The 130,000-nt window shown below is 37.3% G+C and overlaps 6 protein-coding genes across 9 annotated transcripts in view; 1 reads left to right on the top strand and 5 right to left on the bottom strand.

Moving 5' to 3' along the window:
• The window catches only part of mybpc3 (myosin binding protein C3), a 59,185-nt gene extending 37,773 nt beyond the window's left edge, over positions 1-21,412 (top strand). The window contains exons 23-33 of the mRNA XM_056461604.1: positions 880-984; positions 1,675-1,863; positions 4,149-4,283; positions 5,131-5,298; positions 5,574-5,662; positions 7,585-7,780; positions 7,858-7,997; positions 13,553-13,712; positions 13,827-13,963; positions 16,704-16,890; positions 21,068-21,412. Coding sequence (XP_056317579.1) covers positions 880-984; positions 1,675-1,863; positions 4,149-4,283; positions 5,131-5,298; positions 5,574-5,662; positions 7,585-7,780; positions 7,858-7,997; positions 13,553-13,712; positions 13,827-13,963; positions 16,704-16,890; positions 21,068-21,099 — 1,538 coding nt within the window. The 3' untranslated portion in view covers positions 21,100-21,412. The remainder of the gene's footprint in view (positions 1-879; positions 985-1,674; positions 1,864-4,148; positions 4,284-5,130; positions 5,299-5,573; positions 5,663-7,584; positions 7,781-7,857; positions 7,998-13,552; positions 13,713-13,826; positions 13,964-16,703; positions 16,891-21,067) is intronic.
• Positions 21,413-24,761: 3,349 nt separating this feature from the next.
• Positions 24,762-39,375, bottom strand: LOC130232013 (protein lin-7 homolog C). Of its 2 annotated transcripts, none has more exons than XM_056461606.1 (5): positions 39,232-39,375; positions 38,331-38,449; positions 32,902-32,973; positions 29,558-29,767; positions 24,762-28,415 (listed from the first exon to the last, which is right to left on the bottom strand). In XM_056461606.1, exons 1-5 carry the CDS (start codon positions 39,266-39,268, stop codon positions 28,248-28,250), a joined length of 606 nt encoding a protein of 201 aa, XP_056317581.1. In that variant the 5' UTR covers positions 39,269-39,375; the 3' UTR covers positions 24,762-28,247. The 2 variants fall into 2 exon arrangements, with proteins under 2 accessions (XP_056317581.1, XP_056317580.1); XM_056461605.1 differs by having other exon boundaries at positions 32,893-32,973.
• A 3,174-nt stretch (positions 39,376-42,549) lies between these two features.
• Positions 42,550-57,895, bottom strand: LOC130232015 (brain-derived neurotrophic factor). 2 transcript variants are annotated; one of them, XM_056461608.1, is made up of 2 exons: positions 57,556-57,895; positions 42,550-44,042 (listed from the first exon to the last, which is right to left on the bottom strand). In XM_056461608.1, the coding sequence occupies exon 2, from the start codon at positions 44,019-44,021 to the stop codon at positions 43,200-43,202; it is 822 nt and encodes a 273-aa protein (XP_056317583.1). In that variant the 5' UTR covers positions 44,022-44,042; positions 57,556-57,895; the 3' UTR covers positions 42,550-43,199. The 2 variants fall into 2 exon arrangements, with proteins under 2 accessions (XP_056317583.1, XP_056317582.1); XM_056461607.1 differs by lacking the exon at positions 57,556-57,895 and adding an exon at positions 49,741-50,021.
• A 644-nt stretch (positions 57,896-58,539) lies between these two features.
• LOC130232867 (protein lin-7 homolog C) lies at positions 58,540-69,682 on the bottom strand. Of its 2 annotated transcripts, none has more exons than XM_056462848.1 (5): positions 69,539-69,682; positions 68,638-68,756; positions 63,217-63,288; positions 59,880-60,089; positions 58,540-58,738 (listed from the first exon to the last, which is right to left on the bottom strand). In XM_056462848.1, exons 1-5 carry the CDS (start codon positions 69,573-69,575, stop codon positions 58,571-58,573), a joined length of 606 nt encoding a protein of 201 aa, XP_056318823.1. In that variant the 5' UTR covers positions 69,576-69,682; the 3' UTR covers positions 58,540-58,570. The 2 variants fall into 2 exon arrangements, with proteins under 2 accessions (XP_056318823.1, XP_056318822.1); XM_056462847.1 differs by having other exon boundaries at positions 63,208-63,288.
• Positions 69,683-73,414: 3,732 nt separating this feature from the next.
• Positions 73,415-84,313, bottom strand: LOC130232016 (brain-derived neurotrophic factor-like). Its single transcript, XM_056461609.1, is given in 3 exon segments — positions 73,415-74,184; positions 74,187-74,348; positions 84,247-84,313. Coding segments are annotated over 2 exon segments (822 nt in total). The 5' UTR covers positions 74,328-74,348; positions 84,247-84,313; the 3' UTR covers positions 73,415-73,503.
• Positions 84,314-125,221: 40,908 nt separating this feature from the next.
• Positions 125,222-130,000, bottom strand: part of kif18a (kinesin family member 18A) — a 42,648-nt gene continuing 37,869 nt past the window's right edge. Inside the window, exons 15-18 of the mRNA XM_056461611.1 lie at positions 126,519-126,867; positions 126,335-126,427; positions 126,134-126,243; positions 125,222-125,556 (exon numbers count right to left, since the gene is read on the bottom strand). Of these exons, the coding sequence (XP_056317586.1) occupies positions 125,417-125,556; positions 126,134-126,243; positions 126,335-126,427; positions 126,519-126,867 (692 nt within the window). The 3' untranslated portion in view covers positions 125,222-125,416. The remainder of the gene's footprint in view (positions 125,557-126,133; positions 126,244-126,334; positions 126,428-126,518; positions 126,868-130,000) is intronic.

Consider the following 130,000-nt stretch of genomic DNA (forward strand, 5'->3'; position numbering starts at 1 on the left):
AGTTTTTCATGTACTTATAATTGCAAGATTACAAGTTTTTAACAGATTGTCCTAAGGATGCCATCAAAATAAAGTGTTTATTGAAGGGGTGCCCAAACTTTTTCAAATGAAGGGCCAAAAACCAAACATCATTGATAGATATCATCAAGAAGATAAATATACCAAACTATTTTACAGTAAAGTTACCATGGGTAATTTCTTAATTTATTTCATAATACTTTGAATTGTATTAACTAATAGTTTAAAAAAATTATAATTGCAATAAAAACAATCACATTAATAACACATTGGAGTTCAATGCTGAATGCACTAGTCAAGCTGAGCCTGCTTTTGCCTTGATTTGCTCAACAAAATCCTTCATCCTTTGGGTCACATTATGTACATTTTAACTAAATCTGATTAATTGACAGTATTTTAATTAAAACATTTAATTTCAGTTAGCCTTTTTGTAGCTTAACAATAAGACAAACAAATAAAAGGTCACATTAAATTAGAAATTACAGTCTCTAAACCATTCCCATCATTCTCCCTCTCTTAGGTGGGATGGTGGGCCAAATCAAAGGTTACCATGGGCTAACTTTGGCCTGCGGGCCCTAGTTTTGGCATCTCTGGTTTACAGAGTTTTTCATGGTTGCTGCCACACTATTTAGATACTAAAATAAAAAGTGTTAAAAGACCTGAAACTGAACAGTACAGATCTCTTTATTAACCCTTTAATAATCACTTTGTGTTTATTGCTCTTATGAGATTTGTAGTACATTGAGAAATATAGCGGAGAGTTGACATTTGAGAGAAAAAATGCTTTCGCTGTGGCTGTACCAGACTACACATTGTCCCTTATGTGGAACATTTTGTGATTGAGCTTTTAATGTTTTACAGATGTGCCAGACCCACCTGAAGCCCCCAGAATCTTGAGTGTCGGTGAAGATTCTTGCGTTGTCCAATGGGATGCGCCTCGCTTTGATGGTGGTCAGCCAGTCATAGGTGACTTTCCTATTACTACACAGATATAGATAGTTATAGATAGTTCATATTAGATAAGTACACTGTAAAATGCAACAATCAACTTTATCAAATGAAATGAGTGTAGTTAACTCAAAATTTACTGGACGCTAATTATACGCATTTAAATAGAGTTTTGAACTCAGTGTTGAAGGTGATGCGTTAATTAAATACCTCATTACTTCAGCTTAAATGGAGTAAGTTCACAGTACTCATATAGATTAGTTTTTTTATTAAACTCAAATGGTTTGTAGCACTTGGTTTCCTCAAACGGTTTGAGTTCTCTTCATTTATTGGGTTTTACTGTGCTCAGATTGCTTCATTTACTCAAATGGGTTAAGTTCACAGTACTCATTAGGATTAGTTTTTGAACTTAAAGGATTTGTTGCAATCGGTTTCCTCAAATGGTTTGAGTTACCTTAACTTTTTAGGTTTTACAGTGTAGTATTGTTGGTGACATCTAATTTTCTTAAGAACTAAATAACAATTATTATCTTGACACATACTTTATGCCAATAAGTATCCTGTAAAACCTACCCATTAGCAAACAATAAAGCCTAATGTAAATGACCAAATAATATTATTGCTGAAAAAAGTTCTTTGCTGTAAATGTATTTTCCTAAATATAGAGAAATGCATGATGACAAAAGTGTGGATTTAATGTCTTTTCAGGTTATGTTCTGGAAAGGAAGAAGAAAAAGAGCTATAGATGGATGAGACTCAATTTTGATCCTTATAAAGAGACCACATATGAAGCCAAGAAAATGATTGAGGGTGTGCCCTACGAGATGCGTGTTTATGCAGTGAATGCCATTGGCATGTCACGCCCCAGTGCCGCCTCCCAACCATTTGTGCCTGTTGGTGAGTTTGCTTTGATTTATGACTTTACCTATGCATTTAGGGACACGTTAGTATTCCTTTCCTTTTTTAGCCCGTTACATAAATCTACATAATGTAATGGCTAAACAAGAAGCTTTGATTTGCTGATTGGCAATTTTCTGAAATCTCACCCCAAAATTTTTATTTGTAATTATTTTTTCATCAGTGGAATGTCATATGTTTTAGAGAATATTGGTAACTAAACATCATTGGATCCTGTTGACGTTGTATTTTTGTCCCGGCAAATTGTGAGCTAGTCTAAATAGGTCATTTTCAAGGCAATCAGTGGACATCTTAGTGATGTTCTTCCATCCATTTTCTGCTCATCTTTCACCTAATCTTCTAGCAAGCTGTGTTGAATGCATTGCCATCCATGTAGACTGTTGTCTGTTACAAGACAGCTGATTAGGAAACTATCCTTGGCATCCTCTATAAATAATGGCATGTTAACACTCTGCAAAGCTGTATCTACGGCACTGTCGAAAGAGAGGAGGGAGCAGGACACTGCACTTCCTTTGTTGCTTGTCCTCTCACCGTCACTGCGGCCAGCGGAGAAGACCACAGCAGGTGTAACCGAGCAGACAGACACTTTTTAGGAGCCTCTACTTGGACAACAAACCGGACTGAAAGTGATCCAGAGGCAAAATGACCAAACCGATGCTACCCAAGACTGCTGAGAAGAAACCGGCTGAAGCAGCGCCGGCTGAAGCAGTGCCCGATTGTCCCAGCAGAAACCAAAGAGCCAGAAGCACCACCTCCAGAAGAACCTGCACAAGAGGCCAGCGCTGAAGCTCCTGCACCGCCAGCTGAGACGGAGGCTGCTCCTGCTCTTCCTGAAGATGGAGTTTGTCCAGCAGAAGCAGCACCGACGGGAGAGGAGGGGGCACCACCAGCTGAAGCCCCCCCAGGGGAAACCGCCCCACCACCAGAGTCAGAACCAGAACCACAGCCAGAACCAGAGCCTGAACCTGTTGGCAGTAGGCGTCTTTTTATAAAAATCTTTTGTGGAGCTTAATAATGCAGGGATTTTAACCATCTTCTGTCTTTTTATGGTCTTTCTGATGCACCATTAAATATTTTAAAGAACCACTTTTTGAGACATAATAGGTCTGTCCACATGTAATCTGAGGCTATTGTATTTGGCTTGGGCAAAGGTGAGATTAAAACAGTTGTTTTGCTGTATTGAGCCTGTAGAATTTTACTATTTAGGAATTACTATGTTATTATGTGAATGGGTTTTGCAGGCAAACAGGTCCATTGTCAATAGTGTCAATAGTGTTTCAATATATGAATATTGGCCATATACAATGTCACTTTAAAACCAAGCAGCCTTTAATTGGTTGGGATAGCAAATTTCTCTAAAAAAACTGGGTCTGTAAACCCATAAATCTACACTGGCATGTGCGTTGAAATTAACAGACAATTTTTAGAACAACTATAAATTCCTAAGCCTTATAATTTTACTGTATTTATTTCAGTATAAAAATGTATTAGTCTTATACAGTATTTAAAGTGAGAGACAATTAAAACATTAGAGTCATGGATCAGTTTTTGAACTCCAAGTAACTTGGCAAGATATGAATAGATGTTCTTGGATTTGCTGCAAGTTCACAGTCTTCATAAATACAGCTTGACCTGGGCATGTCATTGTCGCTTAATTATGGCACAAACATTTCTGACTCAAGCGTGCTTGCAAATCACAGCAGACAGCATGAATATCTTCAGGAGGCACTCATCACAACAGACCTAAGCTAAACTTGGACTTATTCAAGCGATGTTGTCTATTCTTGCCATTAAACAAGGGTAGTCTCAAAGGTAAATGGAGATGGACTTCAATACAAGTGAGGTTGCTTGCATAGTATCCATGGCTGCTTAGTTTGGTGACAACATAATTGTACAGCGGGACTTTACTGGAGACCACAGCGACAAGTCCAAGTAAATCCAGCCATGGTGAAAAAAGTTGTCAGTACTATCTCTGTCTTGTATGGCTGGGTAACAGTAAATAATACAGCACCCAAAATACATCATACACAAAGGCTTTCCTTGCTATCAGATGGCAATGCTAATCTTTAGTAGAGTATCATTTCAGAGTGGCTAGGTGCAAAAAAATGCTAACCAGTTAATAGGTTAAAGTGATAATGTCTGAATATGTGTCGGCTGAGATTATTCCAACATTTACATGTTGCATTTATTCTACTGGGTTATATAAAGTTACTTAAAACTGTATACAAGTACACCATGTCATTCTTTTACATTTCTGCTATCAGCTCCTACCAGCGAGCCCATTGGCCTGTGTGTGGATGACATCAGCGATACCACCATCTCTCTGAAATGGAGGACTCCAGAGAGGATTGGCTCCGCTGAGCTTGAAGGCTATGGTGTTGAGTACTGCAAAGAAGGCTGTAAGTTAAAATAAATAAAAAATAACTTAATGTCCCATGCCTACTGGATACAAGTTTACTACACTTAAAAAATGCTGGGTTGTTTCAAAGTAATATTGGGCAAAATATGAACAAGCTGGTTGTTTTTTTGTATAATAAATGTTTTTAAAATTATATATAACTATTTGACCCAACTTTGGGCTAAAACAACCCCACATTGTAAGCAGGAGTTAATTGGTTTGAATGTTGTTTTAGTATGGGATAGTTTTAAGATTCACTCATGACTTACAGATCAGGCTTAGCTGTATTATCTATCAAGCATTTCTTATGTGTTTTATGATGTTTTAAAATGTGTTTATCCACCGAGTTCATTACTGTTCAAATGCTCAGACAGTTATGCTTACAAAGGTTGCATTTAAATAAGAAAAAAATCTTTTTAAAGGGATTGTATACCCAAGTTTTTCAATTATGTTATCAATTACTCACTCTTTAAAACCTTTATGAGTTTCTTTATACTTTTGAACAAAAAAAGAAGATATTTTGAAAAATGTTTGATACCTGTAATCATTGCAGGTTTTCACCTTTCGTTATAATATCTTCTGTATTTGTGGAAATAGTGATTTATTTAGGATTCATTAAATAAAAAATTCAAATAACAGTATTTATTTGAAATAAAATATCCTTTTTAGTAGAAAAGTCTGCATCTTCATGAAATTAAGTTTCCTTCAGATCTTCCAAACCAAAAATATTCAAATATTTTTAAAGCTAATGATGCTGTGTTTTATAACTGGATCATACTCAAACATGTAGAATATATAGGATAAATCCTTTGTGTTCTGTGTCTGAAACCAATGTTTCATTTTTGCAGCTGATGAATGGATCCCTGCATTTTCGGGTCTGACAGAAAGGACCTCTGTGATCATCCGTGACCTGCCAACTGGAGAGAAGATGCAGTTCCGCGTGAAGGCATATAACATGGCAGGCCCGAGCGCTCCAGCCACACTGCAACAAGCAGTCACTATCCGTGAAATCATGCGTGAGTTACACAGACAATAACCTTAAAATGTAAGGCTGGAATTTAATTTCAACTTACAGAATCATTAAAAGGCAATTTCCCTTTTCTATAAGATTCAAAACACAATGATGCACCATGTGGACTCTATATATTGGCATGTTGTGTGTTATCTCATTGATATTTTGATTTGAGTGAATACTGCAGCACATTATTCCAGCATTGGGATGGAAATGAGATGGGAAATGGTAAAATGGTGCAGGATTATTGTGTGAATCATTCATGTTCTCTTATTGCAGAGCGGCCCAAAATCTGGCTCCCCCGTAACCTTCGTCAGACACTAATCAAGAAAGTTGGAGAAACCATTAACCTGGTAATCCCTTTCCAGGTGAGAAGTCATCCTTCAGATTGTGTTTTTAACAAGCACACTCCTGACAAAATACAGAGCGCTGCAGAATGTGTGAATAATCCATTTGAGCCTCTGATAAATGCAAACCATTTGGACTCATTTCCTGTCAGACGTCCTGTGAGTGGTATGGAAGATCCAGCAAAGTTGTGCATTGCCATATTGGGCAGTATCATTTGTCACAGTATGAAACATTGGCTGTACTCTTTTGATGCAGACTTTGACCTCCAACAGTTTCCATCAGCCAAAGAGTCAGTGTTTAGCTAGACTGTAACTTGTCCACTTGTTTGTTTACAGAACCCAGTTTGTGAAACATAGATCTTTGTCCTCTTGCTCTATAAATACACTGAACTCTATGGCTGAAATTGAATGAGGGAGGCTGTGTACAGATGGTAGTCAATGACACGAGTATCTCTCTCTCTCTCTCTCTCTCTCTCTCTCTCTCTCTCTATTTTCCTGTCTGTTATTCATCCATCCATCGTCCTGTCTATCTATTCATACATCCACCAATGTCTGTCTCTCTATCCATTCACAGACCTTTCTCTCTATTTATTTATCCATCAACTTGACTGTCTGTCCATCCCCTCACTCATCCATCCATGTCCATCCATCCATCCATCCATCCACATTTCATTCTATCCATTAAATCAATAGTTATACATCCATTCATCCATTTAACCATCCATACATGACCTGTCTGCCTATTGATCCATCCATCAATCTAACCATCCCTACACAACCTGTCTGCCTATTCATTCATCCATCCAGCCAACCATCCATCCATCCATTTAACCATCCATACACAACCTGTCTGCCTATCCATTCATCCATCTAAACATCCATACACAACCAGTCTGCCTATCTATCCATTTAACTATACATACACAACCAGTCTGCTTATCCATCCATCCATCCATCCATCCACGACCTGTCTGCCTATCCATCCATCCATCCATCCATCCATCCATCTATCCATACACAACCTGTCTGCCTATCCATCCATCCATCCATCCATTCATCTATCCATACACAACCTGTCTGCCTATCCATCCATACATATATCCAACCATCCAGTTAAGCATTCATAGACTACCTGTTTGCCTATCCATTTATCTACGCATCCATCCATTTAACCATCCATACACAACCAGTCTCCCTATCCATCAATCTTTTTAACCATCCACAGACCACCTGTCTGCCTATTCATCTATACATACATCCATTTAACCATACATACAAACCTGTCTGCTTATCCATCATCCATCCATTTAACCATTCATACACAACCTGTCTGCCTATCCATTCATCCATCTAAATATCCATACACAACCAGTCTGCCTATCTATCCATTTAACTATACATACACAACCAGTCTGCTTATCCATCCATCCATCCATCCATCCATACACAACCTGTCTGCCTATCCATCCATCCATCCATCCATCCATCCATACACAATCTGTCTGCCTATCCATCCATCCATCCATCTTACCATCCATACACAACATGTCTGCCAATTCATCCATTTAACCATCCATTTAACCATTCATAGACAACCTGTCTGCCTATCCATTCATCTATCCATCTATCTATCCATTCATCCATTTAACAATCCATACACAACCTGTCTGTCTATTAATAAATCCATCCATTTAACCATTCATAGCCAACCTGTCTGCCTATCCATTCATCTATCCATCTATCTATCCATTCATCCATTTAACAATCCATACACAACCTGTCTGTCTATTAATAAATCCATCCATTTAAACACTCATACACAACCTTTCTGCTTATCAATTCATCAATGTTTGACATTACAAGAGTGTTTCTTCTCATTAATGTAGTCAGCGATTCATTTTTTTAAATGTCTTTGCTCATTCTTCACCTGCCTCGTTTTTAAGGGTAAACCAAGACCTCAGGTATCCTGGACGAAAAACGACGAGCCTCTGGATCCCAAATCAGTCAGTATACGGAACAGTGACACTGATACCATCCTCTTCATCAGGAGATCTGAGAGAAAGGATTCTGGGAAATATGATGTTCAAGTGCAAATTGAAAATGTGGAGGACAAAGCCAGTGTGAACATACAGATTGTTGGTGAGTTACAAGGAATTGTTTAATAACATATGGTGTCATTCAAACAATAAAAATGCATTTTTTTTTCCCACTCTCAGATCTGCCAGGTCCACCCCAAAATTTAAAGGTGATGGATGTTTGGGGCTTCAATGTGGCCCTGGAGTGGAAACCACCTAAGGATAATGGGAACTGTGAAATCACGGGCTACAACATCCAGAAGGCTGACAAGAAAACCATGGTAAACCCAAACCTTTGATATTTATTTCATTTACAAAATTGCTGGTCTGTCTGTTTTCTTTGGCATACAGTTATACATACATACAGTAAAGTCCAATACTGACTTATGTATTTAATAAGTTTGGTAGGTATAGTGCTCACAAACTACATATTATACACTTTTAGTGAGGATGTGAAATTGGGTGCCACCTGGGGGCTGGCTGCAACAAACCCCACACCCAACCATTTTTGTCCAGAGATGATTTCTGTCATGTTAGATATTTATTGTCACACTGATTTCTTCTCGATTGATATCAGGTCATCTGAGTAAATTAGTCACAACAGATTTCCTAGGAAACTTCTAAAAGATATTGAAACCTAATCTTTTAACAGCTGTACTAACTGACATAGGGGATTTGAGGGATCACCAAAGTTTTCCCCACCAAGTTAATTTGTAAATAAATGTTTTTGACTAGGAAGCTTAATGTTAGACTAAAAGCTTAATGTTAGAACAAACCAGTTGATCAATAGTGTTTGGAATTATGTTTGGGATTCCATTGTATAATTAGCACTTCTTGCGTGTATTGTCTCTTCTTGTTGAATTACTGAATGCCTCCTCAATTGTAGGTCGCTTTGGACAAAATAATCTGCTAAATAACTAAATATAAGGCATGTCCTCATAAACCATGTCAACATTGTAACACCCAGGTTATTGCCATGTCATTATACAGTTGTGTCCTCGTAAACCGCCCAAACCAGTGCACCCACAAGTTATTGTGGTAGTAGCCAAAAGTTGAGCATCTTCCTGAAAATGTTTTCCCCTTGTTGTCTCATTATGCACTCACTGAATCTGCCTAGTTTACTGTTGCTGACTATTTATTTAAATCTAGCAGGCTTGGTGTTTTTTATTGCCACTGGCTTGCTTGGCTTGAGACTAGTAGAGCTGTATATCGATGAAGTTGCTCTTCAGTGTTTCGCTTTTCAGTAGTGACATTTGCATTACACTTAACTGAACTTCAACTGTGACAACTGAACTGAACTGAAGTTAAGCTGCTTTGACACAATCTACACTGTAAAAAGCACAATAGGAATATACATGAACTGAATTGAATTTTTGCAGATCAGATGCAGGTACTCATGATTCTTTCAGACCAATAATTGATCTCCGGTGTTTACCAGTGGTGTAAAGTAAGATATTACAAATACTCAAATTACTGTAATCGAGTCGTTTTTCTCAGGAATTATAATTTACTATGTAGTTTCAAAAATGTGTACTTTTACTTTCCATTGAGTACATTTTTAGTGCTGTAGCTGTATTTTACTCCACTATTTTCCTTCAAACTGCAGAAATTAGAAACTAAATCGCATAATACAGAGCAACCTCAAGAAATGGACGCTTTATAAATGCAGCAAACCATTTGAAAAGCATTAAAAGTGTCCAAGATGATGTCCAATGACCCAGAGACTGTTTAAACTGGATGACGGATGTATGATGTCTGAAATGGCCTTAAACAATCACTAAATGTACTACAGAATATTATGTTTTAATACACACATGCACAAATTGCATGTAAACTCATCTAATTTTCAGAGTGTAATACTCACTACTCTTTTACAAGGGCTACTTTTTACTTATACTTTGAGTAATATTACCAACTTTTACTCTACTTGCACTACATTTTGGTACTGGTATTTTTACCAGTACTCTTTCCACCACTGGTGTTCACACATCACATTTTACGGTACTGCTCGCTTGGACCTTCAACTGAAGTGGTGCAAAATAGGTACCAGGTACTGTACACAGTGGCACACTCCCTAAAAGTGAGCCATTCCAAGCCATACGTTGCAGTGGAAAAGTTTCAATAGATACCAATGCTTAAGTGTGAGGGGATTAAAAGATATACTTAAACATTTCTATTTTATACAAGTGCAAAGACATTATTGCTCATAATGTTTAGTGAGAAAAAGTACAGACACTGGACAAGGGTGAATCCTTGTAGTGTGCAAATGTATTTTATCTAGTGGACTGAGTTCAAAGCATACCTTGGGTTTTAGAGAGCACTGCTCCTTATGCCAAACACATTTAATAGTCAAACTCACAGCGAGAATCTGAGATAAAGAGAGAGAGAGAGAGTTTGTAAGGCTGCCATTGTCTATCTAAAGCAGCTAAGCTTGTGATCACTGTAATTGAGTAATGTATGTACACTATTCATCAGTGGCACAGCATTGCAGAGACACCATGAGTTTATGGGCTCTCTTGTGACATACAGTTGGCCAATGGCACTGAACACTGGTCCAGGGGACCAGCATCCAGAACATCCAGTGCCCAAAGCTCAAAAAATGACCCCTGCCGCAGAGCCCACTAGAGCACCTGTGCCCCCTTCGACGCAGGCATGCTGTAATCTTAGCCCACGGCCTTGCCCTGATTTAAGTGCTGTCATTATAGTGCTCTCTTTACCCCTTTGTACTCTCGAGCCACTAAGGTTAGCAGCTAAATAAAAAGCAGCCGGTTTGGGTTTCACCTCACATTGTTACTAGAGCCAGTCTATTCCTCTCGCTGTGTCCACAGCAGCAGGCAGGAAGACACCGAATTATCAGGTTTCACAGGACAATCTCAATCAGAAACCGGAGATGCTCTGCTGCTAAATATAAGAGCACTTTAGGCTGCAGGCCTTCGGGCCACGTTCATGCAGCCCATTTACCTGCTTCTGCATCTACTGCTTCTACAGCCATCGTAATCACACAGCGGCTTAATACATGTGCTAAGCGATCCTGCAACGTTTTCCCCATTGTCTATAACAATAGACAGAATGGTTTTAGAGTGGTATATTCAGACATCTGAGAGCCCAATGACAATGTTTCAGATTAGCAAGGATAATTGGTGACATACAGTAGTAGCCACATACTGCTTTACAATGAATGTGTGTGTGTTTTTTACATCCAGTGATTTATTGATTTAATTAAAAAAAATCAAAGGGAATGTTTGTGCTTAAATGCCATTTCTTGATGTTTTCTTCAAATTAGTCACAACAGATTTCCTAGGAAACTTCTAAAAGATATTGAAACCTAATCTTTTAACAGCTGTACTAACTGACATAGGGGATTTGAGGGATCACCAAAGTTTTCCCTACCAAGTTAATTTGTAAATAAATGTTTTTGACTAGGAAGCTTAATGTTAGACTAAAAGCTTAATGTTAGAACAAACCAGTTGATCAATAGTGTTTGGAATTATGTTTGGGATTCCATTGTATAATTAGCACTTCTTGCGTGTATTGTCTCTTCTTGTTGAATTACTGAATGCCTCCTCAATTGTAGGTCGCTTTGGACAAAATAATCTGCTAAATAACTAAATATAAGGCATGTCCTCATAAACCATGTCAACATTGTAACACCCAGGTTATTGCCATGTCATTATACAGTTGTGTCCTCGTAAACCGCCCAAACCAGTGCACCCACAAGTTATTGTGGTAGTAGCCAAAAGTTGAGCATCTTCCTGAAAATGTTTTCCCCTTGTTGTCTCATTATGCACTCACTGAATCTGCCTAGTTTACTGTTGCTGACTATTTATTTAAATCTAGCAGGCTTGGTGTTTTTTATTGCCACTGGCTTGCTTGGCTTGAGAGTAGTAGAGCTGGATATCGATGAAGTTGCTCTTCAGTGTTTCGCATTTCAGTAGTGACATTTGCATTACACTTAACTGAACTTCAACTGTGACAACTGAACTGAACTGAAGTTAAGCTGCTTTGACACAATCTATTTTTTTGTATTTTTTTGTATTTTTGTATAAATTTTATCAAGCACAAGAGCCATTTTACATTAGAGATGTTTTAAAACAGGCATAAACGAAATGCAGAACGCTCAATTCTACCCTCATTACACAATATTCATATAAAATCAATAAGTATAATTAAAATCCCCTCACAAAATAGTATATCTGAAATAAATTACCGTCCAAAAGGTTTAAGCTATTTTGTCGTAATTTATTTGAAACAAGATATATTTTGTAATAGTATTAGTTTATTAGTATTATTTATGTTCTTCATGTTTTAAATATTAAAATACTATTTTTAAAAATAAAATACTGACTCAAAAATAAAGCCCGAAATTATTCATAACTCTGGTAAATTAAAGGGTTAATTCAAATGTAAATTCAAGCGGAGAAATGTTTTATTTCAACAATGACGCCTCTTGTACATCGTCTTATTATCTTTTTTGAGAAGTCTGTGTCATTTCCGATCCAAAAAACAAACAACAAAAAACTTGCTGGTTGAATAAATGCTATATACTTTAATAATTTGAATTCACAATTTTGACTCTATAGCCTTTTTCTGTATATAAACAGAGCTCAGCATATATAAGTACACCCCTCACAAATCTATCTTTTAAATTCATATTTTTTATAGGAAGCTATACAATATTATATTTGTGCATTTCGATTAGATTAGTCAGTACTGAAGCCAAATCTGGAGCTTATCTAGCAACATAACTTACAATAACGGTCCAAAAACTAGTACACCCAAATTTATATGTTATAGAAAAATATTAAATACTAATTTTAAAAAGAGGAAAAATCAAAAAATTTAAAATTTCGTTGAAGCTTTGTAGGTTGTACTTTTTTTTTTTTTTGCAGTATTTTGCTTAAATTTAATTCTATTATATTTCAATTTCTAAATATGTTTTGTGACTAATATATTATTTTAATAAATAAATCTGTTTTGTTCACTGAGAAATGGATACAAATATTCATTTTCAATTTTCAAAACAGAATGATGATTCATACATTGTCTTTTTACCAATAACTATAACCAAATAATTTTACTAATAATTCCCACATCAATACCAAAATACTAATAAACTATGTGGTGTCAATCCTCAGAAATTACCTTCAAGTGCTGCTCTTTATCCACCTCAAAGAGGCAAAGCACTTTAGTTTCATTATCTGTCAAATCTGCTAACATTTGATAAAAGAGTGACAGGTGTAAGGAGACAATCACAGAGAACGTGTTTTTGCTCTTGCAATGTTAAATGATTAATAATTTAATTATGTAATTAAACTGCATGTTAAAAATATATTTTAAGTGGAAGATTTCTCTTCTTAATGTAAAATTAAATACAATAAATTCACAAATAAAGCAAGTTCACAAACTAATTATATACAGTTAATTAACCATATTCGTGATTAGACTTTGCATGTGCACTACAGAAGGGGTCCCTGGTTTTCAAAAGAAGTAACAGCGTTAAAATTTTAATGGTTTTAGACAGATTTTACACCATATGACAGAAACTTTATAAAAGAGCTATATGATTAATATGACTTCTTGGCATTGTTCTGGGCCCCCTAATTCCCTGGGGCCCTAAGTGGCTGCTTACCTTGCTTATTAGTTAAGTCTGCCCCTGGTTAGAAATTATCATAGCAGAAAACAGCTAGAACTAATAATTATACCATTCTTTTTCAAAGGGTCTCATTCGCACATGGTCTTGTACTGTTAATTCACCAGTAATTTAATAGTAGAGACTGGGGCTAATACATATTAATATATTGCTCTTATAATTTTGTGTGTTTTCTTTCATATGTAGGAATGGTACACTGTGTTTGAACAGTATCGTCGCACTAACTGTGTGGTGTCAGACCTGATCATGGGGAACGAGTATGTGTTTCGTGTGTACGCTGCAAATATGGTGGGTCTGAGTCCAGAGCCTTGCCTCTCCAAAGACAGTGCTTACATCCAAAAAACAGGTGATAATTTTCAATCTTTCTTACTTGTATTCAATGTAGATCTTGATGTCAGTTTTTTTAATTCCCATGAGCCTCACCCAGATGTCCTGATATACTTTTTGGATCCCTTCACAGGTATTGTGTACAAGCCTCCTTCCTACAAAGACCATGATTTCTCTGAGGCCCCCAAGTTCACGCATCCTCTCAAAAGTCGCTCAGTTATAGCTGGATACAACGCTACACTCAGCTGCTCCGTAAGAGGTATTCCTAAGGTGAGCATGTGTGCCCTCAATATTAAACGTTATGCACTCCACTAATAGTGGCACCCTTGGTAAATATGAGCAAAGAAGGCAAAAGATTTTAAAACTTTTAAACAATAAATACTGTCTTTCAATAATACCGATATAAGCGAAAGACACTGTATATCACAGGTGTCAAACTCAGTTCCTGGGCGACCGCAGCTCTGCACAGTTTAGTTCTAACCCTAATTTAACACACCTGATCAAACTAACTGAGTTCTTCAAGCTTGTTTGAAACCTGCAGGTAAGTGTGTTAAAGCAGGGTTGGAACTAAACTGTGCAGGGCTGTGGCCCTCCCGGATCTGAGTTTGACACTCCTGCTGTACAGTATATGAACAAAAGAATGCGAACATGAAAACATGACACTCGTTTGTGCTAGTTTAAAGTCTGTGTGAACTGGAAGTTGCTGAGACTTCAATTTTAGTATGCTGATGTACTGAAACTAAAATGAAATATTCAGTAGGGGGTAGGGATTTCTTTTTGTGCATCATTTGCTATTAGCAAACTAATGGTAAGACAGGCAAAGTTAAGAATATTGTGGCTTAAATCGTCAAACTGACATCATCGGAGAAGAACTGCCACTCCAAATGTGAAAGCAAATTATCAAGATTACCTAAAACTTGATTGAAGATTACCTAAAACAATGAATTTTTTCCACTGAATTAACTTGCATGGATTAATTGTTCCACTAAGGAATAACAATGTGCATCAACCAATTAAACATTGTAAACTATGATTTACACAAACTTTTATGGTATTATCCTAATTTATTGTTTAGGAGTCTCCTACAACTTACATGCAGCCTTGCATCCAACCAAGGTCAAATAACATCATTTTCTTTATGAGTATTGCATTTCGTATAACAAATATTACTTCTCTGTCAACAACATGAACATAATTTGATTATAACTTCAGATCAATGACAGTGCAAAATGTTCTACTGTAACGTCTGCGATTATATAAAATAAATAAATAAATCAACAAATATGAACACATACAGACCCTTACAGTCTCCGATATGATACTAATTACAGAAAAACTACACACAGCATACATTTAGTCCTTATTTGGGTTTAAAAACAACACACGACATATAACCCACAGTCAGTGGAAACCTCTCATTTGTATCCTTAATCTTCACCAGCACATGTATCCTCTTGTTAAAAAGTAATTCCATCATTCCCAGTTCATAATAGTGCAAAAAGTGAAGATAATAGGTAAACATGGCAGTTTGTTCATGTTTTAGGTTGCTGAAAGAATCATTTGCTCCGTTGTTTTGTGGGGCTTCTCCTATGTTTTTTCGTGCTTCACTCTCGCGTTTGTCAATTTCTGAAAGGATTGGATGCCAGAAGCACTTCAATAATCATGTGCACATTATTATTATCAGCTCAAGAAGTTTATTATTTCAAATATAAACAATCATGCGAGCTCTCTGGAGAAAGTAAAAACGCTCGCACTTTTAGACAGCCTAATAAAACGAAAACAGGACACGGCAGATTTTGTCTTCTTGGTTGTGTGGCTGTTCATCAATACAATGACAAGGTTTGGTTAAGCTCGGGTCGACCATGGTTAGTTATTATATGTATATATTATTGCGATGTAATGTCTCGGCTGTGTATTTAAAAATGGCGTTTCCTTTTTATTCATTCTCCTGCTTGTGTATGCGCTAGTGACTTTTCTCTGTAAACCAATAGCGTTCAGCTGTGCGTCTAGCTCTGCCTTTTGGTACCCTTTTGTCGTGCTAGGTACCCTTTGCAAACGGTACCCAAAAAGAGGTAAATTACAGTTGACCTTTTGGTACCTTTTGACAGTGAAAATGGCCATAAACGCATACCGTACCGTACTGTTTCACTCAGTGGAAACGGGCCATTATAAGCTCATTACTCTCTCCCACGACAGCATGCCAAACAAGCTTTATAAACAAATATAATCTAAGTGTGAACTTTTGAATAGCTATATGAAAGGTAATATGTGAAAAAAAACAAGTTTAGATTAGTCTGCTCTTGATATGTTTGCTAGTTTAATTATATATTACTATAAAATCTTACAAACCATTATCCTAAAGGATTAGTTCAATTTAAAAAGAATTATTATGAATTACTCACCCTCGTGGCGACGCAGTGGCGCAGTAGGTAGTGCTGTCACCTCACAGCAAGAAGGTGGCTGGTTCGAGCCTCGGCTGGGTCAGTTGGCGTTTCTGTGTGGAGTTTGCATGTTCTCCCTGTGTTCGCGTGGGTTTCCTTCGGGTGCTCCGGTTTCCCCCACAGTCCAAAGACATGCGGTACAGGTGAATTGGGTAGGCAAAATTTTCCTTAGTGTATGAGTTTGAATGAGTGTATGGATGTGTCCCAGAGATGGGTTGGAGGGGCATCCGCTGTGTGAAAAAAAACATGCTGGATAAGCTGGCGGTTCATTCCACTGTGGCGACCCCGGATTAATAAAGGGACTAAGCGAAAAGAAAATGAATGAATGAATACTCACCCTCGTGTCATTCCAATACCCTGAGATCTTCGTTAAGCTTCAGAACACAAATTGTAGATGAAATCCAAGAGCTTTCTCATTCTTCACAAACAGCAACAGCCCCAGAAAAGGACCCAAAATCTAATTAATCATTCAGCCTAGACATTGGCAAATTTGAAGATCTTGTATTGTTTTTGAAGTGATGCAGTTTTCATGCATCACCATTTTTATGTTTAACATCCTTTTTGTGCAGCCTAAAATCACATGGTACAAAAACAAGATGGACATTACAAACGAGGCCAAGTACAGGATGTTCAGCAATCAGGGAGTGTTGACTCTGGAGATCCGTAAGCCGTGTCCGTTTGATGGAGGAGTGTACATGTGCAAGGCGGTCAACGACAGTGGAGAAGACCTAGTAGAATGCAAACTGGAAGTTCGCCGTAAGTACACTTTGCACAACATAAGAATTACTGACAGATTTGTTTAGTATCATTTAACAACCAGTGTAAAATACAGACTAAAATTTGTCTTTTAGTAAATCTGCAAAACTAATATGTTAGCTAATATATTAGTGAAAACACATTATTTTAATAGTATTGAAGTTGGCCTAGTGGCTTAAGTAGCTCAAGGTCCTCTTTCTCTGCTCCTAATGCTTTCCAGTCTGTCCTTCACGATCCTATCACAATAAAAGGTGAACCCTCTAAAAACTAATTATAATTAGTATTGAATTTTTAAAAAAAAAAAATTATCATCCATTATGCATTGGATTATTGGATTATGTTGATTTTCTGCTGAAGATTAACATTGTAATAATTAGTGTTGAAAACAGCTATATATATATATATATATATATATATATATATATATATATATATATATATATATATATATATATATATATATATATATATGTAAGTATGTATGTATGTATGTATGTATGTATGTATGTGTATATATATATATATATATATATATATATATATATATATATATATATATATATATATATATATATATAGATAGATAGATAGATAGATAGATAGATAGATAGATAGATAGATAGATAGATAGATAGATAGATAGATAGATAGATAGATAGATAGATAGATAGATAGATAGATAGATAGCTGTTTTTATATTTTACTTGAGGTGCTTAATATTATTAATTATTAATAATATTAATAAAATAATATTAATAAAATCTATATAAAATTAATTTAAAAAAATTATTGGTCAGTAAAATTAAAAACTTTTGGTAAATTACATGGATTGTTGCTAAGTAACATAAAAATAATTAAAATAAATACTTTTAAACAAGTGTCGCTATATATATATATAAGTCCAAGGACATGTGGTACAGGTGAATTGGGTATGCTACAATTGACCGTTGTGTATGAGTGTGTGAATGAGTCTGTTATGATGTTTCCCAGTGAAACATCCATACAGCGGCTGAAAGGTCATCCGCTGCGTAAAACATATTCTACATAAGTTGGAGGTTCATTCCACTGTGGCGACCCCAGATTAATAAAGAGACTAAGCCGAAAAGAAAATAAACGAATAAACGAAGGAATTGTTATAGATATTGTTTTAACACCTTTTTATTTCCATATTTATATATTTTAATTAATTTATTTATTTAGTTTTATAATTCTTTTCAAAAGAAGATTTTGATTTTTTTAAATTATTTTATTTATTTATTTAATAATTCAGCGAATACCACAAAAAAAGGTGAATTATGACAAATATGAGATGTTATGTTGGTCCATAATCAGTGATATCCCACACTGAAAAAAATGATTCAAAGATGATTCCTTGGATTTACTACATTTTTGTAAGTTAAGTGGTTGTAAACAATTTATTTGGGCTAAATTTAACACATTTAGTTGAACATTACTGAATTCAATTTGTTTGTTTCAACCCATATAAATTGTTTGTAGACATCTTTTTTTTCAGTTCATTTGATTGAAACTCATCTGAATGACCACTAAACATAAAAGCACCTTCTTATGTTATTATCAAATGAAAGATATATGCTGTGACATATAGATCAAACTCCATTCGTGTTTCTGTCCCTATTTACAATGACAAATCATTTTATGAGGCTACTTGACAGATTTCCTTCAAAACTAAAAAGAAATGGATGACATGTCCTGGCATAAATCTCTATTTTTAATTTTGCTAAATAACCTGAGATGCGGGTCCAGAATGGATCTCTTTCCAGTGATCCATGTTTCCTGATGTGTGTCACACTTTAATACTTCCTCCTTCCTTTTTTCTTCCTCCTTACTATCCCATCATATCCCCCTCCACCCGCATTCCCTCAGTCCGTGAGTAAACAATGAGCTCAAGTTTGCAATGCGTGTGAAGTGTGTCCAAGTGAAGCATGACGGTGTCCTGTGTGTTGCTTTTTCTCTAACAATAACACACAACTCTCAAATCAAAAAATGATTGAACTGTGCCATCATCAAAGACATTTCCATTTTCTAAAAGGACTACGAGTGTAAAATGAAAAGAAGCTTTCAGAGGAGCGATAAAACACAGGTGAACATCCTGTGAAGAAGTTTGGGGAAACATCTGATCCACGCTATTCTCAAATTCAAAATCCAATCTTTAGGTTTTAATGTTAATTGTTTAGCACTTCATTTAAATTAATTGTTTTATTATAAGCACATATATATGCTTAAATCTATACTCACAGGCCACTACAATACATACACAAGTACCAAGTTGCCAAGTCTTTATGTCAGTGTGAACTAGAGGTTGCTGCAGTCTTTTATTTCAGTACGATTATGTATTTACAACTGAAATGTAATATTGAGTAGGGTGCAGGGTTTTATTTTTAGCCGTCAAACTGATGTTATCAGAGAAGGATTGCCATTCCAGAGCAAAAAAACAACTAATTGTTAGATTTTGATTGAAGATGACAACTTTTTTTGGAAATAGGTCTATTTTACAAGTCCCCTAGAGTTAAACAGTTAACTTTAACCATTTTTGTATTCAGTCAGGCAATCTCCCAGTCTGGTGGGAACACTTATAGCTTAGCTTAGCATAAACCATTGAATCGGATTAGACCATTAGCATCACGCTCAAACAAAAAACTTATTTTTAGATTTTTCATATTATATACTTTTCATATTTTCATGTTTCTAATTCCTAAGCTAATATGGCTAGGAACTATAATAGCATTCTGGCATAATAATCAAGAAACTGCTGCTTTACCATAGCTGCAGCAGAGCAATGATATTACACAGAGCCTGAAAATAGTCCACAGCTAGAATGAGATGCTAGGGCTGGGCGATTGATCGAGAAGTAATCTAAATCGACATTCTGAACCAATAATTGATCTAATTTTTCCAGGTCGATTTTTTTCAATTACTTACCGCATGTGGAGTCACGTGACCCCGCTGTTTGTTACTTTTATGTTAATTTGTACTACATTGACGATGATTGTAAGCTGCGCCAGAGATGCCTTAAGACAGCATATTTTCCATTACATCAAAATTATTATTCAAATGAAAACATTTGTTTACAAATGTTGCAAGAAATGCACTGTTTAAAATATTATTTACAGGATATACAAGAGTTGTTTTATTTAGAAGAGATACTGCTTATTTTCTACTGTTTAATATGAAAAGCATTGAAAATAATTGATTTTGTTTACAAAAGTGCAAGTTATTTAGATTCACTTATTTATAAGAAAAACGTGACTGTTGGTTTTAGGTAATGTGTGTTTTTTACTTCAGTTCTTCAACGCTGATGTTAAATAATCATAGATAGTGTGTGTTTCCTTCAATTATTTTAAAATCAAGTAATGCACCCTTCATTCAAAAATCTCTCACTTGTTATATGTTATTTATACAATATATTTGTACAGTATATTTACTGTACAAAACAATTAATTGAAATTTTATTTTTTAGGCCAAATCGCCCAGCCCTACGAGATGCACACTTGGTCTTTGATGCACCAGATACTGATAGAACTAATGTGTTGCATACACATTTTGTGTATTCTACCATTCACAAGTTTGGAGTAGTACTCGTTATGAAATTTTACATATAATGAAAAAATTACAAATGTAATAAAATGTTTAGTATTTTTATCATCACACTCCATTTAATATATTTAATTTCATCACACTCTTGATTTTCACATGATGTTTTACAATTTTTATATGCTGATCTGCTACTCAAAAAAAAAAAAAAAAATTTGATCACATTTATCAGGTTTAAAACAGCTGGCCGGCATTTCTTTTTCAGTTTGCTTGATGAACAGAACATTCTAAAAACAAAATGTTGTAATTCCTTTAATTTTGAGTCACTGAACACTTTGGGAAAGTCATATATTTAATGTATTAAATTCATAATGACCCCAAACCTTTGTACGACATGTGCACTAACCAACCCACATTTTCTTTTCTGAATGACAACCGCACTGGACAGTTAACCCCAATTAACAAAATGCACGTTATCCACATTGAAGTTGTGGCTTTAAATTGCACGTAGGATTGTTGTAGATCACTCAGACGTATAATGAATTACCGTGAAACATCATTTAGTGTAATTCTACAGTGTAAATGCAGGATGTAATCTAATAACGCTTCTTCCACTTCGTCGCAGCTCAAGTCACAAAAGAAGACATCAAGAAATGAGAGAGACGGAATGACTTTGGAGAAACTGTCACACTGTCCTCTTTCTGTCTTCTGTCCTGAAACTGATCTCCGTGATCAAATGACAGAGCAAAGAAATATTTCAGTGTTTCTTCCTCGTTTGTTTGTGCTTCCCGTTACTCACTCACATCCCCATGGTGGGATTTTTTTTTTCCCTCTCCTTCTTCTTTATTGCTTGTGTTCATTTCATTTGATTTGATCGTATTTATCATCTCTGCAGTAGAATCTAGTATCGTCACTTCCACACTGTGATATTATATAATATGCTAGATAAATAAAGCTGATGTGTATTGTTCCTGTCTGAATTTTATTTAAACCCACAATATATGTACACTGACGTTTTAAACATGTTTCAGAGATTCACAATTAAAAATCTCACACTTCTTTGCTAATGTTTTCCCTAGAATTTCGAAGGATTTCTTTGAACTATGACACACTGAAAATGCGTCACTTGGTTAGACGCTCGGATAAATTACCTCAGAAACCACAGCCATGGCAGACTGATGTCCATTCTAAGTTTCCATACATCATGATGACACACTCTCTCATCTATACTAGCCATTGCCGCAGCTATCGAACGCATTCTTTAGGCGTTCGCACGCTTCAAAGTTTGTCCCAGAATCAACAGTCTGCTAGTATTAATGTAACAAAGCCTACACAAAGTCCATCTGGAAGCGTCAACTCAGTGGTTTTAGATGGATAGCGTGGCTGGACTGGGTGGCTTAGTTCTGGAATTTTCTCCAGTGGCAATTTAGTGGCAGGTTTGAGAGGATGAAATATTTGAAATGAGGCCCAGACATGCAATGAGGGGTAAAGGTGTCAAAATGACACGGGAAGTTTGCCTGTTGCAGATTGAAGTTAAGCAGCTGTGTCTCTCTGTCCTTGCGCACAAAGGTATTTCTATTACAGTTCAAAACAGACTACAAGTAGTAGAAACTATTAAACAATGAAGGGCATGGGAGTTTTTTTTTTTTTTTTTTGAGTAGCACTTTAAAATAAAGGTCCTTTAGTTAATATTAATTATAGTATTTATGAATTTATAAACATTAACAAACAACACATTTATTACCGTATTTATTAATCTTTGTAAATGCTAGTTATTGAAAAAGTTGTTCAATGTTAGTTCATGTCAACTCCCAGTGTTTAATGTAAAGAAGCACAACTTTGAATTTAATAATGCTTTATTAAATGTTTGTAAATAATTTTTTAAATGCTTCATGGGATTAGTCATACTTGTTTGTTATTCTGACAACTGGTCAGAATAACAAATGCTTTTTTGTGACTGAAAATCAGTTATTGCCATTATAAATTTTGATTACTTAACTCTTTTGAAGTTAAAACATTGGTATTGCGTTGTCTAAAAAAGAATACCTGAAACTGAACGCTTGAAACCATGGCACCTTTTTGTTGTTGTACACAACAAAAGAATATAACAAAAATTAGGTCTTACATACACTACCGGTCAAAAGTTTTTTTTTTCATATTTTAAAAAAAAAAAAGTATTATGTTCATCAAGACAGCATTTATTAAATGTAAAAAAAATGTTAAATATTTATTAAATATTTATATTTATTTATATTTATAAAATATTAATTACCTGCTTGCTTATTGTATGTAGGTTTAAATTAAATTACTACTCCAGTCATTGTTTTTATTACTATTACCATTAACAATAATAATAATAATAATGATAATATTAGAGTGATTTCTGAAGGATCATGAGACTGAAGACCGGAGTAATGAAGCTGAAAATTCATTATTAAATAACTAGAATAAATTAATAAATTAAATTATAAACTATTTTTGAAGGGTTATTTTATAGAGCAATAACATTTCACAATTTTTTTATTTGTTCCGTATTTTTTGATTAAATGTGAGCAGGAGAAGCTTATTTGAAAACAGGTACTTTAAGTATCTGTAAATCATAAACCCAGAATGCACAGAATTTAACTTTTTTTCATATCTGTATACGTGAATTTATTTTTATTTATTTATTCCAAATAAAAATGTAAACATAAGGATAAAACATTCCCCCATGCTCCATTCATCATAAAAGATATATTTATCTTTAAAAATGTGTAAAACCTATTTATTTGACGTATACTGAAAAAGTGTAAAGATTTAAAATGACAATTATTAGGGAAAGTTTATCCAAAAATGAAACTTTACTCAAGTAGATATTTCCAAGAATGTTAGATACTAGAAACCATTGACATTCACAGTAGGGAAAACAAATACAATGGAAGTCGATGGTTACAGGTTTCCAACATTTTCAAAATATCTTCTTTTGTTCTCAACTACGAAACTAAACCAGGTTTGTGACAATTAGTAAATATAGACTTTTTTCCTCTTTTGGGGCTGCATTATCCTTAAAGTCATCAAATTATTCTTGTTGGCATATTGTTAACAGCTGACATTTTTTTGTAAATCATTGTAAAATGTTATATTACTGTCTTTATTTATTTTCTCCGGTTGTGGGCCAGAGGTAAATATAGCCTACCAAACCATAAAAGTGTCAATGTAATTTCCTAATTTATTATTATCATTCCTTACATAATTTATTTAATACTATAATGTATTGTACTTAAAATACTTTAATTGTATTAATAATTATACTTTTGTAAATTTTATAATGAACATCTTACAATAAAAAACATGAACAATCCATTTTATAACATTAAAAAATACACTTTGCCTTATTCGCTTGCTGGTGTCTTCTGCAATGTCCGCTAACCATCAAGTGAATGAATTTAATTTAAAAAAAAAAATAATAATCGGATTCATTCACAACTTTTGATTGAGCATTTTAGTTTGTCTGTTTGTAGCTCAACAGTTAAAAAGCAAAAGTTATGTTAAATTAGAAATGGCAATCTGTTAAAGGCATTCTCTTCTCAGATAGGATGGGCCAACTTTGGCTTGCGGACCCTAGTTTGGGCATCTCTATTCTAAAGCTTAGAAAAATGTTTTAAACCCCCATTTTCGGATAAAAATATCCTTCAACAATATCCACTAACTTCAACCCTGGATGGACACGAAAAAAAAAACAGTCCGAGGAACCGCTGCAGGAACTCTTGAATGACACATCCATTCATTAATATAGTCAGCAAACCTATTTTTCTTCATTAACACGGTTCAAACTCCCCACACCTTGTCAGAAGGGGGATTGTTTTTATATTACATGTTATTAATAGATAAGGCTTTCAGTGTTTGACGGTCGGCTCAGTCTTAAAGATGCAACCCGAGACAGACGAAACACAGTCGATGACAACGCTGACAAGAAGCTAAATTGAGCTGACAAATCCCTTGACAGTGTGTTTACTAGTCTGTGACCGAGTGCTATCACATTACCACACAAAACCGATGTATGTGGATGGTGTGTTGTTTACAAATTCGGCGACTTAAGTTAATTGGGTTTTATATTAATTTCTGAAACAATATAATTGCTGATATTTACCTTCTGACGAAGTATTTCAGTTCTTTAAAATAAGACCGCGACTTCAAGTTATGACTGAGTAGTCCTGCAGCGCCCTCTAGTGTTCAGGCAAATTCGTACTAGTCTGGTTAATAACATTAACTCTCTTACTAGATGTTAGAAAAGGTTGCTCACACTCACGCACGTAAAGAAAAAAGCCAAGACAAAAAAATGATTTAAACCCACAGTATATTTAAACTCTGTATGCTCAAAACAAAAATCACTTTGATCAGCCTTTATACATCCACTTTAAAATGTAACAATACAGCAGGACAGAAATAATACAATTAAACAACAGGTTGTTAAAAACAGTCAAAACTACACTGAAAGAGCTCCCAGAAAGGATGCAAGTTTGGTCTTTTACTTGAATCACAGGGAAACATAAACGTTGTTAAGAAATCAAATGAAGCATTCCTGGCCAATAGTAATAATTAAAAAAAAGAATAGATTTTTTTTTTTATCAAAAAGGGGTAAAATATCAAAAGAAAACAGTTATAAAAATAGTTAATCAGCCCCCCGTGAAGAAATCTGAGTATTAATGGGAAATGAGTATCCCGATGATGAGGATGGCGAGAAACTGATCATGTCTTATTATTGCTCTTGTGATACATGATGCTTTTAAAATTCACGTTATTGTAGAAAGAAGCAACCTGAGCACCACAGAAAGAAAAATGGATCGTTTGATTCTTGAAGCTGCTTTTTTTTGTCAATAACACAAATGATTCCTTCATGCAAGACATCAGACCTCCCTTTTATCTCTCACCCCCGAAACACCTACGTATCTCGCAGCTCGGGGTGAGTCATGGGCCTCTATAATTAGACACGTTAAATATTTTATGAGAGACTGAGAAAAATAGACAGGTTTTTTTTCCCCCAAGCTTGTCAGACACTGAAAATACCTGCATTTGATGTTAAAAATACATTGTGTTACATTTTTTTAAACATGAAAATTAGTACAAAGAGACGCAGTGTTAAAGTAATCTGAATTTAACAATCATTTCACTTAAATCCTTCAAATACGCTAGAGGGATAGTTTAAGAAAACTGAAATTTTGCCGGTAATTTACTCACCTCATCCAAGATGTTCAGTAGTAAGTTAGACAAGATTTTTTAGATGAAACTGTGGTCCATTCATTCATAAAATGCACATCAATGCATACTGACACTGCAAGTCAAAAACCATACAGGTAAAACAAGATTCCTGATCAAAAATGAAGGTATGAAACAAAACCACTTGCCAGTGCTGTGCATTAACAGTATTAATGTTGCAAATAACATCCCGTTTTTTGCACAATCTGATCATTTCCTTTCCTAAGACATCAATGTTTTATCAGGAGGTAGAGGTTTTAATTATGTTTGGCCTGAATTATTTATTTTCTAATCTCTCAAATTGCTGGTGGAAGTTTCCTTGCATTTTTTTAAATGACCAATGTACACAGATTTCGCTAAAAATCTTCTTTAAAGGGATAGTTCACCCCATAATGAAAATGTACACAGCATTTACTGAAACCTCAAGTGGTTTCAAATCCATTTGAGTTGCTTTCTTTTGTTGAACAAAATGATTTTGGAAGTCACTGACATCCATAGTAGGAAATAAATGACATACCATGGAAGTCACATTCTTCAAACTCTCTAAATCTTTTTTTTTTTTGTCCAAGGCACTCGAAAAATGTGGAAAAAATATTAAAAAGCCTTTATTGACATGGCTATTATATTTAATATTTTTTTCCATATTTTTCGAGTGCCTTGGACTGATTTTTGCGGTTTATTCTGATGAATCCCACCGATGCATTATTTAATCTACCCCTGAGCACTTTTTGTTTGATTTTGGATTTTTATCTCTTTTTTGTATTTAACAGTAGAAAATGATTACAGAATATTTCTTTTCAATCCTTTTAACGTTGCTACCTACATCTTGGATGGCCTGAGGGGGTGACTAAATTAACCAATTTGTCATTTCTGTGTGAATGATCACTTTAAGTATTAAACAAAGGGGGACATCTGGAGAAAACCTGATAAACTACTGCCGAGCACCTCCAGATCTGCATCACTTTCCCCATAAATCCTAGACTCTGATATGGGTGAACGAATTGCTGACTTTTCAGGGGGGAAAACAAATGACTGATCAGGTTTAAAACAAAATGACAGCACCAATTTATATAAAAAAAAAATCACTTGAGCTTCATTTAGACATGTCTCATAGAATGAATATGTGTGACATTCATTTATGCATTCATTGCTGTTTTGCTAGCATTACGCTGAGTTGCTACCTCGTGATACGCTAATATAAACGTTTAAGAAAATTGATTCTGAACCATGACGATGCAGGTTTATACAATAATCAGCACGAACTGGGTGTAAAATATAGACCCAGAGCTGAAAGGCAAGTGCCACGTTATCATTCAGAACTAAATATGAAACTAACCTCCCCCTACAATCTTAACTTAGTGTTTCTGCTGAAGTGTTTAAAATAAAAACGCTTTACTTCTACAAATTAAAAACTAGAACGCATGCTTGACGAAGAGCTAGTGACTGCTTCATTCCGTTTCTGTGTTTTAAGGGGTATAAGCTACAAAAATGTTTCATTTTCATTCATTTTTCTGTTTATCCAACACCCAAACAGCGCCACAAGCATCTCCTCAGAACTGCTCTCCGGTTCAATGATTCATAAACACTCCATTCACGTATTTTCAATCAAAAGCAGACTGTTTAAATGGTGTAATCGTGACCGTATGTAACATGCTTTATGCCTCCAAATGAATCTAAACACACAGCCAACTGTCTCATTCATCTCTATTCTTGTTGACAAAAGCTGATTTGTTTACTCCACAAAGCTGATGCACCAATTACTGTAGATTTCACAGCGTTTTTCATCTGTATATTCATTAAGGATAAAAAAAAAGTGTCAGTTCTTAACTCTTTGTTTCTGCAATTGCTTGAGTTTGAAGCAAACAGCAGTTCAGAAAAGATGCTCATATCACCGATTTGCCATTTATCTATATCTCCAAACACATACTTAATGTATTACTAGTCAACTTTTCCTTCTTTCTTAGGGAAAGAGTGAGAAAAGTTAACTGGAAATGAGTACACCATTAACCCTTAACTCAATTATACACCATTCTTTCAATTTTCGGTGAAACGTTTACACTCATTTAGCATTTCGGTTGTGCTAGTGTTTACTCATTTTGTGCATGGACCATAAAACACAGCCTACGATGGGACACACTGAAGGCTGCAGCTGCAATTATTTTTTTAAAAGCTCTTGAGGCACTTTTTTTGGACATTTTCATTCAGATCACCTCAGGAGTTGAACATTGCAATGGTCCCCTTGCATATCTAACAAATCAACATCCCACGACTGTACATTCTTAGTAATGCACCATTACAGTGCACGTATGTGATGTCTACATGAAAACAGCCAGAGCCCGTTTCGTAGTGTTCATGCTATGAGAAAGAGGCGTGTGAAAAGACTGTTAAAAACGTTGAGGAGGTGAGGATTTAGAAAATTTCACAAAAAGGAGAGCCAAACATGTGGCTAATCCCTGGCTGGAGAAAGGGGGTGAGAAAGCGTGAACGAGGAAGACAGATGGCAGAAGATATACAGACAAATAGAAAAAGACAGAAAGAGAGTGGGGGGTGGGGGGGCACAGATGAGACCCCTACTTGGGGAAGTTGTTCTGTTGCCGGCGTTTGGCAGACCTCAACTTCTCAAAGCGTGACTCCATCTCTTCCAGGACTTTAGGTGTATACCGTACCACCAGTTTCACTGTGCCCTGAGCAGCCTTCAACAGCTCCACTGCTTTCTCGTGGTGCTCTCCTTCTACACTCTGAAAGACAAGAAATGCTTTTTGAGTTGGACATTATCAACATTTTTATTTTTTAAATGCCCATATCGCCACATAACTTGAATATAAGTTTAGTTTTTTTAATAATCTGAAACGTGCTGTGACTTGTACTTTAAAGCAGCTTACATAATGCAGTTTACATCAAATCTGAGTGTGTGCAAAGTGTTCACATTTAGATTTGTACAGCTTATTTCCAACATGCTGCTAGTTTCAGTTTCACTTTAACCCTTGGTGACACTTTATTTTGATGGTTCTTTGGTTGAATTTAAATTACACTGCATCTACATGCCAACTAATTCTTATTAGATTATAGGTAGACTGTTAGGCGGGGATTAGGGTTAGTGTAAGTTGACATGTACTTGCAAAGTTTCATATAGTCAGTTAAATATCTGTTGAAGGAGCAGTATCAACAGATATTAAGCAGACAGTCTACTAACACCCAAATGGACCATCAAAATAAAGTATTACCAAACCCTTTAATGGGGCGCTCTTAAATAGAAAATAAAGGTTGACCAATAACTTTGTTTAAATTATGTTCCTGACACCATTTATTTAAATGATCATTTTGTTTTGATGAATAAAAAGGTCAACCAGTCAAACATTTTACATAGTGAATGCCACAACAACTTCTTCATTTTATAAGCATTTACTCTTTTCTGTTTTGAATACTGTTATATTTAAAGGGTTTGTTGTGAAGTGAAGAGAACCTAATCCATGTCAATTGTGTGTAAATGTTTTGTTTGATTTACTTCCTTAGGAACGTATACAATTACATTTAGACAGCTATGTGCAACATAAGGTGTAAAGTACTTTCTTGAAAAAAATAACTGCATATAATTTAGTCTAACTGAAATCACACCAGTTTGGTTTTCATGTAAATTCCTTTATTTTTTCAATTCCATTTTTGTGATTTATTCTCAATTTTTTTCTATATAATTTTTCTAAATTATTCTATATTTTTTCTATTGCCAGTGAAACAAAAAAGAAATCAAAATTAGAGGAAGTACAGTACACGATTTGTTAATCTATAATAAAATAAATAAGTGAAATATTACAGATTATCTGCACCTGTGAACTCAGATAAAAGGTTAAATGTCAAGTACATTGGTCTGTTGTGTACATACCACTCCATTCACAGAAAGCAGCTGGTCTCCTCTCTTCAGGCCGCCGTGTCGATCAGCGATGCCTCCAGGAATGATGCGGGAGATGTAGATGGGCGAGTTTTGTTCCTTCCCACCCATTATGTTGAACCCCAGTCCCTCCTCTGTTTTTGGGAGCTCCACCACACGTGGGTGAGAATGACCCTCACTAGCTGCAAACGCAGCCACTGTAGCCTGTCGAAAAAGATGACAAGAAATTAACCACTTACGGGTAACAAAAAAACAACTTCTGCAAGGCATAGATATACCAAAACACACTATATTTATTATATATCAATGTCTCACAGTTCCTTAAAATATTATCAGAATTCAGTATTTTAACTCTTTTGAAAGCATGAAATCATATTAGAATGGGTTCTAAGGAATCAGGTCACAATAAAGAGTATATATATATATATATATATTCATTTTTTACAACAGTTTTTTACCTTTTATTCTGCAAGCAGGTTTGGTGAACAGACATTGTTTTCTAAATAAAATGCAGGTGAAAATAGCAACCTGCCTCAAATAAGTTGCTGATATATATTTAGGCCACACAGTCTTGTGCTAAAGAAGGCATTACAACCAAGCTAAGCCAATCAGATAATCAGATTGACTTCACTGTCTGTTAAGGTACAAGCAAAAATGGTTCACAGAATTTAATTCCTAGTAAAAGAAAGACCATTTTGATGACATATACTTCAAAAATTTCCTCTGCACAACCTCAATACATATTTGAGAGTATCTGTGCTATTGCAGTAATTGTTGTGGCTGAAGCTTGTTTAGTTTCTTTTCTTCACTAATTACAGCTGAGTATATGCCTGCAGCGCACTGATGCAGTTATTCAACATTACATAACCATTTAAACATCATCTTCACATCATTACATCGAATTTATAATTATTATCATGTAAAAGGGAGAAATAAAAAAATGTTAAGAGCTGAAGAGAGAAAATTTATGTTACTTCTGGACACTATTAACTGTAGCTGCTGTAAGTGAAGAGTGAAGGGCTGTCTGTAGACATGCACTGCTCGTCCTTAATGCTGAGAATGGACATGCTAGAAGAGCATCACAATTTACAATGTTTGACATACTGGAAGAAAACACAAACTCTAAACCAGGGGTGTCCAAACTCAGTCCTGGAGGGCCGGTGTCCTACAGATTTTAGCTCCAACTTGCCTCAACACACCTGCACAGATGTTTCTAGAAAGACTGGGAAGAGTTTGATTAGCTAGCCCAGGACTGTCTGATTGGGGTTGGGGCTAAACTTTGCAGGACACCGGCCCTCCAGGACCGAGTTTGGGCACCCCAGCTCTAAACACTGAAATATGTTAATATGAATCTCCAACTGAAACTGACAGTCAGAAGCAAAATTATTTTATTAAACAAAAACTAAAATTAAAACATTAATAAATAATCTTTTCCTTATCTACCCAAAAAATGTAAACTAGGCATGTACATCTACATGTATGACAGTTAAAAAGAATCATTTTTATTTTATTTATTTAAGCTGCATTTGTGTGGTTTTGACTTAAGTATTTGTTCATACAATTCATCATATCATTTTCTTTTTGGCTTAGTCCCTTTATTAATCAGGGGTTGCTACAGTGGAATGAACCACCAACTTATCGTACATGCACTTCGACCAATTTAGCTTATTCAATTCACCTGTACTGCATGTCTTTGGACTGTGGGGGAAACCCACGCGAACACAGGGAGTTCATACAATTATTTTATATTTATTTCTATGATGTCTGCACAAGATTTAAAGCTGTGCAAACACAAATCTTGCTTTGGTCAACACTGGAAGTGCCCTTTTAACTGAAAAAATGTTTTTAAACTGAAACTAAATATATAAATATATAAAAACAAATAGAAATATGTTCAGAAAAAAAAAAAAACTAAAACATTAATGAACCAAACTAAAACTAAATTTACAGCAACTTTAAATATAGTACTGAAATAAAAACTCCAAAACTACAATAACCTTGGTCAGCAAAAAGTACTTTTCTTTGTAGTGCCATAACATTTTTCTAAGTGCAGCATTCCAAATGTATCAGTAACCACGGAATCTACAGTACACAGTAAAAATTATCTGTTAATTAACAGTTTCTGTATTTTGTGATTCTCAAGCTTTTTCGGTTTATTTTATGGTTGTGAATTTCCTGTTGGACCTTGATCTCTTCTCTGTTGACTTTTAAAGTTGAAAATTCAACTCTATAGTTTAACAAAGTGACTTTTATTGACATTTAAGCAGTTTGAAATAATGTGACGCATAAGAAATAATATATAGAGAAATAAGTCTATAAAATAACAGAAAACGTACTGCCAGTTTATTTAAAAGGTTTTTGTAGCGTAATATACAACATCAGCAACGCAGACAATATATCACTTTGAATTGTTAAAAATGTTCATAAAAGCTACTTCGTTAAACTTTAAAGCATAACATAACAAAATTAGGTTGAAATTTCCCAAAGCTAGTCAGAAAATACTGTTTTACTTTCATTTTTGAAATGATACAATTCACTTACAAATTTCAAGCGCCAGAGATACAATTTGTTTAACGTAAGAGTTAGGGCTGCACGATATTGGAAAAAAATCTAGCGTTACGATATATATTGCAATCTAAATACAATTTCACCAGATAACTTGAATCTTTGTTTCGAAAGAAGTTATAATGTTAGATCGATTGGGATGACTCTGCAGTGGGAGTGCATATCTGTGAGTATTTTCATGCATAACAATATATAAATGCAGTCAAGAAAAAGATACAAATGAAATAAAGTGTTTTATCATATCCCGAGTCTAAGAGTATTCAAGTACAGTAACTGAATGATAAAAATTATTCAATAACATTAAAGTTACAAATGGTCCCATTTCTTATGTCTAAATGCTTTTAAGATTATTATACAATCACAGACATCAAAAACACATGCAAACGATTAATTATAATCCAGACTCAACATTGCGTATGCTCACGATGTGACTATTGCGATTGATCTCATTGCGATAGCAATGCTGAAATGATATGTTGTGCAGCCCTAGTAAGAGTTATACGATGTTGTGTCTTGTATAAAAACAAACAAATAAAAAACAAAGAAACAAACCAACAAACGCACCACTAAGGACTGCTGGCCCACACCATCTACAAAGAAGAGCTCATATTTACTAAATTTAAACCCAGGTTGAGACAAACACAATTCACACTAATGTCTTAAATTGTAGTTTCCCACATTTAGACTAAACTTGCACGCATTAATGTTGCAAATGAATAACAAATATACATTTTTATGCTCTGAGAAGGAATAGAGTTGTCTACCTGACTTACCTTTGCTGTTGCGTTCGCCCTCACCTCAGGGCTGCTGTTTATGTCCACCGTCTCATACACATGCTCGTATACCTGACAAACACACAGAAAGCACACAAATGCAGTATGAATACAAACTCTGTGGTCTTGTTCTGTAAACCCATCCAGGCAAACAAACACCGACATACAATTTAAACCAGATTTCCAGAACCTCAGGCAGTTTCCCAGATCCATCTCAGTTCAGCTACAAACTAAATTACTTGTGAATCGTAATTCAACCTTAACAAGCCATTTAAGTCTGTCACATTAGTCTGTATCTGATCTTCAATGGACAGCCACCATTAACGGTGCAACTGTGTCCTAGACCGTAATCTGTGACTGGAAAGCCACACCATTAGGAGGATACTGTATCAAATCAATCTCTTTACATGGCTCGCTCTTGATGCTTTAGCACATGTTTAGCACATCGTTATTCCATCTTGCATTCAGGGCCATCATTATACGTCCACCCACAAGCCTCAGTGTTCAACCAAAATGTGTGTGTTTATCTGAGAATCAAGAAAATATTCAGAGTGAAGTGTAAATGGTTAAGAAACACAGCTCTTGAGTTACTAATAAAGCACTTTACACATCTATCAAAAAAAGTACAGCACTTTACTCGAGCACCATCACATGCAACAGAAAAACAAGCTTTTCAGGAGAAACGTCATGGGTGACCTTGGAGCCTCAACACATGCAAAATATAGACAGTTTTGTTCATCCAGAGGTCAGGTTTAATAAGACTGTGTAGGCACAGATATAAGCGATAATGTAACACTTTTAGCGTTTCAGTGAATTATGATGCATTTTCAAGACTCACTCAATAGTGTGGAGAAAAAAAATGGTTGTAAAGCGTGTAAAGAGCCTAAAACCCATTTAATAAAAGTACATGTGTGTAACTGAACTTTAAAAGTGACTATAATACTAAAATGTTTAGTTTATACATAAATACTTGGTACTAATTAGTCAGTATTAGAGATCATGTTAATTTATTAGTATAAGTCATCTGGGATCAGTTACTCAAACATGCATTAAATTAACCAAAAGCTAAAATAAAGAAATGTTTCATTTGAATTTAAAATAATTTTCTAAATTATTTTATTAGTTTTCAAGAAGACAAAAGCTTCCACCATAGATAACAGTAAGACAGGCTACTTCAGCAGTAAATTAATATATTTGATTAATTCCTGAGGAATCACAGACAACTGAAAATTCAGCGTTGTATCCCAATATTTAACTAGATTTTTCTCAACCATGTTACTGGAGGACCACCAGCTCATTTTCCATAGGTGCATCTAAAATCACATACTTCTACTCTAAAATGCACTATTCTACACCTTTTTGTAGATTAAATGATGCAAGTAGTGCATTCACACTGAAAACTCTAAAAAATAATAAGTGCACTTTAATAACCCGGATGATGCACTTATTCAACCGGTAAAATTAAATGTGGGATGCTGGACACTTCATGCACTCAACTATGCTCACGTAGCAGAAAGGGCTGAGCTTTCGGGCGCACATGTTGAATTACTTTTTTTTTGGATTGTAAAAAGCAAAAATTTTCCTACGAGAGTGATTATACCGCCTGCCGATGGTGAATGTGGTTATACTCGTGGCAGGTATTATTTGGCAGTTTGGACATTTATTTCACTAATTTGGCAACTGTCAAACATCATCAGGGAAACGATTTGAATTTCCCTGTCCAGTGTTCCATTTGGGATGACACTACATACATATGTATGCATGCATACATATGCTATTGAGTGTGTACGTGCATAAGTGCATAGTGTGCCATTTGGGACGCAGCTCACATCTCCAACCAAACACACCTAAATCAGATCATCAGCCTATTAGCAGAGACTGAAGCTGCATCCGAAATCGCATACTTCCATACTATATAGTATAATAAAAACAGTATGAGTAGTATGTCCAAATTCATAGAATTTGAAAACAGTTTGTGAGAAGTACCCAGATAACCTGCTACTTCCGCCAAGATTCTGAAATGCGCATATGATGGCGGTTTTGTTAACTCATTATGCACTGCAAGTATTCATGAATTGGAGTGAAGTGACGCAATTGACATGGGTAGGTCACGTGATGATGACAAAATGGCGAAATGCAGCCATTCATACTACAAACATTTATACTGTACAGAACATACTTTTCTAATGGCCGAGTAGTACATTTAAATTCAAATGCAGTACCTACTGAGTAGTAGGCGATTTTAGACAGCCTAAAAGACCTGTAATGGGTGTGGCAGATAAAGGAGACATCCAAAACATGCAGTGTTGGTGGTCCACCAGGAAAGTGGTTGAGAAACACTGTTTTAAATTATATTATTGGAAACCAATTAAAAAAAAATAAATAAAATAAAAAACTCAAACAGACAGTATTCAAGTTTTCTTCAAAAAACACATACACAAAGTAATATTACTGACCCAAACATTTAAAAGCTTATTCCTAAAAATGGCAGTGATTTCATACCATTATTTTTATACTTGTATCAGCATTTTTTTCAAAATGCATATTTTAATGTTGTTATGCCTTAAATCATTTTTAAAACAAACAAAAAAAACATTTTGTGACATTTATCACAAAGCCATAACATGGAACTACTCATCAGATGATAAATAAATAATAATATTACCATGTTATTACTAAGAATGACATGCTGAAAGGTGAAAATGCAGTTTATAACTGAACAATCATTTAAGATGAGTGCCGAGACCACATTTACGCTTTTAACAGAACCTTTATCGAAGCTAATCTTTCCTTCAGAAACCTCTGCTTTATTACAGGCTCTCAGGCAAAGCAAAGCACAGCCTCTCTGCAGCGAGCATCACTTGTGCTGAGAGTTCAGAGTCTTCAGTGAGCACGACAGATGACCAAGCAGCAGGGAGGAGACGAGTCAAGTGCCAACAGTCTTAGATTCACTACATGGGCAACAGAACACTAGTTTTATGCCCAGTCTGAAACAGACAAATGGATTGATGCTATTTGTGGACATCAGAATCAATATCCAGTATCCAGTCCTTCTGCACAACAATAACTACGCATGTACTATACTAATGAGCACTTTGTCATAAGCATTAGCGATGAGAGCAATTTCAGACATAACGACCGCTTGCGTAAATAAGCTGAGTACTTGGGCGGAAAAAAAGGGGGGCGGGGGAAGAGCTTGTGAGGATGAAACAACTTCCGCCTGCTCAATTTTTTTTGTATTGTTAATCTGTCATTCTTTGGTACCTGCATCACACATTACTGTTTTTTTTTCTTTCCTCAGCATCACACGGTGGGTCTCATTCACCAATAATGCCTCAGTGGATTACATACAATAGAAGTTCTCACCAAAACTTAATTTGGACATCAATTTGTAATCCCTTTTTATGATGTTAATGAATTGGGTGTACTTTAAAAACAGCAGCTGCATGCCCAGAGTCATTTGCATAAAACACAGACAAATATCCATAGGGCTTTATGCACAACTTTTCTTTTATAAGCATAAGCCACTCTAAGCTAACATATGATGCTTTCTAAAAACTCACCTATAATAACCTGTTAAGATGCTATAAATATATTTTATGCAGATCTCTGATAAGTTACACTGGAATATCAGACGCATTTTCAAATTTAATTCAGGAACGATGTAAACAGACTGCCAGTAACCCTGAATCAAATACACACATTTTATTATTTCATTATAACATGCTCATTACATAAATAAATATTTACAGTATAATTAGAGAATTATTATAATTTAATGAATAATTAGAGGTATTCATTATAAACATTATTTATAGGGATGCTCCGATCGATCGGCCAGAGATCTGTATCGGCCATTTATCACATTTAATAACTCGATCGGTACTCGCTGAGCTGGCCGATCTCATGAACCGATCGCAAGTGTTTGTGTAAGTTGGAGACGAGTAAAAGATTTGAATGACCTTGCATGTATTTAGGCCTTTTTACATATAAAAACTGAAAGTTCTGTGCTTTTGACAATATTAAGTTCACTAAAACCTGTCTGGAAATATTGCATAAATATATAATTTTTTAACATGAATATTTATTAATATAACTTCTTGTAATACACTTACTGCAATAAACAGTGATGTATATGCCTATTTCCTTTTAGTAAAGAAGTATTGGATTTATAGGTGTGGATTTTAACTTCTTATGCATCAAATATGCGCTCCTATCTTTTTCCTTACTGAGACATGTTGAATTCTTCCTCCATCATTTGCGTCCAAATTGCATTGTATGTTATTTTTCTTACCAATTTTTTTTAATGTTTTATCAATTATTTTGTATGAATTCTGACCATGACATGTTCACACCTAAAAGGCTATAAGAGACATGTTTAAGGGATTATATGCAGCATCCTTAATTTATTCTCTGAGGTAAGGTGAGCTCTCCACTTAAGTACCATACGTAAAAGTAAAAATGTGCTTAATGTATTGTGAAGCTTCAAGCATCAGAATTGGTATTCTGTATCAGCCAATCACCATCATAAAGAATCGATACTTGGTATCGGTTGCAAAAATCTTGATCGGAGCATCCCTAATTATTTATTACCTTAACTAGTGGTGTGTGGGAAAGGAAATAAAAGTGTGTCCATGTTTTGCTTGCTTGTTGTAAATTGCTTGTTGATAATTGACTTTAGTACAAATGCATTCAATTATGATTTACTTATTGCGTGCATATGCAGATTTGTACACATATATCTTTAAGTACACATGCTAAAAAGAATAGGACCTAGGGTGTTAGATTTAAATATAGTGTAACATTTTTTCTTATGAGGATCAGTTCTGACTTTCAACTAGAAGCTTATTAGCCTGCTAACCGACTGTTTATCAGTACTGATAAAGCATGCGTTAATGTCTTTTTCTTCATGGCCAGATTTAATTACATTTATGAAGGTGCTATAAACTGAATTACAATATCTGTAGTAATTAGAAAATGCCCTCATATTTTGTAGATAAAACTTAAGAATTGAATTCAATTCATGAATACTGTATAATCTTTTTGATATGACTTAAATGCACAAGTCTTGTTGTTTCAACTCGTAAGAAAATGCCTCAGTAAATCACTAAATTAAAAATCAAAGGTTTTGGAGTTAAAAAAAATAAGATGTGAAAAACTAATATGAAATTAAATGATTTTATTGCCTCACTTCTTATTAGTAAAATATATAATAGTCAAAACAGTGCTGTAAAGAACTATTATTACAGCTAAAAATCACACTTCTGCTGCTACGTCTGCTGTCATAATTAACAGATTAGTTAAGGTTCATTCGTAGCACAAAAAAGGTAAACAAGGCAAAAACAATCACCAGTTTTTCAACCTACAAAATGATTTAGAAGACATTTAAATTTAATTTGAAAGCATGAATGTGATGTTGAAACACTTACTTCCCTTACGGCCTTGCAGAACTCGCTCTGCAAAACCCTCTGAAGGGCCTGCAGCTTCTGGGGTGGCACTTCCCCTGTTCTCTGGAGCTTGTCCAGCAGCTCAATGGCACGAGATATGTCTGTAGAACAACATATGTAAGACCATGGATAATCATTTGAATCATGCCATCTGGAGATGTTGTCTGTGGCTAAACAGCTATTCCTAATAAATACCACACGGACATTGACCACGAATAACAAACTCTTTCTTTATGACAAATATTATTGTTGTTATTATTACTGAGACATTTTTCATGTACTAGTACATAATGTACCTATAGCTAAAAGAAATAATGTTTGTAAATAAAAACTAAATAACTTAAGGACGAAATAATTTACTAATATTATGCTACTTATCAGTTTCTTCACTTTTGCACGTTATTAGTTCTTCATTTATATAGCTAAATCAGTGTTTTTGCTAATCTACTAGCCTAAGTTACCTCTACACTGTATTAAACCTGCAGTTAAACTCAAAATAAGATGCTGACTATCAGGGCGTCACTGAAAGACTTTACTAACCTCTAGAAATAATCAGATACTCTGATCTCTGACCTGAAGTGCCCATGCTAACAGAGCTCACAAAAGATTAACGCTTTTGACAGTTAGCCTCGTGTTTTCCTTTCATTGAACGTAAACTCGCAGCTTTAACGACATAACAAATTTCCCTATTTCACATTGTATAAGTTTTGTAAACGTAGTTTAGTTTATTGAATAACGTATATGATCTCAAACAGTAAATAGATGCTATCTCTCTGTCGAGCACTAATCCATCCTCACGAAGTGACAGCGGGAGAACAAAAAGCGTGATTTACACAACACCGCGTTTCACATTCGGCAGAAAGTGTCTCGGCGAGCGGCTTACCTCTTTCCAGACGAACAGGTTCTCCTAAAGAGGCCATTATAGCCCTGGTTGTTGAGTTTGCGTTTGGCGAAAGCTCCAGATTTGCGTCTCGGCTGCTGTGTTTGTTGCTGTTAGCTTGCTGAGCTTAAGCGCTGTGGCTAATGCACCGAGATTACGGATGAGTCAAGAGCGTCATTGCTGCGTTACGTTTGCGCAGACACTTTGCATACCATAACAAATTGACTTCATTAATGTTTTTTTTCAATGAAATGTTAATACATTATATATTTTTAATATTCAACAACATATTTAAACACTGCTCGACGTGATATTTCGTTCAGGACATCGGGTTTGACTGTATAAATTATTATAATTCAGATATTAGACACGTGTAATAGGGCTATTTACTGTCAGTAATATCTTAAGAAAACAATGTTATGGTAGCTGTACAATGATATGTGATCAACAACAGAATCCACAATTGGATGATGAATTAGCCAATCAGAATCCAAGAGCAGAAATATTTTCATACATTTTAAACTATATGAGTTTATAGTTTATTCTAGGAATAAACTGATATATGATGATCAAAAAGTTTTTCACTTTAGCCTATAGGTGTTTAGGCTATTTAACAATTCTTTAGGCTATTGTTAGGTTATTTAGACATCAGATAATACATTTAAATAACAATGTTATCACTTTACTATCAAGAAATATATGACAGATTTTTCATTGTTGGTTCCGTTATTTACATGAAATATATTTTACTTTTATATTATTTAAATCAAAAATATTTGTTGCTGATGCTAAAAAAATAATGTTAATTAAGATTAATTAATGCTTCAGAAGTGTTTATTTTGTTAAAGTAATTAACTAATGCTAAAACATTTTTTTAAAACAATTTTTCTTATTAAGAAACACTATTTATAAAAGATTAATCTACATATATATGACATATATCTACATATATATAACTTTGAAATATAAAATCTTCATAACCAAACGGCAGTTTTTTTTTTAATCAAGCAAAAATAATTGTTGTACTTTACTTATATACAGCTGAAGTCAGAATTATTAGCCCCCCTTTGAATTTTATTTTCTTTTTTAAATATTTTCCAAATGATGTTTTAACAAAGCAATAAAATTTTCACAGTATGTCTAATAATGTTTTTTTCTTCTGGAGAAAGTCTTATTTGTTTTATTTTGGCTAGAATAAAAGCAGTTTTTAATTTTTTTAAAAATTATTTTAAGATCAAAATTATTAGCCCCCTTAAGCTATAATTTTTTTTTCTGGTAGTCTACAGAACAAACCATCATTATACAATAACTTGCCTAATTACCCTAACCTGCCTAGTTAACCTAATTAACCTAGTTAAGCCTTTAAATGTCACTTTAAGCTGTATAGAAGTGTCTTGAAAAATATCTAGTCAAATATTATTTACTGTCATCATGGCAAATATAAAATAAATCAGTTATTAGAAATGAGTTATTAAAACTATTATGTTTAGAAATGTGTTGAAAAAAATCTCTCTGTTAAACAGAAATTGGGGAAAAAACAAACACGGGGGCTAATAACTCAGGGGGGCTAATAATTCTTACTTCAACTGTATATATGTATATATATATATATATATATGTGTGTGTGTGTGTGTGTGTTTACTTTTTCCATATTCTCATTTTTTATTTGGACTGCCTTGCTAAAACAGTGATTTTATGAGTATACTTGCTGGTATTGTGGTAAGAGAAACAGAGAATAGAGTGGCCTACTTCTGTAGCAAATGGGACAGGGCCCTGCTGGGTCTTACCAAGGACTACTTTGAACTGGGGAAAATTTGATCCTCACAAAAATAACTCAGTCATGCAAGTTGTTTCTCAGATAAAATGCACTAGAAGAATGTTTTATTGTCCCTTTCTTTATCTAGTCCAGTTATTATTGCTTTATATTTTGCAGCCTCATATTTGTCTTAATAAGGTTAAGCAAACACTCATTAAGCCATGCTGATAGCTATTATTATGCTTTCATATCAGTATCCTTCCATACACAAGTTTGATTTGATTGTTGTTTCTGAGGATGCACTTATGATCAGTTTTGCTTTTCCGCCTGAGCATCCTTTATGGCCCTGCCCACGTACTCATGATGCAGTGAGATACTTACCATGAACAGATGAAACTCCTCCCTTATCTGTGGCAGTGTATCAGTGTCAGACAGATTTCTGTTCAGTTGTCTGATAACAACCTTTGAAGGAAAGCAGGTTTGTGTATAGGTCTGTGTCTGTGTTCAGGTGTATCAGATATCACGCAGAGTGCATTGGAGCGTTGACTCCATTGATCTATCCTACAGACAAAAGAAAATCCTAATCTCTTAGTGCTAGTGATGATTGCCTGCTCCCTCTGGACAACATTACATGAGATACTGGTTTCCATAGAATTTACATATCAAGTCTTACCTGAGAACTTTCTAGAGTGTTTGTTCTTCCACAGAATTTACATTGGATGGATGTATTTATCTGCATTTCTGGCTCTGAGATTTCAAATAGCTTGGTAATACTGATATAGGCATACAGTTGAAGTCAGAATTATTAGCCCCCCCTTTGATTTTTTTTTTTCTTCTTTTTTTATATTTCCCAAATGATGTTTAACAGAGCAAGGAAATTTTCACAGTATGTATGATAAAGTTTTTTCTCCTGGAGAAAGTCTTATTTGTTTTATTTCGGCTAGAATAAAAGCAGTTTTTAATTTTTTTTTTACAATAGTCTACATAACAAACCATAGTTGTACAATAACTTACCTAATTACCCTAACCTGCCTAGTTAACCTAATTAACCTAGTTAAGCCTTTAAATGTCACTTTAAGCTGTATAGAAGTGTCTAGAAAAATATCTAGTCAAAAATTATTTACTGTCATCATGGCAAAGATAAAATAAATGAGTTATTAGAAATGAGTTATTAAAACTATTATGTTTAGAAATGTGTTGAAAATAATCTTCTCTCAGTTAAACAGAAATTAGGGAAAAAAAGAAACGGGGGCTAATAATTCTGACTTCAACTGTATATGTTGAGAGGATGGGAAATAAATACTTATATATTGTAATGTATATAGTTATATCTATCATTATCCCTTTTGAAATCACATGAATGTAGGATCCAAAGTATGTTTGCCTGCGAGAGAAGATGTTCTCTGCACAGCATGTGCCAAATTTCGACCTGTAAAGGGAGAGCTCAAACTTTATTGACATTGGTTTTGTTTTTCAGTTGCCTATAGTAATTTTATTTCTTCAAATATTTCAATTTAATATTGCAAACAACTTCACAACATACAAAATGAATTATATTAATCCAGAACACATGTCAATGAATAAATTTTATATATATATATATATATATATTATATATTTTTTCATCTTGTGGGGATAAAAAAATAAACAGCAAAGCTTTGACAACAGCACCTTGACATAGTATGTATTTCCAACATTACCTTGAGAAGTTGAGGATAGTAAACAGACAGAGTACTGAGAGGAGGAAATCCTGTTACGGTTGAGAATGTAAACGGAATGTTTTGGTCGGAAACCGATTCCTTGTTTTCCCAAAGTGGACAGTTTTTCAATTCACAATTGAAGCAGCATGCAAGTTTTTTCTTTTTTTTTCTTTTTTTTTTCTTTCTTGAATGTAATTCTTCCTCACCCCCTCCTCTCCTCATCTCTCAAAATCTTGGCAACGTAAAAAACACAATGTCTTGAGGAATGTGATATAGTAATTTGAACTGGGCGCAAATGACTGATCAGATCTTTTTTTAATTGTTTACAAGGTCATGAATATGTTCAATAAATAGACTGTAGTATCACTTACTGTATAAATTTTATCTTTTTTACATGCAGTCCATAAAATTTTATCTGACTGAATAATTTACCCTGTTATGTATATACAAATAGATATTTTCTCTTTTCTTTCTCTTTTTTTAGAACTCTCAATAAAATCTATACATTGTGTACACTATCTGCCCCTCTTAATGGTCAATGTGCATACACACGAAGTGTCTATCCGTATAAACCGCCAGCCGATCTTCCTTTTGCTATCCATGGTAAGGGCTCGCACGTAAGACTGGGTTGTCCGGCATTGTGAGTTATAGTGCCGCTTGTCTATTCCTCGGCAGCCCTCCTTTGTGTACCCCAAGGGGTTGCATTTGGTCTCATAAAAGTATTGCTTCAGCTGACCATTAGTCACGGGGACCTTCTCCAGAACGGTGACCGTCTGGCCCGACATGTCTATTGCCGTCTTTTTGTCCACAGCTGTCACCCACTGGCTAATACTGTCACAAACGCTGAGCTCCCCCCGCCGTGCGGGGTCCGAGTGCCGCCGCACACGCATCGACATGTTGGCGGCGTCCAGGTAGTTTTTGTATTCCTCCAAGAGAAAGAGTAACGGCGGCTCCAAAGGCACTTGGTTGCTGATCATCACCCGCGAGGCATACAGGTCAACGTCCTTCGAGTCTGCCGCGTCTATGGGACCACCCCCTCCTTGGCCCTGGTCGGCCCCGGGCCCCAGTTGCTGCGTCGCTTCCCCTTCCACCTCAAGCAACTCCTCAATGACCTGCTCGAAAGTGTCCGTGAGCGAGGGCAGCCCGCCCCCACTCTGTGGAGTCCCGTGGCCTCGGCTGCCCGATGTGACGGCAGCGGCAGCAGCGGCAGCAGCGGCAGCAGCGCCCAGGTAGCCCTCGGCCCGGTGGCCCCCCTGCACACCCGGGATCTCTCTCATGGGCGCAGCTCTCATGCAACTGAAGTATGAAATAACCATAGTAACGAACAGGATGGTCATCACTCTTCTAACCTGTTGGAACTGGAGACAGCAAAAGGGGAGAGACAAGAGGGATGGGGGAGTGAGGAAAAGGGGAGGGGGGGACAGAAAACACAATGTAAAACAACTGTTTTGCAAACAACATTACATTAAACACTTCATCCATGATGAAAAAAAAAGGTTATTAATGTAGCGAATCATTCTCGTAGTGCAATTTGAAGCAAAACACAAACACATTGAGCCAACTTGTTATTTCTTTGCTTCATTTTTAGACATTGGCCCATGGGAGCGCAACTAACACACCTTCACGTTTGTGCCCCCTCCTCTTTCCCCCACCAGCAAATACAGCAGGCTAAATTCAGAGACCCTGGAGTATCATTAGGAGGACACAAGAGAACTGCTCCCACTCTCCTCAGTCTCTCTTCCCCTTCCCTTCTTCCTCCTGATCCCTTGCCTCCCCTTCCGTTCCCTTAGAGGTCTTTGAACTGCTTATGTGAGAATAAGATGGAGCAGATATAGGGAACAAGTCAAAACCCACCAAAAAATGATGGAACAACTTCAATCATTAAAGTTTGCTCAAGCTGTCCAAAATTGGAATAATTGTCCTTTTTAATTGTGAAGTTGATAAAATCCCATCATTATTTAACAATGTATTCATCATTTGAGCTAAGGCTAAAGTTTATATGCTGCTTGAATGCAAGAGAAAAAGAATCTAAACTTCTCTGGAAACATTGATTTGTTAGAAAGAGCCCACACACTCCGATGCCACGCAGATGATTATCTTTCCCACTAAGAGAGTTTTAAACTTAAACAGAGATACAAAGGGACAGGGAGAGATGAGAAAAGACACACTACGACAACAGATAGCGATCAGAGAGAGAGAGGGATAGGTGCTGAGAGAGCTGGAAAAAGACGCCAGTCATTCATTTATTCATTCTCTCATACCTGCACACACCACCGTCAATGAAATTTTCCCTGGCTGCAAAATGTACGCAAACAATTTAAAATTCTGGTGAGTCTATTTGATTCCTCATCTCTCCCTGCACCTTTCTCTTACCTCTCTGAAGTCCCTCTATGAGTCACTGCGATTCATTGCATCCAACAGCATCCCAGTGCATACGAGCAGACGGGATCATGCACACACAACAACAAAAAAAGATACCCATTACTCTCACTTTTCTAAGGCGAAGGAGAAGGGGAGAGGTATGGGTGGGGTAAGGGGGGTGGAGAGGAGGTGCCTTTAAAAATATCCAGCACCGCAGCAAGGCTTCGCCAGTGCTCTGCGTGCTGTCCTCCCGATGCCCCACGCATCCTTAGGAAAAGGCAGAGGGAGGATCCGCTCCCAGAGCAGAAGGCAGTGTGGGCCGGCAGGAGTGAAGGAGGGACACGCCCTGTCTAAAAAGCATTTGTTTCATTCTTAATTGGTGTCTGGGGCCATGACTGCGATTTGCTAGCGCAGTGATGACTGCCATGGAGATGTGCGTTCTATAAATAGGCCGGTTGGGAGTCCCACAGTCTCGATTGAGAATATCACAGCTCTCTGCTTAATGAGCTCAAAGTCCCCTCGCTCAGTGACGTTGGCAGTCCACGAGGGTTCTGTGTGTGTGTGTGTGTTCGGTAAGGGAGATGAGGTGGGAGCATCTTTAATCTCTGCTCTCAAATGGTCAAAAACATGCATGGAAAAACCCGGAGCCGAGGATACAGCTGTGGAGGACAGATCAATCTTAATCAAATCAGGCAGGGCGCAAAATGTGTGTACAAGCTGCTTCTGCAGGCATGAAAAGATACTTCAGTCTGTCAGCTTTCCCCCGTAATGGAAAAAGCTTCTTACATTGTCAGCAATTACCTCTGCTGAATATAGCGAGGAATTTAAAGTGCCTGCCTGAGGATTATTCAATGATTCTGTCTTATTTCATTCCTCCAGATGTGGTGTGCCTGCGAGGACGGATGGATTATTGTCAGCGTTCCTACTCTCAAGACAACCTTAATGTGGGGTTTACGCACATACAGAAAAGCACAACCCAGTAACCGCCCCAGTTTCACCATGATCCCAATTAGCAAACATCTGTCGTCTCCCTAATGAGAGAAGTATTTATATATATTGCAGAGGCTTCTGAATCAAATACCAGCATCAGTCATGCTGACACCCAAATCCCTTCTGTTGCCCTACCTGACAGCAGGTGGAGTATATGCCATCTCTCATCCAAATCCTGCCAGTAACACATAACCTTAAATATTCCACAGACCTACATGGCTTGGAGTTTCACATAAAAGCACTGAAGTAAGTTATTCTTGAATTTCTGAAAGCTGACTACGCCGGCTAAATTGTATCTTTCCCTTCTAATTAGACTAGCGCACCGGTGTGTAGTTGTGCGGCAGGAGATGGAGGCCAAGAGCACAACAACCCTGATGACGTCTCTTTGGTCTCTAAGGGGCTTGAGAGGAAAAGGGCGGTGGGGCTAGAAGAAGTGGTGCTAGGGGGGCAGTGCCACTCATCAGCTCGCAATTGCTTTCCATTTTCCTCTGGGGTAGCTTCTCACCAGGAACAACAAATTATTTTATTTCTAACTCTGCTATTCCTGTTTCCATCAAGAGAATCAATATGGATTATGCTCTCAATCAACTTCCTGTTAAAACGTAATCTAGACGATGAATCACTTTATTGCTCTGGGACTGAGTTGGCAATAACTGAAACCTTCTGTCTCATTCAAAGCACCGAGGGAAGACGAGATTACCTTGACGGACATGTTTGTTCTGCTTTTAATATGCGTATATTTGAACTGCTGATGATAATGTGCTATCAATATCCTGTCATCATATGGTATGATGTGCAAACATGACTATGTTTGTGTACACACGAGTACAGGTGCCATTGATGGGTCATAGAAAGCGTGGTACTGTAGTAGTTGTCAAAAAAAATTAATCTAGTCACGGTTTCAGGTGTTTCAATGTCCAAAATGAAAAAGACGCCTTTCATGGTTGATGCTAAGATAATCCGTTCAACAGTCGTGCAAACAAAGCTGCTAATTCATGCTCTTTGTGTCCTGTTTGTTAGATCTTTGAAGCCTGGTTCATTATGAGGCATTGAAAATACTACATACAAGGCTTCCATCAATCAAACCTCTCACACGAGAAAGCATCCAGCCTTCGTTGATCTTTCAAGCTACAAAGTTAGACACAGAAAGCTTGATGAAATACTTCAACCGCACAGCTGTATTTGATCCATATGGTCGGGCTTGGTAGGAGCACGTTCAAACACCTTTCACTGTAAAACAGGATTGTACTTTAATTGGGCATGAGTGGCAGCTACGGTTTTGGCAGAAAGACTACATGCACCTGCTCAATTGTTTGGAGAAGGGCAGGTAGGACAGGGTAGATTGGTCTGCATGATCCTGATTCTCCCACAACTCTGTTTGTTTAAATCCCCATACCATAGAGGGATTATGACAGAAAACCACTAATGACAGATGTCTACGGTTCTTCGAACTTAAAAGTACTGCGGTAACAGACACTTTTCTATTAGCCTTACCACTCTAAAGGAAAATGGGAACAAGGCATTTATTCCTTAGGGTGAAAAATATCTTACAATGCACTATTAAATATTTGAAAAGGCCAAAAACAAAGGTTAGGGGAAAATGCTTGTAGCACAAGAAAAGATTTTCAATCGCTTTGGTGAACTTGTCAATGACAAGAAAACTGTAGCGTGCATCACTTAAGCTCACACAGGTGTCTCAGCCGTTAATTATTATTCTGACTTTGACAACACATCAAATGTGGATTCCATAACAGTTGAAATCTGACATTAGTGGTAACACAACAAAAGACAATCTGCTCTTAAATATAACGTTTTCAACAAGTAGGCTAGAGTTGGCTCTAGATCACAAAGTCTAAGCCCTCTTATCTTCTCTAAATTCAACTACACATATAATGTTAGACATGCAGTACATAACAAATGCTTCAGAATTGCAGCAGATCTGCATTTTTAGAATTTATGCAAACTCTTAAAGCTACAAAAGTTATACTAGTAACTGCCGAAAACAAAACAAAAAAGTTTATAAAACACAACTAGGATATTCTTTAAACTGAATAATTAGACACTGTAGTTCCTAATAATCTAGTCTGTCGAAACGAAGTTGGTTTCTTGAGGAAATGTAACCATAACAACTGTGAGTTGCGCAGGCGCAGAATGTTCCGTATCGGTCGGTAAGTCGAAAACCATAACAATTTTACACTTAACGTCTTCATAATCACATTTATATGATAATACATATTGTGTTTAAAAGTATTAGATATTTAACATTTGGCTACTGCTGGCAAACTGCTTTGCGTAAATCCAAACTCGACGTTTTGCACAGAGAAACGTAGGCCTAATTTTACGTCTGGTATATTTAATTCCTCTAAAATATACTCATTTACAAATATTTGCTCACTAATTTGCTTAAAGACAGAAAACAATAACAAATTAAACATAAGTGCTGTAATAATTTATGTATAAGGTTCGTCTTTTGTCGTAGAAAGAGACAGGGCAACACAGGGTGAACTAAATCCGCGAGTGAAGTATCTACTTAGATTTGTTACTTTGTATGTTAGTCTGGACACTGTTTTTCTTTTATTAGAGAACTTTCTAAAGAATTAGAGTGAAGTTAGCATAGTCAATGTGTCTACACTTAAAAAAAAGTTTTGTCAGGAAGAACATCGTTTTCCCAAAACAGCGGCACCACACATCCATCCTTTTATTCCTTAACAGGCTTTACAACCTTATTACACTAGATGGCGCATTCGTCTACATAAAGCTCGTCTGAAGTGAGGCAATGAGAGAAGCATAGACCATTGGAAACATCTTTCTCTTTCTATCATAAACATTCACTCACACACAGAGAACGCAGTTTAACAAGAGGCCATAAGTATAGGCCTGTTTTCTTTGCATACACCATGCTAAATTAATATCTCTCGTCTAAAAATATTAGCAGTAAATATTTTATTATCTTTACTATGTAATAATCACAATATTAGCTATATAAATACTACATAACGCAACGCAGCTTTACTAGAAAGTACATTGGGATTTATGTAAAACAAAATCAACTCGTAGCCTATGATTTAGTTTTAGCAATTCTGCCCATTTAACATTCAAAGTCAGCCCAGGACCAAATCAATCAGTTATTTTTTAATCTGAAAACTTTATCTTCGCTTTGGGACTTAATCTGTTCCAGTGGAAGGCTAGACTCTACATGGTAAACCTAAACGATGATCTCAGGTTTCATGTTCTTCAAGTCTCATTGAATTCACGAAAACCGTCTATTCACTGTATGTTCGCACAAAAAGTCTTATTTTTTTGCCTATAAACTATAAACAATGCGTCCATATGAATAAATATAATGTTGAATGGCAATTGCTAATACTTTTACGCAACTAACAAGTAAGATCACCAAAACATCCACATCTATTATACAGCAACAAAACAATAAAGCCAACTATTAAACAAGTTGAACAGAATAGCTTATATCTGCCAGGATAAACAGCTGATAGCCCTAGATAATAAACAAAAACAACTTGGTTCCACTGACCCCTATCAGAAATCCAATCAACATAATAACGCCGTATCTTATTAATGAACGCGAGGATAGCGTTTCATGTTGCCGTTGCATGGTCCAACACTTGATTACTTTTTCTTAACTCCACAACAGACGTAGCATAGTCGGTAGGCTACAGAATGATTCCATTCCGCACAAAAACCTACCTTTACTGTCCAGTCGTAAAGGAGACCATTCAGCAGGACAGTGTCATCTGGGATGTTTTGGATAAGACCTCCGCGCAACTATTCTGCGATATTCGCCCGCTCTTCGCCAAGCAGCAGCTGCAAGTTGTCTCTTCAGCTTTTGAGCAAATAGATTAAATTATTGATGGTGGAAATTGCATGGTTGAGGTAATGGACTCCCATGACTGAGCGGATCCTTTGGAGTTGAGTTGAAGCAGTTGGATGGCATGGTGAGCGCTCGCAGTGTGGTGCGCATTGAGAGAGCTCTCCAGCTTGAAATGACGGCTTCATTCCTCGCGGACTACAGTAACTAACTACTGCCGTGACGTTTGCAACATGTGACTCCAGGCGCGAGCGCCAACCAAGTGAAGCCTCAGATGCTTATTCCTAACGAATAACCGGAAAGTATGTTATTATGGCGTTTACCGAGCAACATATGACAGAAACCTATTTTAATTCCTGGACATATAAAGGCTTGGGGTGATTTTAAATACCCATCGATTTTTAAATCATCGCATTCTTTTCTCGAGCAGGCTTCTCCTGACGACCACTGAGTTAGAGTGGGCTTTTGACATTTTTTCACATTCTTCGTCATTACTGATGAAGGTATATATAAAACACGATTCCTTTGTGTGCTGATACAAAGTGAATCACATACGCTAATGCGTATGCTTGTGATGTTTCATTCGTATTCGTTTGGTTTGATGTTTCGTGTTGTCTTCCTTGACTATTTGTATAATGACATGAGAAATTAGCCTAGCTCTAGTGGAAACCTGTAATGTGTTTAGCTTCACGCTTTATATAATTGGTAAATGTATCAATTACATGTTATTAAATTTGCCATTGTCAGCTGAAAAATGTAATTTATGGGTTTTAAGTTATACATATGCCATCTAAATCACTTTAAATTTACTGACTTAGCTGCGACCAAATGCTGCACCAGCATCCTAATGGACAGCCGTTAGGTTAATTGAAACACCTTTTTGTGACAAGACTATAGATCATCTGCTGAAATTGATATTTGCAATTGTGACTCCACAAAGGTAGCTTCAAAGTAAAGAGCTCACTCCTTACCCCCACCACATCAAGGTCCTATTATTCCCTAGTCTTCTCTGTATGTGATATTTTAAAACTATTGTCAGGTTTGAGCCCCCCGTCTGCCAAAGGAGCTTATGTGCCAGATGTTGGTTGGTTCATTGATTTTAATACTATTCATTGTTCTTCCAGTGTCAGTTCAGTTCCTCTGATAATGGGGAGTGGTTTGTTTGATTTTTGTAAACGGTCAAACATGTTTAAAATCATAGAGTTCATATAATGTTGCTCTTCAACTGCGGCTTTATCGTTTATTCCTTATTTTTTCGTGACCTTCCAGGAGAAGTTTAGCGAAAGCATTCCTTGTTCTTTCACCCTATGCTTCACCACATAATTAGCCCCATACTTTCACCAAGCTCCAAGTGCTTTTGGATCTTGTCCAATGCGAGATTTATATTGATGAGTTTTGTGTATAGTGATGATGATTATTCCCTACATAAGGTAATGAGGTGGAGCGGTTTCAAACCTAGCTGTTCCCAGCATGGGAGTGGATGCTAACACCTGCCTCCTCACACACACACACACACACACATACACACACACAAACTCCCTCTTCCTTTACTTTTTTCCATCTCCACCTTTTCTTTTTCTTTGTCACCTCATAGTCAACCTTTTTGCACTACTACACATGAAAACTTTCAAAAATAAAATTGTACAAATATACTTTCACCTTCACTCATTTTTGACACACTCGCGCTTACAGTCCCTTTCTCTCTCCTATAGGGACAAGCCAAGATGAATATAACTCATCCCATAGGTTCACAGGAGGAGAGGGCAAACCCTGGATGACAAAGAGTTGCATCAGCAATTACTGAGCGACATGACTCCAAGAGAGGTAAAACACACACACACACAGGCACACACACACACACACACACACTCATGTACACTCACACTGTGCATTAGGGCTGTTCCAGCTAGGTAATCCATAAATAAATCACTCTGCTTCTCATTAGGAGCACAAAAACAACATGGATCCCATTCAGAACTGCACAAACAGCACAAAGTTGACACCACCACCACAGATAGAACTAAGATAACCACAAAGTGGACATATGGACTAATGAGAATACAACTAGAGATGAACTGTGGGAAGACCTTGACTTTCATTGGTTGCAACTTCATAGAAACTGTAGGGTCCATGAAAACGATCAGATATGCAGTATGGACAGTATAGCTGAAACTTGACCATCAGGGTTCAAGGTGTTGAATGTTGAGAGAGTCGGAGCGGCGTCAGAAGCGATGGCCGTGTCTCTATCCAATAGGTCGGGTCGCTAATGACGTCACCTCAGCTTTCTCAAAAACTCGCCCTTCTGTTGTCTTGTCCATCGTTGAATATTCCATCCTGGAGCAGGTCTTCCACATAATGGCAAAATTGAATTTTGAAGTACATTGTGACACATAACAAAGCATCAAGTTAGAAGAGATCTAGGACTCTGTACAACCTGAAATGGTGGAATATTTCCCACTACTGCAGAGCAGGGTAACAAAACTTTTAGGGGTGTCAAAACTTGCAGTAAAAATAGATGTGATAGCTTTCCACTTGAGAGATGAAAGTCATTCATCACACATTACAGAGCACATTTAAAAGTGGACAATGTCATTTCTGACTCTCACACTGCAATGGAAAAACAAAGGGTAAACCCCTTAAATACACTCCTAAAATATAGATACATGACATTGATGATCTAGTGGAGAACCCTCTAACATCCACGGAGTCTTTCTTCATGTATAATAATAGATTATGTATACTAAACAAAGAGTTTCTGTTATATAAAATCTTCTTTATACCAAGAAAATAATCTTCTTTTACTCTTCATTGAATTTAACGTTCTTTGTGGAACCAAAAATGGTTCTTTAAAAAAAAAAAAATCAATGCAAAAAAAAGTCTATATTTAAGTCTATATTTTGAAGAGTGTATATGAGTGTTCACTAGCATTTCTCACATAACCCAGCTGTCAACAAAAATACGAATGACTAATTGTGAAAAAACTGTTAATCATGCAGCATTTTTTTTCAAAGAGTCAACGTCAATGATTTAGTGTTGTTTAGTCTGCAATGTCGAGTGTACGTTTAAGTATGTACACTTGTTCAAGTGGGTCCAGTCTTTCCATTTTGTCATTGCATCGAAATGAGTGAGTCACTTTGTGGGAACTCAAGTTTGCCCATTCCTGGGTGCATGTCTTTGTTTCTCCTGCTCTCTGTCTTTAGGGAAGGGAAGCCTGGGCAGTGCTTTATGTGACATCACATCACCGTCTCTCATCTGCACACTGACGAATTGCGCAGTGCTCATCCTCCTCCAACAGCAAGATGCAACAGGTTCCTGCTATCAATAAAGGGCCAGTGGTGGTCAGCAGCGGCCAGCCGTGTAAGATAAAGATCTCAAAGTCTGACTTATAGACAGCTACACTATAGGACTACACACTTAGATATCCACTTTAGCACATAGACACAATGAGCTATACAATCCCATGTAACTGTAATCCATCCTTAGCAGCATACACCAGCTACACTGGTAATGTATCCGTGGGGTATAAGCCCTCTGCTGCCACTTTATCTCCTTTGTACACACATCCTCTGGTAATCTAGCCTTTTGCTTGCCCAACAAACCCTTATGTGTCAAGGGTGAGTATATTTACATAATTAGGTAGGACGGTTCTTGTCATTGCACTATTGTAGTCTGTCAATTGATTAATAGTTTGAATATAAACATTTCAAATATAGCGATTTTTATATTCGAACAAAGCCATCTAAGAGGAAAACAACATAAATAGTGCAAGTATTTGTCATTTGCAAGCCCAAAATGACATAGATTTGCTTGTTGGTGGTCAAAATTATGATTGAAAATATTAAGAATTCCACGAACTGTCAGTGAACAATGAAAATCACCATACAAAGCAGGCCAAAGAGAAGCTACAATCTAAACGACCTCTAAGAAATGTTAAACATTCAACTGTGGAAAAAACATGTAGCTTGTTCAACTTACCTTACGTTATTACGTACCAAATAGCATTAAGCAAGTCTATCAAATTCACGTTTGAAACAAACACTTTGGGATGCCATTCTTATCCACAGAGGCAAATTGCTAACAAGTTAGAGAAGTCTTGCATACACATACCCAAGCATTGACGTGGCGAATAGTTTGAGGATTCCTTGGCGGAGCTTTAGTTGCCAGGCACCAGCACTAATGCTGCTCTGTAGCCTATTCACATACAGAGAGGCCAAGTGCCACTCCCATTTTATATCAGGAGTAGAGTAAAGCACACAGGGGGTGGCAAACAACTAGCAGAGCTCATTCATACAGACAGACCGTGTCAAACTGTTCAAACTTGGATGAATATACATGCTGGAGGTCAAAAATATAAAGACTGCACACGCCATACACATATCCACAGACAAACAAACACCCCTTTACCAAACAACAAACACACAACAGGTTTACAGGTTTACAACACCCTAAATAGTTATTTTGATTTAAGTCTCAATGGATAATCATACACAACCAGCGTCATTTACATGCAGATTATGAAGGAATTACACCTTAAAGTGCAGATATCACTCGACCTCTTGCAAAATGAGCACTTTGCGCTAGAGCACCGCAAGTCACGCTCTTGCTTGGTGTTGAGAGCGCGCGCCCAATTCTCCAGTCTCTTGAGGATTTCTTGTGCAAAAAAACGCAATCGGGGGTGCTAATAGACTCATCTCTTTCGAATTGTCCAAATAGCTCCATAAACACATAATAATTATATTAAATGCGTCGGTGATGCATTCATTCAAAGGATTTGGCAGCATGAAATAAATTTACATTCTTAAATATGCAATATATTAAAATTATAATTAAACTTATTATAAAAATGATTATTATTTTTGATAGTTTTTACTGTCATTCTTAAAATTGTGAGACTAGAAAAAATATATTTTCTAGAGGGTGAATGAAAGAAACGGACCTTTTCCTTTTTCGCAATTGTGACGAGCACACGCTTTTATTTCCCAAAGGAACTCAGCATATTCAGTAGGCCTATAATAAATTCCTCCCGCGAATCAAGCAGGGCGCAGTAAGTCTGTACATTACTATAAAAGTTAATTAAGAAAGCCGCGCTCCGTACAGACTACAGAACGATTTTCATAGTATTTATTTTGTAAATATCCCCTGATCGTCCGCGGCGTTCAGTAAAACGAGAAGGAAGGAATCGCCGATTAAACTGTAAAAATATAATGGCACATTATGTGTTGTCTGAATTGAAACCTACCAAGCTCAGATTTGTTATTGACGCCCACCTTTAACTCTGCAGCGATCAGAACGGAGGGGAGGGGGGCGGAGAGGGAGATTCTCAGCTAGATAACACAACCCCATTTATGGACTGATCCGATGACGTACATTGCAGAAAGTTCTAAAAAAACCTTCCGTACATACAAAGTGTGTCGTGCCATCCCCCAGCACCCCCCACCCTCCCCGCATCCGCCTCCAGCCCCCCTCCCCCCGCATGCCCACACCCACACCACCAACCCACATCTCTATCCTCAGTCTTATGAACTAAAATTAAATTAAATAAATTCATTTTGAAAGTAAAATATGCATTCAATAAAGGAAAACACGACTCACATAAAAATAAAACCACCAACAGATGATCATTTAATAATAGCACTTCATTTAAGACAAAGCTCAAACAAATACAGAAATTCTGTATATGTGTGCATTTCTGCATTTAATCATTCAACACTATATTATTTTGCAAACAAAAGCACCACTGTTTCGTTGAAAAGCACACAGCTTAAATTGTGCATTAAATACTTGCTTATTAAAACGGCGCTCGTGACCGTTTTGACGCACGTCAGTAATGATGTTGTTCATTACATTTAACCAAAAATGACAAGAGCATTACGAAAATTACAGTGACAAAACAGCGACAGTTACAGCACCAGCTGCTATTATTTTCGGGCTAGTCCAAAAGCATATGCCGATTGTCCCGTTTGATTTATATCATTTAAAACGAGAAATTCGATACGTTGTTTTTGTATCAACAGATATTTACTCGATAACACGATTATCAAAAAGAAAACAAATGTGTAGTAAAGAAATTACCGATTTGGCAGTGTTGAAAGAAGCTAACGTAGCCGGACAAAGAGAAACAGTCCTAAGGATCATTTAAAAGCAGCTAAATGACACTGAACGTCTTACGCCTGATAGACTCTTGATTAACGCAGTGTTGAGGCGCCCGTGGGCTTTCATATCTGTCTGTTTGTCATTCAATCGCTTCACCCCTTAATCAGATTCTTGGATACAAAGGAAAAAAAGCGACCGTAGCCAATATCCTCCGCACATCCCTCTTAGAAACTGAGACGAATTCCTAAACTTAGTCGGCATAAAAGTCAGAAAATCATCAACGAAAGGCTCCTTTAAAACGCTGACTGTCCTAATTTCGTCTCAGTCTTGCACAGCTTTTCTTCAGCTTTCTCCACAATACGCGTGACACCCTCTCAGCCATTTCCTTATCAGGCAATCTTATCGGTGGCTCCATCTAACCCAGTCTGAACAAAATCTGACCACGCCTATCCAAATTCTTATTCACTTTAACTGGAAATATATATATATATATGAACACACACGCACACACACATTGTTTTGGCCATCGGGCTATTTCTGGCGAGGCAATTCAAAATACTTTAACATGATATGTTATCTGTGGCGAAAGCTTTTAGCCCTAAGTGGTTCCCAACTGTTCGGCGTATGCACAGACAGACCTGTGCGCTGGGGAGCGAGATGAGCAGGTGATGCTGGAGGAGAGGAGTGGAAATCTCGGGATGAATGAAACGGAGAAGCGGTCCGTAGTAAAAACACTAATATGTCCACGATGACGAAGTGCGGAGATGCTACAGACGCGATTAGTTTGATATGGCTGGTTGCACCACTTTAGGATCGATTCAACGAATAAATTATCCCTCCATGCTAACGAAAACAACATTTTAGCTGATCAGAAAGGATGACGAGAATGACAGCTAAACCGATAGATAGATAGATAGATAGATAGATAGATAGATAGATAGATAGATAGATAGATAGATAGATAGATAGATAGATAGATAGATAGATAAGGATGTTTTCGATCTCAGCAAGACAATAAGTAGGAGGTAGCTCGTGCTGAGTCGAATATTTTATTAAAGACATGCCCCATTATTAAGCAAGCAAAGAAAAGCGTGCGCAAGACAATTGCGCATTAAAGACAACAAGAATTCCGCAAGCATTTGATTATGATGAGGACGGAAAGTAAGCTTTTACGCACTTGCATGCACTATTTATTTGTGTTGCTTTAAAATGACAACTCATATGAAATAGCTGCTAAATGTAGGCAACTGTAGATACAGACATAAATTAAAAAACATTAGTCAGTTTCTGTGAAATCGTGACAGAACTGTGGCTGTTAATTGAAACAACTTTGTGACCGTTTTCTGCTCTAGTCATGGTGTAAAAGCATACGGACAAAGTATAAGGAAAATGTAAAATGATAACGTAAGTTTAACATTTCCCTCATGACTCACGTCTTCTCTCTCCCATCACAACCCAAAGCTATTCCTCACAGCGTTACATTTTCTCTGTCCGTAGAGTTAAAATCCAAAAAGAGGATCAATTTCTCTATGTACAGATAGATAAACATCTGCCCGAGAAGGGCTGCTAGTAAAGTGGAGAATAAAACAAACAGGTCTTACCTTTATAAGAGCTGACAACCACTATCAGTGGTTAGATCTCCAAGACCAACACTTGCATTTCCCAAAGTTAACGCTGTGCACCAAGTGGAGATTGCAAAGTACGCGTACACTACAGCAGCTCTACGATTTCAACTTTCACATGCTCTAAGTGGCGACAAAACTCCAAGCGCAAAGTAAGCAGCCCCGCTATCGACTGGTGCGTTTCCTCGCGTTTGTTTGTTTGTTTTGTTTTCTCACAGGTCTCCCTCCGAGAGCAAAAAAAAGAAGGAAAAAGTGAAACAATCCCTAGCTTTGGCAAAACACAAAAGGCGAAGTCCACTCACTCCGTGTTAGTCCGCAGCGTTCAACGACTCCCGGTGCCTCTGTCCAAAGTGCTGAAATCATAGCACAGCTAAGGTTACTTAGAGGCAAAAATCTATACTTTCGTTAAGTGCCACTTGATATTGCTTTACTCTATTGCTTCCCCACGCCTTGTCACGTGAATATATCCCTGGCAAGCCCGTCCTGATATTTGATCACATGTTGGCCGGTCGTTTTCTTAACAAAAGAATCACTTATCTGAAAAGTCGCTCATAACCCTCTAAAGAGGGGTCCCCCAAAAGGCTTGCAACCCGTGTCCCCAAATCACACAGTAATAGTGCCTTGGTGCTCTGCTTTTGTCCTGCAGGGCAGATGGACATGTCTACACATGTTGCCTTTTTCACTGACAGAGAGAGCACTTGTAAAAACGATATTCAGAATAAAGGCTAAAAGCCCAACAGGCATCAAAGCGCAGATTGGCACACAGAGCAACAAGGACAAAACAAATTAGAATGTATATTCTCTACGGCTGCGTTAGCTTTACTCGAATTTTCCCCCTCTACATACGAATCCCAGAAAACAGCAGCATTACAAAGTTTTACATTCACGTTAGCAAAGCCGAACCCTCGATTAAGTAGCCTTCAGCGTTAGGGTCCATAAGCACGAGAGCACTCGTAGAAAGAGAGTGGGGGGTGGGGGGGCACAGATGAGACCCCTACTTGGGGAAGTTGTTCTGTTGCCGGCGTTTGGCAGACCTCAACTTCTCAAAGCGTGACTCCATCTCTTCCAGGACTTTAGGTGTATACCGTACCACCAGTTTCACTGTGCCCTGAGCAGCCTTCAACAGCTCCACTGCTTTCTCGTGGTGCTCTCCTTCTACACTCTGAAAGACAAGAAATGCTTTTTGAGTTGGACATTATCAACATTTTTATTTTTTAAATGCCCATATCGCCACATAACTTGAATATAAGTTTAGTTTTTTTAATAATCTGAAACGTGCTGTGACTTGTACTTTAAAGCAGCTTACATAATGCAGTTTACATCAAATCTGAGTGTGTGCAAAGTGTTCACATTTAGATTTGTACAGCTTATTTCCAACATGCTGCTAGTTTCAGTTTCACTTTAACCCTTGGTGACACTTTATTTTGATGGTTCTTTGGTTGAATTTAAATTACACTGCATCTACATGCCAACTAATTCTTATTAGATTATAGGTAGACTGTTAGGCGGGGATTAGGGTTAGTGTAAGTTGACATGTACTTGCAAAGTTTCATATAGTCAGTTAAATATCTGTTGAAGGAGCAGTATCAACAGATATTAAGCAGACAGTCTACTAACACCCAAATGGACCATCAAAATAAAGTATTACCAAACCCTTTAATGGGGCGCTCTTAAATAGAAAATAAAGGTTGACCAATAACTTTGTTTAAATTATGTTCCTGACACCATTTATTTAAATGATCATTTTGTTTTGATGAATAAAAAGGTCAACCAGTCAAACATTTTACATAGTGAATGCCACAACAACTTCTTCATTTTATAAGCATTTACTCTTTTCTGTTTTGAATACTGTTATATTTAAAGGGTTTGTTGTGAAGTGAAGAGAACCTAATCCATGTCAATTGTGTGTAAATGTTTTGTTTGATTTACTTCCTTAGGAACGTATACAATTACATTTAGACAGCTATGTGCAACATAAGGTGTAAAGTACTTTCTTGAAAAAAATAACTGCATATAATTTAGTCTAACTGAAATCACACCAGTTTGGTTTTCATGTAAATTCCTTTATTTTTTCAATTCCATTTTTGTGATTTATTCTCAATTTTTTTCTATATAATTTTTCTAAATTATTCTATATTTTTTCTATTGCCAGTGAAACAAAAAGAAATCAAAATTAGAGGAAGTACAGTACACGATTTGTTAATCTATAATAAAATAAATAAGTGAAATATTACAGATTATCTGCACCTGTGAACTCAGATAAAAGGTTAAATGTCAAGTACATTGGTCTGTTGTGTACATACCACTCCATTCACAGAAAGCAGCTGGTCTCCTCTCTTCAGGCCGCCGTGTCGATCAGCGATGCCTCCAGGAATGATGCGGGAGATGTAGATGGGCGAGTTTTGTTCCTTCCCACCCATTATGTTGAACCCCAGTCCCTCCTCTGTTTTTGGGAGCTCCACCACACGTGGGTGAGAATGACCCTCACTAGCTGCAAACGCAGCCACTGTAGCCTGTCGAAAAAGATGACAAGAAATTAACCACTTACGGGTAACAAAAAAACAACTTCTGCAAGGCATAGATATACCAAAACACACTATATTTATTATATCAATGTCTCACAGTTCCTTAAAATATTATCAGAATTCAGTATTTTAACTCTTTTGAAAGCATGAAATCATATTAGAATGGGTTCTAAGGAATCAGGTCACAATAAAGAGTATATATATATATATATATTCATTTTTTACAACAGTTTTTTACCTTTTATTCTGCAAGCAGGTTTGGTGAACAGACATTGTTTTCTAAATAAAATGCAGGTGAAAATAGCAACCTGCCTCAAATAAGTTGCTGATATATATTTAGGCCACACAGTCTTGTGCTAAAGAAGGCATTACAACCAAGCTAAGCCAATCAGATAATCAGATTGACTTCACTGTCTGTTAAGGTACAAGCAAAAATGGTTCACAGAATTTAATTCCTAGTAAAAGAAAGACCATTTTGATGACATATACTTCAAAAATTTCCTCTGCACAACCTCAATACATATTTGAGAGTATCTGTGCTATTGCAGTAATTGTTGTGGCTGAAGCTTGTTTAGTTTCTTTTCTTCACTAATTACAGCTGAGTATATGCCTGCAGCGCACTGATGCAGTTATTCAACATTACATAACCATTTAAACATCATCTTCACATCATTACATCGAATTTATAATTATTATCATGTAAAAGGGAGAAATAAAAAAATGTTAAGAGCTGAAGAGAGAAAATTATGTTACTTCTGGACACTATTAACTGTAGCTGCTGTAAGTGAAGAGTGAAGGGCTGTCTGTAGACATGCACTGCTCGTCCTTAATGCTGAGAATGGACATGCTAGAAGAGCATCACAATTTACAATGTTTGACATACTGGAAGAAAACACAAACTCTAAACCAGGGGTGTCCAAACTCAGTCCTGGAGGGCCGGTGTCCTACAGATTTTAGCTCCAACTTGCCTCAACACACCTGCACAGATGTTTCTAGAAAGACTGGGAAGAGTTTGATTAGCTAGCCCAGGACTGTCTGATTGGGGTTGGGGCTAAACTTTGCAGGACACCGGCCCTCCAGGACCGAGTTTGGGCACCCCAGCTCTAAACACTGAAATATGTTAATATGAATCTCCAACTGAAACTGACAGTCAGAAGCAAAATTATTTTATTAAACAAAAACTAAAATTAAAACATTAATAAATAATCTTTTCCTTATCTACCCAAAAAATGTAAACTAGGCATGTACATCTACATGTATGACAGTTAAAAAGAATCATTTTTATTTTATTTATTTAAGCTGCATTTGTGTGGTTTTGACTTAAGTATTTGTTCATACAATTCATCATATCATTTTTTTTGGCTTAGTCCCTTTATTAATCAGGGGTTGCTACAGTGGAATGAACCACCAACTTATCGTACATGCACTTCGACCAATTTAGCTTATTCAATTCACCTGTACTGCATGTCTTTGGACTGTGGGGGAAACCCACGCGAACACAGGGAGTTCATACAATTATTTTATATTTATTTCTATGATGTCTGCACAAGATTTAAAGCTGTGCAAACACAAATCTTGCTTTGGTCAACACTGGAAGTGCCCTTTTAACTGAAAAAATGTTTTTAAACTGAAACTAAATATATAAATATATAAAAACAAAATAGAAATATGTTCAGAAAAAAAAAAAAACTAAAACATTAATGAACCAAACTAAAACTAAATTTACAGCAACTTTAAATATAGTACTGAAATAAAAACTCCAAAACTACAATAACCTTGGTCAGCAAAAAGTACTTTTCTTTGTAGTGCCATAACATTTTTCTAAGTGCAGCATTCCAAATGTATCAGTAACCACGGAATCTACAGTACACAGTAAAAATTATCTGTTAATTAACAGTTTCTGTATTTTGTGATTCTCAAGCTTTTTCGGTTTATTTTATGGTTGTGAATTTCCTGTTGGACCTTGATCTCTTCTCTGTTGACTTTTAAAGTTGAAAATTCAACTCTATAGTTTAACAAAGTGACTTTTATTGACATTTAAGCAGTTTGAAATAATGTGACGCATAAGAAATAATATATAGAGAAATAAGTCTATAAAATAACAGAAAACGTACTGCCAGTTTATTTAAAAGGTTTTTGTAGCGTAATATACAACATCAGCAACGCAGACAATATATCACTTTGAATTGTTAAAAATGTTCATAAAAGCTACTTCGTTAAACTTTAAAGCATAACATAACAAAATTAGGTTGAAATTTCCCAAAGCTAGTCAGAAAATACTGTTTTACTTTCATTTTTGAAATGATACAATTCACTTACAAATTTCAAGCGCCAGAGATACAATTTGTTTAACGTAAGAGTTAGGGCTGCACGATATTGGAAAAAAATCTAGCGTTACGATATATATTGCAATCTAAATACAATTTCACCAGATAACTTGAATCTTTGTTTCGAAAGAAGTTATAATGTTAGATCGATTGGGATGACTCTGCAGTGGGAGTGCATATCTGTGAGTATTTTCATGCATAACAATATATAAATGCAGTCAAGAAAAAGATACAAATGAAATAAAGTGTTTTATCATATCCCGAGTCTAAGAGTATTCAAGTACAGTAACTGAATGAAAAAATTATTCAATAACATTAAAGTTACAAATGGTCCCATTTCTTATGTCTAAATGCTTTTAAGATTATTATACAATCACAGACATCAAAAACACATGCAAACGATTAATTATAATCCAGACTCAACATTGCGTATGCTCACGATGTGACTATTGCGATTGATCTCATTGCGATAGCAATGCTGAAATGATATGTTGTGCAGCCCTAGTAAGAGTTATACGATGTTGTGTCTTGTATAAAAACAAACAAATAAAAAACAAAGAAACAAACCAACAAACGCACCACTAAGGACTGCTGGCCCACACCATCTACAAAGAAGAGCTCATATTTACTAAATTTAAACCCAGGTTGAGACAAACACAATTCACACTAATGTCTTAAATTGTAGTTTCCCACATTTAGACTAAACTTGCACGCATTAATGTTGCAAATGAATAACAAATATACATTTTTATGCTCTGAGAAGGAATAGAGTTGTCTACCTGACTTACCTTTGCTGTTGCGTTCGCCCTCACCTCAGGGCTGCTGTTTATGTCCACCGTCTCATACACATGCTCGTATACCTGACAAACACACAGAAAGCACACAAATGCAGTATGAATACAAACTCTGTGGTCTTGTTCTGTAAACCCATCCAGGCAAACAAACACCGACATACAATTTAAACCAGATTTCCAGAACCTCAGGCAGTTTCCCAGATCCATCTCAGTTCAGCTACAAACTAAATTACTTGTGAATCGTAATTCAACCTTAACAAGCCATTTAAGTCTGTCACATTAGTCTGTATCTGATCTTCAATGGACAGCCACCATTAACGGTGCAACTGTGTCCTAGACCGTAATCTGTGACTGGAAAGCCACACCATTAGGAGGATACTGTATCAAATCAATCTCTTTACATGGCTCGCTCTTGATGCTTTAGCACATGTTTAGCACATCGTTATTCCATCTTGCATTCAGGGCCATCATTATACGTCCACCCACAAGCCTCAGTGTTCAACCAAAATGTGTGTGTTTATCTGAGAATCAAGAAAATATTCAGAGTGAAGTGTAAATGGTTAAGAAACACAGCTCTTGAGTTACTAATAAAGCACTTTACACATCTATCAAAAAAAGTACAGCACTTTACTCGAGCACCATCACATGCAACAGAAAAACAAGCTTTTCAGGAGAAACGTCATGGGTGACCTTGGAGCCTCAACACATGCAAAATATAGACAGTTTTGTTCATCCAGAGGTCAGGTTTAATAAGACTGTGTAGGCACAGATATAAGCGATAATGTAACACTTTTAGCGTTTCAGTGAATTATGATGCATTTTCAAGACTCACTCAATAGTGTGGAGAAAAAAAATGGTTGTAAAGCGTGTAAAGAGCCTAAAACCCATTTAATAAAAGTACATGTGTGTAACTGAACTTTAAAAGTGACTATAATACTAAAATGTTTAGTTTATACATAAATACTTGGTACTAATTAGTCAGTATTAGAGATCATGTTAATTTATTAGTATAAGTCATCTGGGATCAGTTACTCAAACATGCATTAAATTAACCAAAAGCTAAAATAAAGAAATGTTTCATTTGAATTTAAAATAATTTTCTAAATTATTTTATTAGTTTTCAAGAAGACAAAAGCTTCCACCATAGATAACAGTAAGACAGGCTACTTCAGCAGTAAATTAATATATTTGATTAATTCCTGAGGAATCACAGACAACTGAAAATTCAGCGTTGTATCCCAATATTTAACTAGATTTTTCTCAACCATGTTACTGGAGGACCACCAGCTCATTTTCCATAGGTGCATCTAAAATCACATACTTCTACTCTAAAATGCACTATTCTACACCTTTTTGTAGATTAAATGATGCAAGTAGTGCATTCACACTGAAAACTCTAAAAAATAATAAGTGCACTTTAATAACCCGGATGATGCACTTATTCAACCGGTAAAATTAAATGTGGGATGCTGGACACTTCATGCACTCAACTATGCTCACGTAGCAGAAAGGGCTGAGCTTTCGGGCGCACATGTTGAATTACTTTTTTTTGGATTGTAAAAAGCAAAAATTTTCCTACGAGAGTGATTATACCGCCTGCCGATGGTGAATGTGGTTATACTCGTGGCAGGTATTATTTGGCAGTTTGGACATTTATTTCACTAATTTGGCAACTGTCAAACATCATCAGGGAAACGATTTGAATTTCCCTGTCCAGTGTTCCATTTGGGATGACACTACATACATATGTATGCATGCATACATATGCTATTGAGTGTGTACGTGCATAAGTGCATAGTGTGCCATTTGGGACGCAGCTCACATCTCCAACCAAACACACCTAAATCAGATCATCAGCCTATTAGCAGAGACTGAAGCTGCATCCGAAATCGCATACTTCCATACTATAGTATAATAAAAACAGTATGAGTAGTATGTCCAAATTCATAGAATTTGAAAACAGTTTGTGAGAAGTACCCAGATAACCTGCTACTTCCGCCAAGATTCTGAAATGCGCATATGATGGCGGTTTTGTTAACTCATTATGCACTGCAAGTATTCATGAATTGGAGTGAAGTGACGCAATTGACATGGGTAGGTCACGTGATGATGACAAAATGGCGAAATGCAGCCATTCATACTACAAACATTTATACTGTACAGAACATACTTTTCTAATGGCCGAGTAGTACATTTAAATTCAAATGCAGTACCTACTGAGTAGTAGGCGATTTTAGACAGCCTAAAAGACCTGTAATGGGTGTGGCAGATAAAGGAGACATCCAAAACATGCAGTGTTGGTGGTCCACCAGGAAAGTGGTTGAGAAACACTGTTTTAAATTATATTATTGGAAACCAATTAAAAAAAATAAATAAAATAAAAAACTCAAACAGACAGTATTCAAGTTTTCTTCAAAAAACACATACACAAAGTAATATTACTGACCCAAACATTTAAAAGCTTATTCCTAAAAATGGCAGTGATTTCATACCATTATTTTTATACTTGTATCAGCATTTTTTTCAAAATGCATATTTTAATGTTGTTATGCCTTAAATCATTTTTAAAACAAACAAAAAAACATTTTGTGACATTTATCACAAAGCCATAACATGGAACTACTCATCAGATGATAAATAAATAATAATATTACCATGTTATTACTAAGAATGACATGCTGAAAGGTGAAAATGCAGTTTATAACTGAACAATCATTTAAGATGAGTGCCGAGACCACATTTACGCTTTTAACAGAACCTTTATCGAAGCTAATCTTTCCTTCAGAAACCTCTGCTTTATTACAGGCTCTCAGGCAAAGCAAAGCACAGCCTCTCTGCAGCGAGCATCACTTGTGCTGAGAGTTCAGAGTCTTCAGTGAGCACGACAGATGACCAAGCAGCAGGGAGGAGACGAGTCAAGTGCCAACAGTCTTAGATTCACTACATGGGCAACAGAACACTAGTTTTATGCCCAGTCTGAAACAGACAAATGGATTGATGCTATTTGTGGACATCAGAATCAATATCCAGTATCCAGTCCTTCTGCACAACAATAACTACGCATGTACTATACTAATGAGCACTTTGTCATAAGCATTAGCGATGAGAGCAATTTCAGACATAACGACCGCTTGCGTAAATAAGCTGAGTACTTGGGCGGAAAAAAAGGGGGGCGGGGGAAGAGCTTGTGAGGATGAAACAACTTCCGCCTGCTCAATTTTTTTTGTATTGTTAATCTGTCATTCTTTGGTACCTGCATCACACATTACTGTTTTTTTTTCTTTCCTCAGCATCACACGGTGGGTCTCATTCACCAATAATGCCTCAGTGGATTACATACAATAGAAGTTCTCACCAAAACTTAATTTGGACATCAATTTGTAATCCCTTTTTATGATGTTAATGAATTGGGTGTACTTTAAAAACAGCAGCTGCATGCCCAGAGTCATTTGCATAAAACACAGACAAATATCCATAGGGCTTTATGCACAACTTTTCTTTTATAAGCATAAGCCACTCTAAGCTAACATATGATGCTTTCTAAAAACTCACCTATAATAACCTGTTAAGATGCTATAAATATATTTTATGCAGATCTCTGATAAGTTACACTGGAATATCAGACGCATTTTCAAATTTAATTCAGGAACGATGTAAACAGACTGCCAGTAACCCTGAATCAAATACACACATTTTATTATTTCATTATAACATGCTCATTACATAAATAAATATTTACAGTATAATTAGAGAATTATTATAATTTAATGAATAATTAGAGGTATTCATTATAAACATTATTTATAGGGATGCTCCGATCGATCGGCCAGAGATCTGTATCGGCCATTTATCACATTTAATAACTCGATCGGTACTCGCTGAGCTGGCCGATCTCATGAACCGATCGCAAGTGTTTGTGTAAGTTGGAGACGAGTAAAAGATTTGAATGACCTTGCATGTATTTAGGCCTTTTACATTAAAAACTGAAAGTTCTGTGCTTTTGACAATATTAAGTTCACTAAAACCTGTCTGGAAATATTGCATAAATATATAATTTTTTAACATGAATATTTATTAATATAACTTCTTGTAATACACTTACTGCAATAAACAGTGATGTATATGCCTATTTCCTTTTAGTAAAGAAGTATTGGATTTATAGGTGTGGATTTTAACTTCTTATGCATCAAATATGCGCTCCTATCTTTTTCCTTACTGAGACATGTTGAATTCTTCCTCCATCATTTGCGTCCAAATTGCATTGTATGTTATTTTTCTTACCAATTTTTTTAATGTTTTATCAATTATTTTGTATGAATTCTGACCATGACATGTTCACACCTAAAAGGCTATAAGAGACATGTTTAAGGGATTATATGCAGCATCCTTAATTTATTCTCTGAGGTAAGGTGAGCTCTCCACTTAAGTACCATACGTAAAAGTAAAAATGTGCTTAATGTATTGTGAAGCTTCAAGCATCAGAATTGGTATTCTGTATCAGCCAATCACCATCATAAAGAATCGATACTTGGTATCGGTTGCAAAAATCTTGATCGGAGCATCCCTAATTATTTATTACCTTAACTAGTGGTGTGTGGGAAAGGAAATAAAAGTGTGTCCATGTTTTGCTTGCTTGTTGTAAATTGCTTGTTGATAATTGACTTTAGTACAAATGCATTCAATTATGATTTACTTATTGCGTGCATATGCAGATTTGTACACATATATCTTTAAGTACACATGCTAAAAAGAATAGGACCTAGGGTGTTAGATTTAAATATAGTGTAACATTTTTTCTTATGAGGATCAGTTCTGACTTTCAACTAGAAGCTTATTAGCCTGCTAACCGACTGTTTATCAGTACTGATAAAGCATGCGTTAATGTCTTTTTCTTCATGGCCAGATTTAATTACATTTATGAAGGTGCTATAAACTGAATTACAATATCTGTAGTAATTAGAAAATGCCCTCATATTTTGTAGATAAAACTTAAGAATTGAATTCAATTCATGAATACTGTATAATCTTTTTGATATGACTTAAATGCACAAGTCTTGTTGTTTCAACTCGTAAGAAAATGCCTCAGTAAATCACTAAATTAAAAATCAAAGGTTTTGGAGTTAAAAAAAATAAGATGTGAAAAACTAATATGAAATTAAATGATTTTATTGCCTCACTTCTTATTAGTAAAATATATAATAGTCAAAACAGTGCTGTAAAGAACTATTATTACAGCTAAAAATCACACTTCTGCTGCTACGTCTGCTGTCATAATTAACAGATTAGTTAAGGTTCATTCGTAGCACAAAAAAGGTAAACAAGGCAAAAACAATCACCAGTTTTTCAACCTACAAAATGATTTAGAAGACATTTAAATTTAATTTGAAAGCATGAATGTGATGTTGAAACACTTACTTCCCTTACGGCCTTGCAGAACTCGCTCTGCAAAACCCTCTGAAGGGCCTGCAGCTTCTGGGGTGGCACTTCCCCTGTTCTCTGGAGCTTGTCCAGCAGCTCAATGGCACGAGATATGTCTGTAGAACAACATATGTAAGACCATGGATAATCATTTGAATCATGCCATCTGGAGATGTTGTCTGTGGCTAAACAGCTATTCCTAATAAATACCACACGGACATTGACCACGAATAACAAACTCTTTCTTTATGACAAATATTATTGTTGTTATTATTACTGAGACATTTTTCATGTACTAGTACATAATGTACCTATAGCTAAAAGAAATAATGTTTGTAAATAAAAACTAAATAACTTAAGGACGAAATAATTTACTAATATTATGCTACTTATCAGTTTCTTCACTTTTGCACGTTATTAGTTCTTCATTTATATAGCTAAATCAGTGTTTTTGCTAATCTACTAGCCTAAGTTACCTCTACACTGTATTAAACCTGCAGTTAAACTCAAAATAAGATGCTGACTATCAGGGCGTCACTGAAAGACTTTACTAACCTCTAGAAATAATCAGATACTCTGATCTCTGACCTGAAGTGCCCATGCTAACAGAGCTCACAAAAGATTAACGCTTTTGACAGTTAGCCTCGTGTTTTCCTTTCATTGAACGTAAACTCGCAGCTTTAACGACATAACAAATTTCCCTATTTCACATTGTATAAGTTTTGTAAACGTAGTTTAGTTTATTGAATAACGTATATGATCTCAAACAGTAAATAGATGCTATCTCTCTGTCGAGCACTAATCCATCCTCACGAAGTGACAGCGGGAGAACAAAAAGCGTGATTTACACAACACCGCGTTTCACATTCGGCAGAAAGTGTCTCGGCGAGCGGCTTACCTCTTTCCAGACGAACAGGTTCTCCTAAAGAGGCCATTATAGCCCTGGTTGTTGAGTTTGCGTTTGGCGAAAGCTCCAGATTTGCGTCTCGGCTGCTGTGTTTGTTGCTGTTAGCTTGCTGAGCTTAAGCGCTGTGGCTAATGCACCGAGATTACGGATGAGTCAAGAGCGTCATTGCTGCGTTACGTTTGCGCAGACACTTTGCATACCATAACAAATTGACTTCATTAATGTTTTTTTTCAATGAAATGTTAATACATTATATATTTTTAATATTCAACAACATATTTAAACACTGCTCGACGTGATATTTCGTTCAGGACATCGGGTTTGACTGTATAAATTATTATAATTCAGATATTAGACACGTGTAATAGGGCTATTTACTGTCAGTAATATCTTAAGAAAACAATGTTATGGTAGCTGTACAATGATATGTGATCAACAACAGAATCCACAATTGGATGATGAATTAGCCAATCAGAATCCAAGAGCAGAAATATTTTCATACATTTTAAACTATATGAGTTTATAGTTTATTCTAGGAATAAACTGATATATGATGATCAAAAAGTTTTTCACTTTAGCCTATAGGTGTTTAGGCTATTTAACAATTCTTTAGGCTATTGTTAGGTTATTTAGACATCAGATAATACATTTAAATAACAATGTTATCACTTTACTATCAAGAAATATATGACAGATTTTTCATTGTTGGTTCCGTTATTTACATGAAATATATTTTACTTTTATATTATTTAAATCAAAAATATTTGTTGCTGATGCTAAAAAAATAATGTTAATTAAGATTAATTAATGCTTCAGAAGTGTTTATTTTGTTAAAGTAATTAACTAATGCTAAAACATTTTTTTAAAACAATTTTTCTTATTAAGAAACACTATTTATAAAAGATTAATCTACATATATATGACATATATCTACATATATATAACTTTGAAATATAAAATCTTCATAACCAAACGGCAGTTTTTTTTTAATCAAGCAAAAAAATTGTTGTACTTTACTTATATACAGCTGAAGTCAGAATTATTAGCCCCCCTTTGAATTTTATTTTCTTTTTTAAATATTTTCCAAATGATGTTTTAACAAAGCAATAAAATTTTCACAGTATGTCTAATAATGTTTTTTTCTTCTGGAGAAAGTCTTATTTTTTTTTTTGGCTAGAATAAAAGCAGTTTTTAATTTTTTTAAAAATTATTTTAAGATCAAAATTATAGCCCCCTTAAGCTATAATTTTTTTTTCTGGTAGTCTACAGAACAAACCATCATTATACAATAACTTGCCTAATTACCCTAACCTGCCTAGTTAACCTAATTAACCTAGTTAAGCCTTTAAATGTCACTTTAAGCTGTATAGAAGTGTCTTGAAAAATATCTAGTCAAATATTTTACTGTCATCATGGCAAATATAAAATAAATCAGTTATTAGAAATGAGTTATTAAAACTATTATGTTTAGAAATGTGTTGAAAAAAATCTCTCTGTTAAACAGAAATTGGGGAAAAAACAAACACGGGGGCTAATAACTCAGGGGGGCTAATAATTCTTACTTCAACTGTATATATGTATATATATATATATATGTGTGTGTGTGTGTGTGTGTTTACTTTTTCCAATTCTCATTTTTTATTGGACTGCCTTGCTAAAACAGTGATTTTATGAGTATACTTGCTGGTTGTGGTAAGAGAAACAGAGAATAGAGTGGCCTACTCTGTAGCAAATGGGACAGGGCCCTGCTGGGTCTTACCAAGGACTACTTTGAACTGGGGAAAAATTTGATCCTCACAAAAATAACTCAGTCATGCAAGTTGTTTCTCAGATAAAATGCACTAGAGAATGTGTTTTATTGTCCCTTTCTTTATCTAGTCCAGTTATTATTGCTTTAATTATTTTGCAGCCTCATAGTTGTCTTAATAAGGTTAAGCAAACACTCATTAAGCCATGCTGATAGCTATTATTATGCTTTCATATCAGTATCCTTCCATACACAAGTTTGATTTGATTGTTGTTCTGAGGATGCACTTATGATCAGTTTGCTTTTCCGCCTGAGCGATTCCTTTATGGCCCTGCCCACGTACTCATAGATGTCACGTGAGATGACTTACCATGAACAGATGAAAACTCCTCCCTTATCTGTGGCAGTGGTATCAGTGTCAGACAGATTTCTGTTCAGTTGTCTGATAACAACCTTTGAAGGAAAGCAGGTTTGTGTATAGGTCTGTGTCTGTGTTCAGGGTGTATCAGATATCACGCAGAGTGCATTGGAGCGTTGACTCCATTGATCTATCCTACAGACAAAGAAAATCCTAATCTCTTAGTGCTAGTGATGATTGCCTGCTCCCTCTGGACAACATTACATGAGATACTGGTTTCCATAGAATTTACATATCAAGTCTTACCTGAGAACTTTCTAGAGTGTTTGTTCTTCCACAGAATTTACATTGGATGGATGTATTTATCTGCATTTCTGGCTCTGAGATTTCAAATAGCTTGGTAATACTGATATAGGCATACAGTTGAAGTCAGAATTATTAGCCCCCCCTTTGATTTTTTTTTTTCTTCTTTTTTTATATTTCCCAAATGATGTTTAACAGAGCAAGGAAATTTTCACAGTATGTATGATAAAGTTTTTTCTCCTGGAGAAAGTCTTATTTGTTTTATTTCGGCTAGAATAAAAAGCAGTTTTAATTTTTTTTTTACAATAGTCTACATAACAAACCATAGTTGTACAATAACTTACCTAATTACCCTAACCTGCCTAGTTAACCTAATTAACCTAGTAAGCCTTTAAATGTCACTTTAAGCTGTATAGAAGTGTCTAGAAAAATATCTAGTCAAAAATTATTTACTGTCATCATGGCAAAGATAAAATAAATGAGTTTATTAGAAATGAGTTATTAAAACTATTATGTTTAGAAATGTGTTGAAAATAATCTTTCTCTCAGTTAAACAGAAATTAGGGAAAAAAAGAAACGGGGGCTAATAATTCTGACTTCAACTGTATATGTTGAGAGGATGGGAAATAAATACTTATATATTGTAATGTATATAGTTATATCTATCATTATCCCTTTTGAAATCACATGAATGTAGGATCCAAAGTATGTTTGCCTGCGAGAGAAGATGTTCTCTGCACAGCATGTGCCAAATTTCGACCTGTAAAGGGAGAGCTCAAACTTTATTGACATTGGTTTTGTTTTTCAGTTGCCTATAGTAAATTTTATTTCTTCAAATATTTCAATTTAATATTGCAAACAACTTCACAACATACAAAATGAATTATATTAACTCAGAACACATGTCAATGAATAAATTTTTATATATATATATATATATATATTATATATTTTTTCATCTTGTGGGGATAAAAAAATAAACAGCAAAGCTTGACAACAGCACCTTGACATAGTATGTATTTCCAACATTACCTTGAGAAGTTGAGGATAGTAAACAGACAGAGTACTGAGAGGAGGAAATCCTGTTACGGTTGAGAATGTAAACGGAATGTTTTGGTCGGAAACCGATTCCTTGTTTTCCCAAAGTGGACAGTTTTTCAATTCACAATTGAAGCAGCATGCAAGTTTTTTCTTTTTTTTTTCTTTTTTTTTTTTTTTTTTGAATGTAATTCTTCCTCACCCCCCTCCTCTCCTCATCTCTCAAAATCTTGGCAACGTAAAAAACACAATGTCTTGAGGAATGTGATATAGTAATTTGAACTGGGCGCAAATGACTGATCAGATCTTTTTTTAATTGTTTACAAGGTCATGAATATGTTCAATAAATAGACTGTAGTATCACTTACTGTATAAATTTATCTTTTTTACATGCAGTCCATAAATTTTATCTGACTGAATAATTTACCCTGTTATGTATATACAAATAGATATTTTCTCTTTTCTTTCTCTTTTTTTAGAACTCTCAATAAAATCTATACATTGTGTACACTATCTGCCCCTCTTAATGGTCAATGTGCATACACACGAAGTGTCTATCCGTATAAACCGCCAGCCGATCTTCCTTTTGCTATCCATGGTAAGGGCTCGCACGTAAGACTGGGTTGTCCGGCATTGTGAGTTATAGTGCCGCTTGTCTATTCCTCGGCAGCCCTCCTTTGTGTACCCCAAGGGGTTGCATTTGGTCTCATAAAAGTATTGCTTCAGCTGACCATTAGTCACGGGGACCTTCTCCAGAACGGTGACCGTCTGGCCCGACATGTCTATTGCCGTCTTTTTGTCCACAGCTGTCACCCACTGGCTAATACTGTCACAAACGCTGAGCTCCCCCCGCCGTGCGGGGTCCGAGTGCCGCCGCACACGCATCGACATGTTGGCGGCGTCCAGGTAGTTTTTGTATTCCTCCAAGAGAAAGAGTAACGGCGGCTCCAAAGGCACTTGGTTGCTGATCATCACCCGCGAGGCATACAGGTCAACGTCCTTCGAGTCTGCCGCGTCTATGGGACCACCCCCTCCTTGGCCCTGGTCGGCCCCGGGCCCCAGTTGCTGCGTCGCTTCCCCTTCCACCTCAAGCAACTCCTCAATGACCTGCTCGAAAGTGTCCGTGAGCGAGGGCAGCCCGCCCCCACTCTGTGGAGTCCCGTGGCCTCGGCTGCCCGATGTGACGGCAGCGGGCAGCAGCGGCAGCAGCGGCAGCAGCGCCCCAGGTAGCCCTCGGCCCGGTGGCCCCCCTGCACACCCGGGATCTCTCTCATGGGCGCAGCTCTCATGCAACTGAAGTATGAAATAACCATAGTAACGAACAGGATGGTCATCACTCTTCTAACCTGTTGGAACTGGAGACAGCAAAAGGGGAGAGACAAGAGGGATGGGGGAGTGAGGAAAAGGGGAGGGGGGACAGAAAACACAATGTAAAACAACTGTTTTGCAAACAACATTACATTAAACACTTCATCCATGATGAAAAAAAAGGTTATTAATGTAGCGAATCATTCTCGTAGTGCAATTTGAAGCAAAACACAAACACATTGAGCCAACTTGTTATTTCTTTGCTTCATTTTTAGACATTGGCCCATGGGAGCGCAACTAACACACCTTCACGTTTGTGCCCCCTCCTCTTTCCCCCACCAGCAAATACAGCAGGCTAAATTCAGAGACCCTGGAGTATCATTAGGAGGACACAAGAGAACTGCTCCCACTCTCCTCAGTCTCTCTTCCCCTTCCCTTCTTCCTCCTGATCCCTTGCCTCCCCTTCCGTTCCCTTAGAGGTCTTTGAACTGCTTATGTGAGAATAAGATGGAGCAGATATAGGGAACAAGTCAAAACCCACCAAAAAATGATGGAACAACTTCAATCATTAAAGTTTGCTCAAGCTGTCCAAAATTGGAATAATTGTCCTTTTTAATTGTGAAGTTGATAAAATCCCATCATTATTTAACAATGTATTCATCATTTGAGCTAAGGCTAAAGTTTATATGCTGCTTGAATGCAAGAGAAAAGAATCTAAACTTCTCTGGAAACATTGATTTGTTAGAAAGAGCCCACACACTCCGATGCCACGCAGATGATTATCTTTCCCACTAAGAGAGTTTTAAACTTAAACAGAGATACAAAGGGACAGGGAGAGATGAGAAAAGACACACTACGACAACAGATAGCGATCAGAGAGAGAGAGGGATAGGTGCTGAGAGAGCTGGAAAAAGACGCCAGTCATTCATTTATTCATTCTCTCATACCTGCACACACCACCGTCAATGAAATTTTCCCTGGCTGCAAAATGTACGCAAACAATTTAAAATTCTGGTGAGTCTATTTGATTCCTCATCTCTCCCTGCACCTTTCTCTTACCTCTCTGAAGTCCCTCTATGAGTCACTGCGATTCATTGCATCCAACAGCATCCCAGTGCATACGAGCAGACGGGATCATGCACACACAACAACAAAAAAAGATACCCATTACTCTCACTTTTCTAAGGCGAAGGAGAAGGGGAGAGGTATGGGTGGGGTAAGGGGGGTGGAGAGGAGGTGCCTTTAAAAATATCCAGCACCGCAGCAAGGCTTCGCCAGTGCTCTGCGTGCTGTCCTCCCGATGCCCCACGCATCCTTAGGAAAAGGCAGAGGGAGGATCCGCTCCCAGAGCAGAAGGCAGTGTGGGCCGGCAGGAGTGAAGGAGGGACACGCCCTGTCTAAAAAGCATTTGTTTCATTCTTAATTGGTGTCTGGGGCCATGACTGCGATTTGCTAGCGCAGTGATGACTGCCATGGAGATGTGCGTTCTATAAATAGGCCGGTTGGGAGTCCCACAGTCTCGATTGAGAATATCACAGCTCTCTGCTTAATGAGCTCAAAGTCCCCTCGCTCAGTGACGTTGGCAGTCCACGAGGGTTCTGTGTGTGTGTGTGTGTTCGGTAAGGGAGATGAGGTGGGAGCATCTTTAATCTCTGCTCTCAAATGGTCAAAAACATGCATGGAAAAACCCGGAGCCGAGGATACAGCTGTGGAGGACAGATCAATCTTAATCAAATCAGGCAGGGCGCAAAATGTGTGTACAAGCTGCTTCTGCAGGCATGAAAAGATACTTCAGTCTGTCAGCTTTCCCCCGTAATGGAAAAAGCTTCTTACATTGTCAGCAATTACCTCTGCTGAATATAGCGAGGAATTTAAAGTGCCTGCCTGAGGATTATTCAATGATTCTGTCTTATTTCATTCCTCCAGATGTGGTGTGCCTGCGAGGACGGATGGATTATTGTCAGCGTTCCTACTCTCAAGACAACCTTAATGTGGGGTTTACGCACATACAGAAAAGCACAACCCAGTAACCGCCCCAGTTTCACCATGATCCCAATTAGCAAACATCTGTCGTCTCCCTAATGAGAGAAGTATTTATATATATTGCAGAGGCTTCTGAATCAAATACCAGCATCAGTCATGCTGACACCCAAATCCCTTCTGTTGCCCTACCTGACAGCAGGTGGAGTATATGCCATCTCTCATCCAAATCCTGCCAGTAACACATAACCTTAAATATTCCACAGACCTACATGGCTTGGAGTTTCACATAAAAGCACTGAAGTAAGTTATTCTTGAATTTCTGAAAGCTGACTACGCCGGCTAAATTGTATCTTTCCCTTCTAATTAGACTAGCGCACCGGTGTGTAGTTGTGCGGCAGGAGATGGAGGCCAAGAGCACAACAACCCTGATGACGTCTCTTTGGTCTCTAAGGGGCTTGAGAGGAAAAGGGCGGTGGGGCTAGAAGAAGTGGTGCTAGGGGGGCAGTGCCACTCATCAGCTCGCAATTGCTTTCCATTTTCCTCTGGGGTAGCTTCTCACCAGGAACAACAAATTATTTTATTTCTAACTCTGCTATTTCCTGTTTCCATCAAGAGAATCAATATGGATTATGCTCTCAATCAACTTCCTGTTAAAACGTAATCTAGACGATGAATCACTTTATTGCTCTGGGACTGAGTTGGCAATAACTGAAACCTTCTGTCTCATTCAAAGCACCGAGGGAAGACGAGATTACCTTGACGGACATGTTTGTTCTGCTTTTAATATGCGTATATTTGAACTGCTGATGATAATGTGCTATCAATATCCTGTCATCATATGGTATGATGTGCAAACATGACTATGTTTGTGTACACACGAGTACAGGTGCCATTGATGGGTCATAGAAAGCGTGGTACTGTAGTAGTTGTCAAAAAAAATTAATCTAGTCACGGTTTCAGGTGTTTCAATGTCCAAAATGAAAAAGACGCCTTTCATGGTTGATGCTAAGATAATCCGTTCAACAGTCGTGCAAACAAAGCTGCTAATTCATGCTCTTTGTGTCCTGTTTGTTAGATCTTTGAAGCCTGGTTCATTATGAGGCATTGAAAATACTACATACAAGGCTTCCATCAATCAAACCTCTCACACGAGAAAGCATCCAGCCTTCGTTGATCTTTCAAGCTACAAAGTTAGACACAGAAAGCTTGATGAAATACTTCAACCGCACAGCTGTATTTGATCCATATGGTCGGGCTTGGTAGGAGCACGTTCAAACACCTTTCACTGTAAAACAGGATTGTACTTTAATTGGGCATGAGTGGCAGCTACGGTTTTGGCAGAAAGACTACATGCACCTGCTCAATTGTTTGGAGAAGGGCAGGTAGGACAGGGTAGATTGGTCTGCATGATCCTGATTCTCCCACAACTCTGTTTGTTTAAATCCCCATACCATAGAGGGATTATGACAGAAAACCACTAATGACAGATGTCTACGGTTCTTCGAACTTAAAAGTACTGCGGTAACAGACACTTTTCTATTAGCCTTACCACTCTAAAGGAAAATGGGAACAAGGCATTTATTCCTTAGGGTGAAAAATATCTTACAATGCACTATTAAATATTTGAAAAGGCCAAAAACAAAGGTTAGGGGAAAATGCTTGTAGCACAAGAAAAGATTTTCAATCGCTTTGGTGAACTTGTCAATGACAAGAAAACTGTAGCGTGCATCACTTAAGCTCACACAGGTGTCTCAGCCGTTAATTATTATTCTGACTTTGACAACACATCAAAATGTGGATTCCATAACAGTTGAAATCTGACATTAGTGGTAACACAACAAAAGACAATCTGCTCTTAAATATAACGTTTTCAACAAGTAGGCTAGAGTTGGCTCTAGATCACAAAGTCTAAGCCCTCTTATCTTCTCTAAATTCAACTACACATATAATGTTAGACATGCAGTACATAACAAATGCTTCAGAATTGCAGCAGATCTGCATTTTTAGAATTTATGCAAACTCTTAAAGCTACAAAAAGTTATACTAGTAACTGCCGAAAACAAAACAAAAAAGTTTATAAAACACAACTAGGATATTCTTTAAACTGAATAATTAGACACTGTAGTTCCTAATAATCTAGTCTGTCGAAACGAAGTTGGTTTCTTGAGGAAATGTAACCATAACAACTGTGAGTTGCGCAGGCGCAGAATGTTCCGTATCGGTCGGTAAGTCGAAAACCATAACAATTTTACACTTAACGTCTTCATAATCACATTTATATGATAATACATATTGTGTTTAAAAGTATTAGATATTTAACATTTGGCTACTGCTGGCAAACTGCTTTGCGTAAATCCAAACTCGACGTTTTGCACAGAGAAACGTAGGCCTAATTTTACGTCTGGTATATTTAATTCCTCTAAAATATACTCATTTACAAATATTTGCTCACTAATTTGCTTAAAGACAGAAAACAATAACAAATTAAACATAAGTGCTGTAATAATTTATGTATAAGGTTCGTCTTTTGTCGTAGAAAGAGACAGGGCAACACAGGGTGAACTAAATCCGCGAGTGAAGTATCTACTTAGATTTGTTACTTTGTATGTTAGTCTGGACACTGTTTTTCTTTTATTAGAGAACTTTCTAAAGAATTAGAGTGAAGTTAGCATAGTCAATGTGTCTACACTTAAAAAAAAAGTTTTGTCAGGAAGAACATCGTTTTCCCAAAACAGCGGCACCACACATCCATCCTTTTATTCCTTAACAGGCTTTACAACCTTATTACACTAGATGGCGCATTCGTCTACATAAAGCTCGTCTGAAGTGAGGCAATGAGAGAAGCATAGACCATTGGAAACATCTTTCTCTTTCTATCATAAACATTCACTCACACACAGAGAACGCAGTTTAACAAGAGGCCATAAGTATAGGCCTGTTTTCTTTGCATACACCATGCTAAATTAATATCTCTCGTCTAAAAATATTAGCAGTAAATATTTTATTATCTTTACTATGTAATAATCACAATATTAGCTATATAAATACTACATAACGCAACGCAGCTTTACTAGAAAGTACATTGGGATTTATGTAAAACAAAATCAACTCGTAGCCTATGATTTAGTTTTAGCAATTCTGCCCATTTAACATTCAAAGTCAGCCCAGGACCAAATCAATCAGTTATTTTTTAATCTGAAAACTTTATCTTCGCTTTGGGACTTAATCTGTTCCAGTGGAAGGCTAGACTCTACATGGTAAACCTAAACGATGATCTCAGGTTTCATGTTCTTCAAGTCTCATTGAATTCACGAAAACCGTCTATTCACTGTATGTTCGCACAAAAAGTCTTATTTTTTTGCCTATAAACTATAAACAATGCGTCCATATGAATAAATATAATGTTGAATGGCAATTGCTAATACTTTTACGCAACTAACAAGTAAGATCACCAAAACATCCACATCTATTATACAGCAACAAAACAATAAAGCCAACTATTAAACAAGTTGAACAGAATAGCTTATATCTGCCAGGATAAACAGCTGATAGCCCTAGATAATAAACAAAAACAACTTGGTTCCACTGACCCCTATCAGAAATCCAATCAACATAATAACGCCGTATCTTATTAATGAACGCGAGGATAGCGTTTCATGTTGCCGTTGCATGGTCCAACACTTGATTACTTTTTCTTAACTCCACAACAGACGTAGCATAGTCGGTAGGCTACAGAATGATTCCATTCCGCACAAAAACCTACCTTTACTGTCCAGTCGTAAAGGAGACCATTCAGCAGGACAGTGTCATCTGGGATGTTTTGGATAAGACCTCCGCGCAACTATTCTGCGATATTCGCCCGCTCTTCGCCAAGCAGCAGCTGCAAGTTGTCTCTTCAGCTTTTGAGCAAATAGATTAAATTATTGATGGTGGAAATTGCATGGTTGAGGTAATGGACTCCCATGACTGAGCGGATCCTTTGGAGTTGAGTTGAAGCAGTTGGATGGCATGGTGAGCGCTCGCAGTGTGGTGCGCATTGAGAGAGCTCTCCAGCTTGAAATGACGGCTTCATTCCTCGCGACTACAGTAACTAACTACTGCCGTGACGTTGCAACATGTGACTCCAGCGCGAGCGCCAACCAAGTGAAGCCTCAGATGCTTATTCCTAACGAATAACCGGAAAGTATGTTATTATGGCGTTTACCGAGCAACATATGACAGAAACCTATTTTAATTCCTGGACATATAAAGGCTTGGGGTGATTTTAAATACCCATCGATTTTTAAATCATCGCATTCTTTTCTCGAGCAGGCTTCTCCTGACGACCACTGAGTTAGAGTGGGCTTTTGACATTTTTTCACATTCTTCGTCATTACTGATGAAGGTATATATAAAACACGATTCCTTTGTGTGCTGATACAAAGTGAATCACATACGCTAATGCGTATGCTTGTGATGTTTCATTCGTATTCGTTTGGTTTGATGTTTCGTGTTGTCTTCCTTGACTATTTGTATAATGACATGAGAAATTAGCCTAGCTCTAGTGGAAACCTGTAATGTGTTTAGCTTCACGCTTTATATAATTGGTAAATGTATCAATTACATGTTATTAAATTTGCCATTGTCAGCTGAAAAATGTAATTTATGGGTTTAAGTTATTACATATGCCATCTAAATCACTTTAAATTTACTGACTTAGCTGCGACCAAATGCTGCACCAGCATCCTAATGGACAGCCGTTAGGTTAATTTGAAACACCTTTTTGTGACAAGACTATAGATCATCTGCTGAAATTGATATTTGCAATTGTGACTCCACAAAGGTAGCTTCAAAGTAAAGAGCTCACTCCTTACCCCCACCACATCAAGGTCCTATTATTCCCTAGTCTTCTCTGTATGTGATATTTTAAACTATTGTCAGGTTTGAGCCCCCCGTCTGCCAAAGGAGCTTATGTGCCAGATGTTGGTTGGTTCATTGATTTTAATACTATTCATTGTTCTTCCAGTGTCAGTTCAGTTCCTCTGATAATGGGGAGTGGTTTGTTTGATTTTTGTAAACGGTCAAACATGTTTAAAATCATAGAGTTCATATAATGTTGCTCTTCAACTGCGGCTTTATCGTTTATTCCTTATTTTTCGTGACCTTCCAGGAGAAGTTTAGCGAAAGCATTCCTTGTTCTTTCACCCTATGCTTCACCACATAATTAGCCCCATACTTTCACCAAGCTCCAAGTGCTTTTGGATCTTGTCCAATGCGAGATTTATATTGATGAGTTTTGTGTATAGTGATGATGATTATTCCCTACATAAGGTAATGAGGTGGAGCGGTTTCAAACCTAGCTGTTCCCAGCATGGGAGTGGATGCTAACACCTGCCTCCTCACACACACACACACACACACATACACACACACAAACTCCCTCTTCCTTTACTTTTTTCCATCTCCACCTTTCTTTTTCTTTGTCACCTCATAGTCAACCTTTTTGCACTACTACACATGAAAACTTTCAAAAATAAAATTGTACAAATATACTTTCACCTTCACTCATTTTGACACACTCGCGCTTACAGTCCCTTTCTCTCTCCTATAGGGACAAGCCAAGATGAATATAACTCATCCCATAGGTTCACAGGAGGAGAGGGCAAACCCTGGATGACAAAGAGTTGCATCAGCAATTACTGAGCGACATGACTCCAAGAGAGGTAAAACACACACACACACAGGCACACACACACACACACACACACTCATGTACACTCACACTGTGCATTAGGGCTGTTCCAGCTAGGTAATCCATAAATAAATCACTCTGCTTCTCATTAGGAGCACAAAAACAACATGGATCCCATTCAGAACTGCACAAACAGCACAAAGTTGACACCACCACCACAGATAGAACTAAGATAACCACAAAGTGGACATATGGACTAATGAGAATACAACTAGAGATGAACTGTGGGAAGACCTTGACTTTCATTGGTTGCAACTTCATAGAAACTGTAGGGTCCATGAAAACGATCAGATATGCAGTATGGACAGTATAGCTGAAACTTGACCATCAGGGTTCAAGGTGTTGAATGTTGAGAGAGTCGGAGCGGCGTCAGAAGCGATGGCCGTGTCTCTATCCAATAGGTCGGGTCGCTAATGACGTCACCTCAGCTTTCTCAAAAACTCGCCCTCTGTTGTCTTGTCCATCGTTGAATATTCCATCCTGGAGCAGGTCTTCCACATAATGGCAAAATTGAATTTTGAAGTACATTGTGACACATAACAAAGCATCAAGTTAGAAGAGATCTAGACTCTGTACAAACCTGAAATGGTGGAATATTTTCCACTACTGCAGAGCAGGGTAACAAAACTTTTAGGGTGTCAAAACTTGCAGTAAAAATAGATGTGATAGCTTTCCACTTGAGAGAGAAAGTCATTCATCACACATTACAGAGCACATTAAAGTGGACAATGTCATTTCTGACTCTCACACTGCAATGGAAAACAAAGGTAAACCCCTTAAATACACTCCTAAAATATAGATACATGACATTGATGATCTAGTGGAGAACCTCTAACATCCACGGAGTCTTTCTTCATTGTATAATAATAGATTATGTATACTAAAACAAAGATTTCTGTTATATAAAATATTCTTTATACCAAGAAAATAATCTTCTTTTACTCTTCATTGAATTTAAAGTTCTTTGTGGAACCAAAAATGGTTCTTTAAAAAAAAAAAAATCAATGCAAAAAAAAAGTCTATATTTAAGTCTATATTTTGAAGAGTGTATATGAGTGTTCACTAGCATTTCTCACATAACCCAGCTGTCAACAAAAATACGAATGACTAATGTGAAAAAACTGTTAATCATGCAGCATTTTTTTTCAAAGAGTCAACGTCAATGATTTAGTGTTGTTTAGTCTGCAATGTCGAGTGTACGTTTAAGTATGTACACTTGTTCAAGTGGGTCCAGTCTTTCCATTTTGTCATTGCATCGAAATGAGTGAGTCACTTTGTGGAACTCAAGTTTGCCCATTCCTGGGTGCATGTCTTTGTTTCTCCTGCTCTCTGTCTTTAGGGAAGGGAGCCTGGGCAGTGCTTTATGTGACATCACATCACCGTCTCTCATCTGCACACTGACGAATTGCGCAGTGCTCATCTCTCCAACAGCAAGATGCAACAGGTTCCTGCTATCAATAAAGGGCCAGTGGTGGTCAGCAGCGGCCAGCCGTGTAAGATAAAGATCTCAAAGTCTTGACTTATAGCAGCTACACTATAGGACTACACACTTAGATATCCACTTTAGCACATAGACACAATGAGCTATACAATCCATGTAACTGTAATCCATCCTTAGCAGCATACACCAGCTACACTGGTAATGTATCCGTGGGGTATAAGCCCTCTGCTGCACTTTATCCCTTTGTACACACATCCTCTGGTAATCTAGCCTTTTGCTTGCCCAACAAACCCTTATGTGTCAAGGGTGAGTATATTTACATAATTAGGTAGACGGTTCTTGTCATGCACTATTGTAGTCTGTCAATTGATTAATAGTTTGAATAAACATTTCAAATATAGCGATTTTTATATTCGAACAAAGCCATCTAAGAGAAAACAACATAAATAGTGCAGTATTTGTCATTTGCAAGCCCAAAATGACATAGATTTGCTTGTTGGTGGTCAAAATTATGATGAAAAATATTAAGAATTCCACGAACTGTCAGTGAACAATGAAAATCACCATACAAAGCAGGCAAAGAGAAGCTACAATCTAAACGACCTCTAAGAAATGTTAAACATTCAACTGTGGAAAAAACATGTAGCTTTGTTCAACTTCCTTACGTTATTACGTACAAATAGCATTAAGCAAGTCTATCAAATTCACGTTGAAACAAACACTTTGGGATGCCATTCTTATCCACAGAGGCAAATTGCTAACAAGTTAGAGAAGTCTTGCATACACATACCCAAGCATTGACGTTGGCGAATAGTTTGAGGATTCCTTGGCGGAGCTTTAGTTGCCAGGCACCAGCACTAATGCTGCTCTGTAGCTATTCACATACAGAGAGGCAAGTGCCACTCCATTTTATATCAGTGAGTAAAGCACACAGGTGGGTGGCAAACAACTAGCAGAGCTCATCATACAGACAGACCGTGTCAAACTGTTCAAACTTGGATGAATATACATGCTGGAGGTCAAAAATATAAAGACTGCACACGCCATACACATATCCACAGACAAACAAACACCCCTTTACCCAAACAACAAACACAACAGGTTTACAGGTTTACAACACCCTAAATAGTTATTTTGATTTAAGTCTCAATGGATAATCATACACAACCAGCGTCATTTACATGCAGATTATGAAGGAATTACACCTTAAAGTGCAGATATCACTCGACCTCTTGCAAAATGAGCACTTTGCGCTAGAGCACCGCAAGTCACGCTCTTGCTTGGTGTTGAGCGCGCGCCCAATTCTCCAGTCTCTTGAGGATTTCTTGTGCAAAAAAACGCAATCGGGGGTGCTAATAGACTCATCTCTTTCGAATTGTCCAAATAGCTCCATAAACACATAATAATTATATTAAATGCGTCGGTGATGCATTCATTCAAAGGATTTGGCAGCATGAAATAAATTTACATTCTTAAATATGCAATATATTAAAATTATAATTAAACTTATTATAAAAATGATTATTATTTTTGATAGTTTTTACTGTCATTCTTAAAATTGTGAGACTAGAAAAAATATATTTTCTAGAGGGTGAATGAAAGAAACGGACCTTTTCCTTTTTCGCAATTGTGACGAGCACACGCTTTTATTTCCCAAAGGAACTCAGCATATTCAGTAGGCCTATAATAAATTCCTCCCGCGAATCAAGCAGGGCGCAGTAAGTCTGTACATTACTATAAAAGTTAATTAAGAAAGCCGCGCTCCGTACAGACTACAGAACGATTTTCATAGTATTTATTTTGTAAATATCCCCTGATCGTCCGCGGCGTTCAGTAAAACGAGAAGGAAGGAATCGCCGATTAAACTGTAAAAATATAATGGCACATTATGTGTTGTCTGAATTGAAACCTACCAAGCTCAGATTTGTTATTGACGCCCACCTTTAACTCTGCAGCGATCAGAACGGAGGGGAGGGGGGCGGAGAGGGAGATTCTCAGCTAGATAACACAACCCCATTTATGGACTGATCCGATGACGTACATTGCAGAAAGTTCTATAAAAAACCTTCCGTACATACAAAGTGTGTCGTGCCATCCCCCAGCACCCCCCACCCTCCCCGCATCCGCCTCCAGCCCCCCTCCCCCCGCATGCCCACACCCACACCACCAACCCACATCTCTATCCTCAGTCTTATGAACTAAAATTAAATTAAATAAATTCATTTTGAAAGTAAAATATGCATTCAATAAAGGAAAACACGACTCACATAAAAATAAAACCACCAACAGATGATCATTTAATAATAGCACTTCATTTAAGACAAAGCTCAAACAAATACAGAAATTCTGTATATGTGTGCATTTCTGCATTTAATCATTCAACACTATATTATTTTGCAAACAAAAGCACACACTGTTTCGTTGAAAAGCACACAGCTTAAATTGTGCATTAAATACTTGCTTATTAAAACGGCGCTCGTGACCGTTTTGACGCACGTCAGTAATGATGTTGTTCATTACATTTAACCAAAAATGACAAGAGCATTACGAAAATTACAGTGACAAAACAGCGACAGTTACAGCACCAGCTGCTATTATTTTCGGGCTAGTCCAAAAGCATATGCCGATTGTCCCGTTTGATTTATATCATTTAAAACGAGAAATTCGATACGTTGTTTTTGTATCAACAGATATTTACTCGATAACACGATTATCAAAAAGAAAACAAATGTGTAGTAAAGAAATTACCGATTTGGCAGTGTTGAAAGAAGCTAACGTAGCCGGACAAAGAGAAACAGTCCTAAGGATCATTTAAAAGCAGCTAAATGACACTGAACGTCTTACGCCTGATAGACTCTTGATTAACGCAGTGTTGAGGCGCCCGTGGGCTTTCATATCTGTCTGTTTGTCATTCAATCGCTTCACCCCTTAATCAGATTCTTGGATACAAAGGAAAAAAAGCGACCGTAGCCAATATCCTCCGCACATCCCTCTTAGAAACTGAGACGAATTCCTAAACTTAGTCGGCATAAAAGTCAGAAAATCATCAACGAAAGGCTCCTTTAAAACGCTGACTGTCCTAATTTCGTCTCAGTCTTGCACAGCTTTTCTTCAGCTTTCTCCACAATACGCGTGACACCCTCTCAGCCATTTCCTTATCAGGCAATCTTATCGGTGGCTCCATCTAACCCAGTCTGAACAAAATCTGACCACGCCTATCCAAATTCTTATTCACTTTAACTGGAAATATATATATATATATATGAACACACACGCACACACACATTGTTTTGGCCATCGGGCTATTTCTGGCGAGGCAATTCAAAATACTTTAACATGATATGTTATCTGTGGCGAAAGCTTTTAGCCCTAAGTGGTTCCCAACTGTTCGGCGTATGCACAGACAGACCTGTGCGCTGGGGAGCGAGATGAGCAGGTGATGCTGGAGGAGAGGAGTGGAAATCTCGGGATGAATGAAACGGAGAAGCGGTCCGTAGTAAAAACACTAATATGTCCACGATGACGAAGTGCGGAGATGCTACAGACGCGATTAGTTTGATATGGCTGGTTGCACCACTTTAGGATCGATTCAACGAATAAATTATCCCTCCATGCTAACGAAAACAACATTTTAGCTGATCAGAAAGGATGACGAGAATGACAGCTAAACCGATAGATAGATAGATAGATAGATAGATAGATAGATAGATAGATAGATAGATAGATAGATAGATAGATAGATAGATAGATAGATAGATAGATAAGGATGTTTTCGATCTCAGCAAGACAATAAGTAGGAGGTAGCTCGTGCTGAGTCGAATATTTTATTAAAGACATGCCCCATTATTAAGCAAGCAAAGAAAAGCGTGCGCAAGACAATTGCGCATTAAAGACAACAAGAATTCCGCAAGCATTTGATTATGATGAGGACGGAAAGTAAGCTTTTACGCACTTGCATGCACTATTTATTTGTGTTGCTTTAAAATGACAACTCATATGAAATAGCTGCTAAATGTAGGCAACTGTAGATACAGACATAAATTAAAAAACATTAGTCAGTTTCTGTGAAATCGTGACAGAACTGTGGCTGTTAATTGAAACAACTTTGTGACCGTTTTCTGCTCTAGTCATGGTGTAAAAGCATACGGACAAAGTATAAGGAAAATGTAAAATGATAACGTAAGTTTAACATTTCCCTCATGACTCACGTCTTCTCTCTCCCATCACAACCCAAAGCTATTCCTCACAGCGTTACATTTTCTCTGTCCGTAGAGTTAAAATCCAAAAAGAGGATCAATTTCTCTATGTACAGATAGATAAACATCTGCCCGAGAAGGGCTGCTAGTAAAGTGGAGAATAAAACAAACAGGTCTTACCTTTATAAGAGCTGACAACCACTATCAGTGGTTAGATCTCCAAGACCAACACTTGCATTTCCCAAAGTTAACGCTGTGCACCAAGTGGAGATTGCAAAGTACGCGTACACTACAGCAGCTCTACGATTTCAACTTTCACATGCTCTAAGTGGCGACAAAACTCCAAGCGCAAAGTAAGCAGCCCCGCTATCGACTGGTGCGTTTCCTCGCGTTTGTTTGTTTGTTTTGTTTTCTCACAGGTCTCCCTCCGAGAGCAAAAAAAAGAAGGAAAAAGTGAAACAATCCCTAGCTTTGGCAAAACACAAAAGGCGAAGTCCACTCACTCCGTGTTAGTCCGCAGCGTTCAACGACTCCCGGTGCCTCTGTCCAAAGTGCTGAAATCATAGCACAGCTAAGGTTACTTAGAGGCAAAAATCTATACTTTCGTTAAGTGCCACTTGATATTGCTTTACTCTATTGCTTCCCCACGCCTTGTCACGTGAATATATCCCTGGCAAGCCCGTCCTGTTAATATTTGATCACATGTTGGCCGGTCGTTTTCTTAACAAAAGAATCACTTATCTGAAAAGTCGCTCATAACCCTCTAAAGAGGGGTCCCCCAAAAGGCTTGCAACCCGTGTCCCCAAATCACACAGTAATAGTGCCTTGGTGCTCTGCTTTTGTCCTGCAGGGCAGATGGACATGTCTACACATGTTGCCTTTTTCACTGACAGAGAGAGCACTTGTAAAAACGATATTCAGAATAAAGGCTAAAAGCCCAACAGGCATCAAAGCGCAGATTGGCACACAGAGCAACAAGGACAAAACAAATTAGAATGTATATTCTCTACGGCTGCGTTAGCTTTACTCGAATTTTCCCCCTCTACATACGAATCCCAGAAAACAGCAGCATTACAAAGTTTTACATTCACGTTAGCAAAGCCGAACCCTCGATTAAGTAGCCTTCAGCGTTAGGGTCCATAAGCACGAGAGCACTCGTATATGTCGTGCATCATCAAAATCTGTTCTTCTGAAAGGAACCCTACAGTCAGTGTAAACACAAGCCATGCCTTTTGGAGCAATTATTCCTTTAAGTGTAGTATTTCCATGCAACTTACCATTTTCCTCTATGCTGTCCTGGAGATAGAAGTGTCTTAATATCCACACACTCCAACAGATGCTGGTAGGTAATGTGTCTTGTTTGAAGTCATCATATGAGAACTTCTGCCGTGCTCAGAAGATCGCCCACCACTTGGGTGACTTATGAATCTAATAACCCTTTGCAATATCCTCGTGCTTAAACTCTCTAACACCTTGGCGACTGTGCCGAGAGGACAAATAGAAACCAGTCGCGATTTACCCAAAACCCCTATACAGATTTACGCAGTGCCCTCGCTCAGAGAAACGCCGTTAGTGCTCTTACGTGATTGAAATAAGCGAAGGCGGTCAAGTTTAGGTGGGAACTAAACTGACCAGCAACTACCCCGAGACGCTGGCTGAAAATGAATGACCATTAGAAAAGTTGCGCATCCGAGACAGCAATGTGCACTTTTTTTTCGCGCGTCTCTGCGTGCATTGCGCGTGATATGTCAACATTACGCGAAGCCTACAGTTCACGACATTTTCAATCTGGCTGTTTTCCCAGCCGAGGGAGATCAGGTAAGATTTCACAATCTTATTTTCTGCCAAGTAGGACTAAGTTCTCGAGAGACTTGTTGCTGCTGCTGCAAAGCTGTGCTATTGAAAGCCAAACAGAGGAAAAACATTGTTTTAAGTACCATACTTACATCTGTGCAATACAGTTTTGAGCTTCGTTATGTGTGTACTATAGGAAATGAAAAAAGCTGAATCCTCCTCAGTCTTGAGGCACGCTGTCAACTTAAAGAAATGACAACGTTATTTTCCCCCGTACGCCTTTATCTTGACCTAAAGTAGGGAATGGAAGTCACGAAATCCAAGTACGACCGTTGCCTGTTATCAGTAAAATTCCATCAGAGCGCAAACACTCAGACATCTAATTGTTATGCAGTGAAGAGGCGCTATGCTTGGATGTGTCTTACAAATGTGCTGAAAAGTAACATGAGTAATAGGTGGTATTTACCCGCATATGAGCCAAGATTCGTTCGAGCCCGCTAGTTGTAAAAGACATGAAACGCTATTGTATTTATAACTCACAGCAACAGTAAACAGTATGCTTGGACCACAGACGACACACACAGCAAACGAACTGGGAGCAAAGAAAAGGAGAAAAAGTTCAAAAGATCAGTCAACAGACCACTTTCTCACATAAACCTCTGCTCTGGTCAGCATTAACACACAGTGTGTTCCCATAAGTCTAAGCTCCTGTGTTCATTCATTCATTCATTCATTCATTCATTCATTCATTCATTCATTCATTCATTCATTCATTCATTCATTCATTCATTCATTCGTTCATTCATTCATTCATGGTTCCATTGGTTATTGCCCTAAACAATAAACATAGCAAACAAAATCTGACTGATTGAGATCTTAGTGGGATTAATTGTTCATATTAGGCAGGGAATTAATTCAAACAGACTGGCTCTGTTTTTCTTGTCTTGGCTTTGCTTTAGTTCAAGAAAAACTGATTACACACAACTGCATTTCTCATATCTGCCTGTCTTTCTATAATATAATGCAAGTTGAAGAAGTAGTTCTTTAGACCAGCTCCCACTGTTTTTTATGTTTTCCCAAAAGTTTTAAAAAGCAATCTTAATGTAATTTCTGTGTCTTGATGTACTGAATAAGTTATGATGATATGGATAGCTGTTTCTTTACTAAAGCAGAAACAAAACAATACAATACTTTTCTGGTGACATCAAGTAACTTAAGCAAAATCTTCTGTTAAACATGTATAAATTCATTCATTTTCTGTTTGGCTTAGCCCCTTAATTAATCAGGGGTCGCCACAGCGGAATGAACCGCCTGTATTTATTCATTAATTTTATTTATTTATAAATTTTTTTGTACATTTGTTTGTTACTGAGCTTCCTGCCTCACATTCATCCCTGCGTAACTCGTTTTGCTCTTGCAGGTCTTGCTGCACTGCAGACTAACGTGTACTAGTCGTCCATGATCGGATGAGGATCAACAATGTCTCTCAGGACGCATTAACGAACATGGGCATTTTCGAAGAATGACAGTCTCAAGGCTGACAATACTGTCAGAGGTGAGTATATTTAGTGGAGTATATTTCAAATAAAGATCGTTGAGTCAGATAAAAGAGGGCTATGTTGCTTAGGGACAAGACCCTTGAAGTGGTCATACAGAATAAAATACCACCTCAACTGATGAAAAGAGAGCCTCCTCTGAAGGGGTCAGGGTCAGTTCTAAGGACACCACAGTGATGGGCTTCTGAATGTCTAAACGCAGCATCCAGAACCTCCTTCAGATTAACCCGTCATCACTTCCTCTCCGTTCTCAAAGCCGCATCACTTCATCACTTCAGTCTTCTCTTCCTCTCCTCCGTTCTTTCAACGCTCCTACAGTTTTCGCAGGCTCCCTGGATGACTCACATGCGGCCCTCTGCACCACCTCTGCCCTCCCCCGTAACTCCAAAACAGAGATACCCAGAACCTCACACTACAGGTCAGTCAGACCACCACAATCCGCTCCTACTTAAGACCACACTCTCATCCGGCACTTTTAATTTTGGCTTAGTAGTACATTTAAGCACTTGAAGCTCCTTTATTATTTTCCAGCTACACGCACACACAGTTTTAGATCATGATGGTTGTCAGTTTGTATTTATGAGTCAGTTTAAGTCCAAATGATTTTCTTAGCTTTTTTTATCTTACCAGTAGAATAATTTTAGACATTTGTGTGGCGTAGCGGAGAAAAGTCAGAAAATAGCAATATGAAAAAATGGGTCTAGAAACAATTGTCACTCAGAAATTGCTAGTAAATTTCTCACATAATTACAAAGAAATGGCATAAATGCATTTAATTAAATAAGGAATTTTTGAAGCAGAAATATAAGTAATAATAAGTAGTGTCTGGTAGAATGGACTGCAGTAATTTAGGTTTCATTAACAATAATTTTCCAACCTCTATTATGCATCAGCAATAAAAAATAAAACAATCTTGTTGCATTTGAGGTCTTTATGGCTCATTTACAGTGCTTCCGTAAAGTATTTAGTGCTTCACTTTTTCCACATTTTTTTAAGTTACAGCCTTATTCCAAAATGGATTCAATTAATTTATTTCCTCAAAATTCTCCACACAATACCTTATAATGACAATGTGAAAAAAGATTTTTTGAAACTATTGCAGATTTATTAAAAATAATAAACCTGAAAAATCACATGTACATAAGTATTCACAGCCTTTGCTGTGAATCTCTAAGTTGAGCTCAGGTACATTCTGTTTCCACTGATCATTCTTGAGGTGTTTCAGCAGCTTAATTGGAGTTCACCTGTGGTAAATTCAGTTGATTGGACATGATTTGAAAAGGCATACATCTGTCTATATAAGGTCCCAGGGTTGCATGTCAAAGCACAAACCAAGCATGAAGACAAAGGAATTGTCTGTAGACAGGATTGTCTTGAGGCACAAAGCTGGCGAAGGTTAACCATCTGTGCAGCAATCCACCAATCAGGCCTGTATGGTAGAGTGGCCAGATGGAAGCCACTCCTCGCCTGGAATATGCCAAAAGGCATCTGAAGGACTCTCAGACCATAAGAAACAAAATTCTCTGGTCTGATGAGACTAAAATTGAACTTTTTGGAGTGAATACCAGGGTTTACGTTTGGAGAAAACCAGGCACAGCTCATACCATCCCTACGGTTAAGCATGGTGGGGGCAGCATCCTGCTTCAGGGATGTTTTTCAGCAGCAGGACCTGTAAGACTAGTCAGAATAGAGGGAAAGATGAATGCAGCAATGTACAGAAACATCCTGAATGAAAGCCTGCTTCAGAGTGCTCTTGACCTCGCTTCACAACAACTCAGTAATTGTCCTTGAGTGGCCCAGACAAAGCCCAGACCTAAATCCTATTGAACATCTCTCTAGAGAGATTTGAAAATGGCTGTACACCGTCGCTTCCCATCCAACCTGATTGAGCTTGAGAGGTACTGTAAAGAGGAATGGGCAAAAACTCCCAAAGACGTGTTTGCCAAGATTGTAGCATCATATTCAAAAAGACTTGAGGCTGTAATTGCTGCCAAAGCTGCATCAATACAGTATTGAGCAAAGGCTGTGAATACTTTTGTACATGTGATTTTTCAGGTTTTTTATTTTTATTTAATTTGCAACAATTTCAAAAACCTTTTTTCACATTGTCATAATGGGGTATTGTGTGGAGATTTTTGAGGAAATGAATTAATTTAATCCCTTTTGGATTAAGGCTGTAACATAAAAAAGTGGAAAAAGTGAAGTGCTATGAAAAATTTCCGGATGCACTATAGGTAATATCTAGAACTGAGAACTACATATTCTTGTTGAAACAACAAAATTGAGGTTTTAAAGTTAAATAAAGCTTACCCAGCAGTTTTTGTTTTTAAAAGATGTCTAATAGATGTCTAATAGACATCTAAACATAGTCGTCTTGGCTAAAACAAGGCTAAATTTGGGCTGTCAAAAAATCTAATAGACATCTAAGAATAGGCCAAAACTAAACTAGTCATCAAATAAACAGAAATGAATGACTACACATATAAAGTCTGTCTAATCTGTCTTTTTGATGACTAGTTTAGTTTTGGGCTATTCTTAGACGTCTATTACATTTGCACTGACAGCCCAAGTTTAGCCTTGTTTTAGCTAATAGACATGTCTATTAAACACAGAATTGTTTGCTGGGTTAATAAGAGGCCATGTGAGAAAACGACAGAAAGGTCTATCCCATACCACTATACTGTCATATTATGTAAAATAATTTCTCTGGCTAGTTTTATTTCAAACGCAATGTTGTCTTTATGCGGGTCACCTGAGCTTACTTGTTTGTCATGCCTAATTACATTTGTGCTTCGCTCAGTCTCCAAAATCATTATGAGAACTGAAGTGTATGGCAGCCAAAAGAATTGCACCGTCAGCATTTTTGAGCCCCCTTCTTCACTCCATTTACCGACCACTATTAAGAGCGGATGGGTCCGCGGGGAATGCCGTATCATTTCTCTGTTTCAATTTGTGTTCCATAAATATCAGTAATGGGGCTCGCACGTCACAACTTACACAGTACCTGGCAGTAAAGATAACCCTCAGCAGTGTGTGTGTGTGTGTGTGTGTGTTTATGTGTCGGTAGAAAGATGCATCCTGCCTTTTGTATGGATGAATCTTGCCTTTTATGTGGATTTCTTCACTTAGTTTCCCTCATCCTTACTGTTTCAGTTATGAATTCAAAGGTTAGGAATGCACAACATTCATATTCTGTTCTTAAATATACAGTGTTCACTTAAAAAGGGCGAAAAGGACAGATTCAATCAGATGAGTTTATATCTAGACTAGTGGGAGGATTAGGAATTAATGTGGGTTGAATTTTTATCATGTGCCCGCTCCCATACACATTTTGGGACATAATCATCTATCTATCTATCTATCTATCTATCTATCTATCTATCTATCTATCTATCTATCTATCTATCTATCTATCTATCTATCTATCTGTCTGTCTGTCTGTCTGTCTGTCTGTCTGTCTGTCTGTCTGTCTGTCTGTCTGTCTGTCTGTCTGTCTGTCTGTCTGTCTGTCTGTCTGTCTGTCTGTCTGTCTGTCTGTCTGTCTGTCTGTCTGTCTGTCTGTCTGTCTGTCTGTCTGTCCCTCAGGCTGAAAACCTGTTACCATTGACTTCCATTGTAGGAAAAACAAATACTGTTGAAGTCAGTGGTTAAAGGTTTCCAACATTTTTCAAAGTATCTTCTTTTGGTTTAACAGAAGAAAGAAACTCATAAAGGTTTAAAACAAGTAAATAATGAGTAAACAACATTATTTTTATTTTTGGGTGAACTATGCCAGATTTCTAAAAACATATGCCAGTCAATCCACTGTTTTTCCTAAATAATCTGTACAGCACTACCAAATCTTATATTCGCCTTTTCTGCACACAATAAACTTTTCTGAAGATATCAGCAGAATAGTAACGCCTGTGATTCAAGTTCTACACATCCCAGATGAATATGAATATGCTTTAAATCCACTGCTTTAGAAAAATGGTGCAGAATATGTGAAAAGACTGGCATACTGTTCCCCAGTGCTGAGATCTGGGATTTGATGCTCACACTGCTAGTCTTCAGTGGAAAATCTCGAGAATCCTCATGATTTCAATTAGTAAAGCATCTAGTGGTTTGTGATTGAGAAGTGCCAATGACCGAATCACACAGGGAGGTGGATCTTTATATTATAATGAATCATACTGTGTTAAAACTTATGATGATGATGTCAAACCCGTGATGACTGCAAGACTGAGTAAAATGTTTGAGGAGTGACTGTGATTGGCTGTGTGCCATCAGTCTTTTTTTAAGCATAAATTCATTTATTATTAGTTTATGCTTAGTGATCTTTTGGGGTTCATGCTTTTTAATGGGAAAAATCTATTCTATTCTATTGTATTCTATTCTATTCTATTCTATTCTATTCTATTGTATTCTATTCTATTCTATTCTATTCTATTCTATTCTATTCTATTCTATTCTATTCTATTCTATTCTATTCAAACAAAACTAAAATTCTTAACAAAAATTCTATTCAAATCCATCCATTCATCCATCCATCCATCTTTCAGTCAATCAGTCAATCAATCAATCAATCAATAAATCAATCAATCAATCAATCAATCAATCAATCAATCAATCAATCAATCAATCAATCAATCAATCAATCAATCAATCAATCAATCAATCAATCAATCAATCAGTCAGTCAGTCTGGCTGTCTATCTATCTATCTATCTATCTATCTATCTATCTATCTATCTATCTATCTATCTATCTATCTATCTATCTATCTATCTATCTATCTATCTATCTATCTATCTATCTATCTATCTATCTATCTATCTATATCTTAGATTTTTTGCTGACATGATGTGATTCATAATGCTAGCCAACAAACAAATACAGTCATCACAATGTTCAGGAGCAGTGTTGGGAAAGTTACTTTAAAAAGTAATACATTACAATCTTCCATTACTTCCTAGAAAAGTAACTAAATGTGTTACTTAGTAACATTTTGATAAAATTAATGTGTTACATTACATAATTTTTTTTATCTGGGCGGTGCTTTCAATTTCTGACAAATGTAAGTTTTTTTTTTTTTTTTTTTTTTTACAGCAAAAGTGAAATGTGAATTGAATAAACCTCAGGCTGAGAGTAATGTAAATTCTTGTCTGTACAGTTAAGCTCAAACAAACCTTTCAGCTGTTCTGCCTTTCTGGATTGCGTGAATAATAGGATGCATGAAAAGAAAGTTCAGCAATGAATAATTAGTTTGCATTAATCAGTTTTTAGTCAGGAATTCTCAATCTGTGTCTGTGCAAATGAGATGAGTAAATACACTTTCACATTTAGGCAAGAACTATATTACAGTTTTTTTTCAGTGGCTTTGGTGCAATTCTCACAACACATCACAACAGTTAATGCATTTCTCAAAACAATTAGTACAAACTGCAAAACCTTGTTGATAACCTGCAAAAGCGTGTCACTTGCTCACAATGGATAGCTCATCCCTCAAAAGCAAGTATTGATGTCAATGAAAGTGTCAGTGTTATCAAGATGAAAAGTCCTGACACCATTGTTTATGAACAAGATAGTCAAATGTCTTTGTCATGTTTTCATCATGCCAGTTTACTCTGTAAATGTTTTCCAATGTAAAAAAGTCAGATTTTGGTGACACTTCCTGAAAATGCTCAAGACAGCTCGTCATTTGAAAACTACTGTAAAGTTAGACATCACTGCATTTAGTGAGGTATCTGAGTACAAGACACTGAATATGTATGTTTTTTTACATTTTTACTGCATTTGCTCTTTACAATTCTAATTTATTCACAGCATTGTGCAGAAGAATAAATACAGCCTTATTTACAACAAATCTAAACGTCCTTTGGGTAGAGCTGTGCACAACTGTATACAATATTGCAGTACATATTGGAACTGAACCTACAGCATACATAGGTCTGTAAATCCTTCATAAAATTGTTCAATTTAGAAGACATTTTCAGGAAAACTAGAGAACTTCTTGCTGTGAGGCGATCACCGCTGCGCCACTGTGTTGCCCTAAATAGAAACAGTTTGTTCCTATAGTATGAATAACATTTTTTAAAAATCTAAATAACCTTTTCCACTATAAAGAACCTTTGGTGGAATGGAATTAAAAATGTGTCACCAATTAAATCAGCATTTTACTTCTATTATTGCCTTTGGCAACAGTTTCTGGCCAGTAGCACACCAACACAATTTACACATCAACATGACATGGCTAACAGCCAACTGTACAAACACACAATATATACACAAACACACACACAAGTGGTGTAAATTGAGATACCGGTACCGGAGCTTATGACAGAAATCCCATTTTTAATTTGATGAGTGAGACTGTGATACAGGGTTGTGTGTAGAACAAAAAGGGTCTGGATGCAGACCCTGTGCAGTGCAATCTGAGCTGCATCCAATGCTTTTTAATGTGCTCACCTAACCCTACCCTTCACAGTGACATCATTATCACTGATATATGCAGTCTCAGCTTGCATCATCAAGGCTGCATCCAGATACTGTTGTGTAGGGCTCTTTTCCAGTACGGTCATATAAACACACTCACTCTATGTCTATTTTAATAGACTTCTAAGTTACTGACGAGCTGATCTAGCATGCATAGGAAATCACAGTTTCACAATCTTGCCATTACAGCAAAAGCACAATTAGATACCTATTTAAAACATGAGAGAAATAGCACCATCATATCTCAGACATATGTCTGAATGCACATGCAAATATGCACACACGCGCACGCGCACACACACACACGAACAAATGCATGTTAATTTGCATGCCATATGTAATAACAGTTAATGTAGCCTGTAAGTTGGTGCCTATGGTTTTATCATCATATTAAAAATGTATTTACTTGACTAAAAAGCACTGCCAAACAAGCAAAAATTGTACTGAATTTGTTAATTTTAACGTTGCTAAAACATTGCTAATTTGTTGTCACACACTTATCACAAGTTCAAATGTTGCCAAAGAAAATAAATGCTCCCACTTTACATATGTAATTAATTTCTGTAATTACATTTATAATTACACTGTTTACTTATTCCTTACCTTAACCCAAGCTTAAACCTACCCATGCCATCAGACCTGTTCCTAACCTTACCCGTATCCCACTTCAAGACCACCAGAAGTGTTATGCAATACTATATGAACTCAATAAGTGCATCGTACTTACGTTCTGATGTAAGTACATAGTAACTTAAAAGGCTACTTAATATAAAATAGGACAAAATAAGTGTGTACTTAAGTATGTATTTAGTGCTCGACTAATATTTGAGCTAAATTGGAATTTTTCTTTGTATGAAGTTTAAATTTGCATGTTAAGATAAATTATGTGTGTATGTTATTTATTTCGCTCAATTTAAGGCTAAATATTTTATGACAATAACCTATGATTTCCCCCAGCCAAATGTTCAGAGCAGCAGTTTATTTGACTAGTCTCATTTGCATGCTTTTCAATAGTTGAGGTTTGTAAGGGCCAACAACAGTGAGGTTTTGTTTATTTGCATTTTGTAGTAGGTGGACATCTAATATTGAGCTGTTCATACAGCCATAAGCAACACTGTTTATAGTTCTGGTGGTAAAATCCTTTGCTAAACGGGCAAAATAGGACAAACAAAAAAATTAGACAGTTAATCTGCTGACATCATTAGGTACCGAAGACATCAAAGACTGTTGTTCTTTTAATAAGGTCTGAGACATGAAAGCTGCGAGTCTCCAGAGTATATGTACTTGCACTGTTTATGTTTTTATTCATCCGGTGAGTCAGTGGCCATTTTCGTTGGCCATTTTAGTTAGAATTTAGTCTCTTGTGGTACTATTGGCAGTTGTAAAAAGTTATTTTTTTTAACATAGTTCATTTTTCTAATTAAGACATGACACTGTGAAAGAGGCAAATTAGATAAACGACTGCTCATTTGTTGTACTGATAGCCTCACCTATAAAAAAAATAATGATCTTCCATTCCTTAAGGAAAAGTTCACCCAAAGTGACAATTGTGCCATTTTTTCAAACCCGTATTACTGTCTTTCTTCAGTGGAACAACAAAAAGTACATTTTAAAAACTTTAAATTCTTTATAATTCTCTTTTGCTTTTCCCAGTGATGGGTTGCAGCTGGAAGGGCATCCGCTGCATAAAACATATGCTGGATAAGTGGGTGGTTCATTCCGCTGTGGCGACCCCAGATTAAAAAAGGGACTAAACCAAAAAGAAAATGAATGAATGAATGAATTCTCGTTTGCACAAGAAATGGAGACGTTTTTAAAAGCAAAAGTATTATAAAAGAACATAAAGCTGATATTGTCACACACTTTTTTAGGTCACCTTGAAACATTCATGACAGTTCATGAGAGAAGCAACTTTCTGATTTGTTTTGTTGAGTCAATGAATCACAAAGGATTCACGAAACCAGATATAGAGTGAACAACAAAATTACCTGTTGCTTAATTACCATAGTACAGTGTTGGAGAATCTAAGTAGCAGTTCAATTCTTTAAGACACTTAGGACTGTCATTATTGACATCACACAGGTGGTGGAGTAATATCTTTTGTTAATTAACCAGTTTAAGATGAAAATTATGTCAGATTATTGCTGTAAATAGTAAAGTGGCTTCCATGAAGAACCTTTCAGTGAATGGAACCAGTGTGAACAATATTTTAATAATCTAAAACAACTTTTTGCACTATAAAGAAACTTAATGTCAGGGTGTCTGCGGGGCCTTAAAAAGTATTAAAAGTTGATAAATCAATGTAGAGAAATTTGAGGCCCTTAAAAAGTATTAAAAAGTCTTGAATGCTATTTTACAAGCTATTCAATTTGATATCATTTTTGAATATGCAATGTATTGTTGTATGCTAAAGTTTGCCTGAATTAAATCTGCGAATATCAGGATGCTGTGTAGTTTATGAAATCAATCAAATCCTGCTAGATTTGACATCATGCTGCTTTGTTTACTGCAATAACCAAGGCAACACCATTATTTCTGCGGTACTATTATTTAGACGCCAACCAGCTGAATTAGCTTGATTTAATAGATTTTTATTCAGTATATGAATAATGTTTTAGTTTTGGATTAGTTTCTTACAATAATATTTAGTAAATATACTGTAACTTAAAATCTCACTAGTGTTTTGAAAACTAAAGTGGTTATAAGGTCTTAAAATGTATGGAAAGAGTCTTAAAGAGGTCTTAAAAGGTATTGAATTTTACTCTCTGATTTCTGTATATACTCTGAATGTGCCATTTGTGTACAAAAAGGTTCTTCATGGTTCCTTTGATGTGACAAAAACTAAAAAAAATTTTTTTGCGTTTATTATAACAGTTTCCTTATTTCATTCCACCGGTGTGGTTTAGAGTCTGTACACATAAACACCCTACATATTAAGTGAAATTTAATCTATAGTTTCTTCTTCATGTTAGTTTCCTCTATTTTACAAAGCCACACACATATATCACATACATCAGGCCCGTTGTTATGAAGCGGACAGGAGACAGAGGTAAGGAAACGTTAGGGTGTTTATTAAATGACAACAAGGAGCACATGAAGGATAGCCAGGAGGATCAGGAATGATGTTGGGGTCTTTTCCTCCGTGGCTGGGTAACAGGAATACACGAGGATGGACAGCACACACCAGATACAGCTGACAGAGGATGACACAGACTTGGAAGGACTGGAAGACAGGACGATTCGGGTGGACCAGGAAGACTAGGAGGAATACAAAGAGAACAGGTAAGTAAAGCGTTTGTTTTAGCTGAGGATGACTACGCTGAGTGGTCGCTCAGTTGTCCGCTTTCGTCGAGACGAGCCCGGACAATGAGCGACTGGAGTGCTGTGCTTTTATCTGGTGCTCGTGAATGTGATGCAGCTGTGTGCTCATTAGAAGTCAGGTGATGGTGATCTTCGTGAGTGGGGATCGTGAGAGCCTGACCAATCCGTGACAGTACCCCCCTCCCCAGGGCCCGCTCCTGAGGGCCGACACCTCCGACGCCGTGGTGGTCTCCCTCTGCCTCTAGGCGCTGGGAACTCAGGGTGGCTCTCATGAAACTCCACCATGAGACTAGGATCGAGAATATCAGCTCTGGGAAACCCATGTCCTTTCTTCGGGGCCGTACCCTTCCCAGTCCACCAGGTACTCCAACTGGCCACCACGACGTCGGGAACGCAAGATCTCCTTCACTGCGTAGACGGCTCCTTCTTCTAGGAGCAGTGGAGGAGGGGGTTCCTCTTCGTGGTCAGGCTCTGTGGAGGGAAGAACAGGATCGTGATAGGGTTTCAGGAGTGATACGTGGAATGTAGGGTGAATACGGTAGTGAGAGGGTAATTGTAGTTTGTAGGTGACGGGGTTAACCTGTTCCACGATGGTGAAGGGACCAACAAATCGGGGACTTAACTTGCGAGAGGGCAGTCGCATGCGTATGTCCCGGGTGGATAGCCACACCTTTTGTCCGGGTGTGTATCTGGGTTCTTCAGACCTTCTTCTATCGGCGGTTACCTTGCTTCGACGGACTGCCCTCTGCAGATGTTGATGAGCCTCGTCCCAGACTCTCTCGCTCTCCCGGAACCAGTGATCCACTGCGGGGACATCAGATGGTTCGCCATCCCAGGGAAAGAGCGGTGGTTGGAAGCCCAGGACGCACTGGAATGGCGTGAGTCCGGTGGAGGGTTGCCGCAGTGAATTTTGGGCATATTCTGCCCAGCCCAAATACTGGCTCCAGGAGCTCTGGTGACCACTGCAGAAGGTCCTCAGGAACCGTCCCACCTCCTGAATCTTCCTCTCTGTCTGCCCGTTGGTTTGGGGATGATATCCAGAAGAGAGGCTGACGGCCACACCTAGGAGCTTGAAGAAGGCTTTCCATAGACGTGAGATGAACTGTGGACCTCTGTCCGACACAATATCTTCTGGAATACCAAATGACCTGAAGACTTGATTAAAGATATTGTCGGCTGTTTCAAAGGCTGTGGGAAGACCTTTCAGAGGGATTAGTTTGACAAACTTTGAGAATCTATCTACGATGACTAGAATACAGGTATTACCTTCTGACGAGGGGAGGTCAGTGATAAAGTCCACTCCTAGGTGTGACCAGGGACGGTTCGGAATCGGCAAGGGATGGAGCTTTCCAGCGGGTAGATGACGTGGGCTCTTGGATTGGGCACAGTCCTTACAGCCCTGAACATATTGCCTCACATCCCTTGCCATGTTTGGCCACCAGAATCGTTGGGATACTAGCGAGAGAGTATTGTTGATCCCTGGATGTCCAGTGCCTAGCGAGGTATGTAAGGAGTGGATCAGATCTACCCGGTGTTCAGGTGGTATGAACTGCCGATGAGGAGGGCATCCCGGCGGAGCAGGGGCTTCCGGAGTGGCAACGACTGGAGGAGCGTTCCAGGTGATCGGACAAATGGAGATGTGTTCGGGAAGAATCTTCGTTGGGAGTTCTTCATGATCGTGATGCTCGTGTAAACGAGAGAGAGCGTCTGCTCTTAGATTCTTGGGTCCTGGACGATAGGAAATGGAGAAATCAAAACGTGAGAAGAAAAGTGACCATCTGGCTTGACGTGGACATAGTCTCTTGGCCTCTTTGATATATTGGAGGTTTTTGTGATCTGTGATCACCTGGAACGGATGTTTGGCTCCCTCCAACCAGTGACGCCACTCCTCCAAGGCTAGCTTGATTGCTAGAAGCTCCCTGTCTCCTATGCTGTAATTCTGCTCCGCCGGGCTCAACTTCCGAGAGAAATAGGCACAGGGATGCAGTCGGGGCGGTGTATCATGATGTTGGGATAATACTGCCCCGACGCCGGTGGTGGATGCGTCCACTTCCACCACGAAAGGAAGATTTGGGTCAGGATGAGTCAGGAGTGGGGCCCTTGTGAACTCCTTCTTAAGAAGGCGGAAGGCTGCGGCTGCTTCTTTGGTCCACTCCAGTCCTTTGGGTTTACCCTTGAGGAGATTAGTGAGAGGTGATGTAATCCTGCTGTAGTCCTTGATAAACCGTCTATAAAAGTTAGCAAACCCAAGAAACCTCTGGAGCTCCTTAATGGAAGTGGGTTCTGACCAGGATAGAACAGCCTCAATTTTCTTCCCATCCATACGTATACCGGTTTGGTCAATGATGTATCCCAAGAAATGAATCGACTTCTGGTGGAATGAGCATTTCTCCGCTTTGAGGTAGAGGTGATGTTCTCTCAATGTGTGTAGGACCTCCGCAACGTGTTGGCGATGTTCGGCCTCACTCCGGGAGTAAATGAGGATGTCATCTATGTACACTATTACAAAGTGGTGAAGAAACTCCCGGAGGACTTCATGAATGAAGTTTTGGAATACGGAGGGGGCGTTGACCAGACCGTAAGGCATGACCTCATATTCATAGTGGCCAGTAGGGGTCACGAATGCTGTCTTCCATTGGTCCCCCTCACGTATTCTTATCAGATTATACGCGCTGCGGAGGTCCAATTTAGTGAAGACTTTAGCTTCTCGGAGCTGTTCCAAAGCGGCTGGTACCAGAGGAAGGGGATATCGGTATTTTACTGTACCGTTATTTAGGACCCTGTAGTCGATGCATGGACGCAGCCCTCCGTCCTTCTTGGCCACAAAGAAGAAGCTTGAGGCGGCTGGTGATTTTGAGTGACGTATGTACCCCTGACTCAGAGCCTCCCTTATGTAATCTTCCATTGCCTGATTCTCTGGAAGCGAGAGCGGGTAGATCCTACCTCTTGGCAACTGGGCATCTGGAACTAGGTCGATCGCGCAGTCCCATGGCCGATGCGGCGGTAGCTGGGAAGCTCTCTTGGGGCAGAAGACATCATGAAAGGAGCTGTACTCCTTAGGAATGTGGATAGACTGCTTCTCAGGAGGACTCTCGACCGATGTTGTAAACAAAGAAATGGGGTTCCGACCTTGAAGAGGGAGATTTGGAAAACAGGTAGGTGTACATCCAGATCCCCATTTCTTTATCTCTCCTGTGCCCCAAGAGATGATGGGATCGTGCTTCACCAGCCACGGGCGCCCTAGAATGATGTCCATATTTGCACCCTCCAGAACCAGAAATTGAATCCTCTCTTGATGTAACAACCCCACTTGAAGAAGGATGTCTTCGCATTGTCGATGGATACGGGTCGAAGATCGAGTGCACTGGGTTATCGGTTGTATCTGGTATATATGCGAGGACGCCTCAGTACGTAGGTGGAGTTGACGACAGAGGGATTGGGAGATGAAGTTCCCTGCTGACCCGGAGTCGATGAGGGCTGTGACAAGGAGAGAAATAGAGGCAGTAGTTATTTGTACGGTGGTAGTAAGTGGTTTACATTGTTCAATATTCGTACTGAATACACTCACTGAAGTCCGAATGGGACGAAGGGGACACTCCATACGGGTGTGTCCACTGACACCGCAGTATAGACACAGACCCCGGGTCAGCCTCCTCTGTCGTTCCGCTGATGTCAGTCTTCCAGACTCTATTATCATGGGTTCTGGTTCTGGAGAGGCTGTTGACTCAGGCGATTGGAGGAGTGCAGACGAGGGGGTGATGGTGTCCTGTTGATAGGAACGGAGACGATCGGAACATCGGAGAGAATGTTGGATGAATCTCTCCAGACCCATAGTATCATCTAATGTGGCCAGCTGGATTCGGAGAGTGGGTTCCAAGCCGAGCCGGTACGTGGTCAACAACGATCTCTCATTCCATCCACTTGCAGCTGCTAGAGTGCGAAACCGGAGAGCATATTCCTGTGTAGATAGAGTACCTTGCTTTAGATGATACAGCTGCTCTCCAGCGGCTACTTCCCCATCAGAACGTCCAAACACCTCTTTGAAATACTCCGTGAAGGTAGTGATGGAATTCATGACCGGCCCGGCTTGGTTCCAGATCGTCTCAGCCCATTTAAGTGCAGGCCCAGAGAGTAGTGATACGATGTAGGCGATCTTTGACTTATCTGTGGGATATAGAGAAGGTTGCATTTCGAATATGAGGGAACATTGTAACAGAAAACCATTGCACTCCCCCGCTCCGCCTGAGTAGGGCGCTGGTCGGGCCATGGGACTGGAAGGAAGGGCCGAAGAAGAAACTGTGGAGGCGGAAGTGCTCGGTGCTGGTGGTGCGTTGGAAAGTGGAGCTGGTGGCTGTAGAATCCGCTTCAACTGGTCCACCAGCTCTTGAAAGTGATCGGGGGTGCTCATGTTGTCGTCGTTATGGGTCCGGGCTTCTGTTATGAAGCGGACAGGAGACAGAGGTAAGGAAACGTTAGGGTGTTTATTAAATGACAACAAGGAGCACATGAAGGATAGCCAGGAGGATCAGGAATGATGTTGGGGTCTTTTCCTCCGTGGCTGGGTAACAGGAATACACGAGGATGGACAGCACACACCAGATACAGCTGACAGAGGATGACACAGACTTGGAAGGACTGGAAGACAGGACGATTCGGGTGGACCAGGAAGACTAGGAGGAATACAAGAGAACAGGTAAGTAAAGCGTTTGTTTTAGCTGAGGATGACTACGCTGAGTGGTCGCTCAGTTGTCCGCTTTCGTCGAGACGAGCCCGGACAATGAGCGACTGGAGTGCTGTGCTTTTATCTGGTGCTCGTGAATGTGATGCAGCTGTGTGCTCATTAGAAGTCAGGTGATGGTGATCTTCGTGAGTGGGGATCGTGAGAGCCTGACCAATCCGTGACACCCGTAGCCCGTAGCCAGGAAGGGGTTCGGGTGGTTCGAAAGACCCACCCCCTCACTGACAAAGTCCAAATTTTGGCCTCTGTATGAGCTCATATGAGTCCATTTTTTGATAGTATGCCATATTAAATTGTGAAAATAATCGATAGAAGAAGGCTTTAAGACAAATCAATTTTTAATTCTTCTAATTTACAAATTCTGACTGAGGAAATGAGCTTGTCAGTTTTTCATTTACCTTCTACAGACTACAGTTTTAATATGTTTTTAGTTGGTCTTTTAAAAGTTTTAACAGATTTAATTTTTTTTTTTAATAATGCATGATAATTAATTTGTATTTTAAAAATGAGTTTATTTATTCTTTATTCAAAATGTTTAATTAAAAGTTCTAATCACACAACATTATTTATAATACTGTAATAGCTTACAGATTAAATGCACATTTCTAAATAAACATTTTGTGGTAAAATTTGATGGTAAGCACTTTGACAAAATTGTAGGAAATATTTTTGTTGTATCAAAAAGTGTGGTTATAGTCATGACAAGCTAATGCAGCAAAGATTAGTGCTTAAAATTTCACAAATGTTGTATTTAAACCTCACAATTTAATAGAAATTGAGGAGAATAACTGCAAAAATCTCCACTTTTTGAGAAAAAAGAACCACCTCTTTCAATAGGCTGATTACAGGCCTGTAGATGGATGGATGGATGGATGGATGGATGGATGGATAAATGGATGGATGGATGGATGGATGGATGGATGGATGGATGGATGGATGGATGGATGGATGGATGGATGGATGGAGGGAGGGAGGGAGGGAGGGAGGGAGGGAGGGAGGGAGGGAGGGAGGGATGGATGGATGGATGGATGGATGGATGGATGGATGGATGGATGGATGGATGGATGGATGGATGGATGGATGGATAGATAGATAGATAGATAGATAGATAGATAGATAGATAGATAGATAGATAGATAGATAGATCTCTGCAGTAAATTCCAATAAAACATGTGCTCCATGGAAGAAAAAAATGCATTTGCTTATTCGTCAATTAAAAAACAAATAGGAAGACAAGAGCTTCCTCCTAACATTCATTAGCCACTGAACTATTGTTTTTGTTTGAGTGGAGAAACAACAACACGCCGCTTGCACTGTATCATAATGCAAATTGTCAGACGGTTTTGTTGCATTATCATTTGCAACTTACCATTAAGAGTGGACATAATGGAAGTGGCATATTAGCGACTTGCTTGACTAGGTTTGTTATTTCGGCCTGGCTGTTATTGGGCCTGTAATTCAGTTTTGACACTGAGCAAACGATTGTGCTTGGCTTGATGCCACTTGTTTCTGTTACTGTACATGTTCATCCCCTCGTGCTTAGTATGCAGAAAATCAAACACACAGACATAAATGCCGTCCTCCCCTTAACGCTATAATAATAGACAACTCGCACAATAGTCTAAAGCAAGTCCATTAAAGAGAACAAAGGCAGTGGTTGCTGAAAGCCAGGGAATTGTTACTAAAACACTAAAAGAGTGGGATTTCTTCCCTGTTGATCTGTTAGGGATATCCTACTCCAAATGCTTCTTTCTATACATCAAAGAGCTGCCGCAAATAAAAGCATGCTTGTCGAGGGCGAACAAACTGCCTCCTTTGTGCCGCCTCCCAGCCAAACTCAAGCAACACAAAGCAGTTGGATGTAATAAACTGCAAAAAGAAGCCCAGGACTATTTAGATGACATGCTCTGCTCTGGTGCTTGGCTGCGCACCTTTGTCTGCCTCTAGCTGGGACCGACATATGATATTACTCCATCGAAATCCTCTTAGACTCCTGGAAACTGGGTTCGATTACAGGCAGCCCCCCCGTACCTTCCCTTTGGTTCTTTTCTTCCTTTAAACTAAGTAAAGTTGATATCTGTCTGATAAGACAGAGACTTAACGCTTCAGCTTGAAGCCTGCGGCTGTATAGTAGGGAGTGGTCAGACAGATTTAGGATGTTTTCCAATACAATAAACTCAATTTATGTCGGTTTTCTGAAAAGTGTGTTTAACTAAAGCATATAAAGTATGCCGTGGCTTGATGAATAAGAAGATTAGGCCAATACAGTATTTACAGTCTTCGCTCATTCGTTTGGATGCATGTAGACAAGTTTTTGCAAATGATGTGAATGTTTCAGATTTTTTTATGATTTCAATACTTTAGAAGCATTTTATGTCAAAGCTTTGCCAAAATTCAGTTTATTCAAGAAAAACGTAGATAGTAAAGTTCTATTTCTAACAATATTTTTTTTTTGAATTATGAACATTTTCTGATTCTTTTGATTCTGATTCTTCTGATTCTTTCTGAGATTTTTCTTGTTTAACAATAAAACTGTAGTACTATAAAAGTTTAGAAAAAGTTCAGATAAGTTAAAAATAAAATGTTAACAGCTCATTTTTTGTACTGTAACTTACATGAACATCCCAGACAATATATCCCTGGAGGCACAGGACGTCTACATGATGTCATATTGACGTTGTACCTTAGTTTACCCCAATGTCATAGATTTGGATTTTGTTTGGAAATGAAAATCGGGTTGATGTCAGAACCCAACGTCAGGCCGACGTCAATGTCCATTGTCCAACCTAAAATCAACCAAATATCAATGTTTAATCATGTTACACCGTGACGTTGTGTGGATATTACCACTATGACATTTATCAGACATTGGATTTTGGTCACTTTCCAACACAACCTAGTCAACAAAATATCAACGTATTTGACATCATTATTGGACATCAAAATAACGTTGTCCTTAGACGCTGACTAGATATTAAATCTTGGTCACCTGACCCAAAAACCTGACCTAAATCTAACCTAATATTAACGTCTTATGATGTTGTGTGTCTGCTCAGATTGGTTCAAACTACTAAAATAATATCAGTAAAAGTCACTGTCAAACTTTTCAACTCCAAACATTTTCAGAGCACAGATATTAATGCAATTCAAAAGTGTAAATATTCAGAAAACAACTATGATTCACAAACTAGAAGAAATTATCATTAATTAATTGATTTAATTATTTCATTTTACAGAAATCATTTCTTTAAACAGTAACTTCAGTTCCAAATCCAAAACTTGTTGTAAGAATTAAAGTTAAAAAGAAGAGTTGTTCAATTAATATTGTCCTCACGATATTTGATATTGATGTTCTGCTTGTTGTTAGGATAACAACATTTTAAAATTTTAATTTAACACTAACTTTAGTGTCTAACATCTAACTTCATAAGTCTAACATCATAAACATGTAAATAAGAGCTTTACCGTTCACGGTTCAAATCCAGCACTATGCTTCGGTTTTAATTGCAGAATAATGTGATGTAACTAATATTTGAAAATATTTTAGTATATCTAAAATTCATTCATTTGTTAATTTTCCTACGGCTAAGTCCCTTTATTTATCAGGGGTTGCCACAGCACAATGAACCCCCAATTTATCCAGCATATGTTTAACACACTGGATGCCCTTCCAGCTGCAACCCAATACTGGGAAACATCCATACACACTTATTCACACACATAACATACAGCCAGTTTAGTTTATTCAATTCACCTCTAGGGCATGTTTTTGGACTGTGGGGGAAACCGGAGCACCTGGAGGAAACCCACATGAACACGGGGAGAACATGCAAACTCCACACAGAAATTTAGAGCGACACTGTGGCTCAGTGGTTAGCACTGTCGCCTCACCGCAAGAAGGTCCCTTCAAATTAGCGACCTTCTTGCTGTGAGGCAACAGTGCTAACCACTGAGCCACAGTGTCGCTCTAAATAAAAAATAAAAAAATAGAAATCTTTATAAATCTAAAATGACCAACAGTAGTATCAAGAGGTTCAAATAAAAAAAAAATATTCAGTTGTGCATTGAAATGATTAAATCATTTTTTTTTATCACACATATGCATCATTCTTACATGATTCATGTATGAATTTGACTAGACAAGATATAGTTTTTAGATTTAGTCTTTTCAATATTTTTTAGAATTATTTTTGGGTGTTTTCACCTTTAATGGATAGGACAGTAGAGAGAATTAACAGAAAAGTGTGGGAAGCAGGGTGAGGGGAAGGATCAGCATAGGACCTCGCGACAGTAATCGAACTCGCTATGAGCACAAGCACCGCTATAAGCACCGGAGTGCATGTGTTGATGCACTTTCCACTACACCATTGGCACTGACACCGTTTCAATATTTCAACACAGTCATGCGCACATTATCTCTTGTTTGTGTTTTTAATTACACATATTAGCTCAAAGTAGTTGAAATTGATTATGATCAAATCTGGTTCATCTCTTCTTTTTTGCGTTCCTCTTTCTTTTAAAAAAAGCATTACAATATCTTACAAAACAGCGTGTTTAAACAAAGTTACATCCTTGCTATTTATAATTACTATATTATTATAGTAATTAATATCCATCTTATTCTTCATGTACGAGCTGGCGCAGGCATCTGAATCTCTTTGGCTCGAGACTTCGGGTCTCATTCACTTCCATTCATTTTTAGACATCAAAAACAGCTTGTTCTGCTGCTTGATGTTGCAAACTGATATTTTTTATTATATTATTTTGCTTTGTCTGTATAGTCATGGACACGCTTGTTTTGTAGAACAAGTAGATCGACCGTTTTCTGCCATTTATTATTCTTACAGTCACAGTCATTTCTCCCATAGGGAGCTGAATCAGAAGTTCTAAAACAATCGCAAAAACGACAGCTCTTCCGCATTGAAGAATAAGGTCAATAGAGTTTGACCAAAAATGATAACGATGACAATTTTATATTAAAATGATAAAATCATAACAATAATGTGAACATAGTATCCAAGGCTTCTTGTATGGGAGGTTTAATCAGCTAGAAGAGCCATGCAAGTCTCTCATTAGCTCTTCATCTCACTCCCAGTGGGTAAAAAAGCTGCCTTTCATTCAAAGAGAGACTTGATTTGGATGGGCATTGAGGGGCAGATATGCAGTCCGTCTGTCTGACCGCAAGCATATCTCACAAAGATACCTGGACGCATGCAGCCTTTCTGCTGTGTTTGTGAGGAGAGAATAAAACAGCCTTAAAGTGATGTTATGACTCATCCCCAGGGTCATTTGCTCTCGCTGCAAATGAGAGTGGGTGTCTTACTAACTTGCAGATATAAACTGGATATTGTTTTCATTATTCTACGGCTATATTTGGTAAAGGAGAAGAGAAGGCAGCAGAGAGAGTGAGAGAGAGACAAAAGAAAGCCTATAAGAGCGTTCGCATCAACAACGTTTTTGCACACGTTCCATCTTCAGATAATGTTTATCGTCAAGCCTTTGCAAATGTCAGCGCGTCGTGACGGGATGAACGTTTGCCCTTGGATTCTGACGCCAGGGGTTACCTAATCAACAGCACTCCTTTGTGACTCAGTCAACTGAATTTCACAAACAACCAAAAAAAATGAATGACCCCTATAGGTGAGAACACCACAACAAAACATCAAATCCCCAGAGAGGATCTCCGTGCTAATAATCAAATCCAGACTCCACATTACATGCCGTTTTTCATTTCACTGTCAAACTTCAGGACGTGTTCACCCTCAGGATAAGGCTGTAGCCATGGTTTGATGTGAATGCCATGGCAACGCAATAGGCGGCCTTTAGGTGTCCTCACAATAAGAGCGAGGTCGTCAGGCACTGACTCATCAACACCAGTGCCATACATTCACTCTGTCTATTGACCCTAACACTCTTCAATATAAACCTGCCAGGAAGAACCAAAGAGGCGATGCCATAGAGGAACATTTTTCGGTTCCATCAAAGAATGCTTTGGTGAAAAGAAAAAAACATCTTTGATAGTCTAATCTCATAGTCAAAGGAAATTTTGTGGAAGGAAAAGGTGCTTCAGGAAGTGTTTATGCTGATCAACAACCTTCGTTTTAAAGAGTGTACAGGATGTACACTCAAGTTTATCAACAATGTAATTCGGAGGGAAATTGAGTACATGAGTGGGAAGAATAATATAAATAAGCATAGAAAATGATCTAATTTTGTTTCATTGCTTTCTCATTTTCCTCCTGCGGTTTATTACAAATGATTCTCCAAGCAACCTTAGACTCTTAAAAATAGCATGGATTTCACAGGGATGCCATCGATCAACTATTCTGGGTTGTTTAAAAACATTAAATGACAAATTTAAAAACTGAAAGAAGTCTGTTCAGTATGAAGAAACTTTTGTGGAATTAAAAATTCTATGTTGCACAATGGGGTATATGCACACAGACTTTTATTTTCAAACAGACGGCCCCAGGGCTTCCGGTAAATTGTCATCTCAAACAAAATCGCCACGTTTAAAATCTGATTTTTAAAAAAACCAGCGATCTTCAGTGCCTGGCTGAGATACGATATAAAGTAGGTATCAGACCAAACAAGAAGCACTGCATTAAACTGTATTTTTTCCATGCCTTGTCTTGAAAATATGGAAATTCATTTTACTCCAGTATTTTCTATGGCGTTTTTGCGCTAACCTGCAGCTATGGCACCTGCGTTTAAACGGGTTTTTGTCTCTTTTTACACTTTTACAACCAAATGAAGGCTTAAGTCTATTTTTAACTGATTATATTTGAATTACATTACAACATCGATGCTGTAAAAGGACCCTTATGAAATTGGAAAAAAAGTCACATAAAACTCTCACCGGAAGTTCATCATTGGCTGAAAAACACTAGCTGTGCATATAGCCCATTAATGCCAATAAAGAACTGAAATCTTAAAGATATTTCAGAAATATTAAAAAATACAAAGGTGTGCATATCTCACAAACCCAGTTAGGGCTCAATTGCAAGACAAAAAGTAAACAAACAAATAATAAATAAATGCTCCAGAAAATGTTGGAAAATTTAGACCATTGGGTCTTCATCACTCTTTAGAGAAAACAGGTGATCATTTTAATTAGTTAACTATTCATTCATTCATTCATTTTCTTTTTGGCTTAGTCCCTTTATTAATCAGGTTGCCATAGTTGATTATTATAATTAATAATAATAAATTCACAATTTCTTTTAAGAAATAATAATCAGCACCCAAAACCAACCCGCCACCCAAATACCCAAACTCCTTGATAAATAAGTAAATAAATAAATAAAAATTTAGTACAGCTGAAAAAAAAAAATGAATCAACTGCCAAACCTACACTACCGGTCAAAATTTTGGGGTCAGTTTTTTTTTTTCAAGACAATTGTTGTGTTCATCAAGACGCCATTTATTAAATGTAAAACAATTGTAAAATTATTAAATATTTATTAAAATTTTAAATAACTGCTTTCTTATTTTCTGTCATTTTAAATGAAACTATTACTCCAGTCATTGATGTTTTTTAATATTAATTAATATCAGAGTGATTTCAGAAGGATCATGTGACTCTGAAGACTGAAGTAATAAAGCAGAAAATTCATATTTAAAATCACTAGAATAAATGATTAAATTAAATGATAAACTACTTCATCCATACACCCACATGAACACAGGGAGAACATGCAAACTCCACACAGAAATAACAACTGACCCAGCTGAGGCTCAAACCAGCAACCTTCTTGCTGTGAGGCGATTGTGCTACTCACTGCACCACCATGATGCTCTATAAACTACTTTCGAGCAATTATTTTATAGTGCCAGAAAATTTCAGTTTTACAATTTGTTCTGTATTTTTGATGAAATAAATGCAGCATTGGTGAGCAGGAGAAGCTTATTTTAAAACATTTACAAATCAGACTGACCCCAAACTTTTGACCGGTAGTGTAAATACAGAAAAAAAAACACTAGTACTTAAATACACCTAATCTCTCAACAAATACATGAATATATTAAAATAAATCAATAAAAAAATGGATTTTGATAATATTTTTCATAAATTATTTATATAGTAAGTAGTTTTTTTTTTTTGTAGGTTTGTTTACCAATAAAGGTGTAACCATAACTACGCACACCACTTTTGCCCTTCAGGTGATCCATGCGCAGAATACAATCACCTGTCATGCGATGGGATATTGTGGTGTTCCTGCAGCTTTGGTTTGAATATATTTGAATGGAGGCTGCATTGTTTTCACTCTGCGCTTGGCCTCTTGTTGCCCTGTGACGTATTCCACACAGCTTTTTGACTTGCAAGCTTTGTGTTCGCTAAAGTCGGACAACACATTAAGCGTTCAAAACAACAACATTTTCCTTATTCTCCATCTGCAAATCGCTGAATGACAAACTGGAAGTCTTTTCCTTGCATCTGTTTCTGTATGTGACCTCTAAAGGAACTAATGATTACATCCGAATGCTAAAGGTCTTACCTCGATGCTGTGTTGTGCTGCTATGTAGTGTTGGACCGGTGGTCCCATTTGACTAGGTCTGATTTCGGAAAAGGCGCCAGATCCGCGGATTCTCTCCCTGCTCCAGGAATTTTTGATATTCGTCTAAGTGGCGGAGCTTGCATGGATCGGGTCGCTCTCCCACGTCCCCTGCTTTACATTTCAAATCTTAGCTTATCCAAGGATTTCCATACCATCTATTTGAATATTTTCCACTCTGAAAGCTAGGAATTAGTGTGCTGAAACACTCCTGTTTCATAATCCTTCATATGACACTCACAGTCTTTGCTATAATAGATGCTCCTCGTGTGGAGAAAGAAAAATCACAAATGAGATTCCAATGACATCTCCACTTGTTTCTTATAGAAAGCATTGGGAATGCACTAAGAGTGTACTGAGATTTGAGTTTGAGAACATTTTCAGCTAAGTACTTAGACTTGTCAACATTTCTGCATTCTCTTTGATTATTTTTAATATGAATTTGACGTGTTATTTAGTTTGTCTTGAAACAATACAGCATTTTAAGCATAATTCACAAACTATTCTGCATTCTAAATGTTTTTTCATTTAGTTGCTTCTTTTTGTATTCAAAAAACATCTCTTTTATTCTTAGTTAATTAAAAAATCTATAAAGAATTTATAAAGAATCTGATCACTGGACGACGTCAGGTTTAAAATTCTATTTGTGACATTTTTTATATTTTTTCATTACTCCTTAATTAAGAAAATACTGCAAACAGCCACAAAAATTTAATTTTTCACAAACTTTTGTAGAATAAAATGTATATAATTAAAGTTATTTATAAACATATTCCCCTCTAAGAAAACTTCATAGATATGAATAAAGCTGTGAAGTTTGATGCATGTAAGTGTTAGCAGTACCATCCCCTTTAGATTAACAACAGTGTGTGTAATGTAAAACTTATCATGCTAATTAAATATTAAAGTTCTCTTGTTAAGATAATTTATGACTTATAAACAACAACGATTGACCAGTCAGAACCGGAGTATTGTAATAAGAGGAAGTAAACAAGAGGAATATTGTTGATTTAATCGGATTGTAAGATATTCATCCTGACATTATTTCAGCTTATATATAGATGCTAGTTAGGCCACATAAGGTAAACAAAGTGTGCATTCATTCATTCATTTTCTTTTCGGCTTAGTTCCTTTATTAATCTCGCCACAGCGGAATGAACCGCCAACTTATCCAGCATATGTTTTACACAGCGGATGCCCTTATAGCTGCAACCAATCTCTGGGAAACATCCATACACACTCATTCACTACGGACAATTTAGCCTACCCAATTCATCTGCACCGCATGTGTTTGGACTGTGGAGGAAATCCACGCGAATGCAAGGAGAACATGCAAACTCCACACAGAAACACCAACTGACCCAGCCGAGGCTCAAACCAGCAACCGTCTTGCTGTGAGGAGACAGCACTACCTACTGCGCCACTGCGTCGCCCCAAAGTGAACATAAAAAGGTAAATTTATATTTAGTCAATCAAACGGTTGCTGGTAGTCAAAGACTTACATTGTCAATTAATTAACTGTCCCTTTTAATTTTCTTTGATTTTCTTAAAAAAAATAAACAATAGCATGCTTAAGATTGCTAATGGTTGGTGGTTATTCAAAGCGTTTTTTCAAGTTAAAAATGTATTTAGACCTATTTTGTTATCATTGTGTTATTTTTTTTTTTCAATTCGACCACTGAGTGTATGTAAAATATTAAATGAAATTCAAATCTAAAGACACAAGCTGATAAAATGCGATAAAAAATACACCTGAAAACATATTTTGTAAGTCTACTTTACATTAAATTTAACTTTTAAATGTGCTTTATTTAAGTTTCTATTTTTGTAATCATAAATCAGTGTTTATCAAATCAAAATAACTTACCTCAAGTACTCTTCTTTGATTTAAAAAAATAATAATAATAATATAGACCTGAAATGTTTTTTTTTTTTTTAACTGCTTTTATTTTAGCCAAAATAAACCAAATAAGACTTTCTCTATAAGAAAAAATATTATTGGAAATACTGTGAAAAATTCCTTGCTCTGTTAAGTATGTATATATATATATATATATATATATATATATATATATATATATATATATATATATTCTTTGTTCTTGCTTGTTCTCTGAAGGCTTGTGGCTATCATGGGCATTTTCTGCAACTCCCGTTGAGGCCATCATTGAGTCAGCCTCTATTTCTGGGACAGTCTCAGGTGTTCCTGCTAATCAAATCTCACTTATTCATTATCTTCATCCTTTCAGGTTTTCGACTATTATCATCCTGCTATTTCTTTTCTTCCTCCCCGTTGCTTTCACCCTCAGATTGCCTTGTAGATTCAGCTTATTTGTCTTTTTAATTTTAAACAGTGTGTTTCTCTTGTTCCTGCACCGGTTCACCTCAACACACCTTGCCATTTGATTGAGGCTTTTAAATTGTTGCTTTTTTACATTAAAAATATATTAGGGGATTAGGACTCAATGGTTAGATTAAAAGATTATGTTACAATAAGAGTTAAAGTATAAGGTGATATGATGAGCTGTGCTTACCCATTTTTAAAAAACTTCACTAATCGTGCATCAAAAGTGTTTTTTTTTTCTTTAGTTTAATGCATCATAATTATATTTAATATTTAATGCAAGATGAGCAATGCTAAAGCAATTCAAAAACTTCAGTTCTACGTTTTTCACATTGCCAAAATTATGCATTTTTTAAAAATATTTTTACATGAAAGAAAATAAGAGTAATATTCACAAACAAGATCAGTCAACTGTGTTTTTTGTACTTCACTATAAAAAATGCTTGGTTGTTTTAACCTAGCCTCATGGACCTGTGGCTAAACGATTGATGCATATGACACTTTTCAGGAAACACTTCACTTCAGGAGACCCTCAGTCCTCTGATTGGTTTAAATATACAGAATTTCCGGGAGTCAAGTGTGCAGCAATCTTAACCAGTCTGCCTGAAAACAAGTCTGCATCTACATATATGTCCAACTGATTTTCTTTATGTTTTGCTAACAGATAATTAAAGATATTAAATTGTTCATGTTGTAGACTTTTAAATGACGCAAGGTTACGTTGTGTGACGGGTTTTTATTCAGTGGACATTTTCACACCCCATAATATGACCTTTCAAAAGCGTCCAAAGTTCCCAGACCTTCAGCCATCAGTCTGAGGTTTGACTACGCGAGACGAGGTTATGTAAGAAAGGACAGTTTTCCAATTTAAATGTGAAAAATTAACGCAATGGTTAGGTTTGTGGGGCGGCACCGAGGCTAAGCTCAATTCAATTCAATTCATGTTTATTTCTATACCGCTTTTAAGATGTAAATTGTGTCAAAGCAGCCTAACATGGAAGTTCTTAGTAAACTGAAAATGTGTCAGTCCAGTTTTAAGAGTTTAAGTTCAGTTTAGTGAAGCTTGTGGTTAGCATGATTGCCTTACAACATGAAGGTCGCTGGTTTGAGTCCCAGACGGACCAGGAGGCCTTTCTGTGTAGAGTTTGTATGTCCTTCTCATGTCTTTTCTTACATTTTTGGTATAAATGCAGTATAGGTGAATTTGATAAACTAAATTGGCCATAGTATGTGTGAATAGGAGAGTGTGTGGGTGTTTCCCAGCACTAAGAATTATACTCAGTGCTAGATGGTGGCAGGAAGGGCATCTACTGTGTAAAACAATTGCAGGAGTAATTGAGTAAGTGAATAAGTAAGGGTTAGATTTGTCTATTTCTGACCCAATATTGGTTTAAAATAATCCAATATAGTTTAGAGTGCATGTACTAAGCCAAATGTAATTGCATTAGTACACATTTTTGATTATTTACATTTTTTTAAGGAGCTAAAAATATGAATAACAGACACAAATAAGAGGCACGCTAAACCCTTTCAAAAACTTCAGTTTGACTATTAATACACCGTTAAGGATTTTTGTAAATGACCCAGTGAACTGTAATATGAACAGTATTTTACTGTACAACAGTTATCCAGTATGTTACTGTATTTAAAATTTGCATTGTGAAAAGTACTGTATGTGGCACAGTAAAGATATACAATATTGTAAATATTGCTGCAAGATAAATGGTGCTGTAAATGTAAACACAGCATTTTTTGCTGTAATTGATTTACAGTAAGTTACTGCAGATTCTACAGGAAATTGTTAACCATGTAGTGTATCAGATGTGTTTTTTTTACTATATTCTGAGCCACATTTAGTCAAGTAAGATGCATCATCTGTGCCCTCACACTTACAGTTGAAGTCTTATTAGTCCCCCTGTTTATTTTTTTCCCCAAATTTTACATTTCTAAACAATAGTTTTAATAACGCATCTCTAATAACTGATTTATATTATCTTTGCCATGATGACAGTAAATAATATTTGACTGGATATTTTTCAAGACACTTCAATACAGCTTAAAGTGACATTTAAAGGCTTAACTAGCTTAATTAGGTAAACTAGGCAGGTTAGGGTAATTAGGCAAGTTATTGTATAATGATGGTTTGTTCTGTAGACTATCAAAAATATATATATAGCTTAAAGGGGCTAATAATTTTGTCTTTAATAATGTTGACCTTGTTTTAATAAAATTAAAACTGCTTTTATTCTAGCCTATAAAACAAATAAGACTTTCTCCAGAAGAATAAATATTATATCAGACATGCTGTGAAAATGTCCTTACATGTTAAACATCATTTGGAAAATATTTTAAAAAGAAAAGAAAAATCAAAGGGGGGCTAATAATTCTGACTTCAACTGTATGGCTGTACAATGCAACTCAAATGTATGGTCAGATGAAACGATATGTAGGAGGAAAGGTTTGTTCAGGAAGTCATCAGAGTTCTCTCTCTTTCCCTCAGATGTTGGTAGTACAGTGGTGCTGTGTCTGTAATTAGCCAGGTATTAAAGCGTGGCATGTGTGATGTGATCCGGCTGGCGGGGAAGAGAGGTTGTGTTGTGTTGTTGAAGGCATAGCGTGTGTGTGTTTGTTTACACTGTGGCAGAGGTGTGTTAGTCTGTATTACGCCATTCACCTGTCACTAGAACACAAGGAGCAGTCTGCTTTCCAATTCTGGAGAACGCCCACCCGAAATCCTATGTTTTTCAATGTTTTTTCTACATTTGTCAATCTGTCTTTGGCATTCTTTTTGTTACTTAAAAAGATTTGATCATTCTCAAATGAAACCTGGGGTGTGATTTTCTCACCATCAACTTGCTCCAAACACAACTTCAGAAGACAAAGCTATTTTTAATCAAAAAACATTTGGTTCCTTTTTCAAAAACTTTAAAGAATATTCTTATTGCTAAATGCTGGTTTACCGTTACATGAAATTAGCATAATCAATATAGCCAATCATGTCAGAGTAAACTACGTGATAAAAGTCTTGTTGCCTATCCAAGTTTTAGGAACAACAAATAATAACTTGACTTCTAGTTGATCATTTGGTATCAGAAGTGGCTTATATGAAAGGCAAAGCCCTCTAGATTTAGCTTATTTTACCAAAACAAATATGATCATGCCTTGACTTTTAGTTATTTAATCACGACAGTAAGAGATGACTTTGTTTAGACAAAAGTCTTGAGTTCATCAAAATTCTATGGATTCCTCTTCAATGCCTCCTCCATCTTACCCCAGTCATGCTCAATAATGTTCATTTCTGGAGACTGGGCTGGCCAATCCTGGAGCACCTTGACCTTCTTTGCTTTCTCTTTATGAATGTTTCAATGTTTTGAATGAATGTTCTGAATAATAGACTGATGAAGAATGTTTCTTGTGCTCTGAAGATGAATGAAACTTATGAGTGTGGCATAAAACAGAATTTTTATTTTGGGGTGAAAAAACAAGTTTAAAACATGGCTATAATGAAGTATCCTTTTTTTGGCTACATTTTATTTAAAAATATTTTAATGTTGGAAAATTCTGATACAATTTCCCCCACACCATATCTCATTTAAGACACAACTTAATCAGTGAGCTCTTTGAAATGATAACTACAACTACAGAAACTCAGATTAAATAAATGTTTTTTAAGCCTATAAAAGTCAGACTGGAGGGCTTCCGATATATTTTACACATGCATCTTTTTTAACCAGTTATATCACAAAACAATCCATGTGAAGTCTCAGGAGGCCCTCTGATAAGACAATGACTTCAACGTGATCCCATTCTACCTGCAGTTGCTAAGCAACATTCACCTCCAACCTCTCACTCAATCTCATTGGGTAATGTTAGAAACACAGCTGTCAGCCCATTGGCTTAAAGAAAGTTAATAAACTTTAGTCACAGCCTTCCCATTTCAGAAAAAAAAAAATCTGGGAAAAAAAGCTGTGTAGAATTTTTGTGAATGAGAGAGAGAGAGAGAGAGAGAGAGAGAGAGAGAGAGAGAGGGAGGGAGGAACGGAGACTAGGATACAGAGGGAGTGTCTGTGCTCATGATTTCTTGATGCGTACTTGAGCTAACTGGTAAACAAAGCACACAATAAACCTATGCTGGAAAAGTCTCAGTTATTAGTCTTATATGAACGTTATAAGAGATGTTTTGGGCATTATAGTTTCTCTATGGTTCATAGTATAAACTGACGCTTAAGAGACACAAAAAGGGGGAGGCGAGTGTCAGATTCCATGTTCAACATCGGCCTTTTGTAGTGTTTGGCTGTGAGAGTATGAAAGCAGCAACCAAGTATCTCATTACTGTTTAGTCTGCGAATCAAAATTGTCAACAATAGTCCCCCACCAGTGATCAATACTAGCTCGTAAACAGCAGTGATTGCCAAATCAGTGCTATTTTACTTATTTTATAAATAAATAAAGAGTACATAGTTGAAATTAATTATAAAAAAGATCATTTAGATCGAGTCTTAAAAGAAAATAAATACATTATTTGTATTCCAGTGAGTTCTGTACATAACAGAAGGTACTAGAATACCGTATTTAAGCTCATACATGCTGAGTTCTGGATTCCTCCTATATTCTGTTGGTGATATATTTGTTTTACATTTACATTTAGTCATTTAGCAGACGCTAAATGACTAAAGCACATCCGTCTCTGGCCTGATTTGGGCTTGCAGAGAAGAGTTAGAGGGTGGCCTCTTCAAATTTCAGGCCTGGCTTATTCTCCGCTGATAACACAGTAACCCAAAGAGCCTGAAAATGTAATACCAAGTGCTCAATATAAAATAGTTTCATTCAAGCATTAATGGCGGGAGAGAAAGAGAGAGATTTGGAGTAGGAGGAGCAGATCATGCGGTTTTGGCCTTGTGCTTGACATTGCTTCACAGCTGTCAGGTGGCCCACCCATTAAAACTGTTAACAAACATCGCATGATGTAAAAAAAACTATTGTAAATTGGATTATGTCACATTCAAAACTCAAGAGATTGGTCCTGAGAGCAGTAAAGCCTAACTAATGTTCCAGGTGTTAAGAAGGGCGATGCCAGGAGTGTTTCTCGAGTGTTTGGGTGCTGCTGGTGTTACTTCATTATTTCTCTGTTAGGACTATTATGTTTTATTCTTATTATAGAGCAGCTACTTACATTTTTAGATCATTAGAATCAAGTAAATTAGAAAATCCAAGAGTTCAGTCAAAGCAGGGTGAATCGGCCTTCAGCTACTACAACTCCGGCTGCTGGAATCAGCTTCCAGAAATGATCAGATGAGCTCCAATATTAGGCACGTTCAAATCAAGACTGAATAAGCACTATGCTACGTCTGACAGATCACACTATCATGTCCCCCCTTATTTCTCTAAAACCAGTTTTAAAACATTTTAATCTGTTTTTATCTTCTTTTTTTTATACTTGTATGCAAATCACTTTAAATTGCCATTGTGTATGAAATGTGCTATATAAATAAACTTGCCTTGATTAGAACAATGGTTAAAGGTGAACGATAGCTTCTGTGCTACTGGTGTCACCTAGCGGAATTACTAAAACAAGCAGACCTACAAACAAACTTTGCAAATGCCCCGTAAACATATTATGCCCTGTTGTGTTATAAATATTATTGTATACATGGATTGATAGCGAAGAACAATTGCGAAGGACTTGAATTTAGCCTACTTGTCAAGAAGAGGTTCCGTAAAGTGTTTTGAAATGTGCAGTTTTATTGATCGATGTTGGATGAATGTCATGATGAGAATGTTGGATGAGAGGGTAGGACTGAGTAGCTCCTCCCCTTTTAAAAAAAAACAGTGTTTCTTCACCACTCTGCCAGTGAGAGTGGTTGAGCTCAAGTGCATCAAATGAAAAGCAAATGAGAAGCGTCTTGAAGGGGGCGGGTCATGTCAGATACTAGTAGGGAGCATTTGATTGGTTATGATTTGATGAGAAACTAAAGTTTGAGGTGATGTGAATAAAACCACTGATCCATTTGGGCGGAAGCGACAAACTTAAATGTTTATATCAGTTTTATATGTTCTTAATGCGAATTTTTACACCGTTTTGGAGCTTATTAGCTTATAGATATCCAAAAAACAAATAATACCGAAACGAACACCTAAAAAAAAAATTGTGATTTTATGGGACCTTTAAAAAGAAAAAAGCGTATAAAAGTACTGCCACATCCTTGTTTTACCCCATTGTCTGTCTCTGCATATTATAGCCAGTCTTCAAATTTTGGCCTAAACTTCCGTGAGTGAATCTGAATTACCAATAGGAATGATTCCACACTGGCTAAACACCCTCTGGCTCAGCCTGTAGGTGCAGTAGCCACACCCCAACTCTTCCTATCGGTCGAACTGGAGAGTAGTTGACCGATTTGTCAATGTTCATTGTCAGAATAATGGATTTTATTCTACAGATCCTGAATCAGTGTGTGATGTTACGGCTTGTTTCCTCTGAGCAGTAGTTTTGTACAGTATGGTACGCACTTATGTCCGTTTCTACTGTCATTTGTACCACAGTAGCAAACCATAACGTCATACATAGCATTAACATACCATTTCATGCCTTTCATAATGGTACCTAGCACAACAGTATGGTACCTAAAAAGGGTGGAGCTAGATTCAGCGCCAATTGACATTGGTTTACCGAAAATTCTCAACTTTGTTGCATCGCTCAACACGCCCCCAACCTGGTCGCTGACGTTCGAGTAGAGAAAGGTTGCCGGAAGTTGCTCGCTCTCCATTGAAACAAACGATCGCTCGTCGCTTTGCCGCTGCGAGTCGCTGGTAGTGTGAATGAGGCTTAAGACTTGAAGGATCTTTGGCTAATGCCTTGGAACCATATAAACCACAGTGCACCTTCACAGGTATTGCAGAGTCCATGCCATCAACAGTATATTAGGCTGGTAATCATGTTTTGCCTCACTGATGTATTAATCACATGTACAACAGTCTATTCAAAATAAGAGTCTGTACAGATGGGCAGTCATTATCATACTTGAACATCTAATTTATTTGCAATACAATGCATTTGATAACACAGATGCGATGTTTCTTTTCTTTTTTTTTTAGCCCAATCAGGAAGAACTTTATGGATGTCCTGTTTTGGATGCCATGAGCTCAGTACATCTGCCTGTAGGCGTGTTACATCATTATCTGTTAATAATAGCCTCATTAACAGAATTGATTACTGTTAATTCCTTAGGCATGATGTTAGATCCAGCAGAGCTTCTCACTGTAGTTTTGATTATCTCTCAAACATAAAAACAACCCAAAACACCAATTAATCTGACAGCTTAGAAGATGTATTTATAACACAGTTTGCTCTTACCAAACTCTTACAGCTAAACCAAAGCATTTACACAGGTAAAGAAGAACGTCTATGAGAGATTGGCCTGTGGGACGTTTAAAAGAGTTTGAACATTCACACTCCTAAAGGGAGGCTCAATTTTCTTTCGGTTCAGACAGATGGCATGCAGAAAATGGACAGAGGTGGACGACCAGTCTCCATACTCCATTTTTCCCCCCTCTGAGGTGAAACCAATAGCTATGAACACACTATAAAGCCTACAAATTAGCAATGAACAAGATGACTGAACAGGCCTGGAAAATAGTTGGGGTGAAGATGCTTGGAAAATGTGCTGAGAATGTGGTTAATTGGACCTGAATTAATGGGCTTTGCTGTGTAGCTACAATTAAAAAGTTACAAAGCAAAATGTCAGTTATAATAATAGATGTAAATGTTCCACAAAACATCACAAAGTGCTTTAAAAACTACTTCTAATTTGGGTGTTTTGACTGCTACTAGGGATGCACTAATATCGATAACCGATAACTTAAGATTTAGAGGCCGATAACAGATATATAAGCCGATAAATATAAATATTTCAAAATGATATATTTTAATACAGCGTACAACTGATTTTATTTTAAAAACTTTATAAGTTTGATCTGATCTTATGAACTGAATAACCTACTCAGTATCAATAGGTGATTATATAGACCTATTTTCACCATTTCACATGAATCACCATGCCAAAAATATCTTTTTTTCACATAGCCAATTAACATGCAACTTGACTGTTGCATAAAAATAATAGATTAAATAACAAAATGGGATTTAATTAAACAAGTAAACACCCGCAACACGTTGATAATAACAAATAATCGTATTAGATTACAAACAACCCAATGAGTTGTTTAGCATGTGTTATGCTATTATGTTTATTATGTTTACACATTTACTATTTTTCCTGAGGTGATTTAAATGAAAACACATAATGACGCTCTATCAAACATATCTATAATGACAAGGACTATGGTTACTTGATGAATTATTAGTGCACAGCAATACCCAAAGGACGGACTTTGAAGGAATAAACAATGCCAGGAAAGCTCTGTTATAGTGCACTGGACAAGTCTGAACAAGTTCGACCTATGCATGTGCGAAGCAGGCAGTTCTGTACAATTGCGTAATCTATCGGCTTAAAGATAGATAATGATAACATTAAAAATAGCATTTATCGGCCGATATCGATATGGCAGCCGATATATTGTGCATCCCGAACTGTTACCAGGCCAATAGCTACATTATGACAATGATCTTTACGAATCTTCTTTGTAATTAAGGCAAAAAATTGTCTATTTTTTTTAGGAATATCCAAATGTGCATTACTCCTAAATGTGAACAATAAATAACACAGGATCAGTATATTTCTAATCATCTATAGCCTATTTAATCATGAAACAGCTGATAAAAATGGGCTTTTTAAATGTTTTTTTTTATTTAAACATTTCAAAAGAGGAAAAAAGTTAACATTAACATTAATACAAATCATTTTTCTAAAAACAATGAAGCCCAAATTCCAGTTCCTCACGCAGTTAAAAAAAAAAACCTTTGTACATCTATTCTCCATAAGCTCAGTGCATGAGAAATCAACGTCTTTTAAAGATAGCTAAAAGCTCACATCCTCTTGGTGACTTTTTTAAAGAGTGCAGCAGGTCCCATTGAGCTCAACTTGTGTTTACGCTGGCCGAGCTGATGAAGGTTTCCCTCAGACACGCTCCGGACTACTCTTCGGCTTGGCTCGTTTTCTGAAGATACTAGGTGCAGTAGAAGAAAATGGAAAGAATAAAGATTATAATAAGGACTTTTTTTTTTTTTTTACAACTAGCATAACAGACTTGACACAGTAGTTCAAAAAAGGCCTCTCATTTGTAATAGTTTTATATATAATCAGTATACATTTTAACCAAATGAAAGCCCTACTTATTTCTACACTAATGTGGTCATTCATTTAAATAAAAGCACTTGTGTCTAACAACACCGCACAGACCTGGCCAAAAATGGCTGTAATGTAGAGCCTCTAGTGGCTTATTACTTTATAAAATTGGGGTAAATTCAGCCAACTCGTGGCATTATATTACTAAGGAGAAAGAAAGCACCAGAGCCATAGGGAGTGGGAGGAGGAGATTCTGGCTGTGCGCCTGACATTCTTTCACAGCTGTCAGCCGGTCCGCCCATTACACTATTACAATACTTTACCAAACATAATGGATTATGTGAGGACTTCATAAATGGAATATAATGAGAGACGCTTATGTTCCACTTCCAAGATACAAATGAGAGCCCGCAGAGGATAACCAATTTCTTTTTCTGCTTTGAGAATTGCATACAAACCTCCTAAACGTCGAATTCGCAGTGGTTTGGATGCCTCGCAGGGATCTCTCTTAATGCGTTTGGGGGCCGCCGCCATGGCCTGAGAACTGTCTTCTTTCCCAATGCTGGAACTGATACATGCAAACAAAAAAAAAAAAGTGAGATTTTGGAAAACACCAAGAGTGCAAATGTCAATGAGGCATGATTTTCTCTGACACACACCAGTTGAGCTTGCGCTTGCCCTGTGCGGCTGATGTCATGGCCATGTAGGACGGTTTAGATCTTCGCAGGTCTAACAGTGATGGGATCTCCAACCTAGAAACCAAATGGGGGTGAAAACTTATTCACAGCAGCCAAAACTTTAAATCATGTTTACAACAGATGTTGTTTTAACAGGATGTGGTACCTATTAGCTGGCTTGTTTGCGTTGTTTGCACGTAATGCCTGGAGTGTTGAGCGGCCAGGGTCTTCGGGTGATAAAATGATGGTGGCATTAGCACCTGTTGGGTCTTCAATGTGACCGATGTCAATCGTGGAGTTTGGATCAAAGATGCTGGAGGTGTGTGGCTGTCCCTCAGGAGTGAACTGTAGTGGGAACATGCCCTCCTGTCTCAGAACATCCTGAAGGGCAGGTGGGTAATGGGACAGAACAGGACCATCTCCATCTGGATTTGCAGGAGAAACCGACAGCTTCCTCCTGATGGGTTTTTTAAGAACACCTTCAGCTTCTCCCACTTGATGATGAGGACCACAGTCTGAAATAGACAGGAAGCAAAAAAAACTCAGGATTCTTGTACAGTTTTGATTAATAATCTATGTGGAATTGATCATTTCTAAATTAAAAGCCAGAACGTCAACACTACTGTCTTCAGAAAATGTTCAAACTGATTTAAACAAGACGTATGGATAGATGCACAAACCGACAGATTGACTAATAGAGAAACAGATGGATAGACAGATATACAATTAGATGTATAGACACACACATATCAATGAATGGGTAGACTGATAGACAGACATGCATTCAATTGTATAAACAGACAAATATACCACTGGTTGGACAGACAGATGGACAGTGATGAATTGAAAGTCAGACGAGATATACGATTGGATAGATGGATAGACAGACAGACAAACATATATATCATGCATGTGTGCATAGACAGACTGATAAAACAGAGAGATGAGATGGAAGGATAGACAGATAAAACTGGATGGGTAGATTTATTGACTGACATATAGATGGATGTATTCAGATAGGCTGAATTACAAGTTGATGATAGATTTTTAGACAATTTTACTGAATTTACAAACATAGTGATGGGCGGTAGATGGATAGACCAGATAGACAATTTACAGACCTACAATTACTAAATAGATGAATTGACAGAAAGATGGATAAGCAAACAAAATTGGATGGAGAGATGGATATTTATATACCATAAGATGGATGACAGAGAGATGGATAAATGGAGATGGATGGATGAGCAAAAAGACAGACTATAAAAAGATGCATACATTTGGAGAGACAGACAGAAAATGACCCGTTGCTATACACCCACTGGCCACTTTATTAGGTACACCTTACTAGCATGGGGTTGGACCCGCTTTTGCTTTTAAAACTGCCTTAAACCTTCGTGGCATAGATTCAACAAGGTACTGGGAATATTCCTCAGAATTTTTGGTTAATTTCGACATGATAGCGTCACACAGTTGTCGGCTGCACATCCATGATGCGAATCTCTGGTTTCACCACATCCTAGTGCTCCATTGGATTGAGGATCTGGTGACTCTGGAAGCCATTTGAGTACAGTGAACTCATTGTCATGTTCAAGAAACCAGTCTGAGATTATTCGTAGTTTATGACATGGCATGTGTTATCCTACTGGAAGTAGCCATCAGAAGATGGGTACACCGTGGTCATAAAGGGATGGACATGGTCAGCAACAATACTCAGGTAGGTTGTGACATTGACACGATGCTCAACTGGTACTAATGGGCCCAAAGTGTGCCAAGAAAATATCCTCCAGACCATAACACCACCACCACTAGCCTGAAGCGTTGATACAAGGCAGGATGGATCCATGCTTTCAAGTTCTTGACGCCAAATTCTGACCCTACCATCCAAATGTCGCAGCAGAAATTGAGACTCATCAGACCAGGCAACATTTTTCCAATCTTCTATGGTCCATTTTAGTGAGCCTGTGCAAATTGTAGCCTCAGTTTCCTGTTCTTAGCTGACATGAGTGGCACCCTGTGTGGTATTTTGCTGCTGTAGCCCATCTGCCTCAAAGTTGGAGGTATTGTGCATTCTGAGATGTTCTTGTGCATTCCTCAGTTGTAACGAGTGGTTATTTGAGTTACTGTTGTCTTTCTATCAGCTGAAACCAGTCTGGCCATTCTCCTTTGACATCAACAAGGCATCTGCGCCCACAGAACTCTCACTCACTGGATATTTTCTCTTTTTCAGACCATTCTCTGTAAACCCTAGAAATGGTTGTGCGTGAAAATCTCAGTAGATCAGCAGTTCCTGAAATACTCAGACCAGCCTGTCTGACAACAACGACCTTGCCACGTTCAAAGTCACTTAAATTGCCTTTCTTTTCCATTCTGATGCTCAGTTTGAACTGCTGCAGATCGTCTTGACCATGTCTACATGCCTAAATGCAATAAAATAAATGAATGAAATACAAAAATAATCTTTTTATTTTTTAATCATGTGGGGTGGTGGGAGAAAGGGGATATTTATTTTTAGATATACAGCTGAAGTCGGAATTATTAGACCCCCTGTTTATTTTTTTGCCCAATTTCTGTTTAACAGAGAGAAGATTTTTTTTAAACACATTTCTTAACAAAATAATTTTAATAACTCATTTCTAATAACCTTCTAATGACCTTAAAAAGTAAAAAACAAAAAACTATATATATATATATATATATATATATATATATATATATATATATATATATAGAGAGAGAGAGAGAGAGAGAGAGAGAGAGAGAGAGAGAGAGAGAGAGAGAGAGAGAGAGAGAGAGAGAGAGAGAGAGAGAGAGAGAGAGAGAGAGAGAGAGAGAGAGAGAGAGAGAGAGAGAGAGAGAGAGAGAGAGAGAGAGAGAGAGAGAGAGAGAGAGAGAGAGAGAGAGAGAGAGAGAGAGAGAGAGAGAGAGAGAGAGAGAGAGAGAGAGAGAGAGATAGGAACAAGTTCATAAAATAACAGTGACCAGTGATTGAACGAATCTCTCAACGCAAGTAACTGCTATGTAATAATATTGCTCAGTGTTGTTGGCATCACCCGATTTGCGAGGCAGATTCCTAGACACGTATAGCTCACAAACAACGCATCAAGTTTACATCACTGATGCAAACACACAAACATTATTACTCATACAACAGTGACCAATTCATCCACGCTTGTCTCGTGAGCGAGACGTCAAGAGCGACATGTCGTTAAAGAGCAGGTTCAAGACAGACAGTACGTGTGTATGTGTGTGCTGGTAGGTGTATGTGGGTGGGGAAGGCAAGGGAGGCTCCAGGAAGCTGTTGGAGGGGTCTGACGTTGGATATTGAGTGGCGGAGTATGCCGGAGCACGTCGCAGTCTGGCCGCGCACTGACTCACACCATGCAGAAAAGTGAGGGAGAGAGAGAGAGACACTGCGGCTGCATCTTTAAGCGTTCTTGACCAATGGCGATGCTTCAGAGATCCTGCTGGTTAAACTGTTGACACTCGGCCATCTCTCTTTCGCTCTGAGTCAGTGCTGATTCTCAGAAATCTGGACTGCATGGGAGAGGACCTGACATCCTGTTAATGACTAACTATACTCACTTATTTAGCAAAAGAAAAGTTTGAAACTCTCATCCCAATATGCAAGCACCAAACGCACATGAG

Source organism: Danio aesculapii, chromosome 7 (genome assembly GCF_903798145.1).
Source record: "Danio aesculapii chromosome 7, fDanAes4.1, whole genome shotgun sequence".
Lineage (NCBI taxonomy): Eukaryota > Metazoa > Chordata > Actinopteri > Cypriniformes > Danionidae > Danio > Danio aesculapii.

Bases quoted from the DNA above. Each gene is read 5' to 3' on its own strand.
- LOC130232867 (XM_056462847.1), bottom strand. From the start codon at position 69,575: ATGGCCTCTTTAGGAGAACCTGTTCGTCTGGAAAGAG. The intron at 63,289-68,637 runs GTAAGTGTTTCA...TGTGTTTGTCAG, and splicing joins TCTGCAAGGCCGTAAGGGAA to GTATACGAGCATGTGTATGA. The intron at 60,090-63,207 runs GTAGACAACTCT...CTTTTTCGACAG, and splicing joins CAACAGCAAAGGTAAGTCAG to GCTACAGTGGCTGCGTTTGC.
- LOC130232015 (XM_056461608.1), bottom strand. From the start codon at position 44,021: ATGACCATCCTGTTCGTTACTATGGTTATTTCATACTTCAGTTGCATG.
- LOC130232013 (XM_056461605.1), bottom strand. From the start codon at position 39,268: ATGGCCTCTTTAGGAGAACCTGTTCGTCTGGAAAGAG. The intron at 38,450-39,231 runs GTAAGCCGCTCG...GTTGTTCTACAG, and splicing joins ACCTGTTCGTCTGGAAAGAG to ACATATCTCGTGCCATTGAG. The intron at 29,768-32,892 runs GTAGACAACTCT...CTTTTTCGACAG, and splicing joins CAACAGCAAAGGTAAGTCAG to GCTACAGTGGCTGCGTTTGC.